Source organism: Emydura macquarii, unplaced genomic scaffold (genome assembly GCF_026122565.2).
Source record: "Emydura macquarii macquarii isolate MOO-44397 ecotype Brisbane River unplaced genomic scaffold, CSIRO-AGI_Emac_v2 contig_2676, whole genome shotgun sequence".
Classification (NCBI taxonomy): Eukaryota; Metazoa; Chordata; order Testudines; family Chelidae; genus Emydura; species Emydura macquarii.
This window is the reverse complement of record NW_027132813.1, coordinates 9,294,508-9,438,686: the sequence shown is the minus strand read 5'-3', so window position 1 is coordinate 9,438,686 and position 144,179 is coordinate 9,294,508. Positions and strand designations below refer to the sequence as shown.

The window sequence follows — 144,179 nt, the reverse complement described above, 5'->3', positions numbered from 1 at the left end:
GCACTTTTCATTTTATAGAATGCAGAGATGTTTGGGAAAATGTCTTCTCTCTCTTTGATGGGAAATATTCTTGCTTTCTCAATGTCCTGTAAGCACTGTACAGCATTTTTGCTGTGTGTCCTTCATTCAGTACCCCTCTTAAAAATGGGGGGTACATGAAAGGCTTATTGGAAGCAGTTCAGAAACCTTCTAAGCTGGCTGTGGTTAAGATCAAGGCACATACCAGAAACAATGACCCCCCTTTCTCTTGCAAATGCAGCTGTAGACAAGGCTGCTTAAAAGGCTGCAACAATTCCACAGGAAAATCTCCAAGTGGCAGCCACCCAAACTCCTGACCTGAAGCAAATTTCACTATCTGAAATACAAGAACAATGCACTAGAGAGGAAAAATGGACATGGATTGAAAATGCTTGTAAAATTGATAATGCCAACACTTCAGTCACAAAGGATCAGCAATTTGTAGCCCCTAAATCAATTGTGGCTCACCTTTGTGATCTCTATCACCTACCAACCCACCCAAACCCAAAAGCAATGCTGTACCACATCAAGGGAAAGTGGTGATGGCCCAAGATGAGAGCAGACATACATGACTACTGTCAGCAGTGTCTCGTATGTGCGAAATGTAATGAAGACAAAAAGCTTACAGTGGCAATGAGACACCAGCCTCGACCCACGGGTCCTATGCAAAAGATTCAAATCGACTTCATAGGCCCCTTACCACCTGTAAGAGGAAAAAAATATTGCCTGGTCATAACTGATCATTTCACCCGATGGACTGAAGCTTTTCCCACCTCTAAAAATGATGCCAGCACAGTTGCCTGCTTACTGGCCAATGAATTCTGCCCTCGATGGGGCTTACCATGTTCAGTGGACTCAGATCAGGGAATCCACTTTACAGAATGAATCATGAAGAAAGTCTGCTCTACTCTAGGCATTAAACAAAAATTTCACTGTCCATACCACCCTGAGAGCTCTGGGCTAGTGGAACGAGCCGATCGGACACTGAAAAAGAAAATCACAAAAGCCTTACTTTCACAAGGAACTAGCTGGGTGGCTCAACTATCCGCGGCTCTCCTCTCGATGAGGGCAACTCCTAATGACACTACAGGAGTCTCACCCTTCAAACTCATTACTGGAATGACCATGTCTTTGGGGGAAGGATGTGTAATTTCGGCTCCCCTCCCTCTGGTTTCCGATACCACACAGGAATACATCAAACATTTAAATGAATTTTTGCAGCCTTTGAGACTGACTGTCAAAGACAGACAGGAAACTCAGGACTCCCCAGAATCCCCCTCCTGGGTGGACATACAGGAGGGAGATCAGGTCATGGTAAGAACATACAATCCTGGTGTACTCCAAACAAAATACTCGGATCCACATATGGTATTGGCCCATACAGATATATCTGTGAAGGTACAAAGAATCCCAACATGGGTTCACAAAACCAGAATTAAGCTGTATAAATAAGTTTATCTAATATGCGTTCTGTGCACTAATTTTGTCTTTTCAGGTGAAAATGTGGTTCCTCTTAATGATCCTTCTCCTGGGCCTCAATGCCACATACTCCTGGGACCCACCCATAGTCCAAATCACGCAAGGCATCTGCCTCAAGGCTGGCCAATACATGCAACTTCCCAAAGGGGGAGACAGCGAGTGGGTAAGAAAACCCGATGTGTGGCTTACTACCCCACCTTCTGGGAAGGGACCCATCATATTTACTGGGCCCATCCACCCCTCAGATTATAACATAATCTCACCCCTTCTATCCACTCCTGGGAGTGGAATACGACTACCTGTGTGTAAATATGCCAGATACAACTGTACCTGAAACTTCAACCCTAAGGATTGCCCGCCCATCCATACAATAGGGTATCCACCAGGCCCAGCTGAATATGTTCCATTTTCAGAACGGAATACAAGGAGACAACCCTTCAAGGCCCTCCTCCTCGAGAGGACCAACCTCACTTTCTCTATAGCCTTCGACGATACCATTGATGTCCAGAATATTTACAATCACCCCACAGGTCTGGGAAACTATACCTGTATTTGTAGATACAGATATGCAAACGATATACAATTTGTTTTTGGAAAAAGAATAATTCTAGGAGCAGGATGGAAGAACTTTCACCTTTGCTATGGCAACCTGGAATGGAGGGACAGTATTGCCAAAAACACTGTTCAAACCCAGTCAGACACCTGGGATGTTCAGATGTAAGATGCTATAACTTGACTACCTGTGGTTATATCCCCTCTACCACCTGCCCTGTGCTCCACCCCACCCCTCCTGATGGTATTATCCATTTGGGATCTAATGATGTACTTCTACATGATGTAATTATGGTTTCTGTTAAATATGATTTGTCTAAGTTTGCTGTACCATTACAAAATGTATGTTTTGATCACCCTAATTCTTGACAATGGCTACAAGAACAGTTAAAGTGACCAGTGCACCAATATACTGTCTGCACCCACGCAGTAAAAAGACAAAAGCGAGGCATCCTAGGTGACATTGGGGGAATATCTGGAAGCTCAAATTCCATGATAAACTCACTCAATGCCAATGCAGATAGATCTTACAATGCCTGGATTAAAAGCCAGACTATCCAGGCCCTAAAATACACCAATGCTGGCTTATTATACTCTTTCACCGCTATTGACGCAGTCATGGATGGATTCTATACAGCAATTAAAAAATCCTCCGATATCATATCCCATATCCCAATCTAAGGGATGTGCTTGTGACACGTTAGCTCGTGATTTGTTCAATATGTTAAAAGAAGATATGTTAGATATATGCCTTGGTTCCCCCCCCCCCCCACACACACACACACACACACCTCTCTTCCTCTGCCCTTGCAAACTTGGCAAATAAATCTGTTCAGTTAATTGTTGCCTCCTCCCTACCCCCTGAAACCTCTTCCACCCCCTCTTTTGATTTTCTTCTTACATACCCTTTTGTCATCCCCACCCATGTTTTTCCTTCCTCTTTTTATTTTAAATCTATTGGTTATGTGTCTAACAACACTGTCTATCAAATAGGACTTTCTGGCTTTATGTCTCCCTCCCCCAGTGGCGGCATGCTCATAACAACTTTGGACTGTTGTACAGAAACTGCTGACTATATCATTTGCTCTTTTTCTACCCTCCGCCCTTTGAATACGTCTTCTTCTGTGGTTGTTACTATCCTTCCTCTCCTGGATGCTGAGACTGCTGTTCAAGTGTCTGCCATGCAGCGGTGTTTTATCACCACTGCATCATATTACAACTACGGCCCACTACAATGTCCAGCCAACTCCTCCATGTGTCTACAGATTACAGACTCCTTCACTCTGGGTGACATTCATTTGCCTGGCCGCATCTTCACTGGAATGACGACATTTCCTTGGTTGTATGGCAATCTATATCCGGACAATACCCCTATCCAAGTAGCAAAGGAGCTGCTGGCTAAAGTGGTCATTGCTGCTGCCTCTGTGTCTGCCACCATTCATAAGAACACTGCTAAAGGCCGTGGGAAGGTCCAACTCTCCACCCAGATTGTAACCCGCTTGGAAGATTCAACTTCCGTCGTACAGGCTCATCACCTGGTGGACTATCCTGCAAATAGCTGCTGCTTCTCTTTTTGTCCTGTTTTCTCTGTGTGTATGTGCTGTTACTTTAAGCACATGATTAACAACTTTACTCTGCTCTCTACTCTTGTCTCCACCCCGTTTTCCTCTCCCCTCCATAACACCTCCCTTGTATAATCCTAACGTAGATCATGAATATCAAAGTATCTAACTAATTGATCATATCTCACTTATGGGTTCGATTTGTCAAACAGGAGGGAACTGTAAGGCTTGAGGTTGTTTTCAACTAACAAGTTGTAGGTCGAAACTCATTTAAATGGCTAACGAAAATACCTGAGCCTCAAGGACAATGGCTAGTGTAAACATCCGATGGCTCAGGAAGCCAGATGTCCTCTTAGTGATTCTAATTCCAATGAGAACAGCACATTTGCTTTTAGAATTTCTGTCTCACTTGCCACCTATCTGTAAGGACACCCCCCCCTTCTTCCTCCACCCTACCCCCACTCCGAGAGTAGCCCTAGCATCCTTGATGTAAGTAGAGTGATTAAAGTGTCTCTGCATGTATGTTAACGACCATTATCACTGTTGTTCTTCCCGGATAAGAAAGTGTATATAATTGACAACTGTAACACCAGGGAGTTGAAGCTGATTTATCAGACTTCCCAGTATCGTGAATAAACGTCTTCAGCATTGTCTGTGCTGCCTGATTTTTGGAGAAAGAATCCTTCGTGCTTATAGGCTGTGGTCTGGCTTGCCATTCTGCCTGAGAAGGAAGAGAAATTCCTAATGGTAAACTCAAGGCTTTGATCAGTGGTGGTCCTTAAAACTCACAAGGCATTTTTTGCAGGACTAGAGGTATTGGTTTCCATATCCTGGACAAATTCCAGTATAGGTATAAGGATTGTTAAAAATTTTCCATCAAATCTGTGTTTCCGAAGGAAAATTGTTTTTTGCCAAAAAAAATATTCAGGAGTGTTTGCTTTTTTCAGAACATTTTTTCTTTTCATTGAAAAATCAAACCCTCAAACCCTCCAGTTTGGAAATTCTGCCATGGTGCTTCACAGAAGTTGTAGTTCAACAGCCTCATGCCCCCATTCTTCTCTATGGCCCAGGTTCCCAAATCAGATTTCATCTCCCATGATTCACTATGACCAGGTACATTGCAGTGACTCTGCAAGAGAGGAGACTTTGGTGCACCAGCGCCATGGGAGATATAGCCCAGCCAGGAAGCCCTAGCACAGAAGAGAGAATGGGGCCTTGAGACTCCTGTATTATGGCTACCATGAGGCACTCAGCAGCACTTCCAAAAAAACATTTCTGGGTTTTGGCCAAAAATTTTTTATCTTTGGCCAAAAAATTTCAGATTTGGATGTTTGGCCAAAAAGTCAAAATTTTCCACAGAATTAAAATCCATTGTCTGACCACCTCAGAGGTAACCACAATCTTCCTACCTAAAATTCACCTGAAGAAGTAGATATGGAGGGGCTTCAATGGGGTTTCCAAGAGCATAATTTGGACCATTCATCTAGTTACAGGATTTTTCTGCACATTCTTAACTCAGATGTTATGCAGTGTTACTGTGCACTGCTAAAAAGCAGCTTCATTTCACCCCAGAATGGCTGCTTTTCCGTGGTTAGTGAAGTTTATTCTTTCTTTCTTCCTTCATTGTTATTATTATAGATATGCAGCCATACCACCTTACGCTGTGATCTGAGAAGTTTAAGAGTGTTAGGCTGCATCAGTACTTGCATTAGACTTCTAAAGGTTCATCCACACAACAAACCCCCCCTGCCCCTCCCCTGAGCAGCGAGTCTCAGAGTTCAGGTCAACTGACTCAGGCTTGAACAACTGAAAATAGCAGTGTAGACGTTCGGACTGAGGATGGAGCCCAAGCGTCAAGACTCTCCCCATGCCAGGTGTCAGAGCCCAGGCTCCAGCCAATGCCTATTGCTATTTTTAGTCCTGCAACATGAGCCTGGTGAGCCCAAGTCAATTGACCTGGGCTCTGAGACTCACTGCCATGGCTCTTTTTTGCCAGGTAGACATACCATAAGTTGTGACTGAAAATCGCATTGGTGATTCCATAGGCAATATTCTTTCCTGTGATTTAGTACTTAACCAAGGCACCAGCACAGCACTGTTTGAAGTGTTGTTTTTCAGATGAGATAACCACCCTGTGTGCCAGTGTAAGTCTCTTTTCTGGTAAGAGTTTAGCTCCACTGCCCTAACCAAATTCCAGTTTGGGAAATAATGTTTTGCCTCTTTATGTTGGCTCTGTAGAATCTAACTGGAAAAACTATTTTTCCACTTCCTATCCTAAGATGTTATCTACTGTTACTGTGCATGATTAATTGCTGTGCTTCACCCTAGACATAGCTGCATTTTAGTGATGGATGAAGCAGTCCCTCTGCAGTTTGTAAAGTTCTGTGGCTGCCTTCTGGATGCTAAATATTATATGAACATAAGATTGCTATTATTAAAAATCATTTAGATAATTTAAATGCAACAACAGTGCAGACCAAAAAGTAAAGTAAACTCAAGCTGTGATGAAACATCACAGGGAAAGAATGACCAACACGCCAACTTTTTGCCCGGCAGATTGCCTACAAAAATTCAGACAAGAAAATAGCACTGTTAGATGCAGAGGATCGGGAAATTCAAGAAGCAGATTAGAATTAAGTAACAAACCCAGCAAACATGCAGTAAGAACCTTATTTAATATCATGAGCTTCATCTGTTACAAGCCCTGCTCTTGTTTCTGTGATTCTGCACTCGACACCTCTCTCTTCAGTGCCTGTCACTATAGGTGTATTTTACTCCCCAGAAACTCTGCCATAGCTGAGACTGGGGCTGTTGTAAGCTAATCCTCTGTTTAGGCATCAGCTTCCATCGGTTGGCAGTTAACATCGTAAAGGCCCACTAGAAAGGAAAAAGTGGCACCATTCACACTTTTTGGCATGGGCCCTGAAAGTTCAAGGCTGCAGTGGTAAATTATGCAGCAACACTGAGCATTAATGAAACCCAAGTCACCTCACTCCTATGACAGTGTCAGAGACATGAGTAGAAGACAGGAAAGGGTATTTATCTTGCGTCAGTGTTTCACTGTATTCAATATATTAAGCTGCGTAAAATCATTTCTGACTCAGGCGGAGATTTGTTTCTCATTCTTCAGATGAAATTAACTGCTAGAGGGAGCACGTTCCAGAGGGACGTTACAGCTGGGGAGGTGACACATGTTCTGCACAGCAGGACTGAGAATTAGCCATGTTCACGAATGTAACTGTGGTCACAGAAGGCCATCAGCCTCCTCCCTCATGTATTTAATAGTCCTACAGAGTCCACAGCTCAGAAATTACCAAATCTGTTAGCGCACCGGAGTCCCACGCTGATGTTAATAGTCAAATAAAAAACAAACCTCCTGAATAATATAGCTCTATAGCCTACCTGCCATGCTTGATATTATAGTTCTCCCTTGTATCCAGATATTCTTTGCAGCCAAAGGGTTGTTTTGATACAGCAATATGTATTTTGTAGAGTCAGATGGCCAGAGTTATCCCTGCTCTAATAAGTGAAGTCAGTCAAGTGACACCAGAGGCACATTAGGCCCTGAGTTTGTAAGGGTATGTCTATACTGCATAGAAAACCCAAAATCACGAGACCCACACTTGCAAATGTTTTCTTTCCAGGCTCATGCTTGAGCATCCATGTTGCATTGCTATGAATGCCACATCCTGGTGCAGCCACACTGTGGGGCGCAGACATGAGTCAGACGCTGTGGCTTCTGGAGGTGTATTCCAGGGTTCTTACCTCCAGAACTATAGCTGCACTAGGACTTGGTTCATGATGTACTGTGGGAGAACTTTTCTGTCCACCCTGCGGCTTTTAACCCATAGTGCTCTTAGCCCACACTTGCAAAGCAAAATATCTTCTACAAGTAACTTAGTTATATGAACCCCTTTTAATGAGAGGGAAAAAATCAAATTCCCCTCTCCCGCAAATAATGGTTGTAACACTCATGGGATATACTCTGGAATCATTGTTTAAGTAGCTCCCTTTAATGTTAGCCCACTGTACATTTCATATGAAAATTTGCTACCAGAGCAAGGCCATGGATTCAGAACTGGTGGATGACCTTCTCTTGCTGTTGTTTCCCCAAAGGTGGTTGGTGGGTGTCACTGTGTCTCAGTGGATCACAGCTAAGGATGCCGCATTCAGGACAAACTGCTGAGAAATAGGACAGACTCACCCCAAACTGGTGGCTATTCTATCCTTCGATTATACCAAGCCAGTAACAAAAAGTAAACTTCTATCTCACCACACTGGTTAACAAGAAGTCCAAAATGCAGTCTTCTTAGGCATCCCAGTCTTTGCTTCACCACCCAGACACTGGACTTCATGATTAGTGTTTATTGAAAACCAATTTCATCAAACAAAAGGTTCTTTTGGTCCATGAGACCAGCCACATAGCCAAGTCAATTTATAACTCAAATCTTACCCAGTAATCCTTTAGTATCCAATATCTAAATATCTAAATATCTTAAGATCTAAATAAATAAATAAATAAAGATCTAAATATCTTATTCATAAGAGAAAAGAAGAAGGAGAGAGTTAAAATGGTCAAAGAAATCATATACATACAATCATTAAAGTTCTTGGATCAGGTTTATAGCAGTGAAGTTACCGACTGCTGGCTTGTAAAGTCTTTGGTAACTTCCAAAAGATTGGAAGGTCCTCAGTCCATATAGGCAATATGCTACTTTTAGTATAAGTCCATAGTCCGGAGCTCAGAGCAGGAAAGAGGCAAAATGGAGATGCTTCCAGGGTCCTTTATACCTTCTCCCATGTGGAGGAGGCGACTCTCTCCTGCTGACATAGCTTCCGCCTCTCACGGAGTTGGAGTGGTTATGCTTACAGAAGGGCACTCTCACGTTGGCATAGAGCATCTTCGTCAGACGTGCTACAGCAGCACAGCTGCATCGGTGCAGCTGTGCTGATGTAGCGCTTTCTAGTGTAGACTAGCCCTGAGTTTGAAATGCTTTGCTTACAATGTTTACCTGGAACTGGATATCATGCCAAACCACAACTGAGACCAGAAATTTGAAATCAGTGATCTGTTTTACCAGGCTTTGCGCCTCATGAAAACTTCTTCGGGGGCATCTTTTGTTTTCTGCAGGGGAAAACAGACAGTATTAGAGCGAGTAAATGTCTATGTTCTGCAGTCTTAGAAAGTCATCAAACATTATGTGTTAAGCATGGCAAAAAAAGTAACAGTATTTCTTTTATATTGTTGCATAGCTAGCAGTTCGATAAATATCTCTGGCATCTCATTAAATATGTCCTTTAGTAGTCGTTACTTACACTCTTCAAGTCTTAAAACACAAATACACATTCACAATTAATAAAAAAAAAGTTCATAATATCACAGCTGGGCTCTCACTTCACTTGTTCATTTGTTCTTATATCTCACTGACTGATTGGCGATGCCCCACCCCTTACATACCCGTGAGGGCGTTACTGACAACATTCTAGGAGGTTCGAGGAAAATGTAGCTCTCAGAAAGCCTTGAAGGTTCCATGAGATTCTACAAAGGTCCAGAACATTCTAGGAGGTTCGTGAAAAATGAATCCACATACAGAATACCTGAAACATTTTACTTCAAACCTTCTATTTTCCCTTTTATCACTAACAACAAAAACAGCACCAGAACCCAGCACCCCCCCAAGCTCGGCAACCCAGTTGCCTGGGTTATGTACTCCTAAATCCAGCCCCGAATGGGACATTGTCGTTTGTGTTTTCCTTGCCTCTTCTGGAGCATTTTTGCACATTTGGGGCTTGGTTGAACATGGCAGACTGTAGCACTGAGTTCGTTTCACTGTTTCATAAACTGTTCTTTGCTTGGGGTCATGGGCCCACCAACCCCAGAATTGTCCATTGGTTGCATAGATTGCCGGACATGGTATCATGATGGGGATTGAACACAGAAGGTCCTCCTGCATTTCATCCTTTATTCTTTTCCTTCTCCCACGTAGCAAGTGGCATAGATACAGGTGGGCCTAAGTGGGCCATGGTCCACCTACTTTGAAAGCAGGCCCACCTAAGCTCTGCTTAATCAACCTTGGCAACTGGAGATGTCTTGGCCAGTGGCTTCCCGAACTTCCTGCTTCCGATCATGTGGCTTATGCTACCTTGGCAACTGGAGTGGGGCAGCGTAGTTTCTCGGCTTGTTTTTCAGCCGGTCCACCCATGTCAGTCACAGGCCCTGCCAAAAAATCACTTCTGGCTATGTCCCTGCCACGTAGGCTTAGCAGCCACTCCCCCAGTTTCCTAGTTCCTTGGCTGTGCCCAGCAGACGTGGGTAGGGCCTGCCAAGGACAGTGAAAGAGCACGTTATTGTTTGACCATGAGAAAAACAAAGATTTCTACCTTTTTTTAGGGGCTGTGTCACAGCAAAGTCAGGTGAGGAGACTTTTTATCATTTGATTTTTTATGTTATTCATCTTTTTTTCATTATCCTATTCAGAAGCTCCAGTAAACCATGACCCAAGCCAAGAGACATTATGGTAAGATGAACATAATAAAATCAATTAAATTCATATAAAAGTCTCATTAAATTTTTTTCCCATGGCCAGAGGTGTACTGTGAAGGAATCTATTACTAGCTTTGGTTTTACCATCCTTTCTGGCAGTGCAAGCTCTGGAAGACATTTGTGTGCTAGAAGTGCCTGAGTGGAAGCTAGAGCTTCTATTTCAGGCCAACAAAGGCATGCCATCCATATTAAGGAATTTTTTTCAGCATCTGGGATCTGACCAGCACTCCTACAAATGGAGGGGCTCATAAGCTACTGAGTCTGCCCTAATAAGTATGCCTTGCCCTGGAATGTAACCGACATTCCTGAGTTCCTACTTCGTGCGAAGTTTGCATGCATCAGCCAGGAATGGGTGAAAATTCATGGCAAAATCAGTAAGATGCTGATGTAGGATGGAGATGCGTTACACTGCTGCTATTTGGACTGATACTCCAACCAGCTCAGGACACTTCAGTTGTGCTGGGAGGGCATCCAGGTGTGGCTGATTTATAAACAGAACCGTACATGCAGAAATATGAACCAGTGCTCAATTAGGCTAACACCCCAAACCTACTTTCAAATAATAGGCATGTGGCTAGTAAAAAGTTAATGCTAACTGCTTGTTTAACATTTTTTTTCTCATGTCCTGGTATCCATTTTGGATTACACCTGATGTCGGGTGGGGGAGGCGATGGCATGGCTTCCTACCTTCAACAGAAGCATACTATAACCTCTTGCATGTAATAATAATTTATTGGGTATAACCTGGAAATTCATCCCATTCTTACTAACAATAGAGAGGAATAAAAAAATGGCAGTCACAACATGCCAGCCTCCAGCTCCCATGCTTGCTGGACTGCTGCCCCATCTGTGGGCTGCTCCCCTTGCCATCCTGAAACAGACCCTTTGACTATGGGTCCATGAACTGCTGTAGCTGATCCAGCCACATAGCCTGATTCAGGCCCTATGACAGCAGCTCAGTCCCTTTGGGGGTGTGCTCTGGTAACTGTGGCTCCGAGTTGAACCCTAAGCGTGCCATCCCCATGCAGGAAATTGTCATGCCGCACTGTGGGCGCTGTGCTTGGTGTAGTTCCTAGCACCTGGCTGAACTCCCTGTGGAAGGGGTAGGTAGCTGGGAAGTTTCCTGAAGTACGGTTTGCATCCCTCACTTTGCAGTAGGTGGCCTTCAGGCACTAACTTGCTCCCACCTTTGGCTACCAGGTTTTCCAACAAGCTAGGCTTAGCGGTGCTTACACTCGAACAGTCAGAATGGAGAGGAAGTGTTACAGGCCAAAGAGCTGTATCTGAATGAGGAGGTTGCTTTCAGTCCTGGAAGTTGAGTGGGGCATTTGGGGACAGAAGGGCTGGGACTCACAGGTACAGGCATTGTGGAATAGCATAGGCGAACTCTCAGAGTACAAGCATGGGATCCTGGGCTTCTACCATCTCTACACTGCAAAGTGAGTGGGTTTGGGCATGTGCTACAGGAGGACACAAACTCAGACCCCTACCTTGGGGCAGATGAGGGTTCCACTTGTGTCAGAGGGCTCTGTGTGTGGACTATAGTGGATTGGACTATATTGGGCTGGAAGATGAGTTAGAGCATGGGTCTATTATGCAATATAGACATACCCTAAAAGAATTCATTAATGACTGACATTTCCACACAATAGATCTCATCATCCAAGGCATTGTCTATTGCCTGCACAAGGTGTTTTGAAAACATTTCTCACCCTCACTAATACAGATGCCGTGCCACCAATGATAGCAATGATGGGAGCCCTAGCGTAGACAAGGCTCCTGCATCCACTAGTGTTGTTAACACCATGCCATTTAGATATGTGCTGAGCATGGTTGCATGCTATGATGTTAAAAATGCCAGCATTTGCAGGAGCCCAGTCTGCATTAGAGCTTCCAACATTGCTACGACCAGCGGAGCTGTACTGCAGATGACACAAAGTTGGGAGGCATTGCCAATAGAGAAGGATCAGGATATCCTACAAGAAGATCTGGATGACCTTGTAAACTGAAGTAATAGAAATAGGATGAAATTTAATAGTGGAAAGTGCAAGGTCATGCATTTAGGGACTAATAACAAGAATATTTGCTATAAGTTGGGGACGCATCAGTTGGAAGTGACAGGAGGAGAAGGACCTGGGCATATTGGTTGATAACAGGATGACTAAGAGCCACCAATGTGATGTGGTCGTGAAAAAAGCTAATGTAGTCCTTGGATGCATCAGACGAGGTATTTCCAGTAGAGATAGGGAGGTGTTAGTACTGTAATACACGGCGCTGGTCAGACCTCATCTGGAATATTGTGTGGAGTTATGGTCCCCCATGTTTAAGAAAGATGAATTCAAACTGGAACAGGTACAGAGAAGGGCTGCTATGATGATCTGAGGAATGGAAAATCTGCCTTATGAGAGGAGACTCAAAGAGCTTGGCTTGTTTAGCCTAACCAAAAGAAGGTTGAGGGGAGATATGATTGCTCTCTATAAATACATCAGAGGGATAAACAACAGGGAGGGAGAGGAGTTATTTAAGTTCAGTGCCAATGTGGACACAAGAACAAATGGATATTAACTGACCATCAGAAAGTTTACACTTGAAATTTGATGAAGGTTTGTAACCATCAGAGAAGTGAAGTTCTGGAATAACCTCCCAAGGGGAGCAGTGGGGGTAAAACACCTAGCTGGCTTCAAGATTGAGCTTGATAAATTTATGGAGGGGATAGTATGATGGAACAGCCTAATTTAACTGATTAACTGATTAATTGTTTAAGCAATTAAGTTAAGCAATTAACTGATCTTTCACTACTAGCAATAAATATGCCCAATGGCCTGTGATGGGATGTTAGATGGAGTGGTTTCTGAGTTACTACAGAGAATTCTTTCAGGTTGTCTGACTAGTGAGTCTTGCCCACATGCTCGGGGTTTAGCTGATCGCCATATTTGGGGTCAGGAAGGAATTTTCCCCCAGGGCAGATTGGCAGAGGCCCTAAGGGTTTTTCACCTTCCTCTGTAGCATGGGGCATGGGTCACTTGCTGGTGGATTTTCTGTACCTTGAAGTCTTTAAACCATGATTTGAGGACTTCAGTAACTCAGTCAGAGGTTAAAGGTCTATTGCAGGAGTGGGTGGGTGAGGTTCTGTGGCCTGTGTTGTGCAGGAGGTCAGACTAGATGATCATACTGGTCCCTTCTGACCTTAGAGTCTATGAGTCTACGGTGTTAACAGCAGTTGGAAATTTTAATGGAAAAAGTGTAGCTACAGCAAGGCAGACAGGGAATGCCTGAATCATTTCACTGAGGTACAACTCAAACATGCAGGGATCTTTTCACCCATCACTGAAAGGCAGCCACCTCTGGATGGTAATGTGGTAGCTGTTTAACAGCACACAGCAATGTTATACATGATTTAGGGAAGCATACTGCAAAGATTACTGCAACACATTCTACCTGAGGCTACCTCAGCTATTGCAGAGTGCAGCTGCCTGCCTTTAAATAGCTCAAACTAGGAAGACATATTACTTCTGTGGTCTGCATTGGCTGCCCGTGCACTTTCTGGTGTAATTCAAGATACTAATTACTGTCTACAAACCCCTCAACTGTCTAGATCCTATTATCCCAGAGCTTACTTTTCCCCCCATTCCTCACGCTGACCCCTGTGCTCAGAAGGTATGCCTCAGCTGCCTGTTCTAAAACTAATGTGTGGGGATACCAGGAGAATGGGGCACATCTTCTAGTTGGAATTGACTCCCATCAGAAACACATCTGTGCCCGAGCCTGACCTTGTTTAGATAGACACCCTGCACAATTGTCTTTGTTCAGTCTTCCTTCCTGCCTCAGACCTGCTAGTATTGTCCTGCTATCTTCTCTGCACTGCTCACTGGATCAAGTGATGCTGTTCTCAGCAGATGCTTGAATGCTCACTCACATACCAGCCACATCACCAAGTTTGGCTGCAGCTGGTTTTCCTTGTTGCCCCAGATGGCCACTAGTGCCCGAATGTCCACTTCTGGCAGCACACGTAGAGGAAGGCTGTCCTGAGACCCGCTTGCTACAAATGGAGTAGATTGCTGTGGAAGGAGCAGCTGCTAGCAAAACAGCATAAACAATGAGCACTACAATGTGTCCAGTTCTATCTGCACAGGTTGAGTGGCTTCCAGAGCACCTGCCTGCTGTGCAGTAGCGTGCAGACAGGCTGCCTAAGCAGGGACCAGTGCACTGTGGGTTGGAAGTGGATGGATTATTGGTACCACTGAGGTTACTATGTCAGACTTTCCCATCCACACTGCATGTCATTGCTAGAGACAGGCAACAGGGTAGTTAACTTTGCTCAGAACAAGTCTGCTCCAAATGGTACTGTAGCAGGCTATGGCCCAGAACCAGCCTCACCCAGCGGGCCCTTTGAATGAGTTCCACAGGACTCTGCCTGGGACGGACAGGAAACAATTAAAGAATGTCCACTTGCTGGGATCCTGCCCAGCCCAGCCCTCCCAGCTGGATCAGGAAGTTTTTCTTACCCTCCTCAGTGGTCTGGAGGAAGAGTCCAAACATGCTCCCATTCTCTGTCCCTGAGAGCAGCTAGCACAGTTAGGTCCCACTCACATGATGCGAAGTTTAACTGGATCTCCTGACTTGGCTATAGTTGTATTTAAATGGGGCCTTAAGAGAAGACACTTAAAGTTGCTGTGCTTATTAGGTTTTTACATTAGGAGAAAGGCCTATGGTTTCCAGAGGGCTCAGCTCTTTTATTTAGCATCATGGAGGCCATCACACTCCAGTGGCCCACAGGACATAGTATTCGGCAGCAACTGCATTCTGAATCCCATGATTGTATTAGAATGACACGTCACTTGGGATGTCAAGCAGTCACCTGTGTTCAGTTGTATCAAGTGATCCATTAGTAAATTAATTTAAGCCATAACAACGGCAGTCTCTGTTGCCAGCTGAAATTAATGGGGCTAACCTGTGTGTGAGAGAGAGACACACAGATAAAGTGAGTGTGAGCACGTGTGTTTTTGAATTCATATTTAGATAGAGTTGAGCCACACTGGAGGAAGGGTGTGGAGTGGCTGCTAAAGTTGTCCGAAGGTGAAAGAGGTGTAAAGGTCGCCCTCCAGAGTAGAATGCAGGGCTCGATGAACATTGAGCAGAACAGAGAGCTGCGTGCTGCAGCTGAGAGAAACTCTGGATTCAGCAGTGGGAGCCAGTATAAAATTTAACAGCTGTGCACCCGCTCACCTTTTTTCACATCATCACCACCACCACCACCAGGGCAGAGTAGGAAAGTTTGTTTTAGATGTGCCCATACCATACCCGTCCAGCGTGAAAGAAAGGCATTTTCCAGAACTGCCATGGTTTCCTAGCATCAAATTCACACAGAAAAAAATTAAGGGGGGGAGCACAGCTGAAAAAGTTAAATAAATAATAAATAAATCCATCTTATTTTTCTATGTTCCAGAAAAGAGTAGGAAAGAAAACTTTTGTTTAAGCTGTTTTTAATTGTCCTATGAACCTGACAGAGCTATTCAGGCATGCATGGTACCGCCCTACACCAGACTTGGAGTTTAGGGAGCTCAGTTTCATATCCTAATGACTACATTTGAGCCATCACTTTTGTTCTTTGTTCTCTAGTCTTTGTTTGCCTTTAGCAAGCGCCTTTGTTTCTCCCCACAAGCTCTTGTCTTGTTAGGGAGTGGGGAGGAGCAGCAGAGTAAAAATAGACAAAAGCAAGCAGGACCACATTCGACTGGGAAAAATAAATATGTTCCTAGGCCTGGAAGCTTGTCAGATAGTTACTGTTAACTCCTCAAGTGGGATCCTAAACTACCAGATGCCTGTGTGTTTATAAATATTGTGGCAGGGAACAATAAAAAGGAGAAATCTCCTCCAAGGCACAGAAGTGGTAATGGCTGGGAATTTCACAGGGCTGTCCCCATATCCACAACTGCCCCTCACACTCCCCTTCTGCCACCCTCAGTCACCACTTTGGAGGCTGTACACAATAATAGCCGGTCTTTGTCTTCTCTAGCAGACATAGATCTCACAATGACAAGAGTTTATTAATCCATGTGTTTCAGGGCACAAGCAGCTCACCAAAACCTTCCAAGGGAACAAGATCCCCTAGTTCTCCTATCACATGGATAAGAACCATCTTCTGTGCAGCCATCGGTACAGGATGACTATTCCAATGGTCCATGTGCTGTAACTGCATGTGGCAGACCCACTAATATCAAAAGGAGCAGTGTGGATGAGGAATCAGGACCTAAGTTCCTGACAGAGATTAGTTTGCTGCAGCAGGTGCTTCCTCCCCACAGAAATGGATCCAGTTCTTACTGTTCTACAGATGATAATATCCCTTGACCTCCTATGGGAAATGCTTTACATTGGGAAGGTGCAGATTTGGTTCCCATGGGCCCCAGGGACAGAAGCAGTCTACTTCAGTTCTTTGGTACCTTGACCTCTTTGGCTGAACCTCTTTGGCTGAACAAGGAATCATGCTGAAATCCAGAGATCATCCCATGAACCCCTTTTTAGCTAGAGGACATTGGCTGGGCAAGAGAAGGAAGAAGTGAGAAGACGCTTTTACAGAGCACCCTTCTGGCAACAGTCAGGCTACACACACTCTTCTTCATGGAGGTATTTGATATGTCGGCTTTTAAAATGATTGTTAAAGGGACATTGCCAGATTTAAAATCATGCTGGTCCACAGTGTGTTACCTTTCCTTAGGCAAATGATCTCACTGACTTTAATGGGACTATCCACAGGAGTTAGGTGTTACTCAGCAGAGCAAAGGCTGCAGAATCAGGCCTACAGGTTTTAAACAAATGCTCCTACTTTTAACAAAGAGCACATTCAGATTGTTAAAACTGAAGGAATTTTAAACAGCTAGTTTATATTTCACCTGTTATGCTGGTTGCATCCTTTTGGGGTTTTCTCAGCTCCAAAAATGTATATGAGCTCATCAATTCCACTTTTGTTTATAGCTTAGTTTCCAGTCCACCTTCAGCATCTCATACACTAACGTTTGTTGTTTGGGATGCAAAACTGCCTCTGAATGTTTATTTTAAAACTTCTTTCCAAATGGATTTTATTACTGTTTTTATGGAAACATTTTTATGGGTCCTGTGTTTTGTAAAAGCTTATTTTTGCAAAGCCTAAATTTTAGACCCAATTTGACATAACTGTGTCCCTTTAATACATACCCTTTTGTTTTTTTAATTAAATAGCCCAGCTAGAACAGTCCTATGCTCCATTTAGTCCAGTGTCCTGCCTCACAGTAGCTAATGCAGTAACTGTCAGAGGAAGATAAATGTGTCATATTGAACAATCAGGAAACACCCATTTTTATTTTCATTTTGTGCGGTAACTTGATTCTTCTAATTCTTATTAAACAAAGTAAGATTCACTACAGAGTCAGAGGAATCGTACAACTTTCTCAGTGGCTTTCCAAAGCTGTTGTCTCTAGCAGCAACCTGCTCCTTTGCATACCTTGATGGTATCCCAACTAATTAAATACAGATGCAAGCTAAAACACTGCTTGCAACAATCTGTCACCTTTCATTGTTTCCAGGAACCTCTAGGCAAGAGAAATAGAGCAACTCACATGGACTCCAATTTAGCCTATGTTCATACATTCAGATAATGCAATTAACAGCAGATTAACTAACAGACTGCACAAATCACCTACATTTGCCATGTAAAATATTTCTGTACTGCCATAAGGCAAGTTTTTTTCTGACCCCAGCTTATACCCCGAGCCAGGAGGAGTAGGAGACCTTGTAATTTTAGCTTGTAGCTGCACATGCTATTCTTAACCACATCCATGTCCTAAGCCTTTTTTATATCTCACTAGGCAAGTCACACATGACAGAATGTCTTAGGAGTTATTAAAAGCTTTGCCAAGTTCAGACCCTTCTATTCCTCTCACATTACAGTCTGTGTTTTCTATTCCTCCAACTTCCTTCTAATTGAAAGCAGCTTTAGCCCCTGAAAGACAGTTCCGAAAGGGTAGGAATAATCGTGTGTGCTTGTGACACAGAGGTCCATTGTTGCCGGCTGGCAAAGGGTTCACTGCTCTGTGTCAGCAACTCTTGTCAGATCTGACAAATGCACTAACCCTAATACATTGCTTTCACAGTATTTATCCATAAAGTGTCATGTAAGATCTTAAGTGAAAGCCAGGATCATGCTGGTCATTAATATCATTGTGAAATATATGTCATGATGGTATTTAAAAAGTTATGTCTATATACTGAAAATATGTCCTGATAGCATGTATCAAGGTGTTACTCCCCAGAGGAGGTGAAAAACTGGTCTCCTGCCAGACCATAGATGTTTAGCCATGTATCTGATGAAATGTCAATTAGTATCTCCTTCACAATCACCAGTCTGAGCTAAAAGCAGGTGAGATTTAACAGGAAGAGGAGAACAGCAGGGGGAAAAGAGCTTTGTCCTGAGGATGCACTTCAAAGGTTGGCTGGCCTATAACTGGGACAGGGAACAGCACCCTGTTATCCTTCACCTGCAGAAGTAACTGGGCAGTGCGATTACAATAATTAAAATGGGATCCCAACCTGTCCTGGTTGGAAAGGCTGCAAGAAAGCTTTGAGTGAGATCAGACTGCTTTCAGACAGATGGTTAGCCTGTTAAAGTGAAGTTTAATCTACAAGAAGCATGTTATACTTCTGTTTTATGTGCAACCATTTCTGTTTCCACTTATTATCCTTACTCACAATTTCTTAAATCCTTGTCTTTGATAATAAACGTATAATGGTTTCATTGCACGTATATCTCAGTGCTATGTTATTATAAAGGACCTGATCCTGAGTTGTGTCAGTCAAGCTGTGTGTGCACTGTTCCTTCAGGGGTAGCAAACCTGGTAATTTCTGAGTGTCCAGGGTCAGGGGGCTGGATACTATGGAGGGACGCTTCCAAAGGGACTCAGAGACTGGGGTACTAGTATTGTTATCTACAAGGCAATGAAAGGGCTAGCAGAGCTCTGAGGAGATTGTTTGGGCAGCCAATAGGTTCATGGAGTACAGGAGCTGATACTCAGCTAAGCACAGGCAAGTCTTTCTCTCACTGAGGCAGGAGTAATAAGATGACTCAGTCTTGGGCACCCTGAGAAGCCATCAGAGTATTCCAGGCCAGTGTACTGTCATCAGTGGGAGAAAACAGAAGGCCCTTGACATTTCTGGTGGAATCCCCCATGTCATAGTTTGGTGGCTTTGTCCCCTACATTCTCATGTCCCGCTAGTCAATACCCCTTCCTGCTGTCCCTCCCCTGCGCTCATCTTGTTTCCATGGTGTCTGAGTTTCTCTCTCTAATTTTTGGCTCTTTTTCTTGTTTTGCTTCCCATTCTCTGCTGACTGCTTCTAAACCCCACCCCCAGCTCACCTGGGGGCTATGTGCTGCCCACCATGGAGTATTCAAAAGTGGCTCCGTGGGGAGGTCAGGTTGCATGTGCTCCTGTGACTGGGCTGAGAGCTGACAGAAGTGAAACAAAGCTTAGGTTGGCAGGCTGAGCCTGAGCATTGTACACATAAGGTGTTCCTGTTGGCCGCAGTGCTAGGAGCTGTCCCAGTGTAATGCCAACACCCACAGAGGTAGGAATAGAAAACTGACCTTCAACTCCAAAAGCATAGGTCTGTACATTTAGTCCCCTAAGGGATTTCTAGTGTTGCCAGTTATTTATGGGCCAGCCAGCAGAAGGCACCATCTCTCTCTGTCTTTCTTTCTCTCACACACGTGGTGCACATCAGAGCAGGAGCAAGATCTGCCACTTATCCCACGTGGTAGGGCATGGGAGTTGATTTGATCCAGTATCAGTCAGCTTTCCTCAACCCTCGCTGCTGCTACTTTTCTGCCCTGTACCAACCCTGTCCCTCCCATAAGTCCCCCATGGATATGCAGGCACAGCCTGTTCCAAACAGAGCTCAGCATACTGTTCCTATAGGTTCTTTCTGGCATCCAGCTCCTCTGTGGCTCCTGGCTAGCCATGAGGCTGCTACTTCCCAACAGATTCTGGCCGCTTCCTCCCCTAACCTGCCTAAGGAAAGGGATGTGCAATGTAGAAGGAGCTGATGGGTGCTGTTGTTCCTTGCTTACCGGATCCACACATCCATGTCCCGGTGCTATAGGTGTTCACTGCACAGCACATTTTTCATTCTCCTCTCTTAAAGCAGAAGTTTAGGACATCGAGGCCACTGTGAACCTGCCATTGACTTTGATGGAACTGAGACTTGGCCCTATTAGCAGGTTCCACTGTAAAATCGTTGAACCCCAAATTCACTCATCTCCCATGAACTGCACATAACTCTCCAGCAGCATTCACTTGCTATTCCACCGAGCTTTCCCCTTGGGGCAGAGGCCTTCATACAGCAAAACCATCTTCAAGAAGCCAGCACTAAGCCTACATCAACATTTACATCTTTCCCCTTTCACAATGATGCCCTGACCCAGCCACCAGATGTTATTAACAAGTGGGGAGCGTGCCAATCTCAGCCTTAATGGCAGCTGCTCTTTTAGAAAGCTCTGTTTTCGTTTCAGCTGAGGCTGGTTTAACTCATGCATACATCACTGACAGGACTTTTGAAAAGGAAATATTTGTATGTATTTTTGGAAAAAATGCATGAGAATAAAGGGCCTTAAAGCTTTCTGAATTCCCACAGCTCATCCAGAGGGAACCATAGGGCTTCGACAGTTGCCTTTGGAGGGATCATTTTCCTTAGAATCAGGACCTGAAAAAAAAAATCACTCCTAATCTAAACACAACCTATTTATTGGCAACTGAGAGAGAGTCAAGAGGCTTTGATGGTAGGACATGTGCTTCTAAAGAAGCCACAATCTGCATCTGGACTGTTCCTGGGAGGGGTGAAGTGGGGGAGGAGGAGAGGAAGAAGGTAACAGAAAGAAAAACATTCTTGTTTTTTTTCCTTCTCTTGCACTGTTAATTATTCAATGGTTGTTCATTTTCTACATCTCCCATGTGTGGGAGCTTTAGCTCTCCCTGCAGCAAATACCTTAGGCAGGTAGCGTAAGCCTCAGAAGACTGCAGTTCCAAGAGGATCTACATCTCTTATTTCTTTTCACGTGTCTCCGTTTAGTTCACTTTTGAAACATTTTATTTTAAACTCAAGATTACAGATAGAATGTATCAGTCGTTCTCATAATTAAAGCTATTGTAGGCCACCCACAAGGAGTTACCTCCCTTCAGGAGATCTGCTGGAGTGGGAACAATCACGCCAGCACCATGCAAAAACCAATCACAGAAATACTTTCCCACTCCCTTTCTATAATACTCAGCTATATTGCTGGTGAAAGGTGCTGAGCTGACAATGCTGGAGAGTCATGTCCTTCCATTAGCCCTAAAGTTGCTCTTTACTAAGGAGAGAGACACATTCTTTTACTCTCTCCTTCAGACCTTAATTTTGTTCCTTCTTATTTTCCTTTATTTAAAATAAAATCCATTTGAAAGTATCTTGTTGCTTTCTGTGTATAGGAATACAGTCTAATTCCAGTTATCCTCATTCCCTTTATCTAAAAGTAAGCCTAGTTATCCAAATCCACAGTGTGTCACCCATGATAGTTAAGATAAACTTTCATTTATCCACATGCCCAGTTATCCAAAAGTTTTGGATGTCCTCCAGGCCAGTCGGCTAAACAGAAATGTTCTGTATATAACAAGAGGGGATTCAGAGATTTCAAGGCTGCCATTCAAATTAATATTCAAAGCATTTTAGTGAGGCAGTGTGAGCTAATGGATAAGACATTAAACTGAGAATCAGGAGACCTGGTTCATTTTCCCAGCATTACCACTGGCCTGCTGTGTGGTAATTGGCAAGACATTTTACCTCTCTGAATTTGTGTCACCTTCCACTCTTTGTGTAAGTGGGGGAATGGTCCCACTATTGTGGGGAACTTTCCTGGCTCATACACTACCCCGGTAGAGTTGGTTAGGAAAAGGATCTGATTCCTTGCTCTTCCCTAACCCACTGATCAATGCATATAGTTCAAAGCAATACAATTTATTAAACAGTAACCAATAAAAAAATAAAGAAAGAGGAGAAAGGTTAAAGGAAAACACCTAATGCTGCCCTCTGGCACAGAGACATCACACACAGCGTCTCTGGGATGTAAGCGGCTGTAGCAAGGCGCTGTGGCCTTCCTTGGAGCCTGGGCCAGAGGAAGGATCACGATGCCCCTGCTGGGCAGAATAAGGCCCTGCAGGTCAAATACCCCCAGAACAAAGGAAGCTGCTGTGGGAGGCAGATGTGTCTCCCTGGAGGCTGCAATCTGGGCCTGACCCAGGCCCTGCAGCTGTGCGGAGCACCGCCCCACCAACCGGAGCCTCCAAGGCCTGCCTGGGCTGCTGGGCCCTAGCGACTGGGAACAGCTGCCAGGCCTGAGTAGCTAGGAAGAGCCACCTGAGCGGGAGAAACCCCCCGAGGCCGGCCCTGAGCTGGAGGAGCTGTGCGATGCTGGGAACCCACTGGAGCTGCCGGAGCCCAGGGTGCCGGAGGACCCGCTGGGACCCTGTGACTGGAGGAGCTTCCCTCTGCTGATGGCCCTGAGGAGTTTTCAGACCTGCCACCAGCTGGCGGTGAGGGACTTGTGGGGCAAGGAAGACCCCTGGCTGCAGGTACCCGGGTACAGGATGGGCAGAAGTAGCCCAGGGAGAGCCGAACATAGTTTGGCTGAGGCTGTGGTCGAACCAGTCAGCGTGTTGCGGCTGGAGCCCCGCTGTGCCACTGATAGGGGCCTGGGCTGGGACGCAGTGAAGTTGGGTGGGCCTGCGTCCCCCTCCCTGCTTCCCTAACCATCCCGTGAGTGCTTGGCTCCTCTAAGTCTGTGTGCCAGAGGATACCGAGCTTGCCAGCCCGCCCTGTCTGAAGGCTGGGCTACAGACTACTTTGTCTGCCCCACCCTGCCGGAGGGCTGGGGGCCACAGACTACTTACCAGCCCTGCCCTACTTGAGGGCCAGGAGGCTACAGACTGTGAGGAAAGCCTGCCCCACTGGTTTATAATCCATGAAGCTTATTCCCGTACACCAAGGTGCTGTGGCCTTCCTTGGAGCCTGGGCCCAAGGACGGGTCGCGATGCCCCAGCTGGACCATGCCACCGGCCTACAGGGGCGTTCACAGTCTGTTTCTGCAGGGATGCAGAGTCAGACATTTGCTCTGGAGGTGGCCACATGCCCCCAGGCTCTAGGTGGAAGGGCCCTTCTCCCTGGTGTCAGCCCCTTGTCGGGGTCATGATTCCCCTCCAAGTCTGGCCTGCGAGGCCTCTTGGCTGGTGGCATCTCCCTGCTCTGGGCCCTGCCCACGGTCCCCTTGCTCTTCCCAGCTGCTCACTGCATCTGGCTCCAGATGGCTCCAGCCCCAGCTCCACCCTGCTTCAGTGTGGCTGTGACTCGGATCTGCTCTGCTCGGCTCTCTGGGCTGCTACTCCGGCACCTCTGGTTCTGCTGCTGTGGCCCTGCTCAGTTCAGCTCCCTGGGCTTCTTCTCTGGCCTCTCTGCCGCTGACTATTGTGTCTCAGCGGCTGCTTTGTTCTTAGCTCAGCCCTGCTCTCTTCCAGCAGTTCCAGTTCACACAGAGGACAGGACCCCCTCCCATTTGCCTGTCCACCCTGTCAATCAGGCTGACCTGGAGTGTTGGCCTCTCCCCACTGGGGAGAGCCCCCTGGGCTGTTCTGTCTCAGGGTCCTGATTTCTCATCAACCCTTCCCCTGTCCTTTGGTACTGAGAGATGGCCCACTAAGAAGACCCACTAAGTTTCAGAAGGGGCCAACAGCCCCCTTACGTTCATCTTTTCTATTTTGACTATAAGCTCTCGGGGGCAAAGACCAAGGCCGGAGTTAGGGGAAGGTGACCCAGGTGACTGCCTGGGGTGCTGAGCTTGGGGGGCGCTGGGCTCGGGGTGCTGTTTTTGTTGTTAGCGACAAAAGGGGAAATAGAATGTTTGACGTAAAATGTTTCAGGTATTCTGTATGTGGATTCATTTTTCAGAACCTCCTAGAATGTTCTGGACCTTTGTGGAATCTCGTGGAACCTTCCAGACTTTCCGAGAACTACGTTTTCCTCAAACCTCCTAGAATGTTGTCAGCCATGCCCTCACGCGTGTATAAGGGGCAGGGCGTCGCCAATCAGCCAGTGAGATATAAGCACAAACTGAAGTGAAGTTGAGAGCCCAGCTGCGATAATGTGAACCTTGTTTTCTTATGTAATTGTGAAAGTGTACTTGTGTTTTAAGACTTCAAGGGTGTAAGTAGTGACTGCTAAAGGACCTCTTTCTTGAGAGGCCAGAGATGCATAGATAGGGATCAATAGGTAACAATATAAAAGAAATACTGTTACTACTTTTGCCATGCTTAACACGTGTGTATTGTCATCTAGTATGACAGGGATAAATCATGCATGCAAATCATGCATCAAAGTCATGAAATGGGCTACAAATGCAATAAAAAATAAGGTATTCAGAGTTTAACAAATGGGGTAGGGAGGCCCCAAAGACTCTTCTTGCCTGGAGCACCATTTTGTCTACAGCTGGCCCTGGAAGGACTCTCTCTGTGTGTTTGTACCGCACCTAGCACAATGGGGTTCTGATCTCAGTTAGGGCCTCTTGGCACTACTGGAATAAACTACAGTAGACAGGACAAAGAACTAGAAAATTAAAGGCATCATTTGGGTCCTGACAAAGGTGGCAGGATTATGGACTGGATGATGGAAAGAAGGGGAGTCTTTCCATTGATTTTAAAAGGCAGTGGATATAGGGGACTTAATCAGTCTGTACCTCAGTTTCTCCATCCAAAAAACAGGGATAATATTTACCTGCCTCAGAGGAGTATTGTGTAGCTTAATTCATCGTTTTTGGTTAGGTGCTTTGAGGTCATCAGATGGAAAGTGCTTTAGAAGTGTTAAGTGTTTTCACAATTAACCTTTCATTCATATGCACCTCTGCTGGATCACAAGAGATTGGGATTTTATGGGACTCCTCCTCCCGCTGATGCTGGAGCAAATTGCCAGAACAAGAGCGTGAGGGAGGGCAGCAGGGCCTGCTCTCATCATCACTTTTCAAAGTGGGAGGCGAGAGAGCTAGACAAGACAAGATGCCGCCAGGCCAGCCTTCTGCTCTGTGCAGAGGGTGAGCCATTCCCTTCCCTCCCTTCCAAGCCACTACAGGGCTGGCCTGGAATTGGATCATTCCGTGTGTGGCAGGGGCAGGCACCACTATGCTGTCCAGTCCTCAGTGCCAGCTATGCAGGGCCAGGTAGCTGAGCAATAAATAGTCAGGAGGAACTAATCCCCGTCCACCTGGCCCAGAGCCCTTCAGAGCGTTCCCATGAGGTAAGCAGCAGGCTGGCAGCAATTAGGGGCACCTGGGGGCAGCGAATGCTCCCCCCTAGTTGTTCAAAGTGGTTGGTGGAGCTCTCTGCTCGGTGGGGGAGAGTGGCGGGGCCTGGGGGGGGGGAGGGAAAGAGGGGAGGATGTGTGTGGAGAGGAGGGGGACTGAGCAGGAAGGGGATGCTGCACATGTGGCAAGGGGGCTGAGGGGGGTGAAAGAAAGGGGAGGTGATTTTTGAGCCTGCCTGGTGCAACATTGGCATTGGCTGCCATTTTTCAGACTAGTGCGGGGTGGTGGTTTCTGGGGTGGAGCAGCATTTGGGGACACAACATAGCAGGGGTTGCATTGGGTGACAGGTCTTTCGGGAACCATACAGTGGCCAGAGTGCAGGCAAGGGCAGCAGTTTGGGGGCATGTTGGAAAGAGGCGAGGTTTTTAGGGGGAGGGTAGCAGTATTGGGGGCTGGCTGGGCTTGGCGGGAGGAGCAGTGTGTTTTGGGGAGCACTCAGCACTGGAAGAGTGCCTGGTGTTTGCTTGGGGGCAGAACGAGCTTGTGAGATGGGGGAGGTTGAGCTGCAGCAGCAGCACACAAGCCAGAGCAGCAGCACAGCAAGAAGGTGTGTGAGCATTTGGCATCGGCTCAGGAGGGAGGGAGGTTGCCCAGCCAGGTCCTTCTGCTGTGATATGGAGCCTTCTCTCTCCCCCAGCTCACCTCCTCTCATGTGGCTGTCTGCACCCTTCCTTCCTCATGCCCAACCTTCCTGCATCTCTCCCAAGCTCCCTGGAGGTCTGTTGAATGCACCCTGTCCCCTCCCAATGTTTGGGGCTGTTTGGTAACTTCCTACTGCCCCCATCTCAGCCAGGGAGGGAGGAACAGGCTGAGGCTCCCATCCCATGCCCAACCAGTTGCCTATGGAGGCACACAGCAGCTCACGCTGGCCTGGTGGGAGGGAGCAGAGAAGGAGATGGAGAGATGAGGGAGTCCCACAGGGAGCAGAGACACGTGGCAGTGAGCCGGAGGAGAGGGGGCGGTTGAGAGGTGGGGGGCGGAGAAGGGGTAGAGTATGGGCGGGGCCTGAGGGCAGAAGAGGTGGGACAGGGAGCTAGCCTTCCCTAGGAGTAGCTTCACCAGCTGCCCATGATTCCAGTAGAGCTGGTTGATATTTTTCATTTTAAATGCTTTTTTGACAAACAATGGCCACATTTCTGCAAGAAGTGTCAGTTTTTTATTACACTTCTTCAGGTTTTTCCATTGTGGGAGGCAGCTGCCATTTTGTGTTTGGTTCAGGAGCAACTTGTCACACTGGAGAAAGACACTATGCTCTCATGGAAACTTTGGCTCTTTTTCCTTAACTTAAAATTAAACAGTCATTCAGATAGACCATAGGGCCCAGATCCTCAAAGGGGTTTAGGCATCTAACTCCCACTGAAATCAAAGGGTGTTAAGCACCTAAATACCTTTGAGGACCTACCTGCTTAGTGTGTGCATTTGTGTGTATGCAGGTCACAGTCCCACACCTCTCTAGTGCTTAGATGAAGCACTTACTTTGAGTGTTAAAGAACATCTTGCAGGTTCATGGGAGGATAAGAGAAGCCTGATCAGCTCCACTCACAAGAGCTCCTGGCATCCCACATGTACCTAGACACTGTAATTCTGTCTAAGGAGAATACCACTATGGAGCCCCCAGTATCCATTGGGTAAAGGTCATTGAGCTAAGCGAGCGGCTCCCTGCACTGCTCAGCATAGATTAGTTCTGTTCCAGGAACAAATAGCCCAGGGGCAGTACCTTGTGCATCAGTTTCTGATGCTAAATAAGAGAGTCAGGCATAACCTTTCTAACCACCTCCCAGGTTATATCAATGTTGTTTTCCATACCTCAGCTAAATCTGAAATCTTATCACAGGAACGAAAAGCAGACACATTACTCCACTGAAGCACACCTGCTCGTAGATGGCAGCACAGTTGTGTTTTAGTGGAGAGGTTGCGGCGAGATGGGCATACGTTGGCAGACATTACAACTGCAATTCCAGACGTCAGGTCAGAACCTTCCCAGAGCTGGTGGAAGGGTAAGAAAATACTTAGTCTATTGGCTCACACAACATGGTGAACTGAGTAGGGCTGGGCAAGCAGCTTTACTGGGATAGGTGTGGACTTAATGCTGGGGAAAAGGGAAGCCAGGACAATTGCTAACTTTCATGAAGTGAAGTGTGTTCACAAAACCTGTGGTGCAAACATAGTCCCCCTGAGGGTGGAGGGGGAAGTGTAAGTCTGAAGCACAAATTGGAGTTGCAGCTAACAAGGGACGTGAAGGGTAACAAGAAGGGTTTCTACAAGTATGTTAGTAAGAGGGAGGTAACCTAGTGACATGATGATGTGGAAAAAGATGACATACTCAATACTTTTTTTTGCTTCTGTCTTCACAGACAAGGTCAGCTCCCAGACTATTGCACTGGCCAGCACAGAATGGGGAGACGGTGAGCAGCCCTCAGTGGTGAAAGAACAGGATCAGGACTATTTAGAAAGGCTATACATACACGAGTCCATGGGGCTGGATTCAAAGCGTCAGAGGATGCTGAGGGAGTTGGCTGATGTGATTGCAAAGCCATTGGCCATTATCTTTGAAAACTCATGGTGATTGGTGGAGGTCCTGGATGATTGGAAAAAGACAAATATAGTGCGCATCTTCAAAAAAGGGAAGAAGTTTGATCCAGGGAACTACAGACTGGTCAGCCTCACCTCAGTCCCCAGAAAAATTATGGAGCAGGTCCTCAAGGAATCCATTTTGAGGAACTTGAAAGAGAGGAAGGTGATCAGGAACAGTCAACATGGATTCACCAAGGCCAAGTCAGGCCTGACCAACCTGATTGCCTTCTATGATGAGATGACTGGCTCTGTGGATGTGGGGAAAGCGGTGGACATGATATACTTTGACTTTAGCAAAGCTTTTGATACGGTCTCCCACAGTATTCTTATCAACAAGTTAAAGAAGTATGAGTTGGATAAATGGACTATAAGGTGGACAGAAAACTGGCTAGATCATTGGGCTCAACGGATAGTAATCAATGGCTCAATGTCTAGTTGGCAGCTGGTAATAAGTGGAGTGCCCTAGCGGTCAGTGCTGGGGCCAGTTTTGTTCAACATCTTCATTAATGATCTGGAGGATGGGGTGGATTGCACCCTCAGTAAGTTTGCAGATGACACTAAGCTGGGGGGAATGGTAGGTACCTTGGAAGGTAGGGATAGGATACAGAGGGACCTAGACAAACTGGAGTATCAGTCCAAAAGAAATCTGATGAGGTTCAACAAGGACAAGTGCAGAGTCCTGCACTTAGGATGGAAGAATCCCATGCACTGCTACATACTGGGGACTGATTGGCTAGGCAGCAGTTTGGCAGAGAAGGACCTGGGGGTAACAGTGCACAAGAAGATAGATATGAGTCAGCAGTGTGCCCTTATTGCCAAGAAGGCTAGCGGCATATTGGGCTGCATTAGTAAGAGCATTGTCAGCAGATCGAGGGAAGTGATTATTCCCCTCTATTTGGCATTGGTGAGGCCTCATTTGGAGTATTATGTCCAGTTTTGGGCCCCCCACTACAGAAAGGATGTCGACAAATTGGAAAGAGTCCAGCAGAGGACAACAAAAATGATTAGGGGGCTGGAGAACATGGCTTATGAAGAGAGCCTGAGGGAACTAGTCTTGTTTAGTCTGCAGAAGAGAAGAATGAGGGGGGATTTGATAGAAGCCTTTAACTACCTGAAAGGGGGTTCCAGGGAGGATGGAACTAGGCTGTTCTCAGTGGTGGCAGATGATAGAACAAGGAGCAATGGTCTCAGGTTGCAGCGGGGGAAGTCTAGGTTGGATATTAGGAAAAAGTGTTTCACTAGGAGGTTGGTGAAGCACTGGAATGGGTTATCTAGGGAGGTGGTGGAATCTCCATCCTTAGAGGTTTTTAAGCTGTGGTTGACAAAGCCCTGGCTGGGATGATTTATTTGAGGTTAGTCCTACTTTGAGCAAGGGGTTGGACTAGATGACTTCCTGAGGTCTCTTCCAACCCTAATATTCTATGAAGAGAACCTGACTGTAGAAAATAGACATGCCCACATACATCAGTGTGTTGCTCAGATCAATAAAGAAGAATAAAATAAAGCCCTCTTGTAACTTTGTGAAGCCTGGTATTCAGAGAGCTATGCACCAGGATTGCGCCGTACTACGGAGACTGTGGCCCATACATAGTGCCTCAGCGCATCCTGAGCTAGGAAAGGTGAGAGCGCAGCCGACGCAGCCCACTTGGCCTATGAGGAGGTCTCATGTTTTTATGCACCAGCTGTTGCCAAAGTGTAGCTCACAAGCAAAATGTACCCAGTGTTCTATACCATGCATGTGGCCACCACAGCTTTATCATGGAACAGGGCCTGTGGGAGACAACAGGTCCTGACATGCAGTACTGCCAACTTCAGGCGTTTAAAAAAAAAGAAATCAGAAGTTTGGCTTAAAAATCCCAACATTAAAAAAACCCGTTGAGGCTGTATTTGATTTTTGGTTCGAACCCTTAGGCTTCCCCTTTCAAGCTTTTTCTAGCTTTCATGATTATAAAGAACTTCCTTTCTTTAAAAAAAAAAAAAATTCTCACATAGCCACATGAATCCAGGAGCTGGGGCTTTAAGAAACAAGCCAAATATACTGAGCCTTGCAATAAATGATGACAATGCAGTGTTGCAGTAGGATCGGAATGGATGAGGCTGCACTCTGCTCCATATGATATAGCCAGCAGGCTTCCAAGAAGCTGTTAGCATCACCATTAGTTGTGCAAAATTGCACAGCTGTAGGGGAAGGACACCACTCCAGCACACTCAGAAGGGACATTGACAGGACCCATCTAAGAGCAAGATCCATCCAATTACAAACTGCAGGATGCATTTCCCCACATAGCATCTGCCCGTGATTTTCATCTACCTTAATCTGCTACTGATGGGCCAGAAAGATCCACATCACAAAAAGAGCATTTCAGGGACTAGAGAAGGGAGAAAGTCAGACTTCTGATTTGAGGATGGACTACAGTACAGAGTGACATAAGAAGTGAATAAAAATTATGAGTGAAAGGTGATCACTCCAACCCCCACATCTTAGGACTGCTTTAGCCATACTAAGCTAGGTGTAACACAATAGACAGCAAGCTCCATTACTGCACTTTTGCTGTTCTTACTCTCTCTATTGCCTCCAACAGGTACAGTTTATCAAAATAGCATCACATCCCAAAGAGCAGCACATGCGTGAGGATGTGGGTGCTGGTCACAACTTTAGCAGGAAGCCAGACAGGACAGGGGCTGGGTTTTGTCTAAGGCAGAAGCTCTATAGTGAAGTAGGGAGGTGCTTTAGGGATAATATTTGTTCTAATACAGTTCCTTGTTCAGAGTGAGAGAAAGCAATTGTGATTCCTTTTCATTGCCACGTGGTCCCTTCCATTGTGGCGTCTGAGACCAACTGATGTGTTTTAACTGAGTGGGAGGGAGCAGCTCTAGGGGAAGAGGACAGCTTAGTATTATTAGCCACTCAGCCCCAAATCCTCAGTGGTATTAAGGCTCCTAATGCCCACTGAAATCAATGGAATTTAAGTACCTAACTACACTGGAGGATCTGGGCCTCAGCCCTTGGCCTCAAAGAGCACCTAGCAGCTGTAATCACCTTTGGTCATTACTAACCTAGTCAGGATTTGAGCTGGGGACTTGGAGGTGTCTCACTCCAAGGCCAGTCCCCTAAACCATCCATCCCCTCCCCTTTATTTTACAAGGTCTTTGATACCAAACTCTCTCTCTTTGGAGGTTAACTGGCCACTCCAAAGTCATTAGAGGGTGCACTCAAAACTGATATATGGAAATTTAGGGGGGTGGGAGAAGAGAATGGAGGGAGATAAGAGGGGAATGTGGAACATAGGCGGGAGAGCAGCTGACTAAGTGGAGAATACAAAAGGGAAGATGGGAGAAATGCAATATACTGTTAGAATGAGAAATTCAGTTTCTTCCTTCTGTGAACTGGCAAAGGCCATTTGCCACTTTCCAGTCACCTGTGCGGCTCATGCATTCCTGAGGAAACAGCACTCCTTTTAGATCAGAAATACAAGTTTATCTCAGCCAGGTGAATTCTATCATTTCTTTCATTCCCAGATCCTAGAGTAAGGGAAGAATGTTTCAGATCGCAATGTCTTGGTAGATATTTTTCATAGATGAATACAAATGGAGCATTGCCACCTCGTGGATTACTGCGCAACAGCAGACATCTAGGAAGAGGAGTGCTTTATGCCAGCAAGGATCACTGATCACTGAAACATATTATGGGTCAAAAATGCCACAGGCTGGCAGAGGTTTGATTCTACTGCAGATGGGATAAAATGCCCAAGTTTCTCCTACTCAGCTGGGAAAGATTATTTTAATGTGCGTTCTTAGGGGTTATTATGGCGAGGGGGGGGGAGGGAGGAGAGAAGGATGATAAGGGGTGGCACCAGGTTTCCTACACCCCCCAGAATCTGAACCAAGCCCCTACACTCACTCAAGCCTCTGGGCTGCACTGTCCAGTTGTTCCACACCATCAGCCCAGTCACAAAGGGCTCAGCCCCAGACAGTCTGCCCCTTCCAGGATTGTCAACAAACACAAACAGGCTGCTCCACAAGTGGACTTAGGTTCTGTTCCTGCAGAGGGCTTATGTTAAGCTGCGGCCCCCAACTAGGCTCACAGGCTAATGTGGAGAAATCATCCCACCAAAGATGAGCCAGCGTCAGGCCCACCCTTCCGGAAGGGTCCATCTCCGGCAGCAGTCCCCCAAGGACCTTGTGCCGTCAGTCAACCATGGCTCCAGAAGCAGAAAGCTTGCAGTCTAATCTCCCACCAACTTTGCTCTTTTCCTCCTTTTTTCAGCTCTTCCCTCCAGCTTTGACACCGCTCACATGTATGGCAGGGTGGGGTCCCCTGAGCCCCCAACAGCTCATTAACACTGTGGTGTCCAGTGTGGGCTTTGTATACCCCATCGCAGGGGGTAGTTGTGAGATTCGACATGGTAGCTGGGCACATTATTAGGATGCATGGGGAAGGAGTACCACACTTCAAGCCAGCCGTGCAGGTTCAGAACCAAAGAGCATAACTTCAGTATTACACCAGTGCTGGAATCACACATGCCAATAACCAGAAAGTTACATCATCATACTTAGCAAAGCTTGCTAACGGCCTTGTCTGGAAGATGCCATGGAGGCCCAAGTCCAGAGGTCAGCAACCTTTGGGAAGTGGCGTGCCGAATCTTCCCCCTACCCCTCTCCCATGTGCTGTGGGCCCAGCACCCTGGCCAGGAGCTGCTCCCGGCTCCAAGCAGTGCCATGCAGTGGCCGCTCCCCACTCCCGGCCCCACCCCACCCCTCTCCCACGTCACGTGGGCCCGGAGCCCTGGCCAGGAGCCACTCCTGGCCCATAGCAATGCCACACAGCAGCCGCTCCCCCCCTCCCAGCCCCGCCCCTTCCCCGCCTCTCTCCCACCTGACGTGGGCCCAGCACCACCAAAATTATACAACCCTGACATGTGCCGCTCAAAATCATCTCGTGCCACGGGTTGCCAACCCCTGCCCTAGTCCCTCTGCTAAGTATCATCCCTGTTTTATAGCTAGCAAAACTGAGACACAAAGGTCAAGGACTTGCCCCTTGTTGCCAAGTGGAAGAGTCAGGAACAGAGCGCATAACTCCCAACTCCTTTGCTGATGCTTGGTTTTAAAATCCCTGCTAGCACCGAAATGAAAAGGTCTGAATTTAAAAATAATCTGAAAAAACTCACACAGCACATTTCGAAGGGCTTTTTCTTTCTTGCTGTGTTTGAAGGATTTTTGGGTGGGGCCACCACCAAAACCTGCTCAGACCCACTTCCTACTTTCCTCTTCCCTTTCTCTGTGCATGCGTGTGCCTAGGAGCTGCAGGCGCTCAGCCTTTCTGCAAAGCAGAGTCACGGCCCAGTGCTTTCAGATGGAAGCGTGAGGCACATGTTCACAGTATCACTGACAAGCCATCAGTGTTCCCTCTCCCCACTCCAGCCACTCTCCATAGGGTGAGCGGTTTCCTGGGTAAGGGTGATTACAGGTTGCATGATGCCTTTGCTTTCTGGGGATACAAGTAGCTGATGACGTTTCATCTAAGTGTGGCTTGAGTGAAAGAATTAGACACTGTAGCTGATGCCTTACCCAAGGCACGACAGGCCTCTGTTCTACAATGCTTTGACAGTCATGTCTCCACATCAGCCTACACATGCTAGAACAGCTGGTTCCTCCATGGGTAATTACAAGTGACAAGCTAAGCGTCACCTTGCCAGCTTTAATTTCCATGTAAGATGCTTTTGACCAAGAGAGTCAGGCTCTCTAGGCCATGCTATGCTCTCAGCTTTCAGAGTTAGTCTGAATCAAGGCTCAGACAACTGCAGACCAATACAAAGAAGCCCTGCATTTCTGCAGGGGAAGTGATTAATACACCCTAGTTATATTGCTTAGCACATTACTCAAATTTTTACAAGATTTTAACATATAACACAAGATAAGCTGCTATCTTCTCCCCCTCGCCTCCCAGTAAGTGCCTTGTGCCAACCTCAGGTTTGTTCAAAAGTTGGGAGGGGTTTTTAAAAGGCATTTGTTTCACCTTTCTAACTGGGGAGAGAGTCTGTAAAATTGGCCTGTTAGTGAAAATGTAGAGCAATACCATCAATCTGGAGGAACATAATCTCAAGCCTGCCTGTATACTAGCCCAGCATTTAACAAAGAGTAGGAGGTGTTCAGGCACGTTGGTGGTGTCAGAGACTCAGAGAGCTGGAATATCCCTTTAGGGAATGTAGCAGATTGAGGCAGACTACAGATAAGGATGTTTGCTGTCCTCCATGCAGAGCTGCCACCTGCTCAAAACTGCAGAGTGGGCATCACATTTGTACACAGCACTTTGCATTTTCAACGCCCTGTACAGCTCCCAGCATTACCAACCCACGTGGTCAACCATCCTGCATCAGCCCTTCCCCTCCTTCAAAAAAATCACGATGGAAAAATCTTTCATGATGTAGTAAAATATAGATTGAAGGTTCTTTTAATTTGCCATCTAGTTTGAGCCTTTAAAATGCACTTCGGGTCCCTTTCCAAGCTCCTCTCTACAACCATGAGGTCTAGAAACGTTTTTTAAAATGAAAATGAGATTCTCACCTGTCTCCAGGAACTAAGGTTATAAGTAGAGCATCAAATATCCCCAGACTTGCAAGAAAAAGTTGGCAGTACTAACAGTTCCTAGGGCCTACCTGAGGCAGTTAAGTATTGTTATGGCATGGGTCACCAGATGGTGTGTTACACATAGTCTTACAAGTTTTTTCTTAGTGTGCAAGCAAATTTGCAGTTGGAATAAATGCTGTGTTCATTTTCTGATACAATTTCTTCTGGGGACCTGTGGCAAGCAGCAAGGGAGTTTGAGCTCTCAGTCTTTCAAACTAGAGTCAGTCCTCTGACTGGCAGAATTGCTCCCAGGGAACTGAGTATTGGTGTTTTGGCTGAGAGCTCTAAAAGGCGACTTCCTGCATGGTGTTTATGATCACCTCTGTTCAAGGACTGGTGTACACCAAATGTGCAGACTCCACATCACTGATTTCACCTCCACTTGGAGCACTTGGCAGAACAACAGTATTTTTTACCACCATTGCTTAGATGAGGAAAGAGAAAGGTTAAGGGGTTTGTGTCAGGTAGGGGTTCTCAAACGTTTTTTGCTGGGACCCTCTTTGAAAATATTTTAGACTGTGATGACCCCCTTCCCCCCGAAAAAGTGATGACCTACCCATGCCATGCCACCCTTATTGGCCATGTGCGGGGGCTGACAGCTCATGACACCTCCCTAATAACCTGACGACCCCCTGCGGGATCACGAGTTTGAGAACCCCTGGTGTCAGGGCATGGTGATCTAATGGATTGAGGTTGGAGCTGGGAGTCAGGAGATTGGGCAATTATCCTACTTCTGCCATTGATCATCTGTGAGACCCTGATCACCGGTGCTCATCTACACAGTGAAGCTAGCTCTGTTTACCTACCTCAAATGGGTTGTATGTGTACAGAGAGGCAGTGGGAAAATAGACAGATGTGGACATGTTAGAATATGAGGTCTACCAAGGAGCTTGGTCATCCATGTTTTTTTCTTGTCCAAAGCAGAGATTAGATACCAGGTGTGACATTGTCCGGTATATGAATAACTATTTATAATATTATTGTTATCAATATTGTAAAATTGCAATAATTTGTATGAGATATGCCATATCAGATACCACTGGAAAGGTTATAATTTGCTGGGTATAATACTATTGTTTATGTGTATGTATCATCTTTGTACTGTAAGTTATGGATATGTGTGATATATATCTGTATCCAAACACTCAGTGTCAGTATTGATGACTCATTGAGGGTCATCACCTCTACAATGAGCCCAGGGAGAGAAGCCAGAGCTGTGCCTATGAGTCATCAGGACATGTAGGGACATGTCTGTGGTCAGGAGGGCTGCAAGTGCTTTTCCCTGCCCATGTGCCGTGAGCTTGTGTTTGAAACAAGCCACATGGAAGACCAGCGATGATAAAATGCAGCTGCACCATCTCCATCTTGTCTTCATTCCTGCTTCCTACCTCTGGAGCAACTATTCTACATCTGAAGCTGTGAAACTTGAATGAACTTGACTTAATGCCAAGAATACTCACTCCGGGAATAGAGGGACTGGATAGCATGCAGCAACAGCAGCAGCACTGGCACCTCATACTCCCACAGCATGTCCCATAGGTCATCTCAGAATGCGATCATAAGTCTTCTCCAGGTCTACAAAATAAAGGTAGACCGGGTTAGGAAATTCCTACGACCCCTTGAGTATGTGAGAGAGCAAAGAGCTGGCTCATTGTTCTATGTTCGGGATGGAAACCACATTGTTCCTCCTGAATCTGAGGTTCAAATAACGAGTGTAGCCTCCTCTCCAACACACTGGCATAGGCTTTGCCAGGGAGTCTGAGAAGTGTGATCCCCTTGTAGTTGGAGCACACCTCTGGTCTACTTTCTTAATGGATCGGGACTACCTCACCTGTTTGCCAATCCCAAGGCACTGCACCCTCCTTCCATGCAACATTGAATCATGGCACCCTGACTTTCCAGTGATTTCAACATCTCTGGGTGAATCTCGTCCACCCCCGTTGCCTTACCACTGCGAAAGCACTTTACCGCCATAGTGACCTCATCAATAGAAACAGATCCAATCCCACTGGGGGTTTCCAGCACTGCCTCCTGAAAGGAAGACATGTCCACCGAGTTGAGGAGCTCCTCTAAGTGCTCCTTCCACCTCTCAGCAATCTTCTCAGTCACGATCAGCATTTCACCATCCTTGCTGAGAACAGCCTGGGCAATGTCCCACTGATCCCTCCTGAGGTGATGAATGGTTTGTGGAATCGCACCCAGCCCTCGCCCTTTGCCTCACGGGTGGTGAGCCCACAAAGCGGGTCCATGTCACCTTTTGGGGCTGAGCCTGGCTAGGTTACATGGGTGGCCCGTCCACCAGCCACTCACCTAACACCATCCTCAGGTCTGGCTCCAGTGGTGGGTCCCGATATCCCGAATCCATAACCCCGATCTCCGACATTCACTCGAACGCTTCGCTGCCCAGTGCGAAGTGGTGGGATGAGAATCAGCACCTCCAAATTAGAGGTCATGGTTCTTGCCTGGAAGAAAGTGGAGTGTTCTCTCTAGGTGAAGGGGGAGCAGATGCCCATAGTGGAAGTTTTTAAGTATCCAGGGCTCTTGTTCACAAGTGATGGTATAAGTGGGAGCATGAGATTGACCAGTGGATTAGTGCAGCGGCAGCAGTGATGCGGGCACTATACTGATCCATGGTGGTGAAGCAGGAGCTAAGTTTTCAGACGAAGCTCTCGATTTACAGGTCAATCTATGTCCCTGTCCTCACCTATGGACATGAATTTTGGGTAATGACCAAAAGGACGAGATTGTGGTAAAAGTGGCAGAAATGAGGTTTCTCCACAGGGTGGCTGGGCTGACTCTCCCAGATATGGTGGGAGGGCTCGGCTATTCGGGATTGCCTCAGAGTAGAGCTGCTACTTCTCCAGATTGAGAGGAGTCAGCTGAGGTGGTTTGGACACCAGATAAGGATGGCCCCTGGTAGGCTTCCTTTAGAACTATACTGGGCATGTCCCACTGGGAGGAGGTCCCAAGGCCGACCCAGGACACACTGGAGGGATTATATCTCCCAGCTGGCCTGGAAATGCCTGGGAATCCACCAGGAGGAGCTGGAACCTGTTGCAGAAGATAGGGATGTCTAGTCCTCCCTAATCTCCATGCTGCCACCATGACCCTCACTGGGAAAAGTGGCATGAAGAAGAAAGAAGCAGCAGCTGTGACACAAATGACTGAGACCCACTCAGGTACTGGGTGTACTCCACAGGAACTGTACAAGCCTGCAAACTCCACAATTCTGATATAGAACCTGATATATATGGACTTTGAAGACATTTATATGTATCTGATTGCTTTGATCATTTAACATCTCTCATCTTGTTTTTTGCTGGCAGTCTGGTATTTTGGGTAAGATCCAAACCCATATTGATCTGGTAATGTGGCTGATCCTTTGGGCATCAGGAGAATCTTTTTGGTAAAGGGAATAGAATTTTAAATAACTTATCTCTTTACTGGACCCAGTTGCTGATTAGGAGCCAGAGACTGAAATGCAATAAAAGGGGTTCTGTATTTCTTTTTTGGGGCTTCCTGATAACCAGTGTGGGAAATCAGGAGCAGTGTTTGTGACTGGTGGGGAATATAACTTCAGCGTTAGCCAGCAATTTGAGAGAATCTGCTTTTCTTTTTGCAACCGCCCCGACTTTGGCATTTTCAGGTGGGCTACCCCCAAGCACAGATGAGTCACACCAGGATATAAAGAGGTGCTTGACAGGAGCTGCAGGAGGTAGCAGAAAACAGCTTGAGAGGCAGTTCCTGTGATTTGGAACTTTTTAATGAGTTCTACAGCCATTTTCCCTAAGCATGGTGGAATGCAAGCTTTGCTCCCCACAGCCAACTTCCTTCCAGGCTTGGCTTTGGTTGCCTCTCAGATGAAGTCGTATTTCCCTTTCATGTAAGCTCTCTCATCCTGTTTAGAGTCTAAGTCTCCTCTCACTTATACCCAGTCTTACTCTCGATTTACCTAGGTGTATCCAGGGACAGAATCAGGCCCTTAATGAGTAGGGTGCTCACAGCAGGACAGGTCCCAACCCTTGAGTTACACTAAGTTCATTAGCTTGGAATGAATGCTCCCATGGCACACAAACATGGCTGGTTTTCATAGGTCTTTATTTTGGAAGTTATAGGATCTTTACAGGCACTGTGCGTTGGTGTTTCAGAACTGTTCAGATTGATTCTGCATCACCCAATGACCGAGGGGAGGTGGGAGTGGGAAAAATACCTCACAGCAACAGTTCCAGCCTCCAGAAAGGCATAAGACATCCAGGGAAACAATCCGCTTCTTTTGAAGCCACAAGGCAAGGAAACTAGTTTACAAAACAGACTTAAAAATAATATACACATATAGGAGCAACACAAAGCTAAACTACAGCTAAAACTGGTACATATCTAGGCTGCCGTTCAAACCCTTTCCCCAAAGCCGGAAAAGGACATTCTAAAAACTAAAAATACAATTAAAAAAAAAAAAGATTCCATGCATTAAGTCGTAGTGTTTTGTGCAATTAAAAAGGAATGAAAATAAATATAACTTAAAAAACCTTTTCCATGACACTAATGGAACAGGGGCAAGTCCGTAAGGCACTTCCACAGAGGCTACTCTAAGCAGCATAGGAAATCTGGGCAAAAAGCTGAACAGTGCAACCATTTACAACTGTATCTTAAGAACTACAGACCTATGCCTGGTGAGATACGAACTGAGAAAGTCTGACGAGATTTTAATCTCTGAGAGAAAGACTTGTGTACGACTGCGGAACAATTTATGGCTAAATTCCCTCCCCAGCACACACTAGTGCCACAGTGAGAGTACCTTCCTGATGTAGGAAGCTGCACCGATCTAACTATGGCAGAGAGAATTGATAGCATCACTACCAGGGAAAGAGATGAGACAATGGTCTTTTGGAATCAGGGGGGCAAGAAAGGTACATGACTTCTAACAGACGCCCAGCTAATTTGCATCATTCATGTAGAAAAGGCTGCAGGATTGTACAAGACCCAAGCTCAATACTGTCCTTATGTCCTAAATTCTGGAGAACTCCAAGCTCCCCAGGAAGAGTAAGACGCACCAGTGGCCTTCTCCTCCGGCCTGTCAATAGTTGACCTTTAGCAAGCTAGCTCTGATGTGAGCATGCTGCTTAGTTCAAATGTTCCAGGAAGTTAAAAATTAGTCTCCATCCTAAATAGAGAACTGGCTGTTTTCACAAGCCTTGAAGCAGAAAGACCATTTATACATCCAGTTTTGGCAGAGCAGATTAGGGAACTATTTGTGAAAACCAGAGCTGGATTTAATGAGCTAGATGGGCAACAAGGGGGGTGGGAGATGCCTTAAATCCCTATGTCTTACCAGGTAAAACTGAAGTGATAACCTTGAGGGCTGCCTTACTGCTCTACCCCCTCTATATACCCCTGTAGAGATGAGAGCTCTCAAATGCACACCATTTAAGGGTGCTTTGTTTTCACATATGAAAGAACCCTTTTAGATCAGTTAATGCAATTCTGTTTGAGATGTCGCCAGAACTAGTTCTACTGAGCACATGTGTATGTCTGGCATTTGGCAATTTTAAGGGCTAGTAACAAGGATACTACAAAAGATGCTCAAAGGCATTGAAAAGTAATGGGGACTGCTCCACTCATGAACTCCCTTTTGACCCAGATTTACCAGGGGCCCATGACCTTTTGCACTTGACAGCATTAGCCTTACACATTGCAGAGGATAGTTTGCCTGATTATTGCTAGGAATCCCCCACCAACATGGAAGCCTTTTTCACTCATTGGACGCCACTTTCACTCTCCCTCAGACACCATCCCTGCTTAGGAAGGCTGGAAGTTGCTCCTATAATGGGAGAGGGATCACCGGAGGAGACAGATGAGAAATTGCTTCCTTCTCATCTAGGCTCAGACCATTGGCTCCATAGCATTCCCAGCCAGTGCTGGCCTAAGAGGTCTGAGCCTCAGGCTCAGCTCCTCACGTGCCAGCACGCTGCCCTCCTGCTAAGTTGCTCAAAGGCGATTTCAGTCTGAAGCACAGGACCATGGTAATCATCTACAGCAGACAACGCGAACCCACCTCAATGGTTAGAGGGAAGCTCATCATCCAGCACCAGAGAGGTTAGTAAGAGCCACTGTCACACCATACTTGGCTCCTGACAAGAACGTACTTTGCAATTTCAATGGCCACTCCCAAGTAACGGAACAATCACATGTGGATAACAAGGTTGCTCGAAGAGAGAAACCTAGATCTGCTTTTATTAGTTACTCCTAAGGATTCTACACATCTAGCTTCCTAGGATGGAGGATGTTAGTAAATATAACTAAATCGCTGCCACTCAGCTACCATTGTTTTCACCTTTGCCAGAATCTGTCTCTTCCTTATTCCATAAACCTAGGACACTTAACATGGGAATCTAAAAGCTATGGAGCCTTGACTGCTTTGAGGATCATGAGTTACCAACTCTAGCCACTAGAGGGTAGATGATCCTTACAGATGAACAAGTCCTGTCATTCACTTAGCTGGAAGGGCTTTAATTACACAGTTCAGGAGCAACAGAGCTCAGCGCTGGGACACCATCTTCTTTCAGCTGGAGAGCCTGTCAGCAGCACAACTGCTCACTAAAAAAAGTTCTTGTTAAAAAGAGATTGACTAAGAGCCAGAAATGCAATGGAAAGAGCATGCGTTTGCCTAGCCAGCCAGACCACAGCTGCTCACTGCTCAGGCGCTCGCAGCGAGACCCACAATCTGCTCCCATCTACTGAGCAAAGCCAAGGCTTCAAGTTCGGCGTTTGTTCTGGCAGGTGATCTACATATGTACAAAAACTAAAAACCACCTTAAATAGGGAAATTATAGCTTTAAAACGGGCAGGGGGAAGTGGGAAAGTGTCTTGTAGTGCACTTCAGAAGAGTCAGTTTGCGGGGTGGGATGCTGGGTAGTGGTGGAGTTGGACGTATGGCTTTAATGCAGGTCCTCGCTCTGTGACAATTCTGTTAGGATCTCAATGAGGTTGTCCAGCCCCCAGAGGTAGCCGTCCTCTCTGTTCCCTTCCACCCAGGGCACGTTGTGCTGGAGAAAATGTCCCTCTGGCAGTGGTGTGGTCTTCCCAAAGTCTATCATCCAGACTTTGGCCTGTTCCTTTTGGTCATGAATGAAGAGGAGGGAGCTCCCAATTACCTGCAGAGGGAAGATTCATGGTTCAAGTTTTAGTTACACATGTACTGCAGTCACCATATAGCCACTTTTGTGGTCACACTTCCAAACCCATTATCTAAAATTGCACCTGCAATATTTTACACTTGAGAGTTTTTGCATGTGCAAAAACTTGGTTTTGTGAACACCGGCTGTGTTTGCACATGCAAAGCAGACATTTAAACTATCCAATCTACTCACAAGTCACGGATTTTGTGCATGCAAGAAGCTTTGCCAAGGAGAAGACCATAAAATATTCAGCATATAAAATTGCAGCTGCAAACTTCAGAAGTCAAGTGGAGGTCCCCGGGTGAGGGGCATGAGGGGGGAAGACAGGGCATGTCTTCCTGCGGACACTCAGGAAAGTTAAGACTAAAGGTGTGAGGTTAATGCACATCAGTTAAGGCACATGTAATGCTCTCATTCAAAAGTAAAGTGGCCTTAGTTTACTGTAGCATAATCCTCCTATTTCTATAGTCTCAAAGAAGGATAAAGCAACAGTGAATTTAGGCCTCTTTACTTTTGAATGAGAGGATCCATTCAGGAATTAATGTGCCTTCACTTACGCCCATTAACTTCACATTTGCATATGATTTGTCTTAACTTTCTTAAGTGTCCCTGTGTAGACAAGCCCTTTGCTTCAGTATTTAAAATAAGGATCTCCACAGCCCAAGTTATTTATGAATGATCAGTGCCTGGAATTATGCTACACTTGCTGGGTCTGTATCCTAAGAGATAACACTATGATATACGAACACCACCTCAGCAATTGTGCTTAAGTTCTTGAATACAAGTTACATGTGGACAAAATGCACTCTCCCAGATGGATGCTTCATCCAGCTACACTTAGGATAGAGCCTGGTGTAGGTTTCACCAATGCTCATGGCCTCTGCAAGTCTACCAGGATATGATACAGGATGGTAGGGTAACGGCCATCCCTTCCGTGACCTGGTGCCACTGCTTCAACAGGCTGTTTCACACTCTGGAAAGTCTCTGGACAAATCCCGTCCTCCGGAGGGTGTGCATGCACCTCTCTCACTGAGCCCAACGGGAGTTTGGGAGGGCATTCATGAGTAGAATTTGGCTGTGTGTTACTTTACAAAAACCCGCCTGGAGAAGGTAATCCATCTGCTGCAGCTTCCCCTCCCTGGGGAGTCCTCACCAGGCCAACCAAGGAGGGGTAAAATAGAGCTCAGACAAGCTCATGCAGAGGAAGGACCCCCTCTGTGCTTCTCCTTCCTTTAATGCCTGGCTTTATTTCCAGTTTGGCCAGGTGCTGAATATTCACAGATCTCACTGAATCCAATGGACGCTGTGGATGCTCAGCACCTCTGAAGAGCCAGGCCACTAGACTGTGATATTCACTAGCCCTACTGGGCCAAGACAGCCCAAGTGTGCTGCCTTTCAGATCCCTGTGCCTAGCCTTCTAAGGTGTTCCCCAAGGTCCTTACCTGGCACTGGGTTTGAGTCAGTTTTGTATCAATGCTGTGTTTTAGTTGTGCACATGGATGCCTGTATGACAAGACATTTCATAACCCTCACGGCATAGTTTTGCCTAGCATAGCTTCTACTTCCCCAGTTAAGGAAGAATTCAGCCTATGCATAAGCCTCAGTTCAGGAAAATGTTCAAGCAGCTTCCCAAACACAAACATTTTACAGAGTCAGGGCCATAATAATGTGTCTCTCAGGTGCAGTGGTTTGGTGGACTCGATACTGACTTGACCTATTGCTATTCATGATAGCAACTGCTAGTGCAACACTGACAGGAGCAGTGAAAGTGGGCAGCTTCATTTAGTCCCTCGAGTAAGGAACTGGGAATGCAGATGAGATCTGGAAGCTAGCAAAGAAAGACTCAGCCAATTGGAGGAAGCCATTCTTGAACCACAAAAGGGACTAAAGAGCAATTTGCTAGCTGGAAGGGGTCCCAAGAGGAGAAATTGGACTAACAAGACCATCTGACCAGTCACCAGACTGGTCAGAAGATGTTCCACATTAATCACCAGTTCAAGACAGCCTGGGAGGGAGTGTTGGATCATAGTACATCTGCTTAAGCGGTCCCCAGAAAAGAATAGTGATGCAGCTCTAGAAGAATTCGAGCAATGTCAACATTTCAAAATAGAAGTGCTACCATGTTTGTAGTATCACCAATTTTAGGTTTGCCTACAGGAAAAGGTTTTAAATGGAAGCATGCAGAGTTTGCATAAGTTGTTATGAATTTTACATTTTTGAGAAGGCGTTCTCCCTCACTGCATTGGACCTTGGCAACTTTCCCAGAGACAGACTGGTCTGGGAATGAATGCATATCTGAAACACTCCTTTCAACTCCTATAGCCTCCCTTTGCCCTGTAAGGCCAGTTTAGCTTTAATGAAATTACTCCTGCATAAGTGCTTCATTCTCACCTCTTTGGTAACTGAATTCTGAAAAAGCTTCTTCTTCCCGCTCTCCAGAGGAGAACCCCAATAACAGAGCTGAGCAAAATTTGGAGTTTCCATCCCATCGGAAATGCTGACTTTTCAATATACATTTTAGTCCCGAATCAGAATGAAAAGTTGTAATTTTGAGGTTTCCTGGGGAATGGAAATTCCAAAAGATTTCCACTTGGAAATGTCAAAACGTTTTGTTTCAACATTTGCTCAAAAACCCAGTGACATTGCTGCAATCTAAATGTTTAATTCTGGTTTGTTGCACTGACCCAAAACACTTTGCTTTGAGCAATTTCAACATTTCAATTGCCATGAGAGTTGTAATTCAGACACAAAAATGTGGGGAAAAATACAGAAGCTATTTTCTGACAGAAAATCAATCTGACAGAAGATTTCTGACCAGTTCTTCCCAGCAAGCTCTGTGAGTGATGTTTGGAGATACTTTGCCAGCATCCTTAGAGGTATCTGGAGCCTTGTTTGAATAGCTCATGATGCTGGAAGCCAACCATTATCTGGAATTTGAACTAGAGCAGACTTTAACACAGAGATACCATATATATATATTCTGTGATAGAATAGCCAGGAATATTCCTGAAGTCACATATAACCCTGAGCATTCTCAACCATCATTTACACATGAACTCCTGGACTAATAAAAATTGATGGTCATACATTTAAAGGTAGCTTTTACTTAGTGTCAGATGTGACAAGGTTACAGCAATGTCATAGCTCATATGTGCAAATCTATGAAAATACATCTTTGCAAAGAAACTCAAATTTTAGAAATGTGTGTGTTCTAACATTGACTATATCCCTTTCTTGGATAGAAGCTATGCCGTACGCATAGAGACAGATCCAGCTAAGCATCATCTCAAGAGACAAAGGCAAGTTCTACCTCATGGCATTTAAAGAATGGCGATGTTTCCAGGGTGGCACGGATCCCCTTCAACCGGTTAAGGTAACCGTTCTGGAATTATAAAGAAAATAAGCTGTAAGCACTACTGTGAGTTTAAGTCTTTTCAAGCAAGTCAGTGGTAAAAGCTGCATGTCTAGAATTAGGAACATGGTGAATTATTGGAGATCCTTCAAAGTCTCCTTGCTAATCTCACCAATTTTCCTGGTCCAATCCGAAGAGCAGGTTAAGTTCTAACATTCCAATGAAGACAGTATTGGCTAACCGTGCTGCCAGCCCCTTCAAACTCTGGCTTTGATGGGAGGCTGCATGGGGGTGGACTTCAAGAGGTTAGCAGTTGGACTCATTAACCTTGACCTCAAACAGTGTCACAATGGTTTGAAAGGACTTCAAGTCCATCTGCATATGTAGGGGCAATCTGGCCAAAACAGAGCTGGGTAGCATCATTTACAGAACCAAGAATAAGCCCCAGTTAGCTAATGTCAAAATAAACAGGCAGATTTGAAGTACGCAGCACTAAAAGCCATGCCATCTAGAGCCATTCGCTAATAGGCTTTATATGGTAGGGCCTAAAATGGAGCTAGTTTATCAAATTGTATATTTCACCCTGTCAGTGTAAAACATTTACAGCTAAACAGCTAGTTCACCTAGCAACATGTTGCAGCACCATTGGGCATATGCAGGATACATGAGTTTGCAACATTCAGGCCCAGGAGAGGGAGGGCTACAGACAAGCTGGTTTGCCACCGTCTCCCCGGATGTCAGGGACACTGGTCACCGTTACAGCAGGCCTTATTAGGCAGCCCACAGTCGAGGAAGGAAATCTTCTCCAACCACGCAGCCAGCGATCAGAAGTAAGGAACAAATGTAAAGGTCTGGTCTTTCTTCACCAGCCCCAGCCACTACTGATGGAGCTTGTTCCTCACATCTCAGGCCTGCAGCCTCCTCTCATAGAATCATAGAATATTAGAGTTGGAAGGGACCTCAGGAGGTCATCTAGTCCAACCCCCTGCTCAAAGCAGGACCAACCCCAACTAAATCATCCCAGCCAGGGCTTTATCAAGTTGGCCTTAAAGACCTCTAAGGATGGAGATTCCACCACCTGCCTAGGTAACCCATTCCAGTGCTTCACCACCTTCCTAGTGAAAAAGTTTTTCCTAATATCCAACCTAGACCTCCCCCACTGCAACTTGAGACCATTGCTCCTAGTTTTGTCATCTACTACCATTGAGAACAACTTAGCTCCATCCTCCCTGGAACCCACCTTCAGATAGCTGAAGGCTGCTATCGAACCTCCCCTCACTCTTCTCTTCTACAGACTAAACAAGCCTAGTTCCCTCAGCCTCTCTTCATAAATCATGTGCGCCAGCCCCCTAATAATTTTCGTTACCTTCCTCTGGACTCTTTCCAATTTGTCCACATCCTTGTTGTAGTGGGGGGCCCAAAACTGGACACAATACTCCAAATGCGGCCTCACCAATGCTGAATAGAGGGGAATGATCACTTCCCGTGATCTGCTGACAATGCTCCTACTAATGCAGCCCAATACACTGTTAGCCTTCTTGGCAATAAGGGCACACTGTTGACTCATGTCCAGCTTCTTGTGCACTGTAACCCGCAGGTCCTTTTCTGCAGAACTGCTACTTAACCAGTTGGTCCCCAATCTGTAGCTGTGCATGAGATTCTTCCCTCTTAAGTGCAGGACTCTGCATTTGTCCTTGCTGAACATCATCAGATTTCTTTTGGCCAAATCCTCCAACTTGTCTAAGTCACTCTGTATCCTATCCCTGCCCTCCAGCATATCTACGACTCCCCCCAGCTTAGTGTCATTTGCAAATTTGTTGAGGGTGCAATCTACCCCATTCTCCAGATCATTAATGAAGATGTTGAACAAAACTAGTCCCAGGACTGACCCCTGGGGCACTCCGCTTGATACCAGCTGCCAACTAGACATCGAGCTGTTGATCACTATCTATTGAGTCTGATGGTCCAGCCAGCTTTTTATCCACCTTATAGTCCATTCATCCAACCCATACTTCTTTAAGATGCTCTTACCCTTCTCTATAGCAGACTTCCCCTCCCCTGGTTTAGCCGACCAAGCCTACTCTTCCGTGTCTGTCCCATGTCCGTGGAGAGTCTCTTAATTCTACTAGCAAGTTGCTTAGAGCAAAGTCTGAGTGTTTCCATTACAGCTAATAGTGTGTTCTCACCTAATCTCTCCCTATACCTGCACCTCCTACGGACTAGGAAGGCTCTACTTTGCCCTTCTAGGTGCTATTTTCAAATGGGCTTGGGACAGCAGCAGCAAGTTTCATTCTGTGGTCCTTAGCAGCAAGGCAAGAGTCTAGAGGAGGAAGAGCCCATCCTGGCACCTGGCAGACATTTGGGTAATGTTTTTCTGACAACTGCTGACTCACCAAAACGTTACGGTTTCCTTTAGTGAATTCTCTGAAGGCCTCTGTGACCTGTTCCTTTGTTCTTGTCTTCTTGAAATCCCGGTTCACTGTGCCATCTTCTTTCTTAAAAAGGGAGAGAGAAACCCAGACACATTGTCATGAGAGTGGTCAGTTAGAGGAGGTGACTTGTGTTTTAAACACTGGGCATGTCATTAAACAGCATGTAGACTGGTCTCCTTCAGGGCAAGGGGAGAGGTGGTCAAGAATTAAGTAAGTGCCATGAAGTAATAATAATAAATAATACCTACTCTTATATAGTGCTTTTACAAAGGGAGGTACGTATCACTAGCCCCATCCTACAGATGGGAAAACAGAAGCACCCAGCAGGGCTAGTGGTGCAGCCAGGATTTGAATCCACATCTCCTGAGTCCCAGTCCAGTGCTTTATCCTCTAGGAGGCAACAGTCATCTGCCTATGGAAGATCAGCTATAGCAGCTGTTCACCTTACTGAAGAGATCAGAGGACATACTGTCCTGCTTTTTAGCTGTTGCGGCAGCTTCAGTATTGCCCATTACTTAACAAGGAATCTAAGCAGCGACTCTCCAGTGTCAGAAAGACCTGCCAAGGCGGCAGACGATATGGGCAAGTTGCCTTCCATGGACCATAGCACTGACTAACCACCAGGAAGTAAATACCACTCATTTTTTGCCATGCAGCTCCTGAATTCCTTCTTCTCCCTGCTGTCTCTGACCAGAACGTTTAATAGCCAGCAGCTGCCTCCTACTGTATTCTTGCTTCAAGAGGGAGCAAGCATACAAGCCATGCTAGGAAACATCTGAGGATGGGGGGTCAGAAGAGAAAGGTAGACATTTCCCAGAAGGGGACACACAAATCCCTAGGTAGCAAGTCTGATTTGAAACACTAAGGCAGCTTTTGGGTGGGAAGGCATAACGCAGGCTGTAGCAGCTCGCACATAATACCACTTCATACCTGCTTTATTCCCTACTAAAAGCCTCAAAAAAGGTGGGTCTGCATAACATGCAGGAGACCCAGGTCCCCAGGCCATTCATAATGGTTGAGAGTCCTAACCAGCGCCTACCTGCAGGCTGTTTATGACCACCTCTATGCTCAAGGACTGGTGTATACAGTGTAAAAACTCAGCAAGTTGTGCACAATCTTCCCCCCATTTCAGCGGAGCAGCGTTGCTACTTGAACACCTCAGCTGCTCAGGCTGCTAGACATGACCCAGCACACCTTCCCAGTTGAACCTGCCCGCCTTCATCTGCTCCTGCTCAGCAGGGTACACGGGGTACACAAATTGCTCAAGGCCAGATTGCAATCGCTTGGCAGCGAGCAGTGTTTTGCTCCAGGAGGGGTCCCATTGAAGTCAGCGACTCAGCATGAGCAAGGATGTCAGAATCCAGCCCTGAAGGATTCCCTTCGAGTCATTGTCAGACAAAGATTCACGCTGAAGACTTTGTGACCTATGTAGGCAGACCAGGGGTTGAGTCAGGTCTATCATTAAATATCTTCTCTCCTCCCAAAAGCCACATAGCAGGCAACAAAAGGAGTTAGTTGCAAGAAAAAAGATGCAATGATCATGAGTATGCACCTCTAGCTTTTACTCTTGACCTAAACAAAGTGGGATTTAGTGAAGAGGTAAGTGTTAGGCCTTTTTTCCTTAAATTTCTCTCCATTGCTATGAACAGTACAGCTCCACAGTGGCAGAGGTAGGCAAGCATGTTTATCATTTGGTCATGGAGGCCTGTTCTGAGTGAGGTGGCTATGGTAGCTGGGGCATCAGTGGCTGATGTATGCTGTTGCACTCCCTGTCAATAGCAATGGTGGGAAATTTTAAGAGACAAAGCTAATGCAGACACTGCTGAAGAGCAACATGAATACATCCCTGGATTAAATGCTCAATTTCAGGGCGCTCTGTGCTCAGCAACGACAGGAATAACAAGAAGACCCTGCTCCAGGGAGCTTACAGGCTACCAGGCAGCGCAGATACACACAACGCCAGACTGATAGCAAGGCAAATGGCAGATGTCAGGCACCAGTAGTGAATCAGTGCAATACCCTCGTAGATCTAATTCAGATCTGGGATTACAGCACACTTCCCAGGAGAACTTTGGCCCCAAAAGGCTCTCGTCTTACTATTCAGTTCCCAAAGGTCTTAGGGAAGGAAGCTTGGCATAGTGGCTAAAGCAAAGAACTAGGACTCAGGTGATGGGGGTTCTATTCCTGCTCTTCTACAGACTTCTTATGGGATCTTAGCCGAGACACTTAACCTTTCTATGTTTCCATCCCTCATCCCCAAAATGGGGATGATAAAGAATCTCACAAACTAATTAAGAAAGCCATTGTGATGCTAAGTCACTTTGAGAGCCTCAGATGCTGTAGAAATGAAGAGCGTAGATCAGTTTATTTCATTGTTTGTCCAGATTCTATAAACCACTGGGTAGTCAGAATTCGCTTTGGGTCCCTCACTTCCTGGATGTAGAGGCTAGTTTTAAACGGTGTTCTATACACACAGCTTTGTTTCCATAGCCTAGTTGTGCATGAAGGATGACTTGTTTGCCCACAACACCCTGAAAGGATGGGAGCCGGAAAGACATCCTGTTATGCAGGGCAAGATGAAGTAAGAATGAAGAACTGGATCAGAGGATGAGGGAAGGAACAGAGTACAATGAATATCCTGTCCTGTAGCTTCAGATGTCAAGGGGTTCCTTATAAAGCCTTCCCAGGACTGCTTCAACTATTCAGCTGAGCACCATTCCCACAGAGTAAGATACTGATTGCAGACAAGACAGTAGATGCTGAAATCAATCAGAAATGGATGGTGAAATGTATGTGTAGAATGTATGAATTGTGGGGGCGTGTAGACTGATCATGTAAACCAATGTGCCAAATTTAGTCAGTAAATGATATGCAAATGTAACCCTAGATTATGCAGATTATGTAGATTGATTTAAGCATCTGTAAAACCTACACCTAAAATGATGCTTGAACAATCTGACTTGCTAAAGTAGCTTTATTATGCTCAGTGGAATGGATCTATATGATATTACACCTGTGCCTGAAAACTGCTGTTTGTGCGAGTGCAATTGGGAGCCATTTATAATGCCTAAATTTAGCCCTACATGGTTTGGGACACGACAGTCTGAGATCATCTCAGGGCCTCTGCATCATTGCAGTGGCCAAGATCAGAGAAGCTGTGCTGACAGAACATGCACTCTCAGAGAGCGGGGGCATATCTTCAGAGGAGGTTTCCTGATTGTCCAGAGGAAGAGTATACTGGCTGTCAGCATGGTGCATGGCATCCAAGTTTGGTCAAGCACTGAACTGCTCTTTGGAAAGAGGTTTCTTGTGGCGGATTGGGGCAGTACAGGTCTGGAGACTGTTGGAGGAGTCTTGTGGATACTTTGGGGGTCCTAAGATGCCATGCACACAAGGTAAAAAGAAAGCAGTGTACACTACTGTGAATCAGTCATCTGAGCCCTTACACTCTTGTTGGAAACCTTCTCCTTCGATATAATAGATATCTATCTGAAGAAGGGCAATCACACTAGTTTCATATGAGATAAGGCATTAGCTCAGTTTCAGGAAAGCCAGCTAGAATATTCATAATGCTGCTCCTATAATTACTCCCCTCTTGAAGTTTTTCCTAACCTGCCAGGCACGGTTGTGCTGTTTTCAATAGGCATGACATTTACAGGTGTTCTAGCCCCAGGGAGTTCATCTTTCCAAAGAAGAAATGAAGGGCTGGTTGATTGGGCCATACCAACTGCACTTTCCCTGCTGCCACCCCCACTTTAACACCAGTTTTAGCCTGAGATAATTTTAGCAGCATTAAGGTTAACCTGTTTCTCCTATGGAATCCTAGAACTTCCAATCAGCAAGATCAGGTAGCCAGGTTCTTTCTTAAAGGGTGTTTGGGTGGGATTTTCAGGAGCCTAAGGAAGTTAAGTCAATGGAATGTGGGTGCCTATATAAATGTGTATATGTCAATACAGACCTCCACTATGCAGACCAGATACTTAAGAGAGTGACTGATGCCTCAGGGTAGTTTTAACTCCAGTAGAAATTGGATCCATTTTGAGTTTTACTCTGATAATTCTGATAAAATCTGGTGTTCCCAGCCTTTTCAATGCTGGAAAGCACCACTGTCCCCATTGCACAGACAGAGATGCAGCATGGGTAAGTGACTTATTCAAAGTCACCCAGCAAGCTAGGGGTAGAGTTAGGAATGGACAGGAACCGAGTTCCCAAGTTCCAGTCTTGTGGTCTGCCTACTAAACTCTGTTGCCTTGTTACATTCACGAAGGCTGTCTTCATGCAAGTCTTCCACTCCACCTGTGAAAAATTCTGCCTATCAATACATGCACGTAACTCCTAGTTACTTCAGTGGGAACTGCGCGTGCACATCTGAAAAAAAGATTTAGCACACAATCTTCTGTATCATGATATCCACTACAGACAACTTAAGGGATAGATTACTCCAGACAATCCTGTTTTTCCAGGAAGAAACCCATAGTGAGAAAGTAGGAAAGGAAAAAACAAGAACCCTCTCTAAATAAAACTTTCCTATGTTTCCCCATGAGGCTTCAGTAGCAGCTTCAAAATAGTGAATGCCTGTTCTCAGCAGGGGATGCTTCCTCAGATATGAAGAAAGTAAAGTAATACAATTCAGCAACATCTGCTCTCTGTACAACTTCTGTTTGTAGGCAGGGGAAAAGATCAATGCCAGTAACCAAAGTGAAATGTCAGTGCTGTAGATTGGAAAGGGAGGGGAGGGGGAGAATCTAAAAACTAGGGATTTAAAGAGAATTGCAGTAGTTAGATGCAAGAGACCCAATTAGAGCAAGAGGACAGAGAGAATCAACAGATGAATCACTGTGTACAAGATTTAGTCCTAAATGATCCAGCTACTTTTTAGCTTTTATCAAAGGCATCAGCCAAACAGTGACAGCTGCAGCAATGGGAAATGGGTGAAGGGTTGTTCAGAGTAAGGGCTGATATAGGGGACTGGCTGACAGTGCACTCACTGATTGGAGGGAGCAAAGAGGAGGGATTTTAGTGGTGTTTTGAAGAGGGCTAGGGAAGTCAGTGAAATGGGGCAGTTCTCCACAGCCAGTAAGGTGGCAGCTAAGAATCAACCTCCAAGAGAACTGGAGGGAAGGGGGAAACTGAGCAGTGGTCAGAACTAATTGAACAGATGAGGGAGTGTGGATTTTGGCAAGAGGACCAAGGTTTTGTAATGGGAAGGTAGCCACTGGCAGAGGCCTCTCAGGAAGGGGGTTATGCTGCAGCACACCAAACATGCTGAAAAACATTATTATTATTATTTTAGCATCTTTCAGTAAGTCCCTCAGTTGCACAGACAGATATAAATGCAATACCACCTGCTGGTCATGAATATTGCACCAGTTCAACCTCAGAAAGACCTCCTCTTCTCACAATGGGATCACCTTCATCACTTGGCATTTTTCCAAGGGAAAATATTTGCTAGGAGCTTGGATTTAACTGGTCCAGTCATGGCAGTTCAGTAAGAAGGTGCTTTTCAATGGGGGCATCATCTCTGCACCAGAATGTACACTTGTATTTAGTGACCTTCCCCCCTCCCCAAGTCTCTCAATCTTGTGGTTGTGAAGACTTTCCTGATGTAAATGGATGCAATGACATCTGCCCAATTTTGCAGACAGCATAAAACAGCAGCTGTGAGAATGTTGATTGTGCTTTAAATCCAATGCCTAATGACAATATAAATAATCTCTACACTGTTAGCCATTTCACTGCTGATCAAAGAGTGTTAAGAAAACAGGGTTGTTATTAGAAGAATCTCCATAGATGACTGAAGGGACATCTCTTTTTGGTATTATGAGCAGGAGCAGCTTGGATTGTGGGTGTAAATTGGGCGAGCGCCATTACTTGTTTTAACCCCATACCACTTGTTTTAACCTCAATTTGTTTTAATCAATCTGAGCACTGGTTAGCAGAGCTGAACGCTTAATCCCTTCTGCTCTTTTCCCCAACTCAAAGCAGGGTTTCCTTCATTTAATTCTGTTCTCCAGCTATAGGATGTTTATCTCTAGTAAAAGTTATGAAAGCACCTAAGCCCTATTAACTTGCAATGAGACTTATGCATCTAAGGCCTGGTCTACACCTAGAAATTTGATCAACCTAGCTTCATCACTCAGGGCTGTAAAAAATTTTGTGCCCTGGGCCACGTAGCTAGGGAAACATAACACCCACTGTAGAATTCTTCCATTGGCCTAGCTACCACTTTTTTGGAGAGATGGGTTACCTACATCCATAGAAAAACCCCTTCCCTTGAGGTAAGATGTGTGTACACTACAGTGGCACACAGTGGACACACCCTCAGTCACTTAGGGTTTGTCTTCTCTGAAAAGTTGTAACTTGTTCCCTAGTCATACATACAAACACTTCACTCAACTATGGTGCTTTTAACTCAAGTTAGCTGGCCCATCGGTGTACAGGCTACAGCTCAAGTTAGCACAACTCATTAGCTAACACAACCAGCTCATGGTGTGGACGCAGGCCAGTTCCGCTAGTCCTCCAATGCCATGCCGCAGTTCTCCCGCACCCATGTTCTCATGAAGGGACAGACAAGTTCCTCCACAATTCACTGGGAGAGAATTCCTAGAGTGGCTCTGCTTACTGCAGTGCACAGAACCATGAGACAAGTCCCCAGAATTCTTTGACCCACAGACAAGTGAGTGCAGCACCCGGGTGGACAAAGCAGCTCACATGTTACTTTGCAGTGCGGCCGCTTTCACTCGAGCTAGGCTAAAATTGAGAGAAGTAACTCAAGCGTAGGTAGCTCAAGTTAACTCTGCATTGAAGACACATCCTTCAGCACTTTTGCAAGAATTACCCATCATGTTTAAATGAAGGAGAGAGAGTATTCCATTACATAGGAGAGGAATCTCCATAGTCACTGATTATGACCATAACTTGATACTGCGATCTGAGATGGGCACAAGTTAAAACTCACATTCTGGTTTGGATCAAGGTTTCAGCTCAGAATTTTAGCATGACAATTCCAGACACCAAAACAGACACCCTGAGCTTTGCTAAAGTTCAGATCCATTTTGTGAGCCCTCGAGTTTGAGAGGAGGCTTTTGCTTCTCTCTGTTATAGAGACTGGAGGACTGGTCATGGTTTTGTCTGCCCCCTCCCCCCATCTACTATAGTTGTAACTTCATATATGCAGTTAGGACCACAACTTCCAGATTCTAAGTGCTACAAAGTCAATTAGACAGGCTGCCTCTAGAGGGCAGTTTTAAGCTGCTAGGATGTTACACAGCAATATTTAGTCTAGGACAGTGGTTCCCAACATTTTCTCTGCTGTGGCACACCTTGATACCTTTAATTATTTTGAAGCACACCACCATATAGTCGCCAAATGAACTCATGAATAGTCATGAGTCAATTCTGAACTCTTCAAGTAGTTTTTCAAAAAATTCCATGGCACACCTGCTCAGGCCTGACGGCACCCCAGTGTGCCGCCGCACCCCAGTTGGGAAACACTGGTCTAGGGCCTGGTCTACGTGTACAAGTTGGGTCGACATAACTACAGCCCACACTCCTGAGTGCCATAGCTAAGCTGAACTAAGCCTTGGCTATAGCCTATGGTGATGGAAGAGTTCTTCTGTCAATCTAGCCGCTGCTATTTGTGGGGGTGGATTACTTACATTGACAGAAAAATCCCTTCCATCACTGTAGGAAGTATCTACACTATGGCGCTGCAGTGGCAAACCTACGTGGGCTAGCTCTTCAGTAGTTAGAGTTCCTAGCCCTCCAGTGCCATTAGGGACAGTGGCAGCCAGTGAAACATGAGAAAGAAAAGCTGTAACAGCTCTGCACATTTTACCTATGCAGGCTTTTGCCAGTTTACTTGTGCCTTTAGCACCAAATTTCACTCATCTCTTATACAACCACATCTTGGGCGATGGCAAGGGGAGGAGCAGAAACAAGTTCTGCTTTGAATTTGCAAAGAGATGGGCTCAAGTCGCAGAGCTGGATCACGACTGTTTGGAAGGGGCTCCGTTCTCTGGTGCTGGGGCAGGTTAGGACCCAAAATTCAAAGAAAAAGTTTAACCAAAACTTTGCCTGTGTTTTGGGTGGAAACAGCAGTTTTCCAAGGCAGTCTCTCAGAAGCCAGAAGGTGGCACAGAACATCCTGAAATGCTATGAGCCTGGCTCAGAGAAATCATTCTGTGTGCATATTTCACCAAATTTGGTTATAGAAACTTCATGCTACTAATGGGGGTTGTAGGAACTTAACATTTCTCCCAGGCTGCTTTCCCAAAGAATCCTGCCAGTGACCCAGGTTACAGCGCGGAGGCGGGTTGAGAAGCCTCACCTTTATCCCCTCGATTCTGAATCCCAGCGTTGCTGTAGAACTAATAGTCTCCCTCCACTGCATGTATCGGGGCTTGGTTACTGCATGCTGGGCATTCTCCTCCTCGGTCGGGGCGTCAGGATCAACTTCAATCATCTTCTGATACATGTCCTTCCGCAGGCTGGGCTTCTTTCTGGCCTTCGTTAGCTCCTCCTCCAAATATGTTCTGCAAAACATATTTGAGGCAGAAGGGTTATTAGCTGTCAATGAGAGCGTTACGGTTCTAATGTATTGGGGTCACCGTCTGTACATGTTAATAGCACCGAGGAGGGACAGCACTCCTTGCTAAGGGACTGATCCCCCAACATTACATCATCCATAATAGGAGGTCCAAGTGCTTTCAATTCCCACTGACTTAACTCGAAAGTGAGGGCACTTAGGGTCCTCACAGGATCAAGCCCTAAAGAGGCAGTGTCATATGGGAGGTTTCCAAAGAACAAGAACCCCCAGCACTGGGCTGCAATAAATATGTATAGAGGCCTCCCATGCCCAGCAGCCTCAGACCGTGCAACACTTGAACGGGTATTACAAATAAAAACCCCACATTAGTAACCTGAGACCGGGCACAGGAAGAGTCCATAAGTTGCCATAGTACACAGCACCCTTCAGTTACACCAAGAAAGGAGATAGAGAAGGCAAATGCAGCCTGCACACAAAAGGTTTTTTATTTCTAGCCCACCTGCCAGCATTCAGAGGCTGAGCTCAGCCCACAGACGGCCATTACAATTCAGGTGCAGCCCCACTTTTCCCAAAATTATAACACGTTCCCAGGGTAGGCTCAGTAGGAGCAGCGCTACCATTCACAGCGTGTGCCAGGAGAAACACAAGAGACTGGGACTGCAGTAGTGCTTAGAAGCTACAGTCAGAATCAGAGCCCTACTGTGTCAGGCTCTGCATACTTAGTGTCACTCTTTGCCCCACAAAGCACGGATCTGGGATAACAGATATCCAGGGACTAGCTACCTATAGAGGAGTGTGAAGATATTAACCTACATACAGACTTGTTTAACTGATCCTGCGCAGTTCAGTACCCCAAGCTCCTATCCTGTTACAAATATTTCAGACATTCTAAATTTACTCAGGATTCAAAATTAATCTGGTTAAAATCAGATTAGTTCCCTTGCTCTGTCTATCCACGGGGACCCTCAGTTCTCTTCTGACAAGTGAGATGGGCGCTGAAGACCTAGGCAGGCCAGTAAAACCTCCGCTACCCTCCTATCACTGATAAATATCTGACAGGACTCCAGTACATTAGATTGCATCATCTTCTGATCGATAGGGTAGTGTTAATGTAACTGAGAGGTTACTCTATATGGATTTCTCAAAGATATCAAGGAAACAGATAATCAAGTTTGATGCTGGACAAATACTGGATAAGCTTAGGATGCAGCAGATGTGGTATTTAAGAGTTCTAGGTTTTCTCCACCAAATGAAGGGACCTGTCCTGCTAAGTACTAAGCACCTCTTGCACAGTGCAATGTTCAAGCTGTGCCATGTCTTCCTCTTCCCCATTCCAAAGATCAGCCTTCAGCTAAAACTGTCTGGGCCTTCACCACTCCAGTTGCTGTAATCTCTTCTGTGGTCTCCTGCAACACTCCCTCCAACCCATCCAGAAATGCAGCTACTGGGATCATCTTCCTCAACCACTGATCTGGCCATAGCTCCTGCTGCAAAACTGTATCAAGATCAAGGTTTTTGCAATCACCTTCAAGGCCCCACATAACTTCCACTCAAGGCTCAGGCCCTTAAAGTGCACCAAATCAGAGAAGGCACTGTCATCAACAAGAGGGGAAGTCTCTCTCAATCCTTCTCCCCTGCAATAAGCTGGGAGCAGATTACTTAAGGTTTGTCTTAGACAATTAGTTTGGAATGCTGAGCAAACCTGAACAAGGGGTTATTCTCCCAAGCTAAATGAAGCTTTGAAAATGTGCTCTGTAAACCGATCATGTACTGTGGAAACTGGCAGGATTCAAGACGAGAGAGAGAGAGAGAGAGAGAGAGAGAGAGAGAGAGGTTGCTACATCCCAACACTTGACTGTTAACAGCATTTGATTTTCCCTTTGAGAATCAGCTGACATGCTAATGCTTTGAATTCTGTTGAAGTCTGTCTTGTGCTTTTTTTCTACACGTCCCTGCCCCCTCACCACACAGCCCGAATAGGGTGTTAAACAGGATGTTTTCACACAAAGTTGTTTTGATATAGCTTAGTTTGTCTGGTGTTAGTCTGTTTCAGTTGGACTATCAAGGAGGCAAAATCTTGTTCCCAGCTCCTGTAAAATACAGCGCAGACTGAAGAGGTGTAACTTTGAACAGATCTTTGTGATTCATAACGGAAAACAATGGGACAATTGGAAAAGAAGGTGGGTGGGGCTGGATGCATGTTCCTCCATTGGATATATATGTCCTTTTCCATAGACATTATTGGTCTGGTTCTTTTGTCTGAATTTCTGTTCTATGAACAGACATGCAGTGTTTATTACCCTTGCTGTGGATTTTGGCCAGTCAACTCACAGTGATACCTATGACAAGTCAGGGGATTGGCAATGAAGTCTTAAAGCTGTTTTCAATGAGCCTCCAGACAGATGAAAACTGCCACTACCTAGAGAAATCTGTGGGCGGGGAAAGGGCAGTCTCTTCTAGGACAGAGTAGAAAGGCTGAGATTGCTTCTGTTCAGTCACTAGTAGCAGCTATGGCCTGCCTTCAGATAAGTCTCTCTCAGAGCAGAGCAATCACTTTTGCCAGATCTGTTGAACTAAATAAGATCTGCTAAGGAAGAAACTCTGTGCAGAGTTAGGAGCGTCCAGTGCTCTTTACAATGGCCCTACTGTCACAGTCTGCAGCGCTCATTTATATGCTTGAGGTAGGCATGGAAGGATTTGATTTTTATTGGTTTCACGGTACACACACACACACGCACCCCTTACCATCAATGATAATAAAAATGTACAGATAGGTAAAGTAAGGAAAAATGCTGCTTGAAAACTTATGAAAGTTTGATTTAAGGATATTTACAATTTGTGTTTTAATGGTTACAAAGGTTGAACTTTCTGAATCTCAATGTCTATTATCATTAAATGATTATTTCTGACTCCTCTATTGTTGCCCCTCGCCAGAATTTCATGCTTCTGTGAACATTTAAATAGCTAAAAATAGAAAAATGCTTAAAAATACATATTAGTGATATTATCCATTGAAATGATAAACACATGAAAATCAGATTCTGCCAAGCCTATCTCTAGGGACCCCCTCCTCCAGTAGCAGAGACATTCAGTAACCTTCATCATTTGCTGCTTTTCAAAGAGAGGTCTTGTTCATGATATCAGGCCTTAATCTTCCAACTCATGGGTCCCCCATCCTTCCCCCCAGGCCTTGCCCCCTATGATAAGTTTCACTACAGAAATGTGTATGAATCAGTATTTCACAAGCTATAATCCCCAAAGCCAACCTGAAGGAGCAAAGAATCTAAAAGAATCACTTAACCTACCTGTGAAATACATCTAGCTGTGGGGCAGCCATTTAACAGTTTAGGACAGCAGGTGGAAGCCACCCAGTTGAACTGCAGTGGGATTCAGGAAGGCAGATGTAATTACCAGAGGGTGAATATGACCAGGACACAGAGGGTATTTATAAGGTCCCATGGCATCTTTAATAGCCACAAGGAATCAAAACCTTGATTTTACATCTCCTCCAGAACAGCAGCACAGACTAGTGCTCTCTAATACAACAGTTCCCAACTTGGGGGGGCGGGGCAGGCACCAAAGATTCCACAGGGTCCATGAAGCTTCAGTAGTATGGAGCTCATTTAGACCCAGGTGCAACAGCCTCAAACTCTGTGCAGGCCAGAGTGCAGGAGCGGCCCCCCGAGCTCCATGCCAACTGGGCACAGCCCTCCTGAGCACCGCGCTGGCCAGAGCGGAGGAGCAGCTCTCCCAGTCCCACACAGGCCAGGCGCCCAGCTGGAGAGGAACAACCTTGCACCGGTGGGGTCCTGCAGCAGCCCCGGCCAACCTGCCAGCACCCGCCTTCATTACCCTCAGTCCATGAGGGATGAAAAGAGACGGGGCCACACAGGGTGTGCAGTGGCGGCTGTGCCAGGGAAGGCCTAGCTTCTTACTCAGATAAGAGTAATTGATTATGTAATATAGCGTTGTTATTAATTATTATTATATGTGTTTATAGGGGTTGTGTGTGTTTATGGCCCATGTGGGGTTGGGGCAGAGGGAGTGAAGGGGGTAGTGCAGGGCTCGACAAATTTGCTTTGTATCTAGGAGCCAGCTCGAAAATTAAGGAGCCAGATGAATTTTTCAGCTTTCAGGGTTTTATGTTTCAATGACTACCAAAAAAAATGTCACGTGCCACCATTGAACGGTAAACAAGTTATGGGCGAGACACACGTGTGTACACCTGTACACACCACGAGACTACAAAGCGTCATTCGTCTCGCATCTATTCTGTGTTTAACACGGATGAGCACACAAGCCATTCACTGTGCTCCTTGCTTTGCACCATGTGCCAACAAAATGTCCACCAACCATAAACTGCGATACACGATCGCAAATGATCGCTAAACAAAGAATTCAGCACTCAGATGCGCTGCCAGAGATGAGCAGTGATTGGAATGCATTATTGCTAAATTGTTGCTTGATAACTTCTACCTGAAACTCTCAATTCATATTTGTATTGTTTTGTGTCCAGGAGGAGAAAGCATGGGTGAACTTGGCCATCAGGCAGTTTATTATCCTCTCTCTAATTTCATCTTCCATTTCCCTGGATTCTGAAACTCAGATACTTGAAACTTTGCATTTTCATAATTGTCTGCCCATCTAGTTTCAAGGATAATTCTCTAGTGTTCATTCAAGGGCTGGTGGGCGGCTGTGGTAGCCCCACCCTGCCCTCTTCCACCACGTGGGCCCAGCGAGGCACCCTGACTGGAGTGCAGCAGCCACTCTCCCCTCCTGCCCCCAATGTGGGCCCAGTGGCAGGACGCTCTGGCTGGAGCACGGCAACCGCAGCGCTCCTCACTCCCGGCCCCGCCATATGGACGCAGTGGCGCCCTGGCCGGAGCACGACAGCTGCTCCCCTCGGGACCCAGTCCTTCACTGGGAGAAATACTAGGTGCCAGAATTAAATTCCTAGGTGTAATGGTGACCTGGCACCCGGGGTTTGTCGAGCCCTGACCTAGCATTAACTAGTGGGGCTTTCACTCAAAAAGGTTGGGAACCACTGCTTTAACATAATGGTAGAAAGAGTATCACTTACTGCAATTCCACTCCCTATAGCATGGTTTTCAGAAGTCTCTGCCAGTTAATATCCCAGTTCAATCCTGTTTGTAGTGGGAACCTGCCAGAGTTAAGGTAGTGTGATATGACAGATTGGATACCCCAGCAAGACACCATGCAACAAATAACCCTGCTGTATCCCTTCACTCTTTAGCAATTCACACCCACAGACCTGCTACAACAAAGCTATTCTCTTAGCTTAGCTATCTAAGGACCAGCTCTCTGCAGATGGGTCACGTTGTCTGTCTGTTTGCCTATGCCCAGGCAGCCGCTCAACCAGAGCTTTACTTCTACACCTCAAGCAGAACACAAGGGTTGGTGCTAGAGAGAATACATGGAAAGGGACTGCATGTACTTCCCCTAGGACTTGGCTAGGCCAGCTTATATCTGTTTCAGAAATCAAGGCATCTGGTCACATGGCAGGACTCTTTTAAAACCTCACCTGAAACAAAGTGGTGAAGGGCCCTAGCTTAAGTTGGTGTGTGACTTTTGGGTGGAGTGAGGCAGCAAGCAGTGTGGTCTGACATACCCTGTGAGCATAGGGAGAAGTCCAGGGTTTCTTCACTGATGGATACCCTTTCCTCTCCCTCCCAGTCTCCCCTAGGTTTTAGCTAATCACCCCATCCCACTGAATCTGGTTTTAGGTTGACACTAAGTGGAGAAGACCCTTGTAGACTTCATGTAGTTGCAATTATGGGGATAAGCCTCATTTGTATTGTGGTGACTCCAAGGGACCATGAGCAACTGTGGTGTTAGGAGCTGTACATAGATGGAAGTAAACACCATAACAAGGCCCTCTGGCTCCTGCTCCAATCCACAAACTGCTCAAAGACCCTTATGCTGGTCAAACACCTTGTGTAGTTTATTTACAACATGGGTTCCCCACTACCTTTATGCTATATATATATAGAGAGAGAGAGAGAGAGAGAGCTGCTCCAAAAGTCCTGGGGAGCCCCCATCTCCTGTAACAGCCAGCAGCACTACAATTACACAGTCTCTTTCCTCCTATTACTTGTTTTTCCCCTTTTCTGGGCCCTCCTCTTGTGTCTATTTGTAGACTTTGCCTAATGACTTAATTAGCCTCCCAGCTCTGCTCCACCCACAAATTAGGCCCAGCTCTGTTTAATCAGCTCCATTCTATACTGTTTGATTGGCACTGCTGTGACCATGGGCTGGCTCAGGTGTTCTTGCCTCGCTTTCTGTCACACAGACACCCCTTCTTTATTATGATAACATGTGGGGGCCACAGTCAGCAATCCAAGTGTAGTGGTGGTGCACATGTGTGTAATTAAGGTTGGTCTTGCCACAAAAAGCGTCAACAGGGAGAGCATAAGGTAATGGAAAAATAATTGTTGTTTGTTACACTAAACACTGTCACCAGCTGCCTAGCCCCTGTCCCACAGGCTTTAAGAGTTGAAAATGCAATTTGCTGACCTCATTGAGCCTCCTTTGTTAAGCTTTAGTGTCCACCTTTTTTTGCCCCACTGTCTTGCAAGTCTCCCCTGAAAGTTAAGCTCTAACTACCTCCTGAGCAATCACATGCAGATGATTTTGCTTAATTCCACATGCTGATATAGTGTGGCAAAAGGATAAATAGAACTGCCTGGAGTGCTCTACCTTCACGGCTTGTCAATTACACCAACACAGACCAGGTCTACAGCTCATTGCTGGTACAAGCAAATTTTAAGGAAATGATCTTCCATAATCTCCTTGATGAGGATGTGCTTTTTTTGGGCAAAACCTTGGTTAACCCTGCTCAGAATATTTTTCCATTTGTTCATGTTGTAACTTGAACTTCATTCCCCTTTGGTAAAGCAGAGGCCAACCAACAGAGTGCTGCAGAACAGTCTTCCTCCTTTCAGAGCTACAAACAAAAGCACATGGGCAGAGTTACTAAAACAGGGGGTTTTCTTGTGGGGTGTGTGAACAAGATTTAATTGTCACCCACAGAGGAACAGTCCCTGTTTCCTTCAAGTTACACATCAACTCATGCTAGCGCAGGGGCATACCATGAGCTTAGAAGCTGCCAGCACTCCATTACCTGCATTCCTTCCCCACCCCTCTGGAGGGAAGTATGGGTTTTGTGACTGACAGTCTAACATGCCAGCTCATGTTTCATATCAGGAGTTCAAAAGGGGAAGGGAAAAAAAAAAGACGAAGAAATTCCTCTCTTCCCACAAAAGCTGTCAGCTTTTCCAGAAAGCATAAGTGTCTCTACCACATCTAAGCTTTAAGATAGTCATTTAGAGGGATTTAAAACCCAAGCTGGCTATATCTGGCTCAAATCTGCACACTGGCTTTGGGTTTTGACATAAAAACTTAAGAACCTGATCCTGCAATGCTTGCCCATAATCCTTACTCACTCAAATAATCCTATTGCAGTCAACAGGACTAGTTCCATGATTAAGGAATAGCTAAATGATTGCAGGATTGAATTTTAATAGTTTGTATATGGTTCTCAAGTAAGACTAGAATAACTACGCTCATCCTTTGTGAAATGCTTCAAGATCCATTGTTGAAGGACAGAGTATAATATTATATATGCTGTAGCCCAAAGAGCATTCAACAGCAAGAGAGTGGTAAGGGAAAGGATTGAAAGCTGTTTGAATTCAGATCTGAAGTGGAGAGTCTGAGGCAGAGATACAAGAAGCCCGGTAGCTAGCACCACGGTTTTCATTGCAGCTAGACTGGGCTAGACTACAGCTAGATAGGACAAGGAATGCCATATGCCCTGATGTTTTTCTTGGGGCATCTCCCAGAATATGAGCTGTCCTGCCATACCTTGTCCCAGCATGCTAGAATATACTTTGATCATTGAAAACATTCCTTCAGAGAGGGGTACAATTCCCTGCTGCTCTTCACAACGAAGTCAAAAGTGGGCATGCAGCAGCACTGCTTGTGCTTTAGCCAAGGTGTGTGAGGTCTAAGAAATGCTGCCCCTGCTTTGTCTTAAGGCAACTTGTGGTGGGAGCTCCCAGGCAGAGCTTCCTCGCTGTATCTCACCTACTGACCTCTTTTTAAATCTGCTTCATTCAAGGATCTCCATTTTGACCCATATACAACTCCTGAAATGCCCCTCACCACTGCCCCTTAGATCAGTGCCCCCTGTGGGTGAGAGAGAGGGAAAGGCACCTTCTCAAAAGCTGCCATTCCCAGATTCCTGGAACAGCAATGGGCTTCAAGTGCAGATTGATGCAACATCCCCTTCACTCCAAACAACCCACTTCCACAGTACACCACAGGGTCACCGACATGTGACTGCAGGAGTCGGTTTTACCATTTCCCAACCCAGGTTTCCTCTTGTGTCTCTCCCCCATCCCCACCAACTTGGCTTCCCTCTAGAGGCCTGAGCAATAGTCATCCATGGCCAGGTGAGCCTGTTAGAATAGCGGTTTTGTTCTGGATATTCTTTATTGGGGTATTAAGTTGCTTCAAGCACTGGATTTGGATCCTTGAACTCACGTTGCTCATTTTTGCTTAGGTACAAGCCAATGCACCAAACAGCACTAACCTGACTCCCATCTTGCAGTCCATAACGCAGGGGGAGTCAAATTCAGCCAGCAGGTCTTCCATCTGATTGTACCGCTCCCCATCCTTCACCACGTCCCCGTGGTAGGCAGGAACAAAGGGCTTAAGGACATCGTTCATCAAGCGGTCCAAGCAGCGCTGCTCAGATTCACAGTGCTTCTTTAGTATACTGCCATTGGCTGCAGCCTTGAAGCTACCTGAGAGACAAAGGGCAACACAGTGCTTACTTGGGTGCAGAATACCGTGGAACCTTCCCAGAGGAGAGCAGGCAGAGAGTCATAAAGCCTCCTGCCCCTGCTTACAGCCCCACCCAGAACAATCAAGGGTACAGTGCCTGGAAAGGTGTAATGAAATTCTATTGAGTTTCCCACAGTGTCAAAGGTTAACAGAGGTAATTGCTGGCAGACCTCAAGTGAGAGTAAAGGCTATATATACTACTCACTTTCGAGGACTCTATCACTCCTTCCTTGCCCCCCAAACTACTAAGTGTGGTAGCTCTCAGGTATTGCTAAGTTGAAAGGTTTGAACTTGGGACCTTCATCATCTGAGCACAAACCTCTACTGCCTGAATGGCAGGAGTAACTCCAGTATCTGGCAGTAGGGACAGCATTGCACTTTCCTAGCATGCTACATTGGGATCTCCATAGTGTACAATCTAGCATTTAGATCAGGCCCTCCCTCAAGCCCCTGCTTCCCCAAGGATAAGGCTGATTAAATGTGAACACTCAGTGAGCAACAGAGTCAATTTAGGCCAGTACAGCTAATTAGCTTAACAATCAGGAGACTTCCCAACACTTCATTAGTCTCATGCCATGGAGGGTCCTCTTGATGACATGGCACAGCGCACCCTTCCATACCTGCATGCCCTGCTAGTTGAATCCAAGGATACTTTTTCTTGAAGGACATAACAAAGGGGGACCAGTGCACCATATTTTTGATCTTCCGCCATGACTTGCTCTAAGGAAACAGAGAAATGCATATAGTGGGTCAATTTTTTGCCATTCAGAAAGCCAGCTCAGAGAGCATGTTTGTGGGTTTTTTGGACAAGGGAAAAGAAAGCCAACACTGAAGGATGGAAGGGAAAGGAGGACAGGGAACACTGCTCCTCCCCTTTCTCTTCTGCCTCGGTGCCAGGCTGGACTAGTAGCATATAAGTCATTGGACCTCAATTATCAATTCACACTGGCATAAGTCAAGAGTGACTCCACTAAAGTGAATGGCGTTTCAATGTTACACTGGTAAAAGCGAGATCAGAATCAGGCCTACTGGTTCAGGAGATCACCCGCCTGCATACAGCAGGATCACCTACTATCCTTTCTCCACCTCTTAAATTTCCCCTTTAGGAGAGGCCAGGCTGACAGCTCATTTCTGGGGGGCACACTGGACAGCTCTTGAGTTAGAATTCTAGGAATCCTGGTAAGATTTTGCAAGTATGCCAGCATTTTGCAGGCTGGTAAAACTCAACTTCAGATCCATGAGCTAGAAGCCACTCAAAAGAAAAGCCTATTTTTGTTCCACATTGGAAGACAGCTGCTTTGGTCATTGAGCATTGAGTACGTGAGTGTCTGAGGGACCAGTCAAAACAAGTTAATAACCACGTTTGAGAGAACAGTTCACTTCTGACATGTGGTATTTGTTGTTAGATAGATTTATTAGTATAAATACTTGTGTGCACCACAATGGGGTTGTACTCAAACATAGGAAAGCTTCATTCAAAGACGCAGTTTTTCCTGAAGAAAGTTGTTTTCCCTAGATTGCTCTGATGGAACACACAGCTAGTAAGAGGCAGAGATATTTCTTATCTCAGCACCAGAAGGCTGTGCAAACAATCCATGCAGGATATATACAACAACAATGGAAAAATGTCTAATTGCACAAGATGAGGCAACCAGCGGTTTTGTCCTGACAACTCAGGAGCAACTGAGTTCAGTTTGGAAGTGCACATTAAAGTTTTCCTCATTTGTTCATCTTACAATGCACGTAAGAGAACAGCTTCCTCATTCCATATAGTCTGGAGAACTAAGCTTCGTTCCCTATCTGTGTGTGTGCAAGGGATGAATGAGTGATCCAACATTCCTAATCCTTAGGGCACTTACTTGGGGTGAAGTCACAGGCCAGAGCCAGGCAGCCAATGTGGTAGCCAATGCATTTAGGGAGAGGGAAATTGATCTGGGTGGAGAGAACAGATCAAAGTTCTTTATTTCCTAAGCCATCCGGTTGGAAGTTACCATTGTATGAGTTGGTAGTGTTCGGGCCTCTGCACTCATCGAGGTTGTTCAAAGCAGCTGTCTGAAGTCTCAGCAACAGAGGAACAAAGATGTGGTGTGGCCATTTGTCTGAAGCTCTGATCTCAGTTTTGAGAGAGCAGGCTCTCCTACTACTATTTTGGTGTTATTTTATAGAGTGGAAGGCCAGGTGGCAGAAGTTTTAACATTAAACCTCAAGAAGCATGCATTGGATGATGCCACTTAGGCATGGATCCAAATACAGGGTAGTGTGAAGCTGCATTGCCTCGAGGGGAGTTCAAGGAATCCCTGCCGGGCAGCCATATGCAAGAAAGCATTGACTGCATCATACTTTAGACTGGCTTGTGACACTGGCAGAACAGCCAACATGTGTATGACCCATAACAACTGAACAAGAGTCACTGCAATTGTAACCAAGACCATCCACTTAAGTATGGGTATCGAAGAAATGTTAATTAGACTAGAAATCACCAACTCATTCACTTTGTATGGATAAGAATCAAGAAGTTTGCTAAGTGTACTTGTCTATGTTTACCTGTATCCTTATAGAAGTTTACCAATGTAACCAACTAGCTTTGAGAAGCTAATTCCCTTCCATGTCTTAATTGCCTTATGTAATGTATGCATCCTCATTCAGTTAACCTTAAGATCAAAGATGTAAGATACTGCAGGAAAGTAATAGTATTACTTACATTGTCTGCAGTTATAATGGAGGACTGGTTATCTGCCTTATGTAAATAAGTGTAACGAGTTTACCTGTGTATGCACAGGAAATAGGAGATTAACTTCAAAGCAATGGTCCATAAACTACCTGCATGGCCTATTCTTCCTCAAAGGAAAGCCCTGCTGTGACAATTTCTATGAGAAGGTTGTCAGCCTGCAAGACAGCTATAAAAGAAAAGCCTTGAGCCTGATCTTTTCATCTCAAGTCTGCTTAAACTTTAACAGGGAAGGTCTAAACCATAGGACTGAGGTGTCCAGGTAGTTGTCTGAATTACCCTGGAATTCTCATGAAAAAACTCTAACAGATGCTACACCTGAACTGCCTTTTGGACTATAACCCACTGAAATAACTCCAGAGAGCCTTTTGCAAACCAGCGATCTGCTATAACATCACTGCTATCAGATCCTGATCTATGAACTCTATGATTCCTTTTCTATTTATAACCTTCTTCTTTCTTTTGCCTTTTATTAATAAAATCATGATATTTGGGTAGGATCTGATATTCATATTGACCTGAGGGTGAGTGTCCGACCCTTTGGAATTGGTAAAACTTTAAGAATGGGGCACAGGTTTTTCAGTAACTCCTCACTACATTAGACTTGGTTGTCTGGATGGGAGCTCAGAGCAGGAATGCCTAAAGGGGACCATGTTTGGCTTCTGGTTAACCAGAGTGGTACTACAGAAGCTCTTTTGTCACTGGCTTGGTGAATCTAATTATAGAATAAACCATGGGTTTGAGGGATTGCCTGTCCTAGTTCTTGCAGTCTGCCCTGAGTGTGACATCCTCTGTGTGGTGCATCCAGGCACCCAGTCACACATTCCAAAAGTGGTAAGGGAGGAGGCACGGCAAAGTATCGCTGTGGGACACAGTGCAGGAGCAGTCCTGCACTCCACATGGGGTCCAACTCTTGCATGGGATGCACAATGGATGGAGGGGGCAGGGAGGATCTTGGCGTACATCTTTACCACCAGAGTGCATGGACTGACCACTCACCCCTTCAAGTAGCTATCGGAGAATCAGAGCTGTCAGTCTGCTCCTGGGATATGTTTATAGACCAGAAGTTTGTCAAGGAAACTTCCAAAACATTAAGATCATGTAGGGCATCTGTCTCTCTTGCACTTTGCTGTTCAGGATTTATTTATTTGAGCTGCAACTTTGCCAGTTTGGGCCAAGGATGCAGAAGGCAGCTCCCTACCTGACATGTGGATGAACATTTTATTTATAAGTAAAATGCCAGAAGTTGTGTCCTTTGGCTGTTCTTTGTTCTCTTTTGGCAGAGTGCACAGGGGCTTTTCCCCTCCTTTTGTTCTCAAAATAGTAACACTGAGTTCTGACTGATGGGTTTATTTTTTAAAGAGGACTCCTGTTTGCAAGGGAGTCAGACTTCAGATCAATGTGACCCAACTTGTCTAAAATAAAAAGGGGAATCCTCCCACCAACGCAGAAACATAAGTCAATCAGTCCCAGGATATAAGCCAAGGCAACGACTGTTCTCGAGCCAAGATTTTGTTTTTCAGTGCTTAGAGGTTTATAGCAAAAGTCTTGATGTACTTCAAAGCATGAGCTAAATGAAGCCAATGGCCAGCCCCATTCCTTCCCCAGCAGAGGCTTTGAGATATTGCCAGATAAGTCCTGCTCCGTCAGTTCTGTCGGATTTCTTCCCCTACACCAAACCTGAAGAGCTTATTGGCAAAGAAAATAGAGTGCTCACAACTCTGGGGTTGGGCTAAACCCCTCCCCCTGGCAACTATTTTATCTGATGTGCTAACTAGTGGCACTGAACCCCCAGAGTGAACTTTCTATTCAGTTAAGCAGGATAAGGATCCAATGGCCCACTGAACCAGGGTCCAATGTTGCCGTCCCTCAGCAGGTCTACAAGTACAGCACAGCACATTCCCACTACTTTACACCCACAGGAAATGGTTCTGAAGCAGATCTAGGACAGGTGTTTGAAAGCCACACTTAAGTACACATCCCCTTCTCAGTGTTACTGCTTTTCCAGCAGGCTTCACATTTTGACGGTACCTCAGCTCTGCCAAACAGTCAGACCATTAACCCAGCCAAGGAGGTGTGACGGTGGGGGAAGAATCTGAAGTCTTATTGAATGGCCCTGCATTTCAGGATGTTTACTTGGAGCAGCTTTATGGACCATTTTGAGTAGAGCAGCAGTGCTTGTCTCAAACTGCAGAAGCCAACTCCAGTTGAATTCAAATGACCTTGGTGAAGCAGCAGTAAACTTGAGTATGTTCTTGTGTGCCTATAACTTGCTAGAGTTTTCTATGGGGATATTGGAGAAGTTTCAGGCTATGATTTGGTTGGCTCTGGTCTCTGGGAATAAGTAGCCTATTATAGACTCGGCCTATCAAATACCATGTGCCTATTCCCATGTCATCACAGTCCACCCCACTCCACAGAAGCCATTTCTATCTGGTTTCTCAAAGGAAGAAATTCACTTGAACTTTCCCAGTAGAGAAGACAGGGTGTGCTTAGTCTCTGCCACTGCACAGTGTATAAGTCTAGCAGGCAACAGCCTCAGCATGCTGCAGTTCCTTTCGGAGCCATCTTTATTTTACATATAGCTTGTGATAAGCACCTCCCAGCTTTACTAGGAAAAGTTTGCTTCACCAATAGAGTTCTCTTGTGCCATCAGCCCCAAGGCCAACCGTGTATCATTCCCAGACAAGGATGCAGGAGCAGCTTGTTTTGCTGACTAGCTCATTAGGGCTTATTTTATTGGTTAGGTGAAAAACAAGTGTTTGTCTGTTACTGTAGTGGTTAACAAGCAATAATTTTTGCCAGGGACAACCGCCCTAAGGAATCGGGGGGCTGCCTGACACTTCTGTGCACTCTAAAATGAGATCTAACGTCTCCTGGAGGAGACACAGGGATTATTTTACTCTGTCGTAATCAGACTGTGATCACAAACCTCCAGAATCCATTTGAAGAGAATCTAGCCCTCCTCAGACAGGGTGTCATTTTCACAACCCATTCTTCACCCCAGAGGTTTCCCTATAGAATCATAGAAGATTAGGGTTGGAAGGGACCTCAGGGGGTCATCTAGTCCAACCCCCTTCGCTATTCATATCTCCCACATGGCTCCGAGCTTGTCTGCCTAGGTATGCAGCACTCTCATCCAAAATCCATCCTGATGCAAGGGGGGGATCCAGGCCCTTGTATGCCCAAGCACCTCTCCACTCCTGCTCACACCTGCGAGTGGGAATACAGCAGTCCAGGCAATGAGGAAAGGTGGGCAGGGCACTCAGCCAGCAGTTTGGCTAACGCTGGTAATAGGAGGCAAACAGTGATAATGACTAAAGCCAGCTGTGGTGAGCCAGGACTTTGGCTAGAATGGCCCTTTCCCAGGACAGATTTAAGAATCAAGGTGCAGTCTCAGTAGTCAATACTGTTGACAAGTACACCTTTCTTGGGGAGATTCTGGGCTGGCATGGGTGGAAGTAGCCCCGCTTCCCCTCACCCCCACCCTCCTTGTCATTTCAAATAAGTTTCGTATGTTTGTCAACTGAACTTTTACTGGGCCAGCGGTGGAGAAGGCCAGCTTGTCTGTGTTACATGATCCATTTTCAGTCCTGCCACTAAGCATGAGCGGTACAGAGGCAACGCAGTAACCTTTGGGTACACAGCCCATTGGCACCTTTGAACCCACTGGTGATATTTAGGAGTTCATAGTGACCACAACCATAGGTGTTTGTGCCTGTGTGAACAACAGCTTGTGTTCACATAACGGTGAACCACTGCAAATGGATGTTGTGGGATTCATGAACAAACTAGACCCAACATGGGAGTTTGCACAACATAGTAGAAATCAGAGTCCCAAGGGTTTGCACTGCTCCAGTTTTACTCCCAGGTTCAGACACCAGCACCTCCTTGCACCAGCATTGGCTGCTGCTTCTACCCACAACATGAACTAATAATACACACCAGGAGTGTTAATGCTATATACGGCAAACAGATGTTTTTTAAACCAGTCTTTGGTTAAGTGTTCCATGGAAAAGCATCACCTCCAGGTTTTTATGTAACTTTGTTTGTACTTCAAGACATTATTCTAAGGTAGGTATAAGATCAAGCCTATAGTTTGTATGTAGATGAGATTGCATATGTAGTTATTAGAGGAATGTTAGGTGCAGGTAGTTGCTCACATAATCAGAGTAAATTATTGATGGGAACACCAGGAAGCGGGCATATTTGGAAGAGTAATGTGGTATTATAGAGCAGTGAAGTGAAGTATCACACAAGATAGTGGTTGTGGTGAAGTTATGTATGTGTCTGACCATTTCAGGAAGGCTGGTATGCACTGAAGTCAATGGCACTACTCATGTGGCTAAAACGAAGCATGTGTTTAAGTGCTTTGCATAATCAGGATCTACGACATGCACAGCCATGCTGTGTGTATGGTGTCCTTAGGTGAGGTTTGGAAGAGTCAGTTCTCCAGTTACCTTGCTTTCTAGCCAAAGGTCTGGTGCAAGGGTTAATTTAGTATAACTTTGCAGCACCAATCAGGCTAGACAGTGCATAAGTGGGGCAGCTATGGAAGATGTTATAAATGTAGTGTTCTCTCGCTGCATCCAATCTGTTTTAACAGCAGCAGCAAATACAGAGTGATTAGCTAGTTTGTGCTAAATTATTCAGAAGTGATGAAAAAAATATTCAGTGAAGAGCCCCACTTTTCAGGCTAAGACACTTATGTGGCAGTCAGACTTAAATATCACAGCTGTAGAAGTAGACTCTCTAGCGTTACTTCTGCCAGAACTCTTAGTAGCTGCCCGATTCCTCTGGCCAAATAAGGCAGTAGCTACTTATTAACTTTCTTCTGTGCATCTTTGGATGCTAGTTTGGGGCCACTCCTGCTAAGTTCCCTGGATGCGGGAGGCAGCTCAACATCTTCAGGGTCAGAGGTTTAATTCTAGTTCTCACTTTTGGTGTATGGGAGAGGAGGGTAGAGAAGACACAGTTTTATCTACTGTGTTTACCTTACTTATTGGGAGTCTAAAACAGACTGTAGGGTTCCCCTATCTGTCAACAGAGCTTTGTATGGAAAAACTATACAAGAACTCAGTGCCAACCCAGCAGTTCAGAGGAAATATTTTGTTTCATTAGATTAAACAAAATGTGACTGCTGAGCCCAAGGTTTGCTGTATATTTTCCCTATGGCAGGTAGCTTTCTTTTAAGCAGCTGGAGGTCATGACTGCTAAAAGGAGCTGTGCCTTCTGAGACCATCCATCCACTTCCCTTTCCCTGTATAGATTTTGAAGGGGTTTTATTGGTATTATTTCCCTTACAGATTGCTTTGTGAGTGTCTTCCCCTTACTACGGATTGAGCCAAAGATCTGTGGCAACCAGGTTAATTAGCTGCAATTATGGCATCCCACAGTTTTATAGGACCAATTGTTCCTGCAAATTGCTTGAGTCAGGCTTGTCCTAAATTATTTCTTTATTGTTATTTAATTGAACAAGTGCTCTATTTAAAATGAGCACATTGTTAGTCAAGGCGTACGTCAATCTCAGGCTTGGAAGAAGAAGCGAGTCCAAGGGCACTTTCAGTTAGTGATTACTCTGTATCCTAAAAACAACTTCACCCACACACTCCAGTTAGATTTTGAAAGAGAGTCTGGAGTCGGAACAGACAGAGGAGCTTAGGAAGTCTTTAGAGGAGACTGTGGTGAACAGTCCAATGCAGAAATGCTGAGCAGCCCCTATTTCCACTCCCTTCACTGGAGTTGCAGATGCTCAGCTCTTCTGAAAGTCAGGCCCTAAATATAATGAATCCATATTGGAAAGAGTGAATGGAGATGCACAGAGGATAAGGTGAGTCAAGAGCAGAAACAGGGATAGAACCCAGCTTCCTAACTCCATTTATAGACACTCCCTCTCATTTAGGTTTTGCCAGTTTCTCTAGGTTTCTATTTTCACAAGCAAACATGGGAGGAGAGAGTGAACTTAAGTAACTTCTAAAATCTGTACAAGAAACTGGTACTGAGTTTTATCTTTGCTGGGCAAGCAACCTAACTAGTTCTAAAACACAGCTTGGCAAATGTATGAACAGGATTATATACAGTGGAGTTGCCTGCCATAGCAGAGGCCTGGACTCAGTGACCCAGCAGGCCCCCTCCAGTCCTATGTCTTATGTCCCTGTGCGTGGCACATTAGCAGTCAACAAACCCAACACTTACTGAAAAACTGTCCATGGCCACCCATGCATTTAGTGATGTCCTTAAAATGACCACTGCATGCCAGTCACGTCTCATGTAATTCTTGAAAGACTGCACTGTCTGCAAAACCTGCAGAGAACTTTGTCCCCCACACCCCCCCAATCCTTTAGGCTTGCTAAGAGTCACAGTGTGCTGTTCAAAATACCCTCAAGAGATCAGTGTACACCTGCAGTGCAGGAATTCTCTCTGCCCCTTAGATTTAAAGTGAAAGCATCAGCCCTACCAAAAAAGGGAACTCCAGCCACAGGAGTTGCTTGGTTGCAATGTGACAAGTCACTCAAAGTTCAGTGACTTTCAGCAGAACTTGGAGTGCTTTTGTGGGGGAAAGGGTGAGGTGGTGTTCAGTTAAGCAACTTGTAGGTTTAAAGGTTAGCAATTTGTTCTCAGAACCTATTGCCTTGTCTGACAATAGAGAAAAGCAGATTTTGCACAACGTTCAGCAGAGTACTAAAAAAGCAGCGAGTGTTTGCCCACAGAGTTCACTGTGTGTCAGCCTGTTCTGAGGCCATGGTACATGCAGCCAAGGAAAAAGAGACCATTTACTTTTCCATGTTTAAAAGAATGAATGTGTTTTCTTTTGGTCTTTCAAAATTTGTTAAGGTTTCCCTAATGATGATTGCTTCCCTTCACTAGGAAAAACCTTGTACCTCCAGAAGTGATAAGAAGCACAGCTTTATTCATTGTATAAGAAGCTGATGTCCAGATTGCAACAGCACAATCTGTATGCAAGCCCTGGCAGGTAGATGCTTCAGGCTAAATAGCTCACTTCTGAAACCAAGTTTGTAAACCTGTCTTCAGAGCACTGGAATGTTCTGGCATACAAGAGAGCAAAACAATGTTGACCTAAAGAGACTTTAAATAGAAGACACTAGTGTGACATAGCCAAAGAAATCTGTAACAGAGCCAGATTGTGCTCCTTTCTTCAGAGTTGAGAATGTGCTATTCCTTCTTCCCAATCGAGGGGAAAGATTACAGACAGTGATTTTATAGCTTCTCTGGTTCCATCATACCATTCCTGCTCTCCATCTGCTTCCACATTGGACATCCAGTTGGTCCAATCAGCAACTTTGTTTGTCACCGGCAATTTTGACAGACACAAAAAGAGCCTAAGCCATCACTTCAATGGAAACCAGAAGGCAACAGTAACATCATGAAAATGAACTGCCCTTGAGATCTTTGGGAGTTGACACTCCACAAATCATACCCATTGTCCCTCAGTTGGGAACTCTCCCTTGCCATGTCTCTTGCTGTTAAGGACAAATTGGCTAGAGACTGGTTTATTTGTTTGAGCACCAGCTCCCAAGGGAAAGGCTTTGGATCGGTAAACACTTTTTTTTTTGTCTAGTCAAATAGGCATTTAATTCATGCATAACAGGGATTCAACCTCAGCAGCTCATTCAAAATCTGGTCCTAAGCAAATTCTAGTCAGGTTCTTACACTGCACCCATCACTCTGGTCTCTGCAAAGCAAACATTCTCTTATGACTAATGCCAACTTCTGCACAAAGGATGGTCAGTGGTTAGGGAATTAGACGGAGACTCTGGAGACCCAGGTTCAAGTTCCTGCTCCACCACAGACTCCCTGTATGACTTTGGGCAAGTCACTCCGTGCCTCAGTTCCCCCTCTGTAACATGGAGCTGTGCCTTACCTCAATCTTTAATGTATTTGTGTCCCCACAAATACATTAAAGATTGTGAGGCACTCAGATACTACGGTGTACTACCCGGGATAGATCTACTCTCATCACCTCTCCTAGAGAGTCAATCACGCACACCGACTGGTTACTACATGGATATGGATATCCTGTTTATTATTTCTGTGAAGTTAGATGCTATGCATTTTCAGAATCAGTATAATTCTACAAACCAAGGGCTGGTTCACCCTGTTAAGCTGTCCTACAGTGGCTAACGAGAATAAGTACCAACGTCAGGGCAGGCTGTTAAGAGCCAGGGCACAAACCCCAATTGGTTGAGAGTTGTATACTTCGATTTCACCAACCAATTATCAAGTGTAAACCCTTCAGGCACTGTAACGGCCTTAGCGTGGAGTCACAGAGAGTCCCCTCGGGTACTCCGATCTGTCTTGCCACCCAGGTGAGTCTACCTTTGTGATAGATGATCCCTTACACCATGAATCACAGCAATATTCGGGTTACTCCCAGTCCCAAAAGACCAGTCACTTACCCAAGGTCGATTGCAACTTAGATCTCAAACCAAAGACAAGGCTTGTAGCCAATCCTGTCATGAACTATATACAGATTTATTATTAGGAAAAGGAAACGAGAGTTATTTACAAGATGAAAGCAGGTAAACAAACATACACAAATGAGTTACAATCTCGAATATCTAAAGTAATAGAAGCTTCTCTGATAAGCAAGCTCTATGTGTCCTTTAGAGCTAACACAGGTTAAGCAGTAGGGATTTTGTGCTTATACCTAGAAATCTTGGCCCCCCAGAGTCCAAGCAGCATAATGATAGAGTTCCTCCTCGTTAGGGGTTTTTAATTCCCTTTCCCCTTTCTGCTTTGAGCTGCAAACTCAGCCAATGGGAGGAATTCACTTGCAAGACTCAGCTTCATAGGGCGGGAGGGAGGTAGAGAAAACACCAAGTTTTTTGTTCTCTTTAATATTCCACTTTAGTCAGTCTGGTGCTGATGGGCCTTCCTTGTCGGGCAGGACATAACCCTTGCTGGAGACCAGCATTTCACACTAACTAATGTCTCCCTCCTGTATGGTGATGTACATCATTAAAAAGACGTACAGTGCAAATGCTCAAAAATTCCTTTACAATACAGGATACAGGTGTTATAAGTGAGATTATTGAATGTTTGTGAGTTGCTGCATTAAAATCTAAACGTTTTTCTTATAATTCTAATATCTATTTTAATGCTAACACACAGGTGAGCAAGACTGTTTTCATCTCTGTATTTGTCAGTGTTCCACTGAGGCACAGAGATCTTGACATGAGCTGGCACCTCCAACACAAAAGTGGCAAAGAATGGGGCAGGCAAAGCTCTAAATACTGGTAGTTTTTTCTTCCATAGGCTCAGTCCTAATGTAGTTCACTGTGATTTCCTCCTGCTCTACTGCTGCCTCTGTAGCACTTGTAGTGGCACCCACTGTGGCAGGTGAGTGTGTGGATCATGGGGTCACCTTAAGCTTGGGCAATATGGTTGCATATGACTGACACCCCACAGTGATGGCAGACTTCTTGCTTTCCTTTTGGTAGGGGGTTTAAACCTTGCTCCCTTGGGATTTTTTTAAAATCAAAGTTGGGGTTAGGTTTATTTCCAATCCCCTCTTCGTCTGGGTGACATGAGGATTTCCCTCCCCCTGAGATTTATGCCCCCCATGAGCCCTAGATTCAACATATTCATCAGCAATTTCATCAGCCTAGAAAATGGTGGATGGTTTTTTGGTCACAGATGGCTGCTTTTATCTTGTCTGTAACCATTCATAACAATTGCTCCTTGGCCATCAGATCAAACAATGTTTTAGAACCAACTTCCCCCATTATCCATTTTCTCATAAAATTACACATTTTATGCACATATTCCACATGAGTGGTATTGTCAAACATGAGGTTTCTATACTTCAATCAAAAGGTCTCACGGCAATATTAAATCTTTTAAAAACTTTCTTAGACACCTTAGCATCACCCTCTTCCCTGTTAATCTTTCCCCATCACTTTCCCCGTTAATCTGGTTAAGAGGCTAGGCAGCTGTTTATCCCCTGGGATATTGTGCTTCCCACATAGTCTCTCAGAGGTGGACAGGAACTCTTCTATGCAGTTAGTTTCTTTATAAATTGGGCAGACATTCTCCCACTCCCTTAAGTTGCGGGGGGTGGGAGGGTAATACTCACTGGATGGGGAAGCTCCTTTTGCTGCACCAGTAATTTGAGCTGCAGTGTATGAGCATCCATCTGCCTCCTATGTGCCCTCTCCTCAGCTTCTATAATGGGTCTAACTGCTGCTAATTTTTCCATGCGTCTTTGGTGAGCTTTCTCTTCATCTTCTTTGCTGGCTTTGATTACAGGCTGAGCTGCCTCAGTCTCCCTGCTCTGCAATTCTGCCATCAATCTCTGGTGCTCTCTTCCTGGGCTCTCAGGTGCTGCAATCGGGCCAGTTCCACTGTGGTGGTCTCCTCTGCAGTGTCTGGGGCAGAAGGGTCTTCAGATTCCATCACCTCTTCTTCCCCTTGCGCCTGGTCAAAACTTATGAGCAAAGTTCTCGGCTCCTGAACTGGGTTTTCTTTTTACAGGATATTCTCCTCACCACCATAATTACACAAGTTCTTTTCTCACAAGACACCACATGACTGTAGTTCACTCACTGTGTCTATTCTTTAACCTTTAAAACTCTCAACATCAAGTTTAAATTTTTAACCATAAACTTAATTGACCTTTGGTATGTGAATCCTGCCAACGCTATGCAGGTGTTAAGCTGTACTCCAGTGGCTCAAGAGCACTAACCTCAGGGCAGACTTTTAAGAATCAGGACACAAACTTCAAATTGGTTGTGAGTTTTATACTGGGATTTCACCAACCAATTATGAAGTGTAAACTCCTCAGGCCCTATAACCATCTTAACATGGAGTCACACAGGTACTCCGATCTGTCTTGCCACACAGGTGAGTCCACCTTTGTGATAGATGGTCCTCTACACCACTAATCACAGCAATATTTGGGTTACCTCCAGTTCCAAAGGACCATTCTCTTACCCCAGGTCAATTGCATCTTAGATCTCATACCAAAGACAACATTTGTAGCCAGTCCTATCATAAACTATACACAGATTTATAAATAGGAACAGGAAACAAGTGAGCTTTTTGCAAGGTTAAAGCAGGTAAACACACACACACACCAATGAGTTATAATCTTAAATTTCCAAAGTAATAGAAGTTTCTATGCTAAGCAAGCTCTATGTGTTCTTTAGAGTTAATCCAGGGTAAGCACTAGAGATCTTTTACTTGTGCCTAGTAATCCTAGTCCCCCAGAGTCCAAGCAGCACAAAGATACAGTTCCTCCCTGTTAGGAATTCATTTGCAAGACTTGCTTCATGCAGTGTGGGAGGGGAGGAGAGGACGGTCTAAAGAACAAAGTCTTTTGTCCTCTTCTAGTGTTCCACTCTAGTCAGTCTGGTGTCGACGGGCCGTCCTTGCTAGGCAGGACACATCACCAGCTGTTGGAGACCAGTGTTTCACACTGATTAATGTCTCTGTCCTGGCTGGTGTTACACTGTTACAAAGGCTTACAATGCAAATGCTCAAATATTACCTTACAGGATGGTGTACAGATGTTAAATGAGATTAATGCAGCAACTCACAAACATTCAGCAGAGTCTACACACATTCTTACAACTGTAATGTCTATTTTAACAATGCTAACACACAGGCGAGCCAGACCGTTTTCATCTACGTATTAGTCAGCGTTCAACTGAGACATGGGAACCTTGGCATGAGCTGGCACCTGGTCTGCTGGCACCACACACGCCATGCAAGATACAAGCCACTCCATTTACCCTCAATGGGAGTGATCTCCAGCTGGAAGAGGAGGAGCAGCCTCTCCATGATCCCACCCTCCGAGGTCTTTACTCTTAACACTGCAGAGTGCTCTGCCTTCTTCGTTATTCCTGCTGAACTATGAAGACTGATGCGTCAGCCTTGGTGCTATTTGTGGAATCTAGTAACATCTGTTTGGATCACTGAAAAATATTCCAGCATGCTGGGAGATGGCAGCATGCAAGGCAGCTAGACTCCCTCTTCATGTCACCCACTCAGGAGAGAAGAAACTGGCTGAAAAAATGCAGACATGTGAGAATGGCATACTATAATTTAGAAGGAGATGTAGTGGTTAAGGGAGCCGGCAGAGTATATGTTATCCTTAGCATTTCTGTAAGTTACTGTGTGTTTACACTCCAAGCCTCAGCTTCCTAGCTGTAACATGGGGATAATGGTATTTACCTCATTTACAAAGCTCTTCAGATATATCTACACAACATTTTGGAGCCCGTGGGAGTGAGCCTTCCAGCCTGGACTGACAGACTTGTGTTAGCTGAGCTTGCCCTAGTGCTCTAAAAATAGCGGTGTAGCCAGCACTCTGAAGCTTGCAGGTTCGGCTCGGAAGGTCACCCCGCTCCCTTGGCATTAGGGCCTGCACTGCAGCCCAAGCCACAACGTCACGGTGCTGTCTACACAGCTGTTATGAGAGTACTAGTGTGAGCCCTGCTAGCCCAAGTCTGTCAGGCCTGGGCTGAGAGGGTCGCTCCCGTAGGTGCCAGCTGCTGCGTAGATGTACCCTTTGAGATCCATGGATGAAGAGCACCATGGAAGAGCTGAATTGTACAGACATTAAACCTTAGTCTTAGGTTTTTCATACTGCTGACCATCACTGTGGTAACAGAGCTTCAATACTTCCCCATTTCACAGTGGGAGAAACAGAAGCAGAGAAGTTATTTACCCAGGGCTTTACAGAAAGTTAAGGGTAAAGCTGGGATTAGAATTCAGAAGTTACTGAGCCCCAGGCCCATGAGTATGTCCCCGGTATATATTTCCTCCCAAGAGAGAGTGCTTCTTTTAAAGTAACAGCTGAAAACTTCCTAATATGGATTAGTCATAACTGGCCTTCCAGTAAAGCTGGTTAAATTATTAGTTGCAAAAGATTTAGACAAGTTTAGCCTATTTCTGTCTGGGACCCAATCCAGATTTCTGTGAATATATTTGTCATTCATTAGGTATACACCAAATTGTTTGGCTAGCCAGTTTTCAGCCCAAGAGTTGGAGCAGTCTATGAACAGCCGTTCGCTATTTTAGGCGGTCATCACATACTGAAGTCACATGATTTTTCTATTCCCTCAGAGGATGGCAAGTTTTAAAGTATTTGATCATAAATATCCTTGGCTGCAGTCAGAATTGCATACTCCAAGCAGCTATCCCCCCCCAAAATACAGGGACCTGGAGCCTATCCGGGTGAAGTGCTCATGAATAGTAAGCAAGGCACAGATCAGCTATTCAGACATTTATGTAGTGTTCAGACGGCTCCATTTCCCACGCTTGACAAATCAACACATCCTCGTGGGGCCCGAGCCGACACCACTAATGTCAATGGGATCTGTGCCATGGACTTTGGTGAAGCAGCATTAGGGCTCTGGAGACTTGTTTGATTTCTTTACACCGGCAGCACTGCAAGCTACATCCTCTGTTTCTCCATCTCCAAGTTTGACTTCAGCTCAACAACTCCCTCCGCTGTAGTCTGTCTAGCTTGCCATTAAATATCATGAGCCAGAGATTAGTGCTGATCCACAGAAGAGCCTAAAAGTGCTGAAGCAATACTGATTTCACCATTTCCCATTGTCATCTTATCTGTCCTGAAAGGACATCTCTCCCTCCCTCCCCACACAATCAACCATTAACTCAATTCCTGGCCCCTCTGCTAATATAGACGTTGAACTGGAGTTACAGTGGGTTACCATCTGTGTTTTGAGAGAACAGAAGCCATCCTTTCTTGATGGGAAATGCTTATTTCAGTTCCAGCCATACTTGTGACTAGAATAGCTGAACTAAAACTTCAAGCTGGTATGCAATTTCAATAACCCCAAACGAGTCTAGGGCTGCAGTTTGAAAGTCACATTACATTCAGCTCTTAAAAAGCCACCTTGAAAGTTTCTAGGTGGAGGACAACTCTAACAGAGAACACGTTCATGGTAAGAGCCTCCTGGAGTACAAGAGACAGCTGTGTTCTTGGAGGTGAGATAGCTTGCAAAGTGGGCAGCTGTGGGGAAATGCTTGATGTTGCTGGTTTGTACTGTACGAGGGAGCTATGTGGCACTGGTGCCATGACATGGAGAAAGCAGACACAGGCTTATAAAGTGTCCAAGTGCTCACAGTAAAACCGGCGATAGGAGATTCAGAAGTACTTCTGAGACATTTTGTAAGTCTCTCCCATTTTGTAATGGGCGGCTTTTATGGGCTAGTTCAGGGGTCCCCAAACTTTCAGCTGAGAGGGCCACACTACTCAGTTTTGCTCTTATGGCGGGAAGGTGGAGCGGCTGTCACACAGTACTGCTTGGGGCCGGGAGGCTTGTGTTGCCTCTTGGCCAGGGCACTGGGCCCACGTCACGTGGGAGGGGAAGGGGTGGGGCTTGGAGGGGGGAGCAGCCACTGCACGGTGGTGCTTGGGGCTGGCAGCAGCGGTGCTGGGTCCATGTGGAAGAGGGGGGATCGGACATGTCAAAATGTGTCGCTGGGCCATAGTTTGGGGACCCCTGGGCTACTTTGTTTAACCCAGAACACTTTTATTACTTTGCAGATTCCTTAGTGACATTTGGTCAAAGCCATTGAAAATGAGATATCAGCCAGTCAGCAGATGAGTCCAATATGAACTACTAATATTTGGACTTGGAGTTCTGTGTTGGCTTCATACTCACTTCTGGGTGCAGTTCAAAGTGTTTCCTGCTATCTATAAAGGCATAAGTGGCTTGGAACTTAGGGAGGAATGAGAGACTTTCCCCCGTGTACCACTAAAGCAGTCATCCCTGAACTGAAGTCCCTAACGTAGGGCATTCTTGGTGGATGGTCCTCATCTTTGGAGCTTACTCCTAATCCCAGGCCTACCTTGGGCAACTTTTAAGGCATGATAATACAAGATGCATCCGTTTAGTCTGGCACTGTAACAGGCAGAGATGATGTTGTCAAGGAGGAGCTGACTGATTTGTAGCCATGTTGATTAGCATGATAATACAGCGAATAGTATTCCAGAAGTCAGAGATCTGTAAATACTGGTATTTTGTTTTGCATAAGCTTGTTGGTGGGTCTAATAATGTTATTAAATTACTTAACTTGCTTTAAAGCTGCTTACATGATATTGTGCAAAAAAGTTCCAAATCCCATTGAAATAGCCCCAAAGTAAAAGACTTCTATAAGCCCTATTTGGAAGGCATACTCAACAAGAGAACTTTTGTCATAACAGTGCACTCAGGAGCCCCACAACAACTCAAAATGGAGGTACAGTACTTTGATTTTAAAAAATATATTTCCATTCAAGATCTTTTGTGCAGTTCAACCCCCTTTAGCCAGTCAATAGCATTCCACTGTTTGCCTTTTAGTTAAATTTCATTATATAAAATATCTATAATTCCCCAACAGAACGAGAAATACTGAATGAGGGTTTTTAAATGCTTCATGCTTTAAAAAATAATAATAATAATAATAATTTTTACAGCATTTGTCCTGCAGTGAATCACAAGTTTTCCTTAATCACATTTGCTTGGAACAAGCAATTCAATCATAAGATCATGTGTTTACCCACACGCATTGAGCACATGGAGTATAAGAAATGGATTTTTAAAAGACGGTGGTTATGAATTTCAGTGATGTGACTGAATCCTAAAGCTGAATAAGTAATGCTGAACGGCCCTGACCTCTTAATTCCCTTCAAGCCAGTTTAGTTCTTTAGTTTATATTTGGAGTTCTGAGTTCATGTTTGGATAGCACTTTGAAGATGACAACTGCAGATGCTTTGATAATTGGAGTGAAAATTCTCCACTTCCACAGTAACTTCTGTAAATCAGAGCCTCTGCTCAACAGTTATAGTAGTAGTCTTAGCTTCCCCTATAGGAACAGGATGCATGGGAGAGATGAATATGCCCCCCTCCAGGGCCAAAGGCCAAAGTGACAAATTGTTATGTCTGGCTAGAGGCCATCAATAGGGTATGTATGTTGTACCAAGCTCAGAATCCTTTCTTTCTTTTTTTTTTTTTTTGGTAAGCAAAATCCTCATCTAACTGATTACTAAACACCAATATGGATGAAAAAGTTGTTACTTTCTAGATGTATTCCCAGATTGATGTTTAATCCTGCCCTAACAAGACATAGCCATGTAAGTGGAGCCAGGTAGAAGGGCAGGACTGACCCTTCCTTTGGCATTGGAACCATCTAGCTGTTGCAGGGCAGACCTATGAACTCTTCCAGCACACTCTGCTGCTGCTCTGGAAAAGAGTGGCATGCATGTCTGAGCTTTGCCACCCCCAACCACATGGATGCTTCTTGTGCTCACGAGCAGGAGCCGGTCTTCCTCCCTAGGTTCCTCAAACATTAGGCTGTATTCCTGCCCTGCTCTGCACAGTGATGGGAGCTGGAGGGAAGGAGAGAGAGACTCCTTGTATCCTCTTCCCACAGTAAGGCCACTGCACAGCACAGAGGACAATTTGGTCCCAGACATGCTGGACTCCTACAGGAGAGGACAGCTAATTTAGTGCCTACATGGCTTGCTCCTTGGATTCTTCTTATAGTCTCAGAAAGGAAAGTATCTCAGTGATGTCTAAAGTGATTGGCAGGTTCCAAAAAAAGGGCAGTGTTTCAAAGAGACGTTTAAAGGAAACCTGGACAACTGACAAAAATCACTATTTCTTCATGTCTGCCAGAGACCAAGACTCAAAGGGACACCATGTTTAGGTTTGGCCCAGTGTCTTCTACGTTGTATTGATTCACAGAAAGCCTCCATTTGAGAGTTCTGGCAAACCATTATAAAGATCTTTTAGAGACAATAATGGTCAGATATAAGGGCCTAGCCAAGAAAAACATATCTGAAGCTCTGTTCCAAAATAAGTGGCCTGATTTTCAGAGAGCTCTGAGCACCCAGAAGTTCCCACTGACTTCAGCATGTATCTGGGAGCTCAGCACTCTCTGGAAATGTACATAATTTATCTAGGTACCTAAAGATAAACATTGCTTCTGGATCCTGGTACCCATTTATTTTTGAAGTTCTTGATCAGATCAGATGATTTAGTTGGGGTTGGTCCTGTTTTGAGCAGGGGATTTGACTAGATGACCTCCTGAGGTCCCTTCCATCCCTAATCTTCTATGATTCTATGATCAGGAGTTTTAACCTCAACAAAAACTGAAGTTATGACACCTTACTTTTGTAGATGCAATTCCCAGACTGCAGCTGGAGTTAGATGTGAACTTTGTGACCTTTGATACCAGTTATCACAACAGGTGTGTATATACACAGCCATCAATGATGAATGTGAAAGTTGTATATGCATAACTGATTGAGCCCCTGGGGTTAAGCCTAATTTTTCCAGTGCTACCTACCATCTGAATCAAAGATGTGCAAGTGAGAGAAACACTAGTAACATACAGCAGTCACATTCCCACCCTGTCTAACTGTAGATTGTATTGGAATTTTATTAAGAGTGAAGTAAATAAATCTATGAGTAACAAGCAATTATTCAGTGCTCATGTTCCATCTCAGAAGACTCAGATCCTTTGATTTTCCTCCACCTTTTCAGTTGACGTGCACAGCAACAGGGCCTAATAGAAGTAGAGAAAATTGGTTGAGGAAGCCTATTTCACATGAGTTTATGTTCGTTCAGACAAATAAGTGAGTGAAGAGATGCTTAGTGCCAAGAAAGGTATATCTGCAGACCTTCCCACTGCCCACAAAATTGGATCAGGGTTGAAAGATTAAGTGCTGGTGGAAGGTGTATAATTGGATAGAGGATATCAGTTTCCAGGACTGTCCAAATAGCACAGTATGTGTAGTAAAAGTACAAGCTTCTCCATACTTGCTTGGAAATATGGCTCATCCCAGACCCAGAGGCATCACCTCTTGACCAAGCTTTGAGGAGATCAGTCTTTGGCACCCATGGTGGCAGTCTTGGGGCAGCCAGTTAGAACCAATTGTAGTTGCAATTGATTGCAATGAAAGAACTAAAATAAACTCATTTTAGATAAGCAATACTGCTGGAAACCATTCACATTCACTCATAACCAGGGCTGGATTTGAACCCAAGAGCCAGGTGAAGGATTCTGTCACATTGCCTACCCCCAGACTTCCATCTATTTTTTGTATTGACCAGGAAAAAAAATGCACAAAGCACACCAGGCATTCCCTTTATGAACAGCAGTTCACACAGACTCTTCTTTTCAGTACCCCTTAATCGGAATCTGCAATGCAGTCACGTGGTATCAAAAGCATGTCAGAATTTGTATTTTTTCACAAGCCATTTAATTACAGGGTTTGAAGAGCCAGTAACTCCCACAGCTCTCCCAATTCACATGTACAGCAACTTCAAATTACAGTCCTAAGGCTAGATCCTCAGCTAGTGTAAGCTAACATATCTCCACTGAGTTCAGCTGAGCTACCCCAGTTTACACCAGCTGAAGATCTGGACCCCATAGTCATTTTTATATAAACCTATTTGCTCCCAAAGCCTTTTACACAAGCACATTCTTGGAAATAGGAGTTGATAGAGGAACTTAGCTGAAAAGTCAGAAGAACTGAGCTTCTATCAGCTCAGTATATGGTATGGACACCAAGGACCTTTGGGACTAGGGTGGAGAGACATTTATGTGAGTGGCAGACACACCACGTGATCCCTGATCTACAAAAGCAAAAAGCTTACATGGAGTCATATCAGCAGTGGTCAGATCTCAGGGACAGCCTCAATATCAATTTGTTCTTTGTTTAACTTATCCTTCAGAAACTAAAGATGTCAATCTTTCTCTCAAACACACACATACACACACACGACATTAGTTTATTTGGGAGTCTTCAAAATGCCACTTTCAGGTTTAAGACTAGAACCCTTGTTCAAGTTTACTGTATGTAACATTGACTATTCGGATGGACATGTTGCTCACTGTACGCATTAGTATTATAGAAATCAGAGGCAAAAAGCTACATTAATGCAGAGTTAAGGTTGCTTAGTGGTACGTTGTCCCCTTGCAGAATGGCGAGTTGAGCAAAACTCAAACTTCTGAAAACCAGGAAATGCAGTTAATGTCGCCCTTGCAACCTTAACTCTGCCTTCTTTCAACAATGCTCCCATATGCCCTGTTAACACATATTCCTTCACTCTGCTGACCCCCCAGCTGATGAAACATGCAGGCTCTTCATTTCCTTTTACAATCCATTCTCTCTCACCCACAGGACTCCATCTATTACTGCTAAAGGACAAAAAAAAAAAAAGACAGGGAGGAGGAAGTTACCCACATCACCTTCCCTCTCCTCCCCTGAAGCTGGCAGGAGCCAATGGGAATGAATCAACTACATCCAGGTGCAGTCAGGGTGTTAGGTGTACCTACCCATGCTAAATAGTGGAGGCAGTAGCTGGGCCTCCATGGTAAAGGTGTGTTTGTGATATGAAGACAGGTGTGGGTTACCCTGAGGTATGTGACAGAGCTGTCATCATCATAGGTGGAGATATATGTTTGGCACCCTCTGATGTGCATGAGCAAAGGGAAGAGCTGCAGGTGTCCCTTCAGGAACCAGTATGCATCATTTCAATGCAGAATTGTGCACGTTATATAATTAGCAGGGCAAGACCTCTCCCACATGGCAGGGGAGAATGTGGGGCTGACTGGTGCTCCTGCCTTTATTCTCCCCTAGTCTCCCTGCTACTCACCCCCATGTCCCTATTTCCAGTGTCCTGCCCTTCCACTCCTTCAATCCCAGTCCTTCCTCACCTGAGCCCTCTACCCTCCCCTACCATCTATCCTCATTAATATATTGCTGCAGCCCCAAACCCTTCTCCTCCTCCTATTCCTCCACTCCTCTGCCCCCTATACCGCTCTTAGGAAGCATTCATATGGCTAATTTTTCCTCAAAAAATTTACTTGGATTATTTTCCACACAAAAAAAATTGCTACCTATGACTCGAATTGTAGCAACCTCCAGCCACTTAGTTCGAGACTCCTTTTGTTTTAGGTGGAGGGTTGGGATTAATGTGTCCTTAGTTATGTTAACTGAAGGGTGAATTCACAGCCATCCATCTCAACAAGGTCTGTGATTCATCCAGTCATTAGTACCTCTCAGTTAAACAGTACAAGGCAGCAGAAGGAAATTTTTATGGGGGGTCTTTAATTCGGGAACCCTTCAGTCACTTGACACCAAATTTGGGTCACTAATGCTACCCTGTGCTCCCATAAGGCACATCAAATTTCAAAGCAATCTGAATAACTGGTCAGATTTTAAAGCAATTTACAAGACTGGAGCTTTAAAGTATATAAAATGGCAGGAATGGAAACCCTCGAGCTGTTTTTCTGTATTCCCACAAGCACACTGTAAAATAGGTACATTTTCTTTAACAGCATTTTCAATTTGGGCCCCCCAGAGATTTGATGGGTGTCATGCACTAGCCTGGGTAAAATTTGACAGATTGACTATTTTGATACACATCACATCAGTAGTTTGATTTCTAGCTTTGTGCAAAAATCCCTCCTAGAAACTTTCTGGAAAATGGGTATTTTTTTAGATCTTATTATACTGCAATCCCTAGCTCAAATGACCCCAAATTTGGATCTCTAGTCCTACCCTGCACCCTCCTCAGACACACTATATTTCAAAAGAATCTGACTAAGCATTGTCAATTTTAGAGGATTTAGAAAGGTGGACCTTGAAACAGAAGTCATGAGGCAATCCTAGCTATAGTGGAGAAGTGCAATAACCACATAGAAAGACATCCACATGAATAGGCAAGTCAAACAGTTATCCTTGCTGAACATGGGGACGGCAATAATGATATTCAGATGTGGTCAGAGAGCTGTGGTTTCCCTTTAAATTGACATGTGGCAGATGAGTAGGCAGCACACCACGTGGGGAAGGCAGGAGGAATAGAGGAGGGAGAAGAAATTGAGACAACAAGCCAAGATAATTCTTGCTGACAAATTGGCAAGAGGGTTTCCTATACTTATCCTCTTACTTTAACCTGTCTGCTTTGGGTTGACAATTGGAACTACTCAGTTAGGCTTCAATGCATTTAAAATACAGTAGTGAGACCATGGATTCTGGTCTCTACAGAACTCAAAGGAACACTGTCAAAACTTAACTAAAATTGTTCTGAACACTGATGGCTATTTTCAGCTAAACCCACTGATGCACAGATATAGCCAAAAAGATAATAAGAGGACTTTAACCCTAAACACTTGAGGACTTTTAAAGAAAACCACTCTGTATACAGCTTCCACCTACGTAAAACATTAGAATCTGAAGGGCAGACGCCCATAAGTCATCACCCAAAAGCTCTTCCAAAAATAGCTACTGTTTCCTGTATGCAGTATCCCAACAACACCAAATGAAGGGGACAATAATAAGTACTTCAGCATATTCAGGTTTTAAAAAAAAGGAACCCAAGAAGACTCAGAAAGGAATTACTGCTTTAACTCATGTTTACAGTGTTCCACTGGGTGCTGAGGAGGAAGTGGTTTCTGTAACCCAAAGGGGAAATGCTCATCTGAAACAGGAAAATGGAACTTTCTTTTGAGCATTAATAATGGAAAACAGTCTCTGCAGGGCTGCTTATATAACCACTGGCCAATGCGAAGAGAACATCTGAGGAAAATGTCACCATTGTGGAGTAAGCCCATTATGGATCACCTGTAATAAAGATTCTACAGGGGCTGACCTTAGTCACACCTGTGCAAATGTACTGAAGATTGATTACACAGGATTGTGCGCAGCTAGGATGTAGCACTGCAATTGGAACTTGGATCAAGTGCTGCTATTTCCTTGGTGTAGATCTGCAGTAACTCCATTGGCTTCAAATTTACATAAGAGAAAGAAAGCTGTATAGGTATTGATAGAACTAAAGGGCCAAGTTCCAGACTAGAATCCAGCCTGTTCTCCCACAGTTCCATTGACTCCGCTGGAATAAAGAAATTGTGGCTGGTAGATGTTGCCTACAGGTGTTGCAGAAGAGTGATGCAAATGCAGAAAACTATGTGTAAGATCTATTAGGAATGGGGTGCGAAAAATTTAGTCATCTTCTCCACTTCTCTCCTTATCTCCTCTTATTTTTTCATGTGTCTCAGCAACAAATGTTGGAGTGAAACTTTAGGCCTGACCCGGTATTTTTAAAGGAGGTTCCTTCTAGAATGATCAACTGATCTAGCTGATCAACATGTATTGAGTAGGGTGTGAGCAAAAACAGCTAGCGGTCACCACTCTGGCATACAGAATACTCTGCTATACTCTGCCATACAGAAAGCTGCCATGTAGCTCAGTCAGTGAGAGAGCAGCACGTTGGCCCTGGAGAGGGCTGAACACACAGTGGCTGCTCTGCGGTGGGGATGGAGAGACTTCTCTTTCTTTAAAGAAAACAGAACATAGCAAGCTTCATATGCTAAAGGGTAAACGATACCACTTACTACTCCTTTAAGCTTGGCCAAAACTGGAGTACTAGTTTCAGCAAGTGAAGTGACAAGTTATTTTCGTCATTTTCCAAAGGTAAATAAGATTCACACACCCTGAGATCTCTCTGTTTGTTCCCAGAGCCAACATGAAATGAGCTACAAGAGCATTCTGGCTAACGATGTGCAACTTAACAAATATGGTTCAGGTGTTCTCCTGCAAAATGTCAAAGGGCATTTTTGCCACTTAAAACACAAGACATGACTGACCTTAGACTACCTAAAAATGGGGATGTCTCTCATCTCCAACAGAAATATCAGTGTCTACTTCTCAAAGCAGCCATTACTTCTGGGACTGTGGTACACCAGGCAAGAAGCCAGGGTTCCTGGAGTGAAGGAGTCATTAAAGTCAGGAGAAACGTCTGCCAATGCTGGAATTGGTCCATTAACTATATGAAACCCCATCAGCAGCAGTGAGTTGTCCCATCTCTGTTCACCCCCTGGAACTGCTGGAATGGAGACCTCTCTCTCTGCAAAGGCAGCTGCAGCCTGGCACCCTTTCCAATTCAATATCATTGTACAGACAGGTGAGAAAGAACACAGGGGCTGGGTAACTTTATACTCTGTGCTCAAAACCAGTAACAATGACTGCTTCTAACCAGTAGAAGAACAGCATCTTTAGCTTTCTGTGGTTCCAGACATGAAGTGATGCAAGACTACTTTTGGAGGTGTATGTGAAGGAATAGTTAGCCCTGATAAAAATGTTAATTTCAGTATTTTGGAACCAGAGAGAGAACATTAGACTAAAGAGGATTAGTATTAAGCAGTGATACTCAGACTGAGGCTTAGTGGCTCTTTAATGTGTTTCCTGCGGCTCTTTGTAGGACATATTAAAACACCGTGTGATTTAATTTTTAACCAATCTAAGTTATTAACCAATCAGGATGCTTTTCCTATGTTATTAATCAAATGTAGTTGATAAAATAATACTTGGTTAGTCATATTGCTGTGAAACTAATAATATTATATATATATATATATATATATATATACTAAATATTTCTCCTGTTGTACTGTTTAAATATGAATATATAGTACTATAGTAAATGAAATAATTAATTCACACTACTGTGGCTCTTTTGGGTAATGTATTGCAAATTTGGCTCCTGAGGTCTGAGGGCTTTATTACAGCACCTGACACAATGATGGCCTGGTCCTTATTGATAGCATCTAAAGGCCACAACTGTTACTGGCTGTGCATTCTAGCTGGGACACACTGCTTACACGGAGAGAGTGTGAAGAAAAAGAACCCAACTGTTAGTAAGACGCAAACAAAACTTACAGTGCATGCAGCCAATCCAGAATCAGGCTTTGGTTTCTTTGCTGCAAACTGAAACAAGAGATGTGATGCTGACAGAAAGCCCATGCTTGCCGGGCAGCGTTCCCCTTTCAAAGGGCAACCCTACTTATGTCTCCATAGCCAAGGCATTTTGAAACTGCAGTTGGAGCATTTTGGGAGGCTCATAATAGCTTGTAAAAGGCACCCTGACTGTTTCCACCTTCCTGTTGCTTAAACTTTACTACAAAGCAATATAAATAAGTCTTCAGTATTTGTTTATGTTTGATGCTGTACAGCAAGACCTGTGTTGTTAACCTAAAAATAGGAAGTACTGTGGCAGCTTTAAAGAGCGTAGTGTTTTTCCTATATTGATATTAGCATAGTGGCCAAGTGCCAGCCCTTCTGTTCTGCTTGAAGGCTGGTGAAATTCTTTGTGAAGCTCATAAATTACTGCTTTGTTAGCACACAGCAGGCTACAGTGATACCAGACAGCCCTGGTATTTCCCTGTTCTCAGCCACCACATTGGTGGGGGAGGGTGGGGGGGATACTCAGTGTTGCACTTGATCACTGTACTGAAACTGACAGGCAAGCCTGCCTATTAAACAGTAGTATAGTGGTTGGTTGCTAAGATACCACATGACGTGCAGCCAGGCTTTACTTCTATATTTTTCCATTACACTGTGTTGATGGGAGCTTGCAGAACAGGAGGAGTCTCTCTCAAGAGAGCTATCTAGAGATCAGCAAAAGATTGTCAGAGCCTGCGTGGCATATTATGTATGAGTTCCATTACATTTCAATTAGGAGTTATAACAGAGACAGAAACTGATCAAGTTCATACTAGAAGTTAGTGGGGGCTCCAGTTATTGTCCGAAGACACACTCTCACTACACAGAATACAAGTATAAAAATTGTAAACACAAAATTGACCCACCAGAGTCAAGAGAAGGTGCAAAGAACATAATCCACACTACAATCTTGGCTTTGTACAGTATCCAGAGGACAAGTTTTGACTAATATAGGTGTGAAATGGAAAGGGAGGGCAACAAAGTACAAGTAGTGGAGTTAGATGCCTTGACACTGGTCCCTACATTTGACTTGAGACCATTAGCCAGAGAGTATCAGCTGACCTCAAAGGTCATGAAAATGACTAAGGAAAAAGACTGTCTGAAGTTAAGTTGACCCTAGCCATACAGAACTTTACAAACAAACACAGATGGACAGATTTTGTGCAACGCCTCTTAGGGGACAGACCCCAGGAGTCTGAATCCAAGTGGATTCAGCTTTAAACCAACTTTGCACTTCCCTAGGCATAGGCTGCTCCGGAACTGGTGCAATTCCTGGCACAATCAGATCAACCCCAAGGGCTACATTAGCTTGCAGGTAGAGCTGGGCTGAAACGGTTTTTCCATCCCGAGAAAACTTGCGAATTTGAAATTTTTTTCCTGTTTTGCATCAAGATGAAACCACCAAGACCTTTATAAGTTTCACAAAAAAAAGGCAGAGACCTCCCACCCCAGGACTCACCTGGTGAGTGAGAACTTTAACCTAGGTCTCCCCCATCCCAGTCAATCACTGCTCTGGGAGATAGATGGATGGACAGATACACATACACACCTTCCATCCTAGACTTTTCCCAACTAAAGTTTTGTCAAAGTCCTGAGCAGCTCTACTTAGAGAAGCCCGCATGACTGTCCGTGGGCTCCTCTAAAGAGGAGCCAGAGCACCAGCTGATTCAGCCACCCTCCACACATACACATCTGCTCCCTTCCCACCCCCAGCCATGCCCCCATTCTAGAATTCATGCAAAAGGATGCTATAGAGCTGGTTAAGTCAGCCTTGTATTGAGAAATTCCTCAGAAGGCCAGAACAGAGAGAAGGGGCTGCAGTGGGGGACAAAATCTGTTCCTAATTGCCTTAAATTGTGCCTAGAAACAAGCTGTCCATTATCAGTTCTTTGACCGATTGTCAACTCTTCAAGGCAAGGACACTTTCTTCTGGTGTTTGCTCTACCGTCTACCGGAATAGAAGTAAGACAGGGAGCCAGAGAGGAGTCTCTGGTTCACCATTGTGCCCTCTACAGCTACACAACAGCTACAGCCTGCACCCACTGTCTCTTCTGAGATATCGGATCACTTCCTACATCTTTTCCAGAGCTGGTTTAAAGAAAGCGGTAGTTTTGCAGACTTAAAAGGTTTGGAAGTTTTTGGCCATCTGCACTTTTCTAAAGATAGAGGCAAAACCACAGCCACATCATGCATCCTGGGAGGAGAGTTTATATAGCTTATTGGATCTTGATGCTCATGAAGCAAAGAGTCAGAGCCAAGTACAATACATGCAGGAACAGTTCAGGCTACCCCTAGAACGCATCCCGTGGAATTCAGACATTAGTTCTGGACTGCTTCCAACAGGGATTCCCAGTTTTAGTGAACAAGTGTTTACTAGAAACTAGGTTGAAACCACAACTCACTTGTGACCCAAGCCACAAGCCATTATCCTAGTAGAGCTGCTGTACTGTCATTAGCAACACTACCTGCACCTTGATACTGCCTGCAGGTCTGGAAGGTGTAAATGTCATCATTGCTGCAGTGGATTTTCTGCTCTGCAGATTTAATTCCATCCATTACTTTTAGATACTACAAAACTAATGCCATTATACTAGGCACTGTACAAACACAGTAAGAAAATCCTTCCTCTGGCCCCTAAGACAGAAAAATGGTAGGAGAACAAAAGTATTAACTAAACAATACTGAGTTACAGGATAAAGAAACCTCCCTTCCTGCAGAACAGGGGGCATTTTAGAACCCTAGGATTGTTCCATACCATAATATGGTCTTCAACTCAAGAACAGCTTAAGAAGAAGTTGTAGTAAGGCAGCTTAACCTGACAGATATTTGGGACAAGTTTTCCAGGAGTAATCAGTAATTTGGGGTGTCCAACTTGACATATTAAGCACCCACCCTCTTTAAATTGAGTCCGATTAGCTCTATCTGAAGATCAGGCCTTTTAAGATCTCACATTGGGTACCCAAAAACTGGGACAGTTACAAAGTCACTAGTTACTTTTGAACACTTTGGCCTTGAATTAGCTTACTAAGGGCCTGTATATATCCCAAGCATAGCTGTGCTGGTTGGCCAGTACAATTAATTATACCTTGTTCCAAAAAGGTTTATTGTTTGAACTGTGAACAACATGGTTGTAGAATCTCATTACAGCCTAGGCCATGACTGTAGCAATCATATATGGGATGTTAGAACCTGGTGACAAATCTAACAACAGAAGGTTAGCTATGACACATCCTTATAAGGAATGAGAATCAGAGATTTACAGGAAAGAAGTTCCACCAGTCTTGTTACATGTAAAGTAGTAGATTTGAAAAGCTACAAATGGAAAGCTTCATTTGCATTTTTTGCATGACACTGATTTGAATCCTCTGTATAAACATCAAGACTCCTTGCATAAAAAACAGGAAGCTACTGGCAAAGAAGCTCTCTTCCCACTGTTACACCTGCAAGGATTATGTTCCCTTGAGAAATTCTGCTTTCTTCCTCTCAGATCAGGCAATGATATTCAAACAGCAACAGGTCACTCGAGTTCAGATGATATTGCTATCTGCTAGCATGAATAAGATGCATTGTCCATTAATGATAGCAACCTAGGAAATTGGCTTGTTCTTGGCCTCTGGTAACTGGGGACAAATATCTTAACCCTCTGCTCAAAGTTGTGTAATAGCAGGACCAAGTCAAGAACAGGAGGACCCTGATTGTTGTTTAATTCAGTTCTCTTGGATGAACTGGAATGGAAGAGCAATTTATCTGTCTGGCTCTAAATATTAGAAGAGAATAATACTTGTTTTAGAGGTAAGCATTTTTATTGCTGACCAACTTCTAAGCCAGAGATACTGAAGTTGTCCAGATGTTCTTAGTTACTAGTAGCTGACTTGGTATGGCAAAGAAGAACTGCCACGTGTATTGCCCAAGGACAGCTGTGATTTACGTAGCAGTAATTTCTATTCAGAGGAAAATAGACAGATATGCAAATGTAATGGCTACATACATTTGTGATTAAAAGTGGTGTGTAAATTTATATGCAAGTTAGGTAAAGCTCTCGAACACCTGGCTAGTGGCTAGCATGTCCCAGTGTTGCCAAGTTTGGACACTCCTGGTGTAGAGTTACTGAGAAGAATGGAATACAAGGACCTGTCCCTCTGAAAACCTCACGGAAATGTAATGATCCTTCATCCTCCCCAAAGTGGCACCAATGGCGTTAAATACAGACATGGGCAATGGGACTAGAGTTAAAACCTAAGGAGTCATGAGCTAAAGTTGGAATATTTTTAAACGTGAATACTGATGCCTAGATACTAAGGTGACGGATGCACTAGAAAGGCATAAGACAGAGTCTTTACCATTAGTAAATGTTTGCTTAACATGGTCCAGTCATTTTTATAGGGACTTTAAATACTATTGTGGAAGGACTAGCACCTTCTGTTGCACACAATGGCATAGGGTGTCAGCAGATGCACGAAGTCCAATCTAATTCAGCCTGTAAGTGGCTGGATGACTTCCACGTAGTTAAGTTCAATCACTGGAAGGTAGATGTGTATGTGCCAAAAATGGTGCCTTGCTAATGAACTGATGTATTTAAAATAGCCAGGGTGTTGGAAGTACTAATGAAAAAGGTGTTGGATTTAGAATTGTGTTTGAGGTGTTAATTTGCGATGTGCACCCTGCACATAACAGAGACTCTGTTCAACAGGAACTGGTTGACTTCAGAGAAACTGCTAACTAAGAAAGGGTCATCTATAACATCTATAACAATACAAGGGGGGACAAACAGGGGCACAGGACCCCCCAATAATAGTCAACGGCACAGAACTCCTCCGGCCCGGTAGCAGGGGTTGGGGAGAGAGTGAGCTCCTGCCGGGGCCAGGGGTAAAAAGGGGTCAAAGTTCAATTTCTGTGCACACCCCAATAACTGTTTGCTATTATCTTCTTTTCCAGATGTTAACAGAATTAGAAATAAACTGCTCATATAGAAAGGTGTTCCTGTGCAATTCAAATTGCTTCCAAGGATAGGAACAGAAGTGTTAACAGAATCAAGACTGGACAAAATCACCAGGGAAACAGCTGCAGTATTTTTGCTACACAGTAATAAGAGCTGGGATTTTGGGATTAAGGCTAGAATTCACTCAGGAAAAAGTGCTCTTTTTTGCAAATGGAAAGTTTTGGAGAGAGCCACACAGGTAGTATTATAGGGTGGAAAAAATATTGTCTTTTCCTTCACAACCCTGCTGTTTCCCTAGACAGGAAAGGGTATAATATCAAAATAAGTTACCCAGTTGAAGTAACTGATACAGAGACCTGGGTTTAATGAGTCAGTTCTAGGTTTGTTTAGTTGTGTCTCCCACGCCTTCCAACTGGACTCAATTCAAAACATGTATTCAGATGGGTCTGGCCTTTGCATGTAGGCCCTGCTCTGCGATCCAGTCTATTCCCAGCACTGTGCTGGGCGTCATGAGACATGGGCTCAATTCCCAGACTGGCATGGAGCCCTGAGCTATTCACTTAGTTGTTCTGCCTCAGCTGTCCCATTTCAACGTAAGAATAGCACTTATTTACCTCTGTGTGTTGCTGTGAGCGATAGGAGTAAAGAGGAAGACTATAGAGAGCAAGTCTCGCTCCGTGCACCAGAAAGCATTGCTACCCGAGACCCATTCAGACAGCTAATAAGACATTGTCGCTGAGATAGTCACCTATAAGGTTGACAGATCAACAGAGCAGCCTTACTCTGAAATCACACATATGGCTGCAGCCTTTATTTTTGGGAGTGGAGTTAAAATCCTTCTAGTCTAGTATCTTATCTCCAAAAGTGATTAATATCAGCTGTTTAAGAGGAAGGTGCAAAGCAAGTTGCAGTAGGTAGGTAAGTCCGCCCATGAGGAGAATTTTGTCCTGACGCCCAGTAGATAGTGCTTGGCTTATTCCCTGAAATAGGAGTTTATATTCTTTCCAGAACTCTTTTTTTTTTTTTTTTCCTGACAGTTTGTTCAGTCACTGCTATAACTAACCAGAAGTTTTGGCCTTCTGGTCTTCAGGAAACACTTGGTGATGTTTTCTGGCCTGTGTTATGCAGGAGGTCAGACTAGATGATCACAGTGGCCCCTTTCTAGCTTCTCTTCTGAGTGACCCATAACAGCGTACTGTTTGTGGGACACTGGTGTCTGCATACACTACTGGTTTTTGTTACTTGAATTACAGTAGCACCTAGAGGCTCCAACCACAACTGGGGTACCACTGCACATTGCACCAGATGCCATGTGAACACATGGTAAGAGACAGTTCCTGCCCCAGACAGCTAAGCTAAATAGACAAAACAGTAACTACTATCCCCATTTTATTTTGGAAACTCAGGAACAGATTAAGTGATTTCCCCAGGGTCTTTTTGGCAGTCTGATTCTTGGTTCTCTGAAGACTCAGATCTCCCTACTCCAGCTTACAATTACTTGTAACACATGCACAATTCAGGCATCCTAATGTCTGAACTACTCCCAACTTCCAGCTTTGTCCCATATTTGTATGCCGCCAGCGTGTGCTGCATTATCACTTTGGCACACTCATTCCTTCCTTGACGAGACAGGCCAAAGCTAAACTTTTCCGTTGAAATGGATAAACAGAAAGACTTTGCCTATTCCCCTGTAGGGAAGTTTAGCCCAGGAAGTCACATGAACACAGCTGCATACAGGATGAAGTTACTAACATGCCTTCAGCTATTTGACATGTATGAAAGCTCTTTACAAGAGATCAGTCAATTAGCCACTAGATTTTGGGCCAAAGTTCTAACCTTTAGGTGGGACTCCATCAATAGGAGTTCTGCCCTCTTGCATTAAGACCCAGTCTGAGCCCTTGTCAAATTGTATTTGATGGCATAGGACACTTACTTACATTGGTGAATATTTTGTCAGTGATGCCCCCATTTTACACCTCATCTCTCCAATCTAGTTTCCATCACCCAAAAAGTCTCCTCCTGAAGTGCTACATTGCTTTCAGATATTGACACAGATAGATTATGCCCAGGAGCCCTGGGATATTATAAGATTGATACATAAATTCTATTTATGGGATAGACCACGCCCCTCACCAAGCCTTCCAGAGCTAACACTAGAAGTCCTCGGAACACAGATATTTCAATATTTCACACAATGTATGAGCAAAGAGTGAGTGGAATGTCATAAAGGGAGAACCCCACCGCACCCCTATGGATTTTCTGACAGTCATTTTTGGCTATTATTGCAGTAAATCTATTCAGGAATCTGTCAAAACACCAGGACAGAGAGAACTCTGAGCCCAGCCTGCTTGGGAAAAAAAGTCCCTCCTCTGACCAGACTTGAGTTTCCCAATATCATTTAGAGGCAACGAGAGCACCAGCTAATCATACATTTGTCTTTGACCTCATGTAATTCAAAGCCCCTCACAGTTTCTCTGCCTCCCCCAAAGTAAGCAATGGTCTCTTCTGCTTAAAGCTACCAGAAATATGTCTGACTCCACACACAGCACCTTTCAGTTGTCCGAGAATTTGATAAATGTTATCTAAGGTTGATGAGGACTAACTAGTTGAGTGCAGAGCATATCATGCCCATTTTACATGAGACAGAGGGTACGTCTATGCAGCAAGCGGCATTGAGTCTTAGAGCCGAGGACGACAGACTGGGGCGTGCGGGGCTCGGGCTAACGGGCTAAAAATAGCTGTGTAGAGCTTGCGGCTTGGGCTAGAGCTCTGGAGTTCCACCCCAATCTCACCCTAGGTTTCAGAGCCCATGTGCCACATCACAATATCTGGAGCAGGGAGCCGGGCCCAGCTCTGTGGAACAGGGGTGAGCATGGGGCAGGTTTGCTCTCCAGCCCTTCCCCACCCCAACCCCTCCACGCTGAACTGTGGTTCCGGGGCAGAGGGTGCTGCTGGTAGTGACTGGTGCCTCCTTGGCAGCTCAGTATTTTGATGACTGATACATATTTCAAATTTCAACTGGAAGGATTCCACTTGTGCCTCCTCTTCATCTCCCCTTCATTTATTTCAATTCAATAGTTATTGTGGAGACACAGCTTATGTAACCTAACCGGTGCCACCTAACTCATCAGTGGGGGGTAAAACTCCTAGAGACCAGGCTGAATAACAGGTTTCTGATTAAGGGACATAATAAACAATGGTAGTATCTCTGTGAAAGACACAAGGAGTTTTTCTTCTAACAGGCTGCAGAAAGAGAAATCATGGCAGCTGTTTCTTCACAAAAAGAGTTCTTGGACATTAGAAAGGAACAGTACATAAGTCAAAGCTCTCAGTTTCAGCAGCCTTTGGCAACTCCTTTAGCTGGAAGCAAGTATCAGGCTTTCACCCTCGACACAGACCAGAAATAGAGGGAGACATGAGATATGCACTTAGGCAACAGTCAGCAGCTTATATTTGTATGAAAAATAAAGCTGTGCAGAACTGTATACCCATACCTCATGTATCTTGTAACAGATTAGCTAGTGCTTGAGAAGCACTGTCAAGGATTTTGAAGCCAACATTAGACCTCACTGTTCTGATGTGGGTTTGCCTCTGGATTTTAAGCCTTCCTTTGCACATCTGCATTCCACATTTAACATCTCTTATTTCTGTGGGACCCCAAGAAACTTCTCAGAAGCAGTTTAACAGACAGTTATTTAGCACCAAGGTCACAAGGCAACCATGTTATGTTTAGCTCCACTAGTGGGAGAAGTAGAAAAGGGAGAAATAGCCACCAGTTAAGAAGTATTTTAAAGAACACTAGTGTAAGAAATAGAGAAGTGTTTAAAATTTTAATTGAACATCATTATGTCAATCCACATCAAACAGTGGGGAAAGTCCTAATCTCACTGTAGTCAATGAGAATTTTGCCACTGATTAAAATAGGGTCAGGTTTCAGCTAGCAGTTTTAGATTTAAACTTAGTCTAGATCTATTTCTTTAAGTTAAGGTTAACTTTCACATACACCCTGCCAACACAGGAAGACACTGGCGGGTGTGGAAAGGCCCCTTTGTTCATTTGTCAGAACCACACTTAAAATGTTGGTGACAAAAGCTTTGCCAACATACAGCCACTGCTGTAATTAAATCACTGTTGCGTGTCTTCGCTATCTCCTTCTGTCAGTGGATTGCATTCACAGGATCAGCTCTTTTGTTGAGGAAGTGAGCAGTGCACTGTGGGTAGCTATCCCACTGTGCAACTGCAGGCAGGGTGCTTTGGGAAGGGTTTGCAATCCTCATGGGACAGGCCCCGCGTCACATGATGAAGGTTTCTGAATCCCATCCTTCCATGGACATCCTACTAGTTTGACAGGTGCTTTTAAACTACCCTGTCAGCCAAGCTGACACTGCTGAACACAAACACAAGAAGCCCACAGAAGCGGGGGGAGGTGTGTGTGTGTGTGTGGGAGAGAGAGAGAGAGATTCATACACACACACAGAGAGAGAGACAAACAGACAGCGTGTGTTGGGGACAGTGAGTAGAGTGTGTCCGCACTCGTCCTGTTTCTTTAAGTTCAGCCAGCAACAGTTGGAAGCAACCAATGCCAAGGCAGAAGCTGCTACACAGACAGCTCATAGCTGGTGTCCCCCCCACCCCGCCCCTGGTCCTCCACCCCCCTCAGCAGAGATGGGTCCCATACACCCACAGGGGCGGGGAGAGGGACACAGCCCCCACCTCCCTCCCTGGCTCTGCACAGCGCAGCAGGAGTTACACACCCCTCCCCTGTAGCTTAGGAAAGAAACCAGTGTACAGTACTATTACTGTTTAAATAACACACAAGATTATACATTGCAGCATAAGTAATACTACACACATACGTTCTCAGTACATGCTGGTATACAGGTTCTCAGACATACACGCACGCACAGTCACTAGCACACCTCCGCACAAGCTCATGTATACATACATACACTCACCCACATCACTCATTCCCACTCACAGTATCTGAAGGCTCTATATAAGGTAGATTGCTATATTAGGGCAGGAAGGCAGGCAGAACTGTCTTTGCTGCGCTGTGGAGTGAGCGCCACAGTGAGTTAACTTGAAAACTTCCTGGGGCTTTGAAAGGGGAGGGGCAGAGGCCAACGGCGGATCTCAAACTGCTTACCAGAGCGGCACTCACGATGGCATGCTGGGATAACCGGGAGGCTATTTTTAGCGATATGACCTAAGGGCAGTGTCTACATGTGCTTTTTCGCAAAAACTTTGCTGAAAAAGGCTCTATGCCTCTCGTCTAGGTGGTTTTATTTTGTCGACAAAAGGCAGTGTGTACGCCAGGATTGTTTTGTCGACAAAAGGTGACTTTTGTCAATAAAACTCTCTAGTGTAGACCAGTCCTAAATCCATAGCAACCAAAGCTATAGGTTCTTGGAGGGAGGGAGCTTTTTCTTAAATCATTCCTCAACGCCAAGTATCCTCTTGATTGTTTCTCTAGCTTGAAGTTTGCTTTAGCATCCTTAATTATTGATAATTGATTATGAGTTTATCTGCAGTATATTTAATTATCAGCTGCAAAACAGAAGCCACACTGGCATTAAGGCTCTTGTAGCCAACTTTCAATCTCCACACCCAGAAGCTTGGACAGTTCTGTGAACAACTGATCATATAAACAATACCTTTTTGTTATCACTTTTGGCCATCAGGAAATAGTTCACTGGTTTCCTCCTTTGGGCTGTATGATATTAGCATCTGTCCCACCACCAAATACCAAGAATTTATCATCTAAACTTTAGTGCATTGTGAGGCATGTGTCTGCAGAGAGCCGGCTGTGAGCTTTGTTAGTGCAGTCCAGCAGAAAGAAGAATATCTTGATTAGCAAGTTGCTAATTAATATCTCCTCCTCCACCACTTAACAGCAATGGACCTGCAAAAATCATTTGATTGCCTCAGCTATTTACTGAAAGAAAAATTTGTATTGTAGATAATAAAAATGTGCAGTTGGACCACACGTAAAAGCACCTTCCTTAGAAAGACATTAGATTAAATTAGATTAGACATTAGTACTGCCAAGTACTTTAGAGCTGGGATAAACTGGCAATCATTATTTTGATTCTCTTTTACTGAGACTGTATTTTCCATGGTGGGCATTCTCCTTCCACGTGGGCTAAAGGGTTGTCTACACTTGAAAGTTAATTTGGATTAAAGGAATGAATTTAAATTGCAAGAGCTATTCCTGTATAACTCCATGTGTGGACACTCTTTTTCTGCAATAAGAATAGTTATTCCTGAATATTCTGAATTATTCCTGAATAGCTATTGCAGAATAAATTCGTGCATAGACCAGCACTAAGGTGTTCAGCTATCACAGTGATGAGCAAAGTATCAGTGCCAGGATGCTGGACAGTAGCCCTGGAGAATATAGTCTATTTCTGGGGTAAGGAGGCACTTTTTCCTCCACAGCAGGTCCAACCTAACCTCACATAGCCACCTGCCTTCAGCCTGTTTCTTGCCCCCTACATAGTAAGGTCCTTCTAGGCCTGGTGGGAATGCAGGGCCTGGACAACAGAACATTCAAATATTTAGCCCCTCGGATTAATGACAAGCTGTATTTTTCAGTTTTGTATCATTCCTCCCCAAATCAACCCATCACACCTGAGGTTGACTCCTGCTGCACAGGACACAGCACTAGATCTAGATATGCTCTGATTCAAGTAGGACTCTCGTTGTTTTCACCTCCTATTGATTTCAATGGAAACAGTGGGTACTCAGCACTTCTGAAGATCAGACCCTTATCTTTCTTTGTAATGCTGCCCTTCAGCATTCGAACCCATATTTCTTTTGTTTACTTGAATCTCATCCTTCTACCTATCTACCTAAAGCACCATTTACCACACTATCTAGATGCTGTTGAGCACCTGCCACTCCCAAGATCTTGTCCTGATGACTCCCTACCTTAGACAAAAATCCATGCCAGTTGCTCCGCTCCATTGCTGCTGTCCTCCCTTGAGCCCCTTGCACTGTGACCCAACCTCTCATGGCATTTCCTCTACCTAGTAGCAGCTCAGAATGTGGCATGCCCCAGGGGAAAGCACCACCAGCTATGTGTCCCTCCCTTGCTCACATCCAGCTAGTAGTACTCTAAAAACCAGTCCAGACTATGTGCTGAAAGGTTCATGCATCACAGGGAGCAATTCATTAAACTATAGGATGGTTTTCAAGGAGGTTTCCTGGATCTGCTGTACATGGCCACTGCTATTAATCAATTCTACTGCTTAGTCACCTCTGTCCTTCCAACCTGTGCCAAGTTAGAACTGTTATTTCACAGCATGTACTGTACTGAGTAACCAGTTCCTGTAAACTGTCTGCTCCACTGCAAACTGAATCACATATTGTTTTCTGAACTCTCTCGTCCTCTGTTTCAGTGAAAGAAACAGGCTTTACAGTTACTTACAAACAAGAAATGGAAAAAAAAAAAAAAAAAAAAAGAGTTAAATGTCATTTTAAGGTTGGTACATGTGATTGAATGGTGACCACGTGCTCCTGGGAAACTGGGGAATTAGCATAGGGGTGAACACAGAACTGAAAGCCAGGAGCTCCAGGACTCTATTCCCAGCACTGACACCGTCTGCAGATCACTTAGGCCAACGTTTTCCAAAACAACCACCAATTTGGGGTACCTCAAATTCTGGATGCTCAGCCACAGACTGATTTTCAGAGGTGCCGCATACCCATAATTCCAGCTGAAATCAATAGCAGCTGCACATCATTCCAACAAATCAGGCCTTGCCTGCTACTAGCATGTTTAACACAATGGTGGTTAGCAAACACCTGACTTCCATGTGTACAAGGACTAAAAGTGCTATGTATCAGTGCAGTTTTTATTGCTTCTATTTGGGTGAGGAATGGTGTGATGTCAGTTCCCTTACACAAAGCACCTTGCCTGCTCTCCTGCCTGTTCCCATCCACTTCCCAGCTATCGAAGGTGAAGTTTGGCTAAAGGAACAGCTTAGTTGAATGTCTGTACCAGATGCAAACCCCCAGCCTGAGATATGCTTTGCCATAATCATTGGGTTAGTAAATCCTATCAGATCCCTGATGGAAAGTAGATATGGCCCAAGCTCCAAAGTTTGAGTTCAGGTGAGAACTTTTCCAAAGTCAGATGTGGACTGTTGTCTTAGCCCATTATAGAAACAGGGGCCAGTTACAAAATGACAATCCAGTCCCAAAGTTCCTTAAAGCCTGGGGATGTTTGGACCCAGGTGTTTAGTTCAGCACACTACAGAGATCTGAGCCAGCGGCAAAATGTGGATTTGGAATTGAATTTTCCCCAAAGAACAAGAGGGTTTGAAACCTGTATCTCCTCCTGTTTTTGGCAGATTCACTCAGGGCTGGTCTACACTACACAGTTAGGTCAACATAAAGCAGCTTATGCTTTATCCCAAGGAGGGGACTGTGGACATGCACCACTGCAGTAACTACTGTGGTGGCTGTAAGTCAACCTAATATAAGTTGACTTACATTTCTAGAGTAGACATAACATCAGGTGCACTGTAGGATCTTAGGCAAACAGTCCATCCTTTCCATAAACACATTCATCTGACCACTTTCCTGACTATGCCTGTTGAACCAACTAGCCAACATCTTCCAAATCTAGCTGAGACAACAGGCCCTGGGCTGGGTGTCTGGTTTGTAATGAAACATGGAGGAAGGACGTTCTGCCTGGCTGCAGGTTCTTTAGTGAAAGCCTCATACACTGTTACTAACCACTGGGCTGGCCCAAGAGTGGCCATTTTAATGAGGAGGATTTTTCGTTTTGTTTGTTAGTGTAAGCGAATGGATCTGACTGTCTGTTTAAACATTCACCAGCTCTTCCTAGCACCCACAGGGAACAGCTGTTTTCCCTTTGGCCTAAGTTATTACAGAATCCTAGGCGCTTGTCATGTTAATAAAACAAAAAGCAAAAGCAAAGTTCACAGTGGTCCAAATCCTGAAGTCCTTATTCATTTTCTGCATAGTCCCCTACTCAAACAAAACTCCCATGGACTTCTATGGGAGTCTTGCCTGAGTAAAGACTGAGGGGAAAAAATGATGAGGACTTTAGGATTTGGCCCACTAGGTACAGCAGTGCCCACGTTGTGCTTAGGAACTGGCCAGAACATTCCACTCAGTTGGCCAGCAGCTGGAGGGGCGGGGTTGTGAAAGAGAGACAAAGTCCCCTTTCTGCCTGAGTCACAAGGCATATGAGTTTGTTCTAGACACTCCCCTACCCCAGGTTGTCTCTTGGTCTGACCTGTTAGCTAAAGCTGTAGCAACTTATGCTTTTCACTCTGGAAGTTGCTCGTTCAATTCTCTGCTGGTCAAGATGGTGACATCACATATTCATGTGCATAGTCTCTATGTGTGTATGCGTCTGTCTCTTAGTATGTGGTGGTATATACATTCTACAGCATGCATACCACATGTGTCTGTGCATGTGCACATCGTTCCAGCATGGGTGTCATTCTCCTATCTCTTACTCCTGCAGCATGTTAGCCAGCTGTGTGATGAAAGAGAGGCCATACCGTAAAAGAACGTTGATCTCCTGTAACAGAAAGCAATGCTCTGTTTCATTTTTTTCATACCCTCTCATTCCACCTCAAGTTGTTTACAATTAACCACACTCTTAAGAGGTTCTTCCGCCGTTACTGCACTTCAGGTCAGTTCAAAAAGGTTGCAAGAGAAATGCAAATCCGAAGAGGAAACCCTTACACCCCAGTTTATGGGTTGCATAGAGATGTTTTTATCGGTTATAACGTACTTGACTTGGCAAGCTGCCTTCAGAAGAAGGAAACGTTGTAGATCCCTGTCTTCTCTTGCATTAGAGGGTATGGGCTCCCCTTGCAGCCCAGACAATGGATGTATTTTCTTTCACACAAATTATAATGTGCACACTTATTTCTAGTGATGCAGAAAGCAGATGCAGTTCCTGCCAGTATTAGATCCCTGGAAAGAAAGGGGACTTGACCCACTGGCCTCTGCTGCAGTTATTTTTTGGCAGTGGGTCCTGAAAAGAAGGGAGGCATAGAGCCAGAGCTCGCCATAGTGCAGGCAGCTGGAGATGATAATTGTGACCATTTGTACGGATCCCCAGCTAGGCACAAAAGAGGTTAAACTCCGGCTGTGTACTGAGTACCTGCCTGACCTCTGAGAAAGTGCAGGGCTGCTTATCGTGGTTGCAGGGCTAGGAGAAAGTAGGGAGCAGGAAATCAAGAGGAGGCAATCACATAATGTAGCCAAGTCTCATGATTTTGTCATGATTCTCATGATAATTATTGTTTTTCTTAAAGTCCCAACTCCTGGAGTCCAGTAGCTATGTGATGATTTCAGCCTTTATTGTTAAAGAAAAAGTAAGTTTCTAGCCCTCGTGACTGTGGAGAAAGATTCAAAATGTGACCCCAGTGCATGCTCTAAAAACAGAAAGCAGGAAAAAAAAACAACCCCAAAAAACCTATTATTTTTACATAATCATGATTTTGGTGAGTCTAACTTTATGATTTTGGAACATTTGGGGTAGGCAATACTGTAGCTCTAAGATACAGGCAAAATGGGTGAATGTGCATGAGTAGCAAAATGGTTGGTAAGTGCATCTGTGGGCAAGTCTGACTGTAGAATGGTAGGGGTGGCAGGTTGCTGGGGTTGCCAAAGTAGAAGTGCTCCAAGATCTGACCCTGCTGGCTGTCTTCCTGAGGGGGAGAAACAGAATCTCTCTCCAATGGGTGAGGGGAATTTATGTAGGCAGGGCAAAACAGCGCTCTCCTGGGCTGCTATGGGGGGCTGCTGCTGGTGATAGGGGGGAGAGACTGCTTGGGAAGAATGGATTTTGCTGGACCCTGGGAGCATAAATCTAGAGTTTGCCCGCACCTTGTTAAAGAGGGGGACTGTGTAGTGTGAACTTAAATTTCATTTCCTGAGGGGCTGGAACTCTGATAGCCATAGGGCCATGCTGCTGACACTGTTTTATATCCTCTGTTCCAAGGTGCTGGGCAGATTACCCCAAGCCAGCAGAATGGCAGTGAGGGAAGGCAGCGAACACAGGGGACTCTTGCTCCCTGAGAGCAGAAGACGCTATTGTTGTAACCCTTCCTTCCTTGTCTAACTGTACAATATAATCCAGACTGCCCTCTGTGACTCCTTAGTGCCCTGCTAGCCACTTGCAGGCTCTGAGGGGCCTGACCCATTCTGCCACCTGATGACTCTGGCACACAATACCAACGCGCTCATGGAGATGTTGAATAAATGAGTTCATGTTTGAAAAGCACTAAATGTTAGTAGTGAGCTACAAAGTCCTGCTCACATCCCCCAGGCCTGGCCCACAACATGCTGTTGTTCCAATCCTGGCCTCTCCTGACTGCCACTTCAACTGTGTGGAGAGGTGAATGAAGAAATAAAGTCCTGAGGCCCCTTGGTTGAGGCTCACCACACTCATTTGCTCTTGTTACCAGAAGTAGGATTTGAACCCAAGAAGTTGAAAGAGTACCACAGTACGGTGCACACAGTAACTCAGGCCCCAAGCCAGCAGAGCATGAGCCTTGCAGCATATGGGTAGCCCCACTGGAGTCACACATGCTTAAATGCTTCCTTGGATCAGGGCTTTACTGTAGAAGTTAAGCAATTGAAGTAGCTTGACTGTCAGGACTGGGTTACTATAAAGAATTCAAATATGACCAATACTAATGGACAAATAGCCAATCTCACTTGACCTTCCCTAGGGAACAGTCAAGCAGTCATAACTCAGTACAGCTTTTGAAATATCATGGCATAAAGCGGTGCCGAATACATTGACACTACAGTTGTTGTGGCTGACCCGCACTTTACTCACATGGTCACTGAACACAGCATTTATTCTCTCTGAACTTTCATGACCAAGCCATCCTACCCTTCCCACACCCTCCCCAGCCCTGTTGGCTTCATTCTTTGGAAGTTAAAGTACTCAATTAAACCAGTGAGGCTTTAAATAACATACCAGGACTCAAGTGTGTATGAATCCCAACTTTGCTAAAATGTCAGCCTACTGATTAGTCAAAGTCAACAGACACACGCATATGCAGTTAATTTGATTTGAATATGCTACAGTAGTGTGACCACTTGGGCAGTGCACACATAATCATTTCTACTTAAGCCACTCCTTAGACATAACCACAACCAACCCCATATAAGTACATATCAGGTCTGATTCATTCCTTCTTGATTAAAAAATACCTACCATACATCACATGTCCGCCCGTCCCTCCCTCCCCCCAGCAAAGGCAAGCTGTGCACTTTATACCAAATGTCAGAGCGCCTTGTTTTTTCCATATTTCTCTTATGCTCTGTTGTGATAAAGCATCACCAGGGCACAGCCTCTCTAGTCACAGCGGCAGGAAAAGGGTGGGGTTTTCTAACAGAACTGAGCCGTTACTTATTTATGTAAGCTGGAGACTATGGGCCAGATCCTCAGCTGGAGGAAACTGCGAGAGCTCTGCTGAAGTGAATGAAATGATGGCCATTTACACTCTTCTATGCTGACGTCCACAAAATACACATTCCAATAATGCTGTAAACCCTACAGGAGGCCTCCATGCGCACACAGTTCTCTATGCTGGATCAGACCATTGGTTTGTCAAGCCCAGAATCCTGCTTCCTGCAGTATCTAACACCTATTAGCCTGGCCTGCTTAGTTGGTAGTTCATGATACTCTTACTCTCAGGGTTGTGAATGGAGTCCCACTTCGTATCAATCAAGCCGTATAAAGGCCTCTTAAAGTGGGCATAAATTGTAGTTACTTTAAGGCCCTTTGCACTGCCAGGCACCTTAATGTAAATGAGAATCAGGCTCATAATCTCTGTCAGCAATGGTGCCATGCTGTCTGTGTTGTGTAGAAATTCGGAACTGAAACATGATATAATTACAAATCTTAGCCTGCATAACTACAGATGTATACTTCATGGATGTAGCCACTTTTTTTTTTTTTAAATCCAGCCAGTTTTTGACTCTCTGACATCTTGCAGCAGTGAGTTCCACAGCCTGGCTATGTGCAGAATGAAGAAGTGTTTTCTTTCAGAAGTCTAAACTTACTCCCTTTCCATTTCATTGAGCAGACCTTTTTCTTGTACTACGGGGCAGGGTAAGTAGGAAGGAAGAACTGATTAGTTTTCACAGTAACCTTAAATATTTCATTCAAGCCCCATTTCCGTCTTCTCCTTTCCAAGCTGAATCGTAACCCTAGTTTTTGCAATCTATCTCGTGTAAATCCTACACTGCCTCTAGCCATCTTCATTATCTGGACCTTTTCCATTTCAGCCCAGGGGTTGCAATGTTCTGGTGGATAAAGAAAGCAAGGTTTCAACCAAAATAATCTCGAAATACCATTGCAATGATCACAGGTGTCTTGTGGTTTTGATGATCTTCTTAAAATGTAACCGACCATGAGGGTGACATCTCAAATCCTAAAATCTGAAATTATTTATTGAAACATTTCATGATGACAGCGGAAAGAGAGAGGGGGCAGCCTTTGCATTTTTCCCTGAGGGTATTGCAAGTAGATGGCAAAGGGACTTTACAGTCGCAGAGAATACCACTTGCCCCTGGGATGCTCAGTTCCTGCCTTCCCATTGGCCAGAATTTAAGCACATGCAAGAGAATTAAAGTGTAGTTAAGGGTTGTTTAGAATAAGTGACTATATACAAATAATGCCTTCTTAGTCAGCTTATCAGCTCCCTGGGTCTGATTCTCCATTGATTGGCAATTGCTTGTGTTTGCACTGTTGCAAAGTGAGTGTAAAACACTACCAAATCAGAAATGATTTACACTCACTGTACATTAGGGTCAATGACTATAGCAGGTGCAGGGCAATGGAGAATCACACCCACTGTGTCTAAGTCATTTTCTAACACACATGGCTTTATACAGTTAGCCATGCATTGCCCAACTAAGCAAACTAAATTAGTTTGTCTGAGGCAGCTGTATTCTAGGGATTGACGTAAGAGGCAGAAAGAACACAACTAGTGTTTCTAAGGTGGAGTTTGCAAAATTCAACAATTAGAAGTCCTCTCTTGACTTCTAAACTGATTCTCTCTCTCATGGAATTCTTGAGAAGGAATAAATATGGAGAATACATGACTTCATGGTATTCATTTTTCTGACTAAATACTCTTCAAGCCAGGGGATATGAACATTGTGAGAATAAGGTATCTTGGAAAAAGGACTAAGCGAAGGATGCTATCGTTTATTTGAACCCAGGCATTACATCTGTTTGGCAATGTCACAGTCACTAGATTTGACTTCCATCTTCATCTTCAATTTAAATAATAAGTGATGCATGTTCAGCAAAGCTCTGGTAGTGTGGGAAGCTTTCAGATACTATGACCACAATGCAAGATGTGCTGCTTACTTGTATGTCTTTTCAGATGCATTTACATTTTTTCTCCAATTAATGGGGAAGATTGAATTAAGTTTGAATCAGGTTCCTCATAAAGCAGCCAGTTTCCATCTCACTGTGCTATGAACCTCCAATGAAAATAGGATATTCTCAGTTACAATCAACATGGATTTTAATCCCTGTGTATTGATAGCCTCACATTTGCAGGGACAGATTTAAGGATAAGTGCCCAATGGGCAAAGGAACATGGGGCCTAATTGTAGAATTTGGGTTTGGGAGCTCGCTGGGGAGGGGTGTGAAGAGGAGAGCAGAGCTGCAGAGAGACAGACTGCCTGGAGCAAGTGGAAAGCAAGTAGGAAGTCCCCTATCCCAAGCCTGAACTGTGACTGGGACACAAAATCCCCTCCTCTCTCTCCTGCAGTAGGACTCATGGATGTCCCTCTAGCTCATAGTTTCTCAACCTGTGGTACCCCCGGGGGTACGTGAGATACAGGCACTGGGTACTCAGCGAAAAACCCAGTGAAGGGAGATGGGCGGCAGCTGCCGACTTCTGGGAAAGCCGGGCGGCAGTTGCTTGCTTCCCGCCTGGTCCCAACTCTCAGCTGGGAGGCAGGCAGCAGCCACTGGCTTCTGGGGGAGGCGGGCGGCAGCCGCCGGCTTCTTGCCTGGTCCCACCTCCTAGCTGGGAGGTAGACGGCAGCCGCCCCAATCCTGGGAAGCCGGGCGGCAGCCGTCCACGTCCCGCCCAGTCCCAGCTCCCAGGTGGAAGCCCGGCAGCAGCCTCCTGCGCCCTGCGAGCCGGGTTCGCAGCTGGGTGGCTGCCACCCGTGCCCCGGCTCTGAGCCAAGAGACAGCCTCCCGCACCCTGGCTTGAAGATGGACAGCAGCTGCCTGCCGCCTGCCCGTATCCCCGGGTCCCAGCCTGTGCGGAAGCCTCTTCTGCCCCAGCTCGGATTGGGTGGCAGTCGCCCACCTCCCGGGTTGTCAGCCAGGCGGCAGCTGCCTGCAACTTGCCCAGGTGGCAGCTCCGCTCCCCGGCTCAAAGCTTGGTGCCCAGAAAGCCAGGCAGAGAGCCCAGAGGCTTGCCCAAGTCTTGGAGCCGGGCTCTACCCACAGGCTTACTTGTCAATTTCACTGCTCTAGCTTTAGCTAGTGAAATTGACAACTGACAGCCACAGATTTTACCAGTATAAAAATCTTAAGGGGGGCCCACACAGTGTGATTTGCCCCAGGCACGCACCCCCTAGGGACAGCCATGGGGAGCGCTGCTGCTATCCACTCTGGTGGGCCGCTAGAGCCTGCTCATACCTCACAAGTTCCCACCTGTGTGAGGAGAACACCATGTGACCCTGCCATCAGGCCATAGTGACTGGCTGGTTGTCCTTTGCTCCTATATGGAGGAAGGGGAGGAGGAAGGAGGGGAGAAACAGCAGTGGGGGTTGTGATCTGCCACAGCCAGACAGCACTGCAGAACTCAGAACTCTCCTGCTTTACGAGAAATACAGTCGTCCAGCGGTAAAGGGGAAAAAGATTGTATTTCTCAGGGTGGAAAATTGAGTGTTGGGGTATTTATTAAAATGTTCAGATGTTAAGGGGTACTTGCCACTTAAAAAGTTGAGAAACACTGCTCTAGCTCACAGGCTTCTCCCACTGGGCTAGTAGCTCAGATGTTACCAGCAGCCATCAAAAGTGTAGGGCACCTCCCCTCCCTTTACCAGAACCTTTTATGAAGGATTCAGTACATTAAATACACGTTTACTAGTAAACCCTGTGGGGTGTTCATGTGGCATCATATGACCGGCTCAAATGATATGGGTCAGTTTTTCAGAGTTAGAGGTGCACAGATATTTGCACATGCTTAGCTGGTGCATCCAAATCTCAGACGTGTGCATGTTGAAGCAAGTAGTCACATGTCTGTGTGGCCAGTTATACAGCTAATTGCTATGCATGCACAAAGCACCAAATGAGTGGACATACTTCTGCCACATGCATGGATCACTTTTGAAAATCCATCCATGTTCATAGAAAATCCAGTGCCATTTGTGCATATTAACGTATTGTAACGCTTTGCTACCAGGTGTTATTCAATAATGTTAAAATCCAACTGGTTTGGCCTCCTTTGCTGCTGTTCTCCCTGGGTAACTTTTTCTGGGTAAAATCTTGTGCACTAATCCTGCCCCACTCTTCCCATTTTTTCCACTGCCTGTTTGCCATCAGTTGAATTTCCTCTCCCGCGTCCTGCCTTTCTGTCCTTTTCCATCCATGAAATCCCCTCCTTCTTCCCTAGCTCACTCTTCTAAGCCATCACCCCTTCAGCTGATCCCTCTTTGTCTACATCCCCCTCATTGCCCCTGCTTCTCAGCCTACTGACACTTGTCACTCACCTGCTGACATAAACACACATACACTCACTCACCAGGCCCCACCACACGTATGCCTTGACTGAACTTGCCTGCCCGCTCAAACGTGCAAACCCAAAGCACCCACTCACTTCCCCTCCCTTCCCCCCTTCCCCCAACGACACACCCATGCAACAGCTCATTCACTGCCTCCCCCCGCAACTCTTCACCTGCTCACTGACCACCCCCACAGCCCTAAACTCACTCACTCACTGCCCCCACAGCCCTACACCCGCTCACTCACCGCCCACGCAGCCCTACACTCGCTCACTCACCGCCCCCTCAGCCCTACGCTCGCTCACTCACCGCCCCCTCAGCCCTACGCTCGCTCACTCACCGCCCCCTCAGCCCTACGCTCGCTCACTCACCCCCCCCTCAGCCCTACGCCCGCTCACTCACCGCCCCCTCAGCCCTACGCTCGCTCACTCACCGCCCGCTCAGCCCTACGCTCGCTCACTCACCGCCCCCACAGCCCTACGCCCGCTCACTCTCTGTCCCCCACAGCCCTACACCTGCTCTCTCTGCTGAGCTCCTTAACAGCCATATACCTGCTGTCTTACTCCCCCCCGACAGACACACACCTGTTCACTCAGTGCCTTCCCACATTCATATATTTGCTCTCTCACGGTTTTCCTACAGTGATACGCCTTCCCTCACTGCCCCTCTCCCCATGTACTTTACGATCCCTGGAGCCTCTGAGGGGCTGTGGGAAGAGATTGCTATAGAACTTCTTCAAAAATAGTGTATTGGCCTCTGAAGAGGAAATCTGCAGCCAGGATTCATGGGACCCACAATTGGTAGCAGCAGGTTCCCAAATGGCTTAATGGTTTCTCCTGCATTCCATCTGCACTCCTTGCTGGCTCACCTTTGCACTTCCCTTCCCCATCTGCCCCTGCCCCCTAGCTCCCCTCTTGCTGCACACATTGCCCCCTTGATTCTTCCTGTTGATCTCCTTCTTTCCCATCCCGCATTGCTCTCTCTCTTTCCACAGATGGCCCAGCTTTCCTGGTGCAGGTTTCCCCATTCTATCCCTTGTGTTGACCCATTTCCCCTGGTCTCCCTATTTAGCATTGCAACCCTTTGCTGCAACTAACATTTAATATTTGTTAACCATTAAACCCTCCTTGCACTTCCGCCATATGCTGGTCCTGTAGAGAGCTATTTAAATGCACTGTCTTCATCTGCCATCAGGACTATGCCTTGGGGTCCATGGACAGTAACATGAGTCCCATGACAATGTGATGGTTTGGAGCCTGATGAATTCAAAGGTTGTGGATCTTGACCATCCTCTCCTATTAACCTGAACCAAAAGGTACAAGGAGATCTAGCATGTAACCTGAGAAGTGTCTCAGCTTCCTTTTTTAAAAACATTGGCTTCCCACTAATTTTGTTTAATTTTGTGGGCTCATCTCACTTCCATCTATTCCTGCAGGGCCTTTGGGACACATCACAGCTCTTTGGGCTTCTACTGAAGTTAATATTGATCCTGTTTCCATTGAAGTACATGAGGAATTTTGACAGTCATTTTAAGGGAAGCAGGACTGGGTTCTTTTTCATGACATCATCATCACATTATGTTGTCATATTGTGACACAAAAGAAAGTGATCTGGAACAAACCACAAAAGGTAGCAACTACATCTGGTCAAAAATTTTCCATTGAAACTATTTTTTGATATTAAGTTGGGTTATTGACTAAAACTTTTTTGTGCAGTGTCTGCTTTCAACAGAAAATGTTTATTTTTTATTGAACACATGAACACCTGAAAACTGAAATATTTCAATCTGGAAATACTGCTGTGGTGCTTTATGGGAGTTGCAGTTCTAGTGCCAATTCTGCTCTACGCTCTTCGTAACCCCAAGAGGGGAGACCATAGTGCATCATGGGAGATGTAGTCTGAGTCCCAGGGATCCCAGGTTACAGAGAAGAATGGGATCATGAGGCATCCAAACTACAACTCCCATGTGGCACTGTGCTCAGCATTTCTGAATCAAAATACTTCAATTTTTGGCTAAAATATTTTTGTTTTGGGCCAAAATTCTTCAGTTTGGGATGAATTTTAGGGGTTTTCAAATCTCCACTGCAAAATATGAAAATTTTCAGTGGAATTTTTTTTCAAACCAACTCTAATGGAAATCCTTTCTGGAGTGCATAAAAATGCCACAAAAAACAAGTGCCATAATGCCAAAGGCTTATCAACGTTAGGGACCAACTGAACAGACAAGCCATGAAATGGGTTGATGAACATTTAAAGCCAGACATGATAAAACCTTGGAGTGATGGGCCAGGTGGGGTTCAAAAGGATTCTAGCATCTCCAATTTCTATGAGAAAAATGAAAGAGACAGAGCCAGGGACAGGGAAGAATGCAGAGAGGGGAAAGAGAAAAAGGAGTGGGATAGACAAAGGAAAGGGAAGATGGTCAGAGATGTATTTTAAATACTTTTTTCAAAGACCTACTAAAAAAATAAATCAACCTGTGGTGGAAATGTACTTTCCACCTTTCTGGTTTCATTTAAAAGTTGAATTGGGGTCATTCTGTTAAAAGATGAAAGCAGCTGCAGGTGTTGCTAAGATATATGGCCAGCCCTAGCTTTATTATTAAAAACAGCGGGAGAGGATTCAGTTATACTGCATCCTTCTGCTAACAGCAAAATGGCACCTCTCTATTCTATCTCTCCCTCTCTTTCCTCCTGCCCCCATGAACCTAGGTTCTCTAAAATGCTGCAGTTGACAACAAACACCAGAAAATGCATCAAAAATCAGCTGCAATGTACCAGCCTTTGTTATATTACATTGGGCCTTCATTCTCTGCAGTGATCAACTGATCTGGGCCTGACCCAACCCCATGGACTGCAATGGGAGTCTTTCTGGGAACTATCCAATGGCAAGTCTCCCAGCAGCATCAGTGGGCTTTGGATCAGGCCCTCAGCGTACATCATGTAAACAATCAATAAGTAATGCTCCATTTGACTATAGATGCCCCCTTGGCAGTGAAAATCCTCCTCTGGTCTGGGAAGAGAAACTATAGTAATTTCAAAATAGCAGGCTGCACTTTTACTAAATGATTTCAAACCATTTTTTTCCATTGATCTGACAATACTGATTACTCAAACAGCTTCTCATACGACTTCCTGTTCCACAGGAGAGCTCAGCAATTACGTTGAGAGAGAAAGAGCTGCATTCTAACTTTATTTTGAGATGACCAGAAATAGCTGAGATGCACAATTCTTATTTCTGGTCTACAAATGTGTCCATGAATTTACTGCTGAAGAAAGATTCTGGATTGACAGCCCTGAAGTCTAAGCTCCTCTGTGTACCCTGAGAGCAGGTATATCATGGGAAACCTTCACTAACACAGCCCTGCCGATGCACCTCATCCCTGAACTAGAGACACCTACTCTAGGAATAAGGAGATAGTTCAGTTTTCACAGCCCACTCCATCCTTGGCCTTTCTGGGCCGAGACTGTCAAAGAGGGCTCAGTCGTGTTAACTGCAATGGTGGATTTTGTGTTGTGTCACCTCTCCAGACTAGCATCTGGACTGAAGGTATCAGCTCTCATCACATAAATCCTCATTTAGTTTTTACACTAAATGTTGGGGTCTTTATTCAATCAAAACATCCATTGAAGTTAATGAAAAATTTGACTAAATAAGGATTTCAGTGTCAGAAACCATGACGGGGATGGTCATGCCTAGAAGTCAGAGCCAGGAGTCAGACCAAGAATCAGGAGCCAGAGTAAGGTTGGATCAAGGCAAGAGCTGAGCTGCGAACAAGGCCAGATCAAGAGGAAAGCTGGAGCAGGACTAGGAATTGGGCTGGAGCAGGCTAAGGCCTGTGGAGACTGTTACCACTCAGGCAAAGAAGAGTTCCAAGACATGACATGATGCTGAGCAGACGGAAGTGCTGTTTGTCCTCTAAGGCTTATATACCTGCCTGGAGAGTCACGAGACCAGCTCCACACTTGTGGATTGGCCAGAGCCTAGCATAAGAATGATTCATGACCTTACAGAGACCAGGTGGGTAAGGACCAATTTCTGTTGGTGAGAAATACAAGCTGGGACCCTCCCCCCACATGAGGTCCCAGAGCTTGGGCTCCATCTCAAGCCCAAATGTCTACACAGCAATTATACAGCCCAAAGTAGCCTGAGCCCCACCATGAGCCCACGTCAGCTGACCCGGGCCAAACTCAAGTGTTTAATTGCTGTGTAGACATATCTCTGAGTCAGCTCTCTGTCTCTGGATCAACAGAGGGTCAAGATATTTTAATTTACTTTATATATTTTTTTCTTGGTTATTGATGTTATCTTTTTCTTGTTATTAAAGGTTATGTCTACACTGTAATTAAACACCCGTGGCTGGGCCATATCAGCTGACCAGGGCTTGGGCTATAGGGCGGTAAAACTGCAGTGTAGATATTAGGGCTTGGGCTACTCTGGGACCCTGCAATGGGGGAGGGTCCCAGAGACTGGGCTCCAGTCCAAGCCCAAATGTCTACATGCAGTTTTACGACCTGCAGCCCAAGCCCCGTGAGCTCCAGTCAGCTGACACAGGCAAGACATGAGTGTTTAATTGCAGTGTAGACAAACCCTTAAGGTTCAGTTTATTTCACAGCTGAATGTATCAAGCTTTGGGCACAGAGGGGTGCAACTCATAGACATTTCCTATTTCTCAGGAACTCTGCCATGAACACCCCAAACCAACCCATCTAACCCTCCATTTTCACGTCTTTCATATATTGGACCAAATTCATCCCTGGTGTAAGCCCACTGGACTCAGTGGACCTATACCAGAGATAAATTTGGCCCAATGTCATTATGCTTGAAAATTAAGCGAAACAATGTTGTATAACCCCAGTTACCCAAACATGATAGTCAGAGCTTCCTATAACTCAGAGGAGACAGCACATACTTTGCAGTCTGTGCTCTTCTAAGTCAACTTCTCTCAGTGGCAGAAGATAGACTGCTAATTAAAGAGCATGAGCTGAATTCGGCAGTCAGAGGTGTGTGTACTTGTTCTATTGAGGTCAACAGGAACTGTGCATGCATCTGAAGGCAGATTCAGCCCCAGAGTACACGTCTGGGAGCCACACACACTATATATGAGCCAATATATTTCAAAATTGAATGTGAATTTTGAGGCTGTTGCTGATCCAGTATGAAATTTAGTACATTGTGAGGGTTGGAAGGGATTAGCAGGTATTTTCAGAAGTATTGTATTTCAAGGGGTATTATACCTAATGTGTAAGGCTTGTGCAGCAGTGCTTTAAGATGTTAAGTACTATCACAACATTAGTATTTGCTTGGGCCAATGTTCATTTCAGAAATCCCCATTCTGCTCAATAAATGTTGTCACTTAATAGCATTCATGATTTGTTTGTTTGTTTTGTAACATATGATTTGTTACAGCTGGCGATGCAGTTTAAACTGGCTTGTAGCTTAATTCCCAAATAAATTATTTCATTGCATAGCATAGATGTAAAATGATGTTATGTAATCTTATGGGGTTTTTTTTAATAATATCCAGTAAACTTATTTCCCAAGTTAATTTTAAATCCTAGAAATGTTCTGATTATGTTTATTAGATGTAGAGTAGGTGGTGTTAATATACCAATGTGTTTCTAACCTCCAGAAGAACATTGCATGTTATATACAATGGGTACAATTTTCTTCATAGTTATACTAGTGCAAATCCATCAAAGTCAGCATAACAGAAGGTGTACCTGAGAACATAATTTGATCCATTGACATTTTAAACATGATGCACCTAATGTTGATGATTTTGATTTGTGGATTATTACAATTAAACATTTCAAGAGGCTCTAAGAAGATATTGAAAAGGAATAGAAAAAGAATGTCCTTATCTTGGAATGTCCTTAGGAGCAAGGATGTATGCCCATCCATTATTAATGAATGAGGCAAACAATACAGTTTTTCAGTCCAAGAGGAAAAAGTATTTCAAACCATTTAACCGTGTTAGGTCCAAATCCAAAATCCTTTAGTACAGCTAGAAAACAAGGTCCTTGGAAGCTGTCCAATGCCTTTGTAGCATTCAATTGTATGACAGTTGTAGGATGTTTAGATAACCCTGTTTGATATTTTCTGAGTATTGTCAGTACCTAATCTTGCCTGTAAATAAAAGTGTGCTTGATCTTCATAGATCATTGTGCAGGTTCAATTGTTTAGTCTGAAAGTCAAGATTTTTGCTAAAATCTTGCAATCTGCATCGAAGAGAGATATTGGCCAACAGCCTCTGTGCTGGTTTCCTGTGTTAGGATTAATATAATCAGAGCTTTTTCCTATCTCCTGGCAGCTGCTAGCATCAAAGAGTTCTGAATGCACCTTTTATCAGTATCTGGCCCACCTATGTGGTTTTTTGCACAGATACTCTATCTCTCTCTGTGAATACTGTGCTATTCTATCAGGATATTAAACATATTCAGAGTAGGGTTGGTGTAGCGTAGTGAGTGCAGTGTAAAAATGCCTGCATCCTGTCTACCCTATCTATACCTTGCACCCTTTGGTAGCACTATAAAATTGCACTGGAGCACAAAAATGCTTACAGACTTTCCTAGTGTAGACAGAATAATTAGGCAGGCCAAAAAAGAATTTGAAGAGCAACGAGCAAAAGCCACAAAAACTAACAGCAAAAAATGTTTAAGTACATCAGAAGTGGACAACTGAGGTGCTAAGGAGCACCCAAGGAAAACAAGGCAATTGCAGAGAAACTAAATGAATTATTTGCATCAGTCTCCACTGCAGAGGATGTGAGGGATATTCCCATACCTGAGCTACTCTTTTTAGGTGACAAATCTAAGGAACTGCCCCAGACTGACGTGTCATAAGAGGAGGTTTGGAACAAATTGATAAATTAAACAGTAACAAGTCCCCAGGATCGGATATTCACCCAAGAGTTCTGAAGGAACTCAAATATGAAATTGCAGAGCTACTAACTGTGGTGTGTAACCTATCACTTAAATCAGCTTCTATACCAGATGACTGGAGGATAGCTAATGTGATGCCCATTTTTAAAAAAGGCTCCAGAGGTGATCCTGGCAATTACAGGCCAGTAAATCTAACTTCAGTACCAGGCAAATTGGTTGAAACTATAGAAAATAACAGAATTATCAGACACATACATGAAATAATTTGTTGGGGAAGAGTCAACACAGTTTTTGTAAAGGGAAACCATGCCTCACCAATCTACTAGAATTCTTTGAGGGGGGTCAAACAAACATGTGGACAAGGGTGATCTGGTGGCTATAGTATAGTTGGATTTTCAGAAAGTTTGACAAGGTCACAAACCAAAGGCTCTTAAGCAAAGTAAGCAGTCATGGAATAGGAGGGAAGGTCCTCTCATGGATCAGTACAAGACAGGAAACAAAGGATAGAAATAAACTGTCAGTTTCCACAATGGAGAGAGGCAAATAGCGGTGTTCCCCAGAGAGCTGTACTGGGACGAATGCTATTCAACATATTCATAAATGATCTGCAAAAAGGGATAAACAGTGAGGTGGCAATATTTGCAGATGACATAAAATTGCTCAAGATATCTCAATCCAAAGCAGAATGCAAGGAGTTACAAAGAGATCTCACAAAACTAGGTGACTAGAAAACAGAATTGCAAATGAAATTCCATGGATATAAATGCAAAGTAATGCACACTGGAAAACATAATCCGAACTATACATACAAAATGATGGGGTCTAAATTAGCTGTTACCACTCAAGAAAGAGACCTTAGGGTCATTGTGGATAGTTCTCTAAAAACATTCACTCAATGTGCAGTGGCAGTCAAAAAACTAACAGAATGTTAGGAACCATTAGGAAAGGGATAGATAATAAGACAGAAAAATATAATGCCACTATACATATCCATGGTACACCCACACCTTAAATATTGTGTGCAGTTCTGTTTGCCCCATCTCGAAAGAGATATACTAGAATTGGAAAAGATACAGAGAAGGGCAACGGAAATTATTAGGAGTATAGAACAGCTTCCGTATGACAAGAGATTAAAAAGACGGGGACTTTTCAGCTTGGAAAAGGGATGACTAAGCAGGGATATGAAAGAGGTCTATAAAATCATGAATGGTATGCAGAAAGTGAATGAGGAAATTTTATTTACCATTTCATATAACCCAAGAACCAGAGGTTGCCCAATGAAATCAATAGGCAGCAGGTTTCAAACAAACAAAAGTACTACTTCACACAACAGTCAACCCATGGAACTTGTTGCCAGGGGATGTTGTGAAGGTCAAAAGTATAACTGGCTTCAAAAAAGAATTAGGTAAATTCATGGAAGATAGGTCCATCAATGGTTATTAGCCAAGATGACCAGGGTGTCCTCATGGTCCCTGTGGGTGTCCCCAAGCCTCTGACTGCCAGAAGCTGGGAGTGGAAGATCACTCAATAATTGCTCTGTTCTGTTCATTCCCTCTGAAGCACCTGGCATTTGCCTCTGTTGGAAGACAGGATATTGGGCTAGACGGACCATTGGTCTGACCCAGTATAGCCATTCTTATGTTCTTAAGGAATGATCTCTATTTTAAAGGTTTTATGTGAAAATCAACTGGAAATCCAGGTAGCCCTTGAATGTGTTTGGTGCTAGTTCTTCTGTCATCTCTTATCTGTTTTTGTGCACCTACCTCAGCATTTTGTCCAGGAGATAATAGTGTGTAAGCTCCATGTAGTTATCAGGGTCAGGCTGATTCCACTAACTCTGCTCCCAGGCACATGTACCAACAGGAAGGCAGCCTTTGTTTTACTGAGCATTGGAGTATGGGGCTCGGGTTTTCTTTAGCTTGTTTGTTTTTATTATCGTTAGCAAAATCTGCTTAGCAGCTAGGTGTGGCTTGCTTTATGGCCTTTCATCCCATCCATTGGAATTCCTGAGCAACAGAAGAAGCCATCATGTAGTGTTGCCAACTCTTGTGATTTTATCATGAGTCTCGTGATATTTGGTGTTTTTCATAAAGCCCCAAATGATTGGTTAAGACTGTCAGCTTTCATTTTTTTTAAAAAAGGTAAGTTTCTAGCCCTCATGGTTATGGAGAAAAAGCCTGAAAATATGACCCTGTGTCCAACCTAAAGACTAAGAAACTCCAAAACAAATAAAATGAACCCACAAATTATTATTTCTTTTAAAAATCTCATGAGTTTTTAGGCCTGATTTGTGGTTTTGAAAGGCTTTGGGCAGGCTAGACTGCAATAGGAATGCTGCTGTGTAGAGAGCTGCAGAGCTGTTACTGGACTGAGCTATGGAGCTTGGCAGAACACTGGCTGTGCTTCTGCTGCAGCCCTTTAATGCAGGATCCACCAACAGAAAGGAGACAGTCCTGCATGGCCACTTGCTTAAGGGGTCCCCTGAGGTAGCATAGAGCAAGCAGAATTTTTCTATCCCATCATTGCCTCTCACTACCAACACGGAGGCAGGTCAGCACTAGGATCATTGCTAGAATGCTACTGGGCTCTGCTATTCTCAGTTGCTGCGCTGGTTCCTGTGTTCGCTGTTCTGGCCCACCCATGAGGTTTTATGCACAGACACTCTCTCTCTCTCCATGAACACTGTGCTATTCTATCAGAATATTAAACATATTCAGAGCAGACTTAGTGTCACATAGTGGGTGCAGTGTAAAAAAGTCTGCATCCTGTCCACACCATATCTTGCACCCCTGGTAGCACCGTTCAAATTGCACTGGTGCACAAAAATGCTTACACATTTTCCTAGTGTAGACAATCCCAGGTACATTACTGCAGAAAGGATTATTTTACTGACTTTTGTCAAGGTTGCTGCTGAAAGCGTAACATTACCACACAATAGCTCCTATTTCTCTTACTTGTCCAAATCGCCCTGAAGAGATGAGTCTAAGGGGCCAGACTTCAGCGGGCATAAATCCCCTTCCCTGACCATTGATGTCACTAAGTGATTTATGCCAAGTGAGGAAATGGCTCAACACTTACAAGCAATGCAGAAAGGGCAGCAGTGACTAGAGAGTTGTGATGCTTCTTCATACAGCACATGTGCATGTGCTCTTGTCTCTCTCTCTCTACCTAGAACCTATGCAGCTAATACAAGCTATGATGAAGTACTAGCTAGCTGCCTGCAGCTGAGTTTCCCTTTTATTGAATCTCTTGAATGAGCCTCGTGTGAATGTCTGGAGGAGTGAAAGTCTGCCACTCAGCTGGATATAAATGCAAGCCTTTCTGAAGATTTCCAGATCAGATTTCAGGGTCCTGTGAATGTAAGTTATTTTTCTAAATGAGCCACAGCAGTGTACCTTCCAGAGAAGCTGCCAGTTATCTAAAGACCCTGCAGCTCTTATTCATTTGATACCACAAGTTTCACTTTGAATCACAGCAAAGTGTGGTTGACCTCAGATTAAACTGTAGTCCTTGTTCATGCAATTAGAGCTAAGGGTTTGTCAGCACTGCCATGAGGCGCCTGTCTTGCCAAGGTTTTCACTAACTCTGGGCCAGAGACAAGGGGGTAGATTCTGTGCTACATCTCTTGGGAAGCACAGCACAGAAAACTCAGCCCCAGAGTTTGGGGATGGGGTACAAACATGGCTCTGCTACGTCACCTCTAATTCTGGGCAGCTCCAGGATCTGCAGACCAGCATAACCAGAGCACTTTGTGTTTGACCATTCCCCCTGACACCTTCCCTCCATCCAGCTATGCCTCCAGCTTCTTCCTACGCAGGGGGCTGCACAGGAGGATAGCACAGAGCTGGCTATATCAGCCCTACACCAACCCACACTGGGAAAATTCTCCAAGAAGCCATTCTAGCCCCTTGACACCCCCAGAGCATATATAGATTCTGGCCCCACAAATACATCTTAAATTCAAAACCAGAACCCTCAGGGTGATTGGGTGGCAGAAAGGAAATCCAGACCTGCTTCCACAGAAGTAATTGGAAATTTTGCTATTGACTTCAATGGAAACCTGATTGGGCCCAAGGTTTGTAATGAGATCCAAAGGCTTGACTCTCCAAAGCCCAGGCACCTTGTGGAATAATTTACACCCAGTGCAACATGAGTGAAAATGCTACCATTCTGATTTGACAGGGTTTTAATCCCACCCTGTATGAGGATTGTCAATTTTGGTTGGACGTATTCCTGGAGGTTTCATCACTTAACATAATCTTTAATTAAAGATGAATCTTTAATTCCTGGTGGGCTGGCAACCCTACAGGCCTGTACTCACTTTTTAGCAGGTGAAGAATCAGGCTCAACCACCTCCAAGAGGCTGATCCAGCAAGGTGTCAGCACCTCATGTGATCAGGGTCTAGAGACAGACTGGGTCACAAACTTCGGATCTGGATCCAGATTTAAGCTGCTGTAAAGATCTGGCACCCAATTAACAGTTCAGGTCAAAATATACTCAGTGTAGGAATTGAGAGGGAGGGCAAAGGTGGCTTTATGCTACCTTTCTGATTCTCATTTATTCTTGGCCCAGCCTCTGGCATAAATCAAACAAGTTTCGGGGCTACTCTGATTTAACCTTGTCTACACTACACAGTTTTATTGACAAAAGTCAGCTTTCGTCAACAAAACAATGGAAGTGTACACACTGAAATGCTCCTCCCACTGATATAACTCCCCTGTATGCCGACAAAATAACAAACGGCATAGAGCTTTTTGCGACATAGTTGGAGTGACGCAATATCACTGTAGACACCGTGCTTGGTTATGTCACCCTAACTGATCTCTAAGAGATATCCCACAATGCCCATCCTGACCGCTCTGGTGTGCACAGTTCACATGGCATCTTTCCAGCTAGTTTACCATGCCAGCTTTCCATACCAGATGCTCTCCCATGTGGAGCACACTCGAGCTGTTGGATTTGCTGAGTCTATGGGGAGAGGAGGCTGTGCAGTCGCAGCTTCATGCCAGTGGCAGGAATTTTGATACCTATGGGCTGATTGCTAGGGGCATGCAGAAGAAGGGGCATGAAAGGGACATGCAGCCGTGCCATGCTAAGATCAAGGAGCCGAGGCAGGTGTACCAGAAGACAAGGGAGGCCAAGCATCACTTTGCTGCGGTGCCAAAGACATGCCACTTCTATAAGGAGCTGCACGCCATCCTCAGTAGTGATCCCACCTCCACTGCCAAGAGCTCTGTGGTACTTTGGGGGGACTGCAGACTCAACCCAGATGACGAAGGGGTGGACAAGGAAGTGGAGCTGGAGGATGAACGACTTCCCCTGCAGCCACTACAGAACTCGAGTCCATGCCCTCCCCAAATTCCTCCACCACGTTCCTTGCACGTTCCCAGTTCCTCACAGTACCCCATGCACTCTACAGGACTAGGGACTGATTTCACAATGAAAGCTGGAGTTACACACAGCTCTGAGAGCCCTTACCATGAGACTGTTCCTCATTGTCATGTCCCTGTTTGACCCAAAATATGTGTTTTGTCCTGTTATTAGACTTGAGTCTTCAAAATAAAATGAGTCTTTATTTGTGACATACATACATCGCTCAGTTCTGACATTGACACATAGTGGCTATAAGCAGGAATATTTGCTCACTGCAATTAATGCTCAGGAAGCAAGCACTACAGGGGGTAATTCAAGTCAGTAAGTACACATTGCCTGGCAAATGCATCACATAAAGACACGTTACTGGGAATCATTGTCAAAGTGCTCCTTCATGCCTCCCTGATTTGAATAGCCACTTGCTGTGCCCCTCTAATTGCCCTGGTATCTGGTTGCTCAAAATTAGCAGCCATCCAATCTACCTCAGTGGTCCAACCCTGGGGAAACTTTTCCCCCTTCACTTTGTAAATATTATGCAGGGCCCAGCAGGCCACAATGACCATTGGAATATTTTCCTCATTGAGATCTAACTGGCCAAAAAGACAGCGCCAGCACCCTTTTAATCAGCCAAAGACACATAAAACAGTCATTCAGCATCTGCTGAGCCTGTTGTTGAAGCGCTCCTTGCTGCTGTATAGGTTCCCGGTGTAAGGCTTCATGAGCTATGAGAGCAAGGGGTAGGCAAGGTCCCCAAGGATCACTGTGGGCATGTCCACATCCCCCATTGGAATCTTCTGATCTGGAAAAAAGTTCCAATGTCCAGCTTTCTATACAGTCCAGTGTTACTAAATATGCGTGCATCATGCACGTTCCCTGACCACCCCACATTGATATCAGTGAAACAGCCCAGTGATCCACCGGCATCTGCAAGACCATGAAGAAGTAGCCCTTTCGGTTGATGTGTTCTGTCACAAGATCGTCTGGAGCCAAAATTGGAATATGAGTTCCATCTGTCTCCCCTCTGCAGTTAGGGAAACCCATTGCCTCAAAGCCATCAATTATTTCCTGCACATTACTGAGTCACAATCCTTCATAGTAGGAGGCGATTAATGGCCCTACACACTTGCATCACTGTAATCTCCCTGGTGGACTTTCCAACTCCAAAATGATTTGCAACTGACCGGTAGCAGTCTGGAGTTGCTACAGTTTACGCTCCTTTAAGTCCCTCCCACTGCAGCAGTTCTCTCCATCTGAGCCAGTCTCATTATTCAAGATTACAGCAATAGTCCATGGAAATGGCACCAAACAGTGCATCTCACAGTATGTTTAATAAAATCTTTTGAACCTTTGCTGGAATGCTGTTGTGCTCTTTGATAAAGGATGCCACCAAATCTGCACACACCCATTTGAAAACTCGCCCTAGAGAATTTATCTTTGTCAGTTCCTTTGCTATTAAGCTTGTAATGCAAGGAACTCAAAGGCCTGGTCTGCACACAGAAGTTGCATCAGTTTAACAGTGAGTGTGAAGTTAAGTTGTTTTAGCTAAACAGATGCAACTTTGTGTGTAGACTACGCCTGTTGGGACAAGCTAAACAGATTTAAACCAAAGTAGACCTACTCTCAGAATAAGGAGTAGCCAGTATGCATCTGGCTACTGGAGAATACCCCCCTGAATAGGGGGATTCCACCAGGTGACATAGAGCCAGAATAACAGTTCTATGCTAACCTCTCTGTCAGTCCTCAGTCATGTGTCTTTGGGAGAGAGGGCATGGCCAAAGTACTGCTGTGCTTCTGTTACTCTCAGCTGATGGAATAGCTCTTGGAGTCAGAGGCAGCCAGAGTGTAAGGCATGTCTACACTTACAGAGCTAAGTCGACTTCAGTTATGTTGACGATCATAAGTCGCTTTATTAACATCGACTGAGCACATCCATGTCTTGTGTCAGTGGAGCACATCCATGCTCATTGCTCTTGCATCGATAGAGAGAACATTGCATCGTAGGCAGCTATCCCTCTGTGCATCTTGCCATTCTCTGTTACTCTCTGTTGCTGGGAATGGATTGTGGTGCATCACGAGGATGTGCATACCGTCCCATGATGCAGTTTTCCATCCCATCATTCCATGCACTTCCTACTTCATTTCATGCCATTTTGAACAGCCCTTGTAAACTGTGCACCCATCATTTCTGTCTGACCGAATGGATCCTGACCGGCTGACTAGTCTGGTAATGAACGTTATGAACAGAGTTGAGAGGAGACATATGCTGAAATGAAGCGATGGTTTGGGCAATGAACAGTCCTTAAACCTTTCACAAACTAAGCATTTGCTTCAGGAAGGTGCTCTGCCCTTGCACATATGAAGGCCTGAGTTCAGATGGCAAGTTAGGCAAAATTTTCCAGCCAAATCTTTTATTCCTAGCCTCATTTGTGCACATCCGCGAATTCACAGCAGTTGAGCCATGCTCTGCTCCAAAAAAGCCCAGGGTTCAAGTAGGCAAGGCACTGCTGTCTTTACACCTGCAACTCAAGATTGAAGTATGGGAGTAGGCAGCATAGTGGCTGCCTGGCTCAGGGCTGAGTTGTTAAACCCCTCCAGCCCTGTCTTGACAGACAAAAAGTGTATCAGTCAAGTTAACTTAACCCCTTTTGGGTTCCCCCTTTGAGTCTTTCTACACAACAATGCAGCTTGAGTTAGGCACACACACATTAGCTTTCATCTAGCGAGCTCAAATAATAGAAGAGAAAAAGCAGCAACACCGACCCTGGCACAGTATGCACCCAGGGTTCCACTGACACCTCAGCTGCCATGTTTTCACTTCTATGTTAGCTACACTGACTAGATTAAAGATAGCGTGGGTATGCCTACTGAGCTCCAGCTGCACTGTAGACTGGTCTACACTACGGATTTAGGGCGACACAAGGCAGCTGATGTTGACCATTAACTATGGAAGTGTCTACACTTAAATTTCACTCCTGCCGACATAGCTGCCCCCCCATGCTGACTTCATAACTCCTCTTCCATGAGCAGTGTTGAGTCATGGTCAATGTAGTTAGGTTAATGAGATGCTCATGTAGACACAGCGTTGCTTACATCGACTGTTACTGGCTTTCAGGCACCATCCCACAATACCCCACACTGACAGTACGAACGATACAGGCACTCCTGCTAAGGACGTGCATTGCTGACACCAGGAACAAAGTGTAGACACACACAAGCAATGTAATTACTGTGGCAGCTGTGCTGACATAAATTAAGTTTACTTAATTTTGTAGTGTAGACATGGCCTTAGACTAGGCCTTGGGAAGTTGCATCAATATAAAGCAAGGAGTTAATATAAACTGATACTGTTAAACCGGTACAAATCACTGTGTGGATACTCTTACTGAAGTTTAAAAGTGACTTTTTCTGGTTTAGTTTGAGGGCAGTCTACACAACACTGTGGTGCTTAAGAGAAGATGTTCCTATGCCAATGGGAGAGAGCTCTTCTGTCAGCATAGTTAATCCACCTCCTCGAGAGGCAGTAGTTATGTTGACAAGAGAAGCTTGCCCGCTGTCATAACACTGTCTACACAGGAGATTAGGATGCTATAACTATGTCACTCAGGGTGTGGATTTTTCACACCCCTGAGCAATGTAATTATACCATATAGATCTGTAGTGTAGACCAGGCCTAAATCAAGTGAGAGCAGGTTTAAGCTAGAATGAAATAAGTAATTCTGAAATCCAAATAGGAATGTCCACCTGTTTAACTATATTGGTTTAAAAACGGATATTAATAAGCCAGTGCAATTTTCCCATGTAGACAAGGCACAAAATATGACCAGCCAGCATAGCTTCAAATCTTTTAGCCAGCTCCTTAATGCATGTTAAGAGGCCTTTTCAATGGTGTTTAACTCAAAAACTGAAAAACACATCCTTTTGGCCTGTCAAGACTGGCAGTGTCATGAGCCCTAGCTTCACTTTGTTAGTTTCACAAATGAGTGAGATTCAGCTCAGCTCTGTTAAAAACACAGGCAAAAAAAACCCCTAAGGTTTGCCAAGTGGAAAGAGGACAAAACTGATTAAGATTGAATTTTATTTACAAGACCCTAGAAGAAAATTACAAACAATGGAACTGGGGAGAAAGTACTTGACGTTGTTTCTTCAAATAATAGGTTTTACATATATTGTGCAGCCTTTTAAAACGTTGCAATAACTTAGGCAGATGCAAATCAATATCTGAAATCTCTTTTCTCTCTTTGTTCTCTTCCCCTTTATCCAGAGCTTTCACCCTGCCCTTGGACAGCCGAGGGTGTCCCTGCAACTAAAGCCTAGCACGATGGGCCTTTAGCACTATGGCAATACACTGCTGAAGAGATAATAATTAACAATTTTTCTGTAGCTGCTTAAACACACTAGCAATTGCATTCCCTAGTATCTCCTCATACTGTGACCACAAGCTTCGCTTTGAATGCATGACCAATCATGACAGCCAGTGTTTGTCCCAAGCTGCAACATGAGGTATGTATTTTGAACAGGCACTCAAAGGTGAGGGGTACTTGAAGCTGGACTTTTTGATTTGGTCCTTTATAAAAACAGGATTTGGCTCTAAAATCCAGCACCAGATTATGTTCAGGTTCCAACATACAGGGCCAATTTTTTTCTTATTTACATTAGTGTAAATCAGGTGTAACTAACGATGTCTATGGACCTGATTCAGCACTGATGTGCACCTGGTACAGTCATTTGCACCAGTGCACAATGAGTGCACAGCAGGTGTAAAATGTTATCATTTGTATTTGAGAGAACTTATCCCCCACCTTGCATTCACTCTGCACTGGTATTAATGACTACAGAAGGGGCATGGCAGTAATAGTCAAACAAGTATAAAACTGGCGTAAGTGAGAGAAGAATCAGATCCCCAGTTTCAAAGTTCAGAGAGTTGTGCAAATCTGCAGGGCTTATTCAGGCTTGTCTCTAATTACATCCCTTGCTCAGCATTTTTGAACTTGTTGTGTAGAACCCAATAAGGACTTAGTTGTAGTTTCTTATTTAAGTTCTATGCCAACCTGCCATTGGATTTTCCACTTGACATTATTAAAATATTAAGTTGTTTGCCTCATTATCATTATTCCGTCCTGTTAGGTGTTGTACAAACTAGATCTGGTCAGCCTAGAGAAGTGTTTTTTTTTTTAAAGATATAATTCCAATTCTGGCTCTGTCCTTATTATTGTTTAAAATTGTTACTTGGGATATATAAACTTTGCTGACTCTTAGAATCTGGAATTTATTAAAGGAAGCATTAGGCATTACAACATGTCATTGGATTAGACAGTCCTGATTCAGCTACAGCTGTGGAAGAAATACATAACAGGAGATCCTGCAGAATTATACAGTTTCAGACTTAGGTCATCATCAATTGCCATAGAGAAGATAAAAACAAATGTAGCTGAGCCTGGAAAGAATGTTGCTAAAATTGGAGGAACATTTTATGTGTGTATCTTAAAACTTTGACTTTAATTTAACAAAATCCACCAGCATAAAATATACCAAAAGAGACTGCAGATTTATCTTTCTGGTCTGCAGATCACTGGGAAAATCAACCTGCCTTTTTTTTTCCTCCTACAGCTTCAGGTCTGAACACTCTCTGCTGTGTTAAATATAAACTGCTAGTAATAAAAAACTACAGTATAGTTTCCTTATAGGGTTCTAAATGCACACCCCAGAAAAACCCACCCCATTCACAATAACATCCCCATCCATGCCAGAGCTTGTGGGATGGCCCTCGTAAGATAACTATGATTGTCTTACACTCTGCTTGCATTAGGGGAATTCTCCTCTGGCCACCTAAGGGGTTTTTATGACCGCTGTGAGTAGCCAAGACACCTACAGGGACTGTAAAAGGAGGGAAACTCCTCCCACAGTGCCTTAATCTTGTCTCTTTTTGGTATGGGCATTGACCCCTTGGCCATAGTATCCGAGTGCCTATTTAATGGAAATAATTTGAATGCATGTGGAAAGATGCTGCAACAGTTATTCCTGTGGCATTGTAGTGCACTTTGTCAGTCAAAATGCCCCTTCTTTGGCAAAGCAGCAATCAACGTTTGAATGGGAGCTACTGGGGAGGGCTTGGTGGTGTTTTCTGTTGGTACCCATTTATTGTGTGAGGCGGGAATGAAGACCATTTAGCAAAACAAAACAAAAAAGAGCCCTGAAGGGTGCATTCCAAGAGGTCAGCCTGAAGGTCTTTCTACTTAAAAATCTCCTCCTACTTCCAAAGCATGTGAAGGACCATATTTAGCAGTGTGAAGACATACTTGGGGCCTGATTCTCCACTATCTTACTCCAGATTCATGCTGGAGTTACATCAGCATAAACCTGGGGTAGCGTAGCAGAAAATCAAGACCCAAAATAATAAACCCCCCAAGACCAGATCCTCAGTTGGCGTAACTCAGCACAATTCCATTGGAATCAGCGGAGCTATGCCAATCTACACCAGCTGAGGATCTGGCCTTAGTAGGTGAAGACAATAGTTCAATGTGGAGAAGAGCATTGTTTGGTTCTGTTATATCTTCCGGTATATGAATTGTCCAAGCAAGGACAAAGGGCAGTTCCAGTTTTCTGAATTTGAATTCTCAGGAAGGCGGCTGAGTGAGGGGGCAGATGAGAGCAAGTTCATGCTTGCTAAGGCAGGTAAAGATGCTGGGCCAAATCCTGTGCTGACTTCCGCTCTGTGCAGCTCCCTTAATAAAACCTGGCCCATTGCTAACACCATTCAAAGGTGAGAAAGTCAGAGCTGACAAACTGGTTTTGCAGTCATGACAACAAGCCGCTCCTGTTCTCTTTGGGTCAGATACTCCAGTCTTTATGTGGGCCATGCACACCCACTCAGGCTAATGGGAGTTTTGCTTCAATAAGGACTGTCAGATAAGGCCCACTGTGTTTTATATCATCTAAGGGCCATATTTCAAGAGGTGCAGAGCACCCACAACTCCAGTAGAAGTCAAGGGGTGAAATCCTGGGCAACACTTCTATTCACTTCAGTGGCCCCAGGACCCAATAGCAACTATAGGTGCTCAACACTTCTGAAAATCAGACCCTAAAGGCACATTGCAGGGAGCAGCTAACAGTGTACTTCAAATCCAACTCGTTCAGATGTGAGCATCTGACTCCAGAGACTGTCTTTTCTGGGGAATAAGGGATGCTTTCCCATTACCTACAGACCCCAATAGTACTGATTGTTAATGCCATTTGTTCCCATTCAGATACTACTGTACTATTTACAGGAAAAAAGTTTCAAGCAGCAAGTAATATCCTAGTTCTCCCAAAATAATCCCTGTGTTTTGATAAGCAACAAATCTTAGATTTGAAAGAAAAGACTGATTTTTTGTTTAGTAGACTGTCTCCTTTTCCCTGTGTAATGATAAATATATTTTTACTACAAAATCTTCTTTTCTTTCAAAATTGACATGCATGATGGCATCAAAAAATAGCCTTGTAGCAGGAGGAAGAATTATAACGTGAGTCTTAAGAGCATTCAGCAATTCATTAATTTTGCGACATCTATGAAAAACTACATGAAGGCAGAAAGCACTGGTGCTCACCAGTAATAATAACTAGCACTTCTCTAGAGCCTTTTGTCTGAGGATCTCAAAGAGCTTTATGAACATACATTAAAATCACACAGCAGTTTTGTATGCTAGGTAAGTAGTGTCACACCCACATTGTAGAAGGGGAAACTGAAGTACAGAGAAGTTGGAATCTACATTTTCAAAACTAATTTGGGGTGCTTCCATTTATGGTGCCCAACTTGACATTGACAGCCTAATTTTCAGAATATCTGAATACCCACAGGACACTTGAAACCAATAAGAGTCGCTGAGTGCTTAGCGCTATTGAAAATCAGGCTACTTACATAGAGATTTAAGACCCTAATTGTAGGCACCCACTTTTGAAGCTCATCAGATAATACTTAGCTTCTTGAAATACTTATAGCCATCGTGCAGACTGTGGAGAGAAAAATCTATTTGTGCTTCTACATAATTTGGCTGACATAAAGGTCAAACTTTCAAAAGAACCTCAGTGCCACTTTCAGAAGTGACTTAGACACTAAGTCTCACAGAAATAGGCTTTTGTTTCCTAAGTGTCTAAGTCACTTTTGAAAAATGGGAGTTAGCTCCTAAGTCACTTAGGCACATCTGAAAATTTTACCCATATTTTCTCTTTTGCAGTGCTTATTAAATATTAACATATTTCTTAGCTGGGTTCCATCTAATTAAAACAGATTGGAAAAACTGCACCAATTCACCTACTGGTATGGATAAAAAGGGAGCTGTAATAATTGCACAGGACTAATCTTAGTTGAAGTGAGGTTTAATACCAGAAATAGGTGCCAACGTACTCAAGAAGTGTCATGCAATGATTGAAAGTGAGTGCTGAGCTAATGTTATTTCTGCATGTCAATCTGTTCTAACATGTTATAGAAATAACATGAAACACATGAGACAGGTGCTCACTGCAGTTTGATTGCTTTTATCACTCTATGGTTATGTACTTTATGGTACAGACAAAAATGTGAAAAGTCTCCACTAATTGGAGATCTTAAATTTTGGGGTGTCCAATCTGAGACACTCAGATCCTGATGTTCAGAGGTTCTAGGTACCTACAACTCAAACTAGCATCAGTGGGATTTGCGGGTGGGTTGGCCTGCAGTGTTTCAAGTTGGGTACCCAAAATGAGTGGACTATTTTGAAAAGCTAGTTCTTAATTATCCTTTGGGTACCGCGAGTCACAAAACTGTTCAACACAGAATTAGAATTCCACATAAAGAGTTCTCAGAAACCTCCCCAGCTTTCTTTAATGAATATTTTCATCATGGAATTGATCAAAACCATTAGAGTGAATGAATGTGCTGGTAAACACGTGCCTATAAATAAAAGGATCTAGTATGTGCCATATAATCCCCATGCTATAGGGCATAGAGGATGTGAATGCAGTAGAAATCCTCCTCCATTTGCTCAAAAACTGCTGAAGAGAGGGGAGCCAAAATGGTATCATCCACCTTCCCTTAGGATGGTTATGGAAGCGCCTCCACTGGGCCACAATGCATTTGGAGGTATGCAGGGTTAGAGAACATGGCCAGATGGGAAGGGCGTGGCAGGGGGCTCTGCCCAGCATCATCCCCAGCAAACCCTGTGGGGAAATACTTGCTTTTACATATCCACTTCCTGATTAAAATTACATCGAGAATAGGAATGCAAACATATTGAATTTGATTGTGGGAGCAAGTCAAGAGTGCTACTGTAAGACAGTGCTTTGGAGGCACCCTAGAAAGAGAGCAGGCAAGGGGTCTGTCTGCCTGGCACTTGGCTGGACTTGTCACACCTACATTGTCTCATTTCAGAAATATTTTACAGTCCCTGCTGGTCAGACAAACAAATAAATACATTCCCCTTTCTGCAGTAATCACATATGCACTTTCCAAAAGCTCTCACTATCTAGCTCGCGTAATGGAAACTCCCTACTCTAGGCAAGTGGCGATTACATGATGCTTGTTGAGAGAGGCAGAGTTCTGTAACGTATTGAAAGTTGTGTGATTGCAACACTGCAGGGTTCCAAGTCCTTCCGTTTCTGTACTAGTGCATGAAAAGGCAAAGAAGAAGAATGCTTAATGGCATCTCAGGCTACTTTTCCAGGGTTTTTTTTTTTTTTTTTAAAAGGCCTTCATTTTCATAAGGGAAATAGCTAAATAATGTTCTGACAAACCGCGTGTTGCTTTTCTCTGGCCGTGGAATTATTGAGGAATCAAGGATTTTGCTTGGCTATCAGCGACTAACCAAAGTGATCAGCACATGATGATACTGAGCAATAACAAGTTGCAGCAGTCTTTTGCTGAAGCATCATAACGGCGAGTTTACCAGCTGTAGGGGCTCAGGTCTCCTGCAGCAAGATATGAATAATTCCACTGGCTTTACCAGGAGTTACTCAGATCCTGTGGCAGGAGAATAGGGCCCCTGTAGAAAGAAGCACGTGCAGGGCCATGTTCTCCACTGAAGGCAATGGGAGTTACACCTGCTCTGCCACAGGAGGATCAGGTGCCTAATGAGGGTGAAATCTTCGGCAGGGGGGGCCTAATCTTCCCCTCAGCTGTGCCTGTGCAGCTGCATTATCCCTAATGGGAATTGAATGGGCACAGCTGCCGGGAATTGGGATAGTAAGCCCCTCCGCCCCTCCTAAGCATAGAGCCTGTGTGACAAAAGACAAGAAAGGACTCCTTCCCAACATGCAAAGCACAGGCCTGTCTACGGGGTGGTGCCTGCTATCCAACCCCCAGGCTAGAGTAGCAGCTGGGTTATATGACACGTGGACCCACTGGCCACACTCCCTCTTCTCCTTCCCCAGCCTACCCACAAGCACACACGGCGGGTGCAGAGGCTCTGTGGAGTACTGCTCTGGGGCACCCTACGCAGCAGATTCCCCTGGACAGGATCTTCCTCCTACGTTGCTTAAGAAGTGCAATAGCTCTGCTGCCTTTTGAGCATTACAAGCTTGCACAAATGCAGGTGGGGTTTCCCCCAAGCAACTATCTGCAGCCCAGTAAAAACCAGGCGCCTGAAACCCTTACGCAGTTTATTTAAATCTGGGGAGGAGTTACTACAAAAAAGGTCTAATTTGTTTATTGTCATTTCGTAGAGAATCACTAACACACTCCCTAATAATAACTTCTATGTCAGTCTTCTCGAACCATTCATCCTGCAGGACCTCAATGCACTTTACAGACAGGAAGTTTATCAAGCAGACTGGAACAGGAGTGGTAGCTCTCTTCTCATCAGTCAAGGAGGGGGGGGATCTAGAGGGGTATCTAACTGTAGAGTTACACTGAGAACGTCATTCCTAATTCAATGTATCTCGTCTCCAAAGCAGGTGACTAACCCATCCACATTCTTCATGCTAAACAACTTAATTTTCTGGATCATTTGGGGGATTATTGTCTGCGTGGCCGGCCTGACAGCAGGGATTGCAAAATAAATGTAGACAGCAGCGTATCAGCAGCAACGACGCAAGCTGAGTTCTGAAGTCCAGCTGAAGGAAGTTGCTTGCCCTACCCTGCAAAGAACACAGAGAGGAACTACAATAGACAGCCGGACATCCCAGATAGATTCTCTAGCCAGACAGCCTCCAGAAAGGAAGAGCAGAAGTGAGCCTGCTGTTTACTGAATCTGTAAACACCCAGCATGAAATATACAACCCAGAACATACCTCCAACAAGAACCACTTTCCTGTTACCTCATTCTCAGGTGCAGCAACCTTTCCCATCTGCACAAATATCATTAATTGCAGAATGTAGATGCCCAGGCCCAGATCGTCAGCTGATATAATTCGCACAACACTACTGAGCTGAGTGGCGCTAACCTGATTTACATCAGCTGAGCATTTGGCCACCAGGGTTTATCTTGTCATAAAATGTTAGTATGATCTGTAGTCAGAATTCCTTATGCATGTTCCTGCGCTATATATTTAATTTCCAGACAGTGCACTTTGTTGAATGGGGATTGGGAAAATCAGGAAAACAAATGTGTGTACAATCTGAAACCATTCAAGTAGCTCTCTTCTGTTGTCATGGATTCTGAAATGTTCACAGTGAGAACATGAAATTGAGGTGTGGGAATGTTTTGTTATTTAAGTAAATCACGATCTGCAGAAAACAATAATGGATTACCAGGCATTTGCTCAGAATCCTGGTGAGATATTAACTATAAACTGACAAAGCAGGGGATCAACTCCACAGTGGAACTTCATGCTGTGGTAGGGAATCCTGCAACCTAACATGTATGATTGGGATTATCCAAGCAAAATTAAGTGCCAGTTAACCTCCCCCAGATTTTCAGGAGACACTTTGAGCCAGATTCTGGTCTCACTTAGGCTGGAGTAATCTCACTGATATCAATGGAGTTAGTTCCACCAGATTTAGATCAGACTCTGGCCCTTTGCTAATACAAATGAACTTTACCTACACGAGAACTTTGAATCAGGTCCGTTGTCCACAATGAGTCCTGCTGAAACAGCTTAGAAAACAGACTGTCCACAAGTAAGGATGAGACAAAGCTTTTTTAGCCACGTTTGCACACAAATCAGTTTTGAGACTCAAGGAAGCTTCCTACAGCAGCTCTGGAAATGGGTTTTGTCCCATCCACACTACCAGTCAACTGTCTGCAGCACAGGTTCAGCAGGACTTATTCCTGATAACAGTTGTCAGTGATGGACAATGAATGTCCAGAGATTTCTAAAACGAATATGCACAGAACAAAAATTTGTCAGCTAGAAGAATATCACAAAGCAAGGAGTCCAGAGAGTGACTCAAAGGATCTAAATATGCCAAACTTTTTGAAAACATGAAGAGCTACAGCATCCATAACTTTGCCAACAGTGTTTCTGCCCAGCTGCTTCTCTAGCCTCCACAGAATCGGGTCTGGATTCTTGCTATATGAAGAAATAGGCAGACAAAAAAAGGTGTTTTTCATTTTTCATAAACCACATGGAACAATCTTCCAGAGGAGATCAAGTGAATCCAGAGTCTGACCATCTTTAGGAAACACTGCAAAACCTTCCTCTTTGAAAAGGCTGTTCCACCATAGCAAGAATGACACTCACAACACTGACACCTCTCCTACCCAAAAAACCCCAGTCAACCCCAAAACCAACCGAACAAAAAAACCCAACACAAATCAACCTCAAATAAATATATAAATAAAAGTAAATTATAAAAAATGTTAAACGCTACTCTAAGCAAAGTTTTTTACCCCAAAAAAGGGAGAAGTGCCAGAGAGCCCTTGAAGTGTATTAGCTACTTCATTATTGCTATTGACTTTATGTGGAAGGTGTGCAAATGCCACAGTGGTGGACAGACAGATAGACAGATAGATAATTTGACCAACTGGCATTAAATTCTGAAGAGCAAATGTGCAGCCTTATTCTGACATGAATCAGGGGAAACTCCTCTGAAGCCATTGGAGTTATACTAGTATAAAATTGATGCCAGTGAGAAGAAAAAGAACCACACCATGGTCTGAAGTTACAAAAATAATAAACAGTGCTAGGTAAATTCTTTGCAACCAGGTTTGTAGTTCTCGGTTTGGAATTTTGCCTAAATACTACCAGACTGGGCATTCCAATGGATTGTGCAAGATCCCTCCTAAAAGCAGGGGATGACCATCAGCATACTGTTTGTGCGTGTGGGTGAGAGAGAGTGAGAGAGAGATTCTCTTAAATGACTGCAAGTTTCTTCTAAACACTTACAAATCAATATGATTTCAGCCAGGTCTGAAAGAGTTTGATGCTGGCTTTGTCTTTCACCAGAGTTTAATAAGCACACTGGGTTTGGAGTTGATGATGGCTAATGGAGCAGCATCCTGGTTGGGATAAAGAAGGGCAATTGACAGGTCTTTTACTACAATTGCCATGCTGATGATGCATTAGAAGAGGGGTTCCCAAACGATCTAGGGCAACAATATCCATTTACCTATCCTCAGCTGCCCCAGCCAGTGGCCCCCCTGCCTGTCATTTAACTGTTCACAGTCTAAGCAGCCTGGCACTGGTAAGCAGCCAAGTTCCAGGATGGGAGAGTTAGGGTACAGAAGAAGCTAGGGAGGCTGCTCCCAGCATTAAGGGAAGGAGCCATTGTGGAGACTGGGGTATCAGTATTAGAGCTGGCACTGGGGACACAACCAGGGGGAAGCTGCTTTGGGCAGGACTTACCACTTTGGGCTTGTGCTGGTCCAGAGTCTGCAGGAAGGCCTGGGCTTGATCCAAGGTGCGCTCAGGGTCGCTGGAGATGTCCTCCTCCGACTCCTCCCAGGATGAGGAGAAGCCAGTGGAAGAAGCTGAAGAGGAAGACAGCTTCCTGATGGGCATGTTCACTTGGGGGCTCTCCCCGGCCTCCTCCTCCTGACCCCCTAGATCGGTAATGATGACAGCGGGAATGCTGCTCCCACAGCAGCCCTCCCACGGGGGCTTCCCCTTTTGTTCTGTGGGTGCCGCTGTCACCAGCAGCTGACGTTCTCCAGGGTGGTCCTGCTGCGGCTGGACCCAGGCTTGATCCCCTGTCCGGCAGGAGCTCCCAGGCGCTGGGCGCAGCTCCTCCGCAGAGCCCGCCCAGGCCAGAGGGTTCCCGGGCGCCTTCCAGCAGCCAGTCTTGGGGGGGCAATGCTGCTCCTCACCCCTTCCTTGCTCCGGGGCGACTGAAGAGTCTGAGCCTCGCGATCCGCAGGTCTCGCTCCCCTCCTCTGGTGACGCGCTGCCCTGCTTCATCACCCCGGAGCCCTGCGCTCTGTGGGTCCCGTCCTCTCTCTCCATCACCCCTGAGCGCTGCGCCCGCCCAGACTCGCTCCTCGGCTCCAGCACTTCTGAGCCCTGCGCCCTGTGAATCCTCTGCCCGCTCTCCAGCACCTCTGAGTCCTGCGCGCCACTGCTCCCCCTCTCCATCACTTCGGAGTTCTGCGCCGTCGGGGAGCCGCTCCACTTCTCCCTCTTCTCGGATCCCTGCAGTTCGCAGGGGCCGCTCCTCTTTTGTGTCTCCTCTGATCCCAGCCCCCTGGGCACCCCGCCGCCCCTCTCCATCTCCTCCACACAATGCGCTCCGAGAGTCCTGCTCACCCTCTCCATCTCCCCTGACATTTGCGCTCCGTAGTACTCCAGCCCTCGCTCCGTTTCTCCGGAACCCTGCCCCCTGCGGAAACAGCTCCTCCCCTCCATCTCCCCGGAAACCTGGGCTCTGGGGGTCTCCCTCCCCCTCTCCGTCTCTCCTGGGTCCTGCGCTGCGCGGCTCCCGCTCCCCCTCTCCGCCTCCTGCCAGGGAAAGGGGCTTCTCGGGACTCTGTCCTCCCCCCTGGGCCCCTCCTCTGGGGCTCTGCCGCTGCGGGATAGGGTGGGAGACGGCGATCTCCTGCCCAGCCGGGGGCTCTTGAGGTGGAGGGTGGCGGAGCTGTGCGCCTGGATGTGCGCCTCGAAGAGCCCCACTTTCTGGTTCACCTGCACGTTCTGCAGCTCCCGCTGGCGGGGCCGCGCTGGCCCCTTCCTCCCCTCCTCGGAGCCAGGCGGGGGCGACCTGGCAGCGGCCCCCGACGGCTCTTCTCTTCCCAGCCGGCTCGACCAGCTCGGGCTGCTGGGCCGCCGTGTGCCCCCGGCGCTCCCCGGCTCCTCCGGCGGCGGCTGCTCGGCCGGGGGGAAGAGGAAGGCCGAGCTGGTTCGGGAGCAGCTGGGGCTCCCGGCGCCCGGGCTGAGAACGGCTAGCGGGCAGCAGGCGCCGTGGCGCTCCGGTACCTGCAGCAGCTGCCCCCGGGGAGGAGGCGTCTTGCTCCTGCTACCGCCGCTCTTCACCTCGTTGCTGCTATTCATCATCACCAGGCTATTGAGCGCATAGCAGTACACAGCCATAGTACTGAGCCCGGGCGCACGCGGGGGGAGCCGCCGCCTCCTCCTCCTCCTGGGTCAGCCTCTGCGGGGCAGCCGGGGTCCTCCCTGGGCCAGGGGCAGCACCATCGCCTGGGAAGCCGGAGGGTGGCGGAGAAGCCCTCGCCCGGAGCTCCATAAACAAATCAGCTGGCGAGGAGAGAGAGCGATGAGCCTGCAGCGAAGAGGAACAGACAGCGCTATGGGCACAGGCATGGGGCAAGGCACCGAGGCAGCAGACTCTGCCCGGGGGCACAGAGGGAGGGCGGCTGCCGGATCTAGCTATGGGATGAGGGCGGCAGGCGACAGACCCGGCCCACGGGCAAAGGCTGAGAGGGGGAGTGTCTATGGCTTGGTCTGCTGGGGCCCTCTGTGTGCATGGAGTCAATTGTATACATGTATATCCACTGCTTCTGGCTGTGTGTGACTTACTTTATATATGTGTGCAAGTGAGTGCCTGAATCGACTTACTGGCTCACGTGTCCATGTGTGTGTGTGTGTGTGTGTGTGACACTCTGTATCTCAGTGCATCTCCATGTGTGTGTCCAGGTGTTATGTCTGGGTGCATATCCGTGGCTTTGTGTATGTTATGTGTGTATCACTCTGGCATGGAGTATGCCAAACACATGTATGTCCTTGTCTACCACTTCAAGTGTGTGTTTGCATGTCTCTTTGTTACCTTACCTCCGGTAATGGCTACTTCTAGTTTGGAGGTGTTTCTGGCTGGCTCTGTATAACTTCTGCCTGTGTATTCCTACTGCCTTGAACATGTGTGTATCTGCATTTTTTTGGTGTAGGCTACCTCTATCAGCATTAGCTGATCAACATTTGTCTGTCAAACCTGTGTTTCAATGGAAAACTGGGTTTTCATTCAACTAAGTAAAATCTTTCACAAAAAGTGTCCACTTTCTGTGGAAGAATTCAACTTTTTCAACTAAAAACACACACCTTGTAGTTCACATGCCTCATGCCTCCTGTCTCCTCTGCAGGCCGGCTCTCCAGCCACACATCTTTCAGGGTGTTCTGGCTAAGCGAGTGGGGAAATTATTGTGTATCTTGACAAGAGGTGTAGCCTAGCTAACAGGCCCAGCCTATAGAAGAGAATGGGGGGCATGAAGCACTCAAACTACAACTCCCATAAAGCACCACAACAGAATTTCTAAATAACAATTTTGAAGTTTTGGCTTAAATATGTGGAAGTACTGGTGTGGCTTTGTCTGTTATGTGTGTGTGTATATGTCTGTCCTCATAAGACATGAAGATCAATGAGGTTCTGCTTTTCAGTGTAAATGGGTTTTAGTTCTATGTCTTTGTGTGGCTTGTATATTATGGATCCACGTGTCTGCTGTTCTCTCTCTGTGTGCATCTGTATGGCTTTGTGCAACTTCATGTATGTTAGATCTAGCTGTGTTTACTCTGTGTGTGTCAGCTCTTTGTGGTATACATTTGTGTATGCATCTCTTGAATTACAATCTTCCATATACTCTTGGGCATGTCTAGCTTGTGTTCGGTATATAGACATCTGGATGGGTGTGTCAGCTCTTTGTGTGTATGTGATTCTCCCTGTGTGGGTGACCCTCTATCCATGTGTGCTTCTGTGTGTCTTTGTCTGTTTATAGTAGCCCTGTGTGTTTCTTTGTACATGTATGTATGTATGTGTAGCTAGAATTACAGTCTGCTTTTCAGGTCGGAGCATTTTAATTCTATGGATGAGAGATGCATCAGTGTGTTTTATATGTGTGTAAATGTTTATTTATATGCACAGGAGCATACACAGGCTGCAAGGTAAGTGTCTTTGAATGGACCTGTGTGCAACTCTATGTCCATGTGTACTTCTGTGTGTCCTTGGGAGTCTATGTGCTAAAGGCCTTTGTATTGTGTGTTAAAATGAAATTAAAAGGCAGCTGTTCGCGCGGGGGTATAATTTGCAGCAGTGTGCATGTCCGGTGGAGTGTGCTGGATATTAGCTCTGTGCACATGCATCTCTAGCATGCCAGCCTTCTGGTCACACTGGTCCATGTTGTGACAGTGTGCAACCAGGTGCGTGCAGATTTCGTGTGTGTGTGTGTGTGTGTGTGTACATGCCCATCTCTAGCAAAGACATTTGAGCGCGCCCACCCTGCTACAGAGTGAGAGAGCCTTTCATACTTAACTCCTATCCGGAGAGATGCAATCTAAGGCGGGCGGCTGAGCAGTTTTGCCCATTGCCGACAGTTTGCTTTACCCTCACTGAAGAGAACAAGCCCATTTTTCTTTTCAATGGCCTTCAGAACGGCAGGTTAACACGTTTACCCGAACATGCTCTGACTGCCTTTTGCCACCACACTCATCTTTTCAGACATGCATTTGCTGCTACCGCTCATCTTGCCTGAAAAGGCTGGCAATTTGCTTCTGCCTGCAGCAGAATGCAACTGCTAACGCAAAGGGGTGAAAATACAGCTCATTACATAGCGGAGAAGGGGCTTAAAATGGCATTTGCAAGAGAGGCACGTTTGAGAAACATCGTGCAACTTGTGCAATTGATTTTTGCCGTGATCCAGCCCTTCTGCCCTGCAGTTCTTCCCAGATAAAGACAGAGCCGCTTCATCGAGCGAAAGCTAAGGAAAAGCTCGAATTAAACAAGCCACCCTTACCTGATATATCAGGGACTCATGCAGACTTCACAGTCCTTTCAGTTCACATCTCCTTGAAAGACCCGCAGGAACTGAGACCCAAAACAACGCTCCCGAAATCATTTCCTCATCCAGATCAAGATTTTCAAATGTAGCCGTATGTATTGTATAGAACAGAGTTTTTAAAACATGGGCTAGTTTCTTTTTCGTTGACTCGCCGGGCTTGTCTTAACTGATTTGTTGCTTTGCTAATTGATTGTCCTTTCCCCGGCAACAAAGCCATCCGCTTTGTCACTTTCAGCCTTGCCGTTTCTTGAATGTTTTTTTGTTCAATGTGTGCGATCAAAAGGGAAAGAGAGAGAGCGGGAGGGAGGGCGGAGAGCTAAGGGGAGGGGGGTAGGAAAGCAGGAAGGAAGTTGTGAGCCTGTCTGGGGTTGAACTCAGCGGAACAAGTTTCATTTCTTTTTTTTTTTTTTTTTCCTATTGCTTGGTAAGACCGCTGGAGGGAAACACTAAAAAAAAGTTTCCATTGTTAACTAGTAAAAAA

The 144,179-nt window shown here is 45.1% G+C and overlaps 1 protein-coding gene across 2 annotated transcripts; it reads right to left on the bottom strand.

The window, feature by feature from the left end:
* Window positions 1-38,839: 38,839 nt before the first annotated feature.
* ITPKB (inositol-trisphosphate 3-kinase B) lies at window positions 38,840-143,965 on the bottom strand. 2 transcript variants are annotated; one of them, XM_067564842.1, is made up of 8 exons: window positions 143,654-143,965; window positions 139,329-141,195; window positions 65,753-65,852; window positions 64,879-65,092; window positions 56,049-56,253; window positions 47,681-47,782; window positions 45,246-45,317; window positions 38,840-41,911 (listed from the first exon to the last, which is right to left on the bottom strand). In XM_067564842.1, exons 2-8 carry the CDS (start codon window positions 141,003-141,005, stop codon window positions 41,696-41,698), a joined length of 2,586 nt encoding a protein of 861 aa, XP_067420943.1. In that variant the 5' UTR covers window positions 141,006-141,195; window positions 143,654-143,965; the 3' UTR covers window positions 38,840-41,695. The 2 variants fall into 2 exon arrangements, with proteins under 2 accessions (XP_067420943.1, XP_067420944.1); XM_067564843.1 differs by having other exon boundaries at window positions 139,329-141,170.
* Between the last annotated feature and the right edge of the window lie 214 nt (window positions 143,966-144,179).

Excerpts from the sequence above, each read along its gene's own strand:
- ITPKB (XM_067564842.1), bottom strand. The coding sequence starts at position 141,005 with ATGGCTGTGTACTGCTATGCGCTCAATAGCCTGGTGATGATGAATAGC. Across the intron at positions 65,093-65,752 it reads TCAACTAGCAGGGCATGCAG|GTAGCTTCAAGGCTGCAGCC; the intron begins GTATGGAAGGGT and ends TTTGTCTCTCAG. Across the intron at positions 41,912-45,245 it reads CATTCTTTAAATGCCATGAG|GTAATTGGGAGCTCCCTCCT; the intron begins GTAGAACTTGCC and ends TTCCCTCTGCAG.